The sequence below is a fragment of the Anopheles maculipalpis genome, chromosome 2RL, assembly GCF_943734695.1.
Source record: "Anopheles maculipalpis chromosome 2RL, idAnoMacuDA_375_x, whole genome shotgun sequence".
Classification (NCBI taxonomy): Eukaryota; Metazoa; Arthropoda; class Insecta; order Diptera; family Culicidae; genus Anopheles; species Anopheles maculipalpis.
The window spans coordinates 74,318,693-74,462,871 of NC_064871.1; the positions used below are offsets into that span (position 1 = coordinate 74,318,693).

The window sequence follows — 144,179 nt, forward strand, 5'->3', positions numbered from 1 at the left end:
AAGGTGCGCGCGCGCGCCTGCGTTGTACTTCGTCCGCAGACCAACAACTAGACTCGACGAGCCATCGTTTCTGGGTTTTGGGTGGGTAGTTGACGGACACAAGGAGTTAATAATGCTCTATATTTTGAGCAAGCGCGGCTGTGAATGTTTTGCTTCTTATATTTGCGATTGCCCCGCCAGTTCGTCGACATTTCGTTCGCGCAGTTGCTCCATTTCGTCATTTGTGGTCAAACCATGGTCGTTCCCGCGCACCATTAATATCTTTTGGGCCACCCGATCACGAAATGGGTTCCTTCTTCCTTCTGCCCCTGTTGGGTGGGCTGTAGCAGTGGAAGTGGAAGTGCGAAGCAAGGGGTGGGTGGTAGCTGTAATTTGGGTTGAACATAATTTTTGCTTTATGTCGAGGAATTTGTGCACTAATGCTTTTCTTTTCTCCTCTCTTTCTGTTACGGCTGCTGCACGGTGTGGCATTGAGCGAAGGGAGTTCTTGCGTCTTCTACCTGCTTTTGCACCAAATAAGGGACTGAGCATGGCAATGGTTTTTAGATCGATTTGGTTATGATTGAACTTTGCATAAGCTAGCGAGCCAGCCTCCGGATAGAACGCGAGTGGTGGAGGTTGGGGCGGCGCGCGCGCGCGAATCTGATTTGCTAAAAGAGTGACTATTGACCCGCGTGTGCAAGCGCGGTTGCACGTCGTTGTAAGGGTGCGCGAGTGGAGCGTGGAATAAACAAAACGTAGTTGTGTGCGCTGAGATAACCTTCCCTTTTACTTGGGGTTTTTGTTTCCCAGCGGCGAATCCACCACTGCAGTGAGTCGGTAAAGGAGGATGCTTACGGAGAACAATGACCATTTAAGGGGAGAGTAAGGGATTTGTAGCCAAAGTACTTTACAACCTGGTTCTGTTGATGCAACGATGCTGTGTTGGTGGTGCACTCGTTGGCTAAGGAGGCCACGTTTGCCCGGTGATATTTTACGTTTTTTTTCTCCTCTCTCACAGCATCTTCGCACGTCTCGAGTGTTTTATGGTGGTAAATGGAATGTCGTGTTATTTCCTGTCTTCGGTTTGTTTTATCCTTCAGCGTTCGTTTTGCCGGTCGGTGTCGTCCTCTCATGCACGGTCAATAATTGAATGCGCTGCATGCATGATTTCTGTAATTGGCAAGGGAAGTGTGTATGGAAATGCTGTCAACTGTTGCTTCGCAGCGGAGAGACATTTAAAAAATGGTTGCGATGCATGCCATTTTCTGACGCATGTTCAGGAAATTGAAGTTTATAGAGTGCTTGTGTTAGTTGTCATTTTAAGTTTTTTATTTATCATGCTTTTTTGTTGTTCAAAAATCTAACATTTTCAATTTTGATGCACATTGACAGCAAATTTATACTAACCGAGAAGTCTATTATTGATACCAGAGTCAATGAATTCTAATGACTCAAAGTTTCTATAAACTAAGTAACCAATTAAGCTGTGAATATTGGTCAATCCGTAGCTTTCAATGCGATACTATGCTGATAATTGGTGTCAGAATTTTTAAAAACCACAACTCTATTATTTTCTTTGGTTCCACAAGAGGCGTAGTACAGCTTATGTAGCGCAGAGTTTGTCAGTCGCTTGTTTTATTTTAATGCATTTTGGCAGCAATTGATTTTGCTTAACTTTGCCTAACGCCATCAGCTCATACCATGATATTGGGAAAACTTTAAAGTTTTGGCTGCTTTTGGCGAACACGCCAAGACATTTGTACCAATGAACAGGTTAACATTGAATTAGAGATGGGAAAAACTGTCATAAAAGCGGAATTGATTCCCGAACCGAACCTTCGGAAGCATCGGAAGCATCGGAACCGTCAGAATCAACGGGACTCGGAAGATTCGAGGATTAAATCCCTAAAAAGACTCGAATCGTATTGCATCCTAATTGATGAGTTCGCTAAGGATTCGATTAGAATCTAAATAATTTCTATCCGTTTTATGTTCGATACGAATCGATTTTGATTCTCTTTTTCTTCTTCTTCTTCTTCTTCTTCTTGGCTTAATGACCTCTAAGGTCATGCCGGCCATCAAATGGCTTACTAGACTGCCGATACCACGTAGTTGGTTAGTCAGTCCTCACTACGGGGGGACGGTCCGGATAGGTTTTGAGCCCCGGTCCTGTCGTTTGAAGACCGGCGCCGCTGTCGTCTATACCATCGGGCGCCCCAATTCGGACGATTCGAGGATTCAATCCCCCCCAAAAAAAAAAACCCGCATCGTATTGGATCTTAATTGATGAGTTCGATCCACTAAGGATTCGATTGGAATCTAATTAATTTCTATCCGTTTTATGTTCGATTCGATTCTGATTCTATCCGATTTTATACGCTATGGATACGATACGCTATCGAAAAAAAAAAACATGAAATAAAAATGAAATTCAAATGGAAATGTGTGAAATTTTTGTGATCGTCATGCATTTTGCCTAGACTAGGCGCAAATCAAATCGAAAAAAAAAAGGACATACTCATACGGGCCGACTAATCCTAACGACGAATCCTAACATTTTCGCCGGTTCCAACGATTCCGGACCAGAACCATGTCGATGATTCTGGTGGTTTCGACGGTTCCGACGATACCAAACGAATGCGGACGGTTCCGGATAGAGCCGACGATTCAAGTTCTTCGGAATCGGAACTGAAAACACACGGGCTGGAATCGGACCGGAACCGTGGGTGATCTCCAGAAAACTCATCACTACATCGAATTTGATGTTATTTATTTTATTTTTATTCTAGTATTAAAGCTTACCGACGTATTGTAATTAATGTAATTTATTTATTATATTTATTATTAAGTATGACGACACGTCGTCGTCAGGAACATCGTTAAGAAGGCATTTTCTCCTTAACTGATGTAAATTAATTAACATTTTAATAGTAATCGGGTTCTGTACTTTTCCAATTCTTGCTTGTCTCTTGTTATTGTCAGCTAAAATGTAACAATTCTCAATTATAAAACTACTGTACCTAACAGCATATGTCTTTCTTTCGTTCTCCTTGCAGTCTGATGTACAACTGCCCCAGCGGTGATGTGAAACAGATACACCTTAAAAATCACGTAAGTTTAATTTATGTTTCTACAATTTGTACGTAGTGTTGTGTAGGAAAGAATTAAAATAAATATCCGCACAATTAAGCAAACGTTGATAAGAATCTCCACGTAGGTGTTTGCGGCCGGTAAAAGTTGCACCTCCCTGCGGCTATTTAAAGAGGTCGTGCATATCCACCGTGACGATTCACCCGACGATGCGACGATGTGTACACGTAGTTTCTGTCCTCGCGCGCCGCCCCACTGGAACAAACTTTTCCTTCAGTTTCTGGTCGTGGCGCGCCACCATGACGCAGTATTTCATGGGTCTTTTTTCGCGTCCTCTGTCTCTGAACGTGGCACCCTACCGCATGACGTGATACCAATTAATTCGCCGCCTTATGACGCCACACGGCGCACATACAGACACCGGGAGTGGGAAAGAAAAGTTGGATGCTTAATTTTAATTTTACGAAAAAGCCCTTATGCGAAGCGGGGAGTGGGGGGGGGGGGGGGGGGGGGGCTAGCACGATTGTGCATAATTCGGTCCTGATGGGGGGGCGACTGTTTGTAATTTCTTGTATTGCGCCCTCTCCGCGTGGTAGAAAAGTTGCCCTTTTGTAGCGGCCAAAAAGTTTTGGAAATGATATGAAAATTGTGTTGTTTCTGTACTTCATTTTTTCGTAGTAGCACAGTTTTAGTAAAGAAAATCGCCGGAAGACCGCTCGATGAGTGTGAGTGATGTTTGTGACTGCGTATACTTCAGGACTAGGGTCAGACAGTTGGAACACAAATCCGTGTTCGGGAAAATTTTGGAGAATACTGCTGCTGTTTTGCTCAAATACCTGACCTAAGATTTATGAAACGTTACGAAAGTAATTTGGAAGTTGGCACGACAGGGAAGCGAGGCCAAACAATGTTTGATCCCCCCAGCAGAAGTTAGCGGAATATCCTGCTGGTATCTTCATTTGATTTAGTTGTACACCCAATCTCGGTCGTTTGCGTTTACTTGAGTGTCGGTACCGCGTGATGAGTGTTACCGTCTTCACACACGGTTGGAGTTACGCACAAATCAGCCCGAACAAACATCGCTAAATCGTGAGTCGACAAAATTGATGGGAATAATCCAATTAATAGACGTGCACCATCTAGAAAGGGACTGGAGATGATGGTGTGAATGAAGAATTTGTTTAAAGCTTTTGCGGCTAAGGAAAAGGTTCGATGGATGTAAGGAAAGGGTTAGATCATACGCACACAGCTCCATGCTCCTTCCCCCAAATTTGCCCAAAACCAATTTCCGCAAAGTCAGCATTTGTGGTCCTCTCCGTCAAATTAGAGTCAGTGAAAAATCTTGACCACCACAAGGAGGGGGTCAAGTCAGTCTCACACGCACTCGCACACTGCCTCTCGCTCTCTCTGTTGTGGTCAGGAGGAAGCCCTCCCATGCTGTGAGGCCTGTAATTAGAGTGTTTTAGCTAAATAATAGCATTCCCCGGTTGAGTGACGAAGAAACGTGCGGGCGCGCGCGTGTCCAGCTGTTTGCCGAGAACGGACTGCGTCTTGTCTGGGGAAGTGTTGGTTTGCGGTTATACGGGGACCCAAAGATCGTCGTTCCCTCTTGCAGGGACCGTTAAAAGTAGTTGCCCCGGTTGTATGGAATTTGGCTCTGGATGAGTGTCGCTTTTTTGACAGCAACCTTCGAGCGGGATTTTGCCATATCTCTATGGGGCTTTGATGATGCTGTGCGAGAACCATCCAGTGAGCGCGAGCAATGCTTCGGACAGGCGCGTCTTGCCGCGGTACGGAACAACGGCTTTCGGGCGAGAAACTCGCTGAATCATGTAGGGGCAACACTGACATGATATTCCTCTTTAAAATCCCGCTTGCTGTGCAATGGGTAGCGAAGAAAGATGTGTGCACTGGACATCATAGTCACGAAAGTGTGGGGCTAGTCGTCGGGTCCAAGGTTGGCGGTTCCGATAATGGATCAGTCCCAGCCAAATGGGCGCGCGTGATGCGGCACTGGAACTAAAACGTCAAGTGCGGAATCAATTACATTCGCTATTAGACGGCGTTGATGGTGTGAATGCTTGTCGAATTTGGCCAATCGCTTGATACACCAACGGATACTACGGATAAATCGTTGTTTTGGTCTGCAAATTGTCCTGATGTGCTGAACCGTTATCGAGATGCTGGGCCTTTTTTTTGCTTCCCTTTCTTTTTGACATTGACTTTGTATGTTCGATCCGGAAGAATGCGTGAGCAATCGATGATCCATGAAATAGAGAAAGGTTTCCGTAACGCAAATAATGTCAAACTTTGGACTCCGACCGTTGTGTTGATTCATTTAAGGTTATGTTTTTTTTTTTTTTCGTAGTCTTCATTTTGTCCAGAGTGTCCATAATGTTTGCTTTAGTATCTCCGATATACTGATCTGCCGATAGATAGTATGTACGGTATCCCCTGGTTATGGCTTGATGCATGTCAATCGAATTGGAAAATTGGGATCGTAGTCTTCTTTTTTTCTACTCCTTTTTGCCGTTCACAAACTCTCGGAAGCATCATGTCATCAACCATGGTCCCTCGTCCGAAAATGGCTCCAATTTTATGCTGCTCCTAGGAAGTTGTCATGTCGTCGAAAGTCCTGGTCTCCAACATGCACAGTTTGTTTCGGTTGTTGTGTTCTGTTCTTCTCTGGGTCCCTTGTACTATGGAACGGTTTATAATTCCATGCGGAAATAAGAGCACGCATCGGTTAAATAACTTCAACTTTAGCATGAAATAAATTCCGGGACCGGTTTCGTACGGCGCACTACTACCACGCAGGGTGTGGTGTGTGTGTGGGAGATTTATAGTACTTCCCCGCCTCCTACCTTATACCTCCCAAAATTTCTGTTTTACTACCAACGACCGAAACTCATCTATTCGACGGAACCCGGAACTCTGAACGGTTGATGGTACTTCAGCCTGCTGTACGTTGTGCTGAGGGTAGATTGTTTTGCGTCTTTTTTTTTTGTCCTGCAAACGTCCGCAAACGCTCCTGCAAATAAGCCCACTTAGTGTGAGCTGTGAAGGAAAATGAAAATGTCCGAGCTTCTCGTTTTTGGACGATGAAGACACCCCCGCAGGAACGGGCAACCAAACTTGGTTACGGGTGATGATCAGACAAGTCACACGATGGCGCCCGTTCTAGGCGTTGCTATCTTTCATACGGGGCACAATCACCACCATCACCGCCCAATCCACGTCGAGCTCGTCTCGTTTCCATGATGGCGAAAATGAACATTTACTCCGACTGGTTTCCTTGTTTGGTGGATGGTGTCCGCTTTGGTGCGATGTCCTTGATTGCCACTGTGCTGCTGCTGCTACTACTACTCCAGTACTCTTACCGCTACTCCCGTCTTATCCCCAGTGGGAACAATTTTTCCCTCTCCATGGCTCTATTCGATCAAACTAAGAAGATTGCTTTCTCCAAACGTTTTGGTCCAAACCAACCAAAAAGGACACCCGAAAAATCTTCCACCAAACATGTTCTGCTTTTTCGTTTTCCATCTCCAACACCAATCGAAGTTAGTCCTGTCCTGTCTCTCTCTCTCTATGTAGCAAAAGGCACATCCGGAGGCTTCAAATGATGGAGCATTGCGAGTTTTTCGCTGTGGAAACTGTTTTCGTTGATTTGGCAACGAGGAAATAACCATCAAAACACCATCCCCCGTTGCCATTCCTTGTCAGAGGGATCCGGGACGGTTTTCTCCGCTGCCATAGAAGCTATGGTGGTGTTCAACCGTTTAGATTTTGCTGTTTTTGGGAGCTAGTGCTGAAAAATTGTCGAACCTTCTTTTTTAGTTGGTTGTTGTTGCCCAGACGTCATTCGTTCACCCCAAATGGTGGAATGGTTTCAGAACCTCGGGTTTCTCGCGCGTACTATCCTTTCGTGAATGCCTGTTTAGGATGGGATAGTAGGGTGGTCACCGGAGGAGTAGATATCTTCCACGTTTTTTGTGCCAATCGTATGCGCTTCGAAGCGATGTTTTTCACCGGACGACAGAAATCGGGAAATTTATATACTTTATGCGATTTTTTCCATTAAATTAAGGTTTTTTCCCTTTTTCTTTTGGATTTTCGTTTCCGGCCTTTTGGGGGTTTTCGGTGGTTTATCCTCTTTTCCATTTTTTACCAATAAAAAAAATTTCACCGATTCATCCCAAGAGTAATTTATATCCAGATTTGTCCGTGCGTTTATGAAGCGTCCTTCTGTGCGTTGTAAATGTGAGGATTGTGATGATAGCGCAATGATGACATCTCGGAGCAGCCGAGATGGTCTTAAAGAGACAGTGAAAATTTCTTTTCAACCTTTATGCACGTTCTCTCCGGTGTCTGGTTGTTTTTCGCCATAATATCGTAGGGCTTTTCAGTGTTCCATCCAATCAATTTTTTCTACTTATATTTTTCAGTTGAAATGGTCCTTCCGTGTCCAGCTTTTTGTGTCACGCTAGTGCAATAAGGCGTTGAAGTTGGTGTCAAAAGTTTTTTCGCGTCAATGCAAGTTCTTGTTCAAGCTTTATGCAGTGTTTATAAAGAGATAACAAACGGACAGTGACAAAATTATTATTTTTAAAGGTGTTACTTAGCAAAATATTTTGAACTTACTATGAAATGGATCCGGCCTTTATGGTGTTAATCAAAGTGAGACATAATTTCCCTCAGTGTCATTATTTCTTCAGGCTTTTATTTGCCAATAGTCTTCATATGAAAATGATAGGCACAATTACGCAGAACTGTACATGACTTCTGCATTTACGGCGGCCCTGTGCTCTCTCTGATCCTTCGGTACTACGCACCCCTTATCTTATGGTAAGAATCACTTTTGCCGACCCTTTAATGTTATTATCATAAGTTAAAAAAATAATCCGGGTCTTTTCGCTAATGTAAACATGGTATCTTCTCTGCATATTTGAAGGGAGTATATGCAATATTTGATTCGGTCAATTGCCGAGTGGTTTTTTTTTGTCCTCGCGCGATCCATTAGACTTCAAATAATTTATTTAGCTCTTTGAGAAGCGTTACACGTACGATGAACCGCAGTCACGCATAAACCTTTGACCAGACTTTGACCAGGCTTGTAATAGCTGATACTCCAAAACCTTGAGCATAATAACATATACGTTGATAGAACCTTAGTAATATCTAAGTCTTTTTAACATCTTAAACGTAGGCTGCTATTTATAGTTCTGATCTAATTATAAAAATGCAATGATTTACCATCGAAAATTGGTTTATTCTTTTGCAAAGTGTTCTCCTGCATGAATCATACACTTTTGTACTTTACACGCAAACCAATTGTCGAAGCACTTTTTTCACTCTGATTGAGATGCCTCCAAACAGTGGTTTTTGAACGCTTCAACAGCATCTTCTGGGGACAAAAATCGTTGACCACGTATTTTTTTCTTGATGTGCGCGAAAGAAGTCATTGGGTGCCAATTCAGGGCGATAGGGCGGATGACCCATGAATTCGACGTTTTGGCCGATCAAATAAGCGATGGTTTGAGCCGATGTGTGCGAGCTCGCATTGTCATGGTGAAGAATGTTCCGTCTTGTGTTGTTCGTTTTTCGAATTTCTCCGAAGACTGCAAAATAGTGGTGGACGAAATACCTCTATCTCGCAGTATGCCACATGACAATCTTGTGCAATTAGATCTTTAACGGCATCAATGTTCTCAGGCACAACGGCAGTTTTTGGACGACTTTCTCGAATTCGACATTGAGTCATCACAAATGCTGGTCATACGTCAAAACATTGTGGATGTGATTAAGCTTCAAAATATCAGATTGCATCTGGCAATACTTCTTGTGGCCTAGGGCAGAAATATATGTAGCACCCCACATATATCATAGATACAGGGCATTCCAGTGTTTTTTGACACTTTGCTATGGTTTTTTGTCGTGTGCCCATAAATTTTTGTTCATGTCCTACCAGTTCCCAAACCCAAACACATTTTTATGTATGTTTGGGTTCTTCTACTGATTTTTGTTCTCTTTTTGGTATACTAGAACTTAGAGTGGATTTCTTGCATAAAAGGATTTTAAGAGGTGTAAGAATACGTTTGAATATTTATTCACCAATCAATTAGTTTTCACATAATTTTATTAAAAATGCATGGCATAAACGCTTAAAATTTAACCAGCATTTTTTCGATCCGATTCGATGAAAGTACTTGTTTACGGATTTTATCTTTAACACTGTTTCGATCGTGCCCCTTAAATCAAGACTGTCGCTGTACAAAAATTTAAATCATGCTAAAAATACTTTAAGAAATTCATTCACTTTATTTTATTTTATTTAGCAACCTCAACTATGCACCGTTAGTTATACTATATGGAAATAATTTATTTGTACACCCTGGTTAGTTTTAATGCTAAAACAAGTTATACTTACAGCTTTACAGAGTTCCTCAGAGTGCGCATAAACTTTTATTCGAGGAATTCTTTCTAAGTTCAAGCATACCACAACGGAAATCAAACATCAGTAGTTGAAACCAAAAAATATATTGGGATGTGTCAAAAAATTGCGGGACAAGATAAAAAATACATGAGAATACGTCGTAGAGCCGTCATACTAAAATTAATAAATTAAAATTAAATATGAATTTAAAATTTATGGACAAGCCCCAAGAAAACCCTCGGGATGAGAACAAAAATATGTGGGCACTCATCAAGAAGCCTCGGGACGCGAGCAAAAATATCAAAAAATATCGGAACACCCTGTATTTTTGCACTATGAGGTTGTAGCATTTGTAATTTACGCGCTTTTTATAACATTAGAGCGTTCTATGCTATTGTATTGGCTTATAACTTATATAACAATTCGGATCAAATCAACAAAGACTGCAATGTAGCGTGAGAGCATATTCAGGGCAGCAAAAAGCTAATCCGATGCTAAAGAAGAAAGTCCATGCTCTGCAGACCTATAATTTCTATGTTTTAATCGATTTATGTACTTTAATTCTTGCTCAATTTCTGGCTCAATCCGCAACTCGCCGAATCAAAACAATAAAGTTTAAATTGAATAAAAATATTTCTCTACCATTTTCCTTTGCAATCGGAGAACAATCTCATAAGAGGATTGCCGATACACATAGAATTAGCTTATGGAGAAACAAGGATGGAAGTGATGGTGCTATTTCTCTTATACTTCTTAATAGTTTTTCAAAAAAAAAAAAATGCCCTACCCTAAGGATCAGCAATGCATAATATTTGTCCGTATAATCCATTACAAAAATAGGAATATGGTTTCAATTTTTGGGGAAGAGAGAGTGTATGCCAAGAGACACACAGAGGATCACAGTTAATCCACAAAACAAACAAGTGACACTTCCACTCCGGCGCGCTCAAGGCTGTTCTTTCGCAGACCGGATGGCGGCGACAGGGTGTTTTCATTTTCTTTCGCGTAAGCCTACTACATTTTCCCTCGCTTGTGCATTACAGTTTAACACACGTAGGGATGATATACCTCTATGGGCCGCTTCAGGCCCCCTCGATGACTACTGTGTGTGTGTTTGGCGTCTGTTTTGCTGTGTGAGCGAGTGCTGAAGGGCGAAGAAGTTTCATGAATATGTAAAAGATATTCGGCGTATGATTTATGGTTCGTTTCATTCCAGATACATTTGGGAGGGATGATGTGTAGGATTGGTATGTGCGTTACTAACGATTTCTCGCGATCGGCCGTGTCCTGCAATAGGGCCAATTAGTTTGACTGGTGCCAGTTTAACATATTGGAAAGATCAAGCAAACGGTGTTATTAGAATGACAATGAATCAGTGTAATTTGTTGCATTTCGGTATTTTTTGGTTGAAATGATGGACACTAGTGATGGGTAAATTCGACAAAAAACGGAATCGCTTTCGAATGACTCCACCAATTTTGGAAGCGGCTCCAGAAGGTAGGTACAATAATCCGAGTTTGGAACCGTCTAGAATCGTCCGAGTCATCCGGAGCCACTAGTCGGCAGCCGGAGCCGTTTGGAGACGTCCGGAGCCGTTTGGAGACGTCCGGAGCCGTTTGGAGACGTCCGGAGACGTCCGGAGCCGTTTGGAGACGTCCGGAGCCGTTTGGAGACGTCCGGAGCCGTTTGGAGACGTCTGGAGCCGTTTGGAGACGTCCGGAGCCGTTTGGAGACGTCCGGAGCCGTTTGGAGATGTTCGGAGCCGTTGGAGCCGTTGGAGCCGTTGGAGCCGTTGGAGCCGTCCGAAGTCGTTGGAGAGAGCAAACATGTAGGTTATATCACCGTATCATGGACGCTTTGAAGTGTTGCGAGATTTCAATGTATTTCAGCCTCAACTAATTCGACGGTTTCTGAACGGCCGATTAGCGGTACCGAACGGCTCCAAATGGCTCAGGATATAACCTACATAAGTGCTCTTTCCTACGGTTACGGACGATTCCGGACGGCTTCGGACGGCTCCAAACTGCTTCAAACGGCTCCAGACGGCTCCAGATGGCTCCAGCTGCCGACTAGCGGCTCCAAATGGCTCCAAACGTTTTTGGACGGCCTCGGCTGCCGACTAGTGGCTCCGGACGGGTCCTAACGGTTCCGGATGGCTCCGGGCGGTTCCAGGCGGTGGGGTGGATTTATCCGGAATCGGAGCTGGAGTTACGATGCTCGGAACCGGTTCGGAGAACCCATCACTAATAGACACTAGCGAGTATGCGAATCAAAGTTAAATAGTTGGAGTTTTAAAGAAGCTTGTTAATGTGTGTGTCATTGATGAAAAATTTGAATTTCGAAAGGTCTTTTGGCCTGTCATCTCACTTCGTCGTCTTTGTAATTATGTTTCACTTGATCAAAACACTGAACAAGCTTCTTATGCTGTTCTGCAGCATAAACATATCTGCAAAATTCAAAGACATAATTTATATAATTTATTTATTAAGGTCCGATATCTGCACATCAGTTCACACATAGGCGCTTCGATATCGTATTCATTCCCAGGCAATGTACGGAAATCGCTTTATTTTCGGTCCGCCATTACGCCCCAATCACTAACATCAATCATTATTAACACTTCCCGTAGACGTGCTCGTCGTGGTTTGTATCGATTGTATTCAAATTGTTTTATGGAACCTCCTAACCAGAGCTCCTTTTCATGTTAATATCAGCGGTAACATAAATTTATATGACCATCCTTCCTCTCCTCCACGGTTCTCTTCTGTACCCATTCTACCACACGAAGCGCACAAAACAAGGCGGAAGATGTTACGAGCACACACACCGGAGCGCACGAATGTCATTCGGTTTTGCCATATTTTATTGCCTTTTACATGCATCGTTGCACGGGGTTGTATGTGAAACGGTGTGTATGGTACTTGAATCGGGACAAAGCTGTTCCGCGGTTATTTTTTTTTTTTGCTTGGGACTGCCGAGAAGATGGGCCCAATTGTGGATTAAACAAATGTAAATAAAGCCACAAAAAAGCTTCATAAACTATGGTATAAAATGCATCACCGGGTTTTCCTTCGCCCGCGCTGTGCCCGTGGTACCATTATGAAACCGTCATTGTACATAAATCATTGGCTCGGGAAAGCATTACACCGTTGTGTTCTCGTACACCGCTCCGGTACGGATCGTTTATTTTCCGAGAATCAGATCATCTTTCTCTCGGTATGCCCGGTAAAACCGATGGCAGGAAGGAAAGAAGTGAACGGTATGGAACTTACCAGCATTATCCCATCCTAATCCAATCCTATCCCCGTAGTACGAGCGCCGCTTTGCCTTTGCGCCTCTAAACATTTCGCACTGCCTTTGCTTGCTGCTGGTTCCTGCTAGTTTGGTTAGTGGGTTTTATCAATATTTAACCAACAGCCAGAAAATCATAATTATTCCACTAATGTTTATTTGCTTACCAGTGGTTTATTATGCCCCTGGACGGTGCAAGAGGCTTACATGCACATGTTGTCATGTTTGAAAATGAATTCTTTTCGGTTTCTGAACTCGAATAGATACTTCCTCGCGTTTCAGTTGCTCACTTCCGGAAATTGCTGTTGAGCATATGTGTCCGTGAGTTTATTTGAACAGCATGCAAAGTTTGTAGTATTCTCCACTTCAATAGAATCTGTGGCTGTCTGTAGAGAAAAATACTGTGTTTCCTAGTTTTGCAAATGGATAAATGTTAAGCTGCTCGGTAGATTAACTGACTTCACAGAAGAGTGTGGCACTTGCTAAAATAATTTTTCGCTTAACATCTTCGCATCGAAAATTAAAATGCATCACTAAGTTTGTTCAGATTGAAGACTTCTTTAGAGTTGGCAAAAGCTTTGTAAGCTGTTGAGATGCTGAGTTATTGTTATGGTCTATCGCTTTCCTTTGCTGATTTTGTGTCTGTAACGTAGCGTTTAAGTTAGAAAACTGAAAGAGAGATTTGAAATGAAGTCAGATAGAAAGATGTGAAGGATATTTCATTTTAAGATAATACTCACACGTAAAACATTAGTTAAAGTTAAGTTAGAACTCAAAACTTGAATTCTGAAGCTTAATTTGCTTGTTAGTTTGTAAGTAGCGCAGGTTTTATGCCATTTTAATGTCAAAAGGCATGCAATAAAACGTACATTGGTCATTATAGACATCTTCTTGTTGGCTTAGCGACCTCTAAGGTCATGCCTGCGTGATAATGTTTGCGCAATTACGCAATTACGGCCTCGTCACGCTTCCGAAATGCAAGGCTGGTACGGGTCAATGTTTGTCTGAGGCTTGCTGTACTAGGATGGCGTTTGGACCAGGCCTTGGCCTTCATAACGCGCCATATTGAGTAATCCAGCAGATTTAGATCGGGGATGTTCCTTCGTCCTGATGAGTGCTATTCGAGGCTAATATGGAGCCTCATCTTGTTGAAACACAACGTTTGGCTTCGGACGGTACTGTTCTTTGATCTACGGAAGATCGTACTTACTTAAAATTCCAATGTAGACTTCCATGTTGACCTTATCGCCTTCTGAAGTGAACGCCGTCCATTTTTTTGCCAGCGGAAGTCACCTATATTCAAACATCATAACACTAGCAGGATGCTCGGTCAGATACACATTCTTGTGCTTGTTGGCCACGTCTTTTACCGGAAGAGAACTAATATATCGGTCGGTTCTGGAATTTGATACCGAATCGACGGTAAACATGCTCACGTCGGTGAACAGGACTACCGGATTTTTTGCTTCAGGAAGTTCAAGATTTTTTTGCATCGATCGACACGCAGCTCCCGAATGCATTTGGTAATCATGTGAGTTTTCTTCCTTGCCCTCGACTTCGCCCTGCAATCTTCCTTTACGATCCGCAATCTTCCTGATCCCGTGTTGCTTCGCCATTTTCTTTATTGAACGCAATGGATTTACCCGAATTTTCGTTTTGATAGCAGCGCGAAACCTTCAGAACTCGAGCTGACATCGGACGGCCTGTGGCCACCTCCGCCGATAGTTACTACCAAGGTATATAAATAATACCAATGTATTTGATGCACAGGTAAAATGGGAACCTTCGAGGGCATACTCCGATTGTCAGAACGAAAAGGAACTTAAAAAGAGGATCTTGCGAGTGCGTAATCCTAACAGTCGACATCTGGACTCGTAAGGATGAAGAACAGAGGCCGAATCATCCAGCAATTGACGAATAAAACAGTTAGTGGAAGACTTCTGTACTCGCTCAATATGTTCGATGTGAACCGTTGTAGTTTGTTGAGCAACGGCATCGACTACAACCCTCTCATCGAATGAAGAATTAGAAGAAAAAGAGACATTTTTGTGACATTTGCCCTGTTGATCCCAAAACAGAAATAGATCACATTAGAGTATGTGTAGCGTATAGATACAGGACTATCAAAGTTGTTTATTATTAAGTATGACGACAATTCGACAGCATTGTCAAATAACAAAGTTAGTGAGGCCTAAAATGGCGTTTCAAATAATATCTAGGTTTCAGGGCCAAAGAAAGAATAATTTTTTAATCATAGTTAATTTGTAATTTCGAAGATAGTCCTTACACCTCTAAACGATATCTCAATCTGATCGTAATAAATTTACTGCACCATGCTAATGTATTCAATTGCTCAATTGTTTCATGCCAAATAGAATGTAATAAAATTCGCCACACTTGAAATGAATTTTGCAACCCCCACGTATGCGCTGTCATATAATTGATGTGACGTTCCCGCCTCTTGCGCCGGGCATAATGCTGTGGTTTGGTTAAGCTTTGTTTATCTCGCGCCTTCTTTCGAATGGTGTTTTCGCTCGGTGGTGTTGTGTATTATGCACGTAGCAGTTCCTCTGGCGAATCTGCTGGCAGTGCACAACATCAGTTCTCGGTTGAGGCAGGAAATGACTGACAGACTCTTTTTCTTTCCCGTTTTTAGTCGTATTTCTTTTCTGGTTGGTAAATTTAATTTGCATCGTCGAGGATGAATGTTTATTTCTGCTGATTGATTCGACTTCGTTCGATCCACCTAAAAACTTGTAGTTAATAGTGTTTTAAATGTTGTATTGCTTTAATGCAATTGCAGCTTCATATTTGGAGGGTGAAAGTTTGACAGCTTAAGCTAGCGAAAGTTAACTAGAGCTACGAATTGCTTAAGGTTTTTTTTTTGTTATGTGCTTTCTTAGGGTGACAAATTATCTGTAAGCGTTTAATTGACATTTATTTTTTTTGCTCCATTTCTGCAACGATCGCAAAGTCGGCATAAAAGGGAAGGTACATTCAGTCTGGGCAGACAGTAGAGATGTGAAGGGCCTTTCCCTGCTCATTATCAGCACCATCATCATCAGATGCTGCAATGCTCACGCCCAGAAAATCCTATCCCTTCATCGGTTTTCTGCCATCATGTCTTTCTTCTGATTCTCTTTTTGCTTTGATGCTTGTTGCTGCCTTTCTTGCTGCATTATGTGGTCCTCATGTCACCACCCGTATGTTGTCAGAAATATGAAATTGAGCATAATTCATTTTTTTCCCCCGTTTGTCTTCTTGGGCTTACCCTACGCGAAGAAGGGGGATATAGGCGATTTTTTGCGTCCCGTAACACAGCCACAGCCGGGCTGTGAAATTCTTGATCTGGTAGATATAATGTGCACTTCCACATGGTTTTGATATTTGCGCGTCATCTCTCTCTCGCTGTGCGGGACGGACGGCGCCTGGTCGCTCGCGGGGTTGAGCGGAACCATACGGTACAACGCGACCAGTCCCACTACTAGCACACATTCTGGTGACATGAATACAACGGTGCTGAACGGGTCCGAACGAGCAAACGGGCACGTGGTGTCGCGACACACATGGTGTTGACATGCTTCGGAGGAATATTTTTGCTGCCGCGTATAGCGAAGCACAGCATGAAGAGCGAAATCATAATTGCTCCTAAATGACTTCTTCGAACTCATCCCCTCTCCCGTACGGGTGCACTTTCCGAACCAAAGGGGAAGGGTACGGGTGGAAAAGAAGAAAAAAGAAGGGCACATTAACCCCACCCTCGTGATCTCGCGGGTATGATTCAAACCCCTCGCGCTTGACTGCAAAAGTCGATAGTCGAAGGGAGAACAGCAAGGGACACCTAGGACAGCAGCATATTGGAACAGCAGCGCATAAATGTCAAGCGTCATCATTAATAATGCTCTCTTCTACAGACTCTAAATTTTGCACATCCTTCTTCACCAGCCGCCGGCACTGTGATGAGTTGAGAGCACAAGGGAGCTCAATTATTATTGTCAGCAGCAGGAGGCTACATTCACCATTGCTACTCTCAAGACAAGGAAAAGGGACAGCCCGGGGAAGACGGGACATTCGAGAGGATGTTGTTGAGTGAATTTCTTCCTTCACCCTCAACACCACCCGGTTGCTTTCGGCTGGTCGAAGCGGAGTTTAATTTTCGATACTACAAATCAAATACCAGCTGTTGCTGCTACTGGCGAGCCGGTTGCGTGAGTAGTAGCTGCTGTGTAGTGGGGCTGTGATGTATGGTTGAAAAACTTCTCTTTTGTAATTTTGGATATTAAATTGAAAATGATACTGATATAGGGTTGTTCTTTGATGTTCTTTATTATTAAAGCTGGAATTTAACTCAAAACTACACACTACTGCGACACCTATTATGTGAGATGACAGTAATGACAGCTGATGTTAGGATACCGTCCAATTTATAATTCTGGATATTGGATTCTGTTGCGACCAGAGCGTGCACTCCCAAAGCTTGAACCAAACTCGAATATAAGGCCCGATTATCTCTTAACTGAAAAGTATCAAGACAAGCTTGTCAATGCAAAGGAAAATACATTGCATTATGAAACCGTTCTTGTGACAGGCATGTTTCGTTAAGCAAATTTTTTCGTTAAACCTTCAAAATCAATCTGTCAAATAGAAGAAACCAACTAAAACAAAACCAAAATTGTAAACAAAGCGTTCTTGTTGAGAAGATATTTTGTGTTGTAGCTGGTATTTAGGATATCAAAATTATATTTTCATTTTCATAGAATCATCTGAGCGATGATAGCGGTTATAATGATGAAACAACGTAGTATGTTCGATCCTTTGGAACTTACCAATCAAGCGTGAGTTTAGCATGTGGAACTTTTACGTAAATCCTTTTTGATAGGTTCTCGTGGTTGTTCTCATATTTAAGAATTTGTATCGAAAAAATGAATAAAATTTTCCTCGATATTCTTAATAAGAACGAGCCAAAGTTTCCGTCTATAAAGGCCAAAAGGACTCACACCCAAAGAAATGTTGGCGCAGCGTAGCCGCTGCGGTTTCTCGCGAAAGGAATTATCAAAACGGAACCAGGCAAGATTTTAATATAGCAATTGCTCAACCAACTTTCTCCGTGGATTTTATCAAGTGTTTAAATATTTTGGAAACAAACATTGGCGCCCAAATTACATTGAAATTGAACCAAATGAGCTTTATTTCCCGTCCTTTCTGACCGTCCTTTTTCGGGATGATCCATTCTGAAGTAAAATTTTCACATTTTGGTTGGAACTGCTTAAGAAAACACAAACTTTGGCGCCTTTCCGTTTCGAATAGGTGACGGAAAACAGTTTGACAAATATAAGTCTCTGTTTGTGTGTATACAAATTCTTGGCAGTAAGTTGGCCTTTCGTTAAGTTTTTTATTCCATCTGACAACACCAACGGCTGTCATAATAACAATCTTGCGTTTTTGATAACTTTTCTTGACAATTTGTATGGGATAATCAAGCCTATAGTTTTTATAACCATCGAATGGCTTACTAGACTTTTCCCGATACCACTTATTTGGATATTAAGTCCTCACTCCGGATGGGATTTGAATCCCTGTCGTTCTGTCGTTTGAAGACTGGCGCCGTTGTTGCCTGTACCACTGGGCCGCCCCAAACACCTTCAAGGGTTCCAATTTGACTCTCGGGATGTGCTCAATACCCTTACAGGTCGTGTGATGCCATTTTATTGGCATGAGCCACCCAGCTTAGCCTGCCAAACCTAATTCGCATAAGCAATAGTGAAGTCTTTGTACCTGCCTGTAGAGCACGTCTTATCTCTCGAAAGCCTCGGTCATGAAGTTTTCATCTAATTTTTGAACATAATCCACTTCTCAGGGTTGTATTCGATATCTCCTTTTTAAGAAAATAAACGGTGCTATTATTTTAGTTGATATTAATATTATTTTACTAGCAAAAGTGTTAACAACAATCAAAAGAGGAAATATGCTATCTATTACTTTTCAATGTCATACCAAATGACAGTGTAAAAGGTACCTTTAATTGCCTCATGCTGGGTTACCAATTAGCAGTCCAAAATCAGTAGTTTGATTCGAAATTGAATTCAACTTTCACGTTTCACTTAAAGTTCTCATCAATTTCTATTGAAAAGTAAGTTGTTTCCACAACCCCTGCTACACTGATCGTAAAATATCAATTGTGTAATCTTATCACTCACGGTGTTTGTTGTACCATTCAGGTTGCAGTTTCGAAGAGCCAAGTGCATTGGGAAAATGTTAATTAAAAACAAATCCAACCATTATCTTAATTGCACTAATGAACAACCTTCGCGTTGTCAATTATCTACATCGTAAAGCCACTTCCTGGTTACAACTACGCGCCCTTTCGTTTTGCTCTTTGTCTTAAAGTGATTAATTAAAATGAAATCTCACCGAAATAAAATGCTCTTTTAACTATCTCTGCAACCTGAACCCACCAAGAAGCTTATCAGCAACGGTCGCCATCAGGGGAAAAATGCGGCGCACACGGCACGACCACCCAATGTGGTTTTGCGGATAATCAATGCGAAAATCGCCGGCACCTTTAACGAATCTTTTTATCTCGTATTAATTGTGCTTTTTGGGGCAAACGGTGAAAGCGGGGCGCACTGCAACGAATATTACTGGGTGCACTTTGCAAAAACCTGCAGCGCCGTTAGTTGTTGCGAGCGCCATGAGCCATGGTTTCTGTTTGCTAGCGTAAATGGCATCTTTACTCGATTATCTCGTTGCCGTAATCAAAGCTGAGAACGTGCTGTGTATGTCAGCCATTGCTTCGAGCGACATGAGCGTATAAAATGCCTCATTTTACGGAGCTAAACTGACAGCATCCGGCGCTGTTCGAGGAGTTAAGGCGGCAACCCACCAACCATTTTGCGCGCAATGTTCTTGAGGAAATTCGTTAATATTTAAATGCTGTTCTTCTGGTGTGTTTCTGGAAAGAGTTTTCAAGCATATTGGAAACCCTATAGGGGGCCTATTGGGTGTGTTCTAATGTTTCTGCAAAGAAATGTCATCGTTTTCTCTAAGAAATGTTTAAGAAACTCGTTACTATTACCCTACAAATTGGGAAATAAAATAGTCTGCAGAGTGTTTCTGTTAGCAGATGATTCCAGCGTCGAGATCTTCGTTCCAGAATTAATTGTAGCTCGACATAAGAACGCATCTGGCGAAAGCTTATGCCATATTCTATTCCAACTTAAAGACTCATTGTTTCTGACGCATGGCGCGAATCTTAAGTTTACTCACAATTGCTATTCTTGGCCTCTATGCGTATTTTGCATAATAATGTGGCTTTCATATTCATGCAATTGTTTCGTTTTACGATGTAAACTATAGTTGTTCCAGCGTTTGTTTGTATGGAAAAAAGTGTTTGTTTTTATTGTTCAGTTTTTACGGCTTGAAGAGAAAACTCATTGTTTTTAACAGTTAATTGTATTTAATTATTTCTTTCTTAGTACAGGGTTTACCGTCTTAGTTTGGACTGGTTGGCCACATTTTTTGACATGCTGCGCTCGGTTTTTGACTGACTGTGAATGCAAACATCGGATTTTTGATTGAGAGCATTGATTTTCATTCGCCCGATTTACGACAGCTTGTACGGCCGGACGTCCCCATCAATCCCACAGAGAAAGGTTTATCGGCAAGGATTTTTTTTTATTCATAAAGGACGGCCAGGCCGTATTGCTTACAATAACTTAAAAGTGAGATACTCCTTTCATCTTTGCTGGGAGACATTTTCTTCTGCAAGGATTCATTATTACACATTTCAAGAAATCTGTTACGTAAATTTAATTCACACGATTTTCGTATCACTCTAAACATAAACCACACAATGCATGTTCTATACAGGGTTTACCGTCTTAGTTCGGACTGGCTGGCCACATTATTTTACTCGCCGCATATGGTTTTGTGACTTGCCTTGCCGCCTTTGTGTTTTCAGCTGTGTTTTCAGCTTGTTGTGATTTATTGAAAAAATTTGTGTTTTCAGCTACGAGAAGCGTTTTTTGTGTGTGTAAAATATTTTTGTTTAAAATTTGATGCTAATCTACAGGGTTTAACTTCTTAGTTTAGATCTTAGGGGGCTATGAACATGCTGCTTTACAAGCTGTCATGAATCGGGCAGATGAAAACCGATGCTCGCAATCAAAAATTCAATGTAAAAATTCAATGCATTGAAAAATTTAAACAATCAGTCTAAATCCAAATGCGACAAGTTAAAAATCGAAGCCGGCGAATCAAAAATCGAATGCGGCAAGTCTAAAAATGTGGGCTGCCAGTCCAATCTAAGACGGTAAACCCTGTAAGTTCCTCTTGGTGTGAAAAAAAAAAAACGATAAAATGAGGTGTATTTTCACTCGTGCAGAGAATTTTTAGTTTTTTGTATTTTAGGAATATTTTTGGTTATTTTAAAAATTGAAATCGTGTCAAATAGATTTAAAATTCGTTCGATAATTTTCGGTGACAAAAAAACATATGTATTTCGTCTTGTTATGTACATTTAAATCAATCACAATTTCAATGCGTCGTGTGTAGGTTTGAAAACAAACATATGCTTTAATTGAAGATGTTTTGTTTGTACCGTCCTCCATTACTAGCACCATCACCATTTAAGGTTAACCACTGCATTCACTGCATTCACTTCAATCACTCGAAATATTCAATCGGCTATAAAAACGTACGACCGTTCTGTCTCATTGCAGCACACTAGACATAGGGCTAGAAATGGGGCACATGATGGGTTTATTTCGTTGGCTCTATTCAAAACAATCGTATCAGTAGGGCCCCCCGTTCTCCATCCCTTCCTAGTTTCGGAAGACGGGAAAACACATTCAACCGTGTCGGCGGGTTGCTCAAATTTTATAATAAAATAAATGTACGTCGATCATTTTACCACCAGACCCCGACGAGACCTACACGCGCTCATCTTCAATTGCGGTGTCATATCAAACCGCTGGAAACCCTCTTGAAGATGCGACCGCTCACACCGTGTTATTGCCGGTTGGACGGTCCACGTCCTGGTCCGAACCCCCCCCCCCCCCCCCCCACCCTTAGTTTTACAAGCCAACGCCTTCGCTCATCGTTTTGACATTCAATGCATACGAGTAAATTATGTTTATTTATGTTTAAAACATACATTCACGCACTATGCGTGGTGTGTGTGTGTGTGTACCTTCCTTTCCTTGCGTTCACTCATTCGTTACCATATTCGCTCTCTTTTTCTCTCTACGTGCGCTGTAGAGGATTACGTTTTCCCCTTGGGCAGCTTTATTCATTTCTTTACTGCCACTCCTCTCCTCCCTGTTTCCCTCCAGCCAGAAGCTGCATAGCTTGCGTTTTCCGTCAAAAAAGGCCATTAACCCTTTATTGCTTTATTTTTCTTGTTGCTTCGGGGGTTACACATTTCTCTATTTCAAACGCTCCATGGCTCTATTGTGTCCTGACCGTTGATTGAACCTCCGTCCCCGGTGTATGTTTACATCCAGCCATCGAACACCCACTGGTGTTGGCGTAGTTGGGGTTGTTCGTTGCGCTGTGATATGCAATCGATTTTCTATTCCCGCTTTTTTATTTGTCATTATTGGTGTGTTGGGGATGTTGCTAACAAGTGATGCCTGTGTGTAGTTTGTCGTAGGTAAATTGAACCACAAACTCAAAGGGGTAATACATTGTGTTGAGGAATGTAGGTTTATAAACAATGACTAGAGTGTTGTGTAATGTGGCTCGAATAGAGCTGCTATAATAATTGATTTAGCGGTTACAAATAATTGTTATTTATACTTGCTATAAATGTATTTGTTTTGTATAATTCTTCATCTTGGCTAGACCTGACTAGACTGGCACTAGACTTGCTGATTTCTTCTTCTACTTCTTGTTCTTCTTCTTGGCCTAACGACCTCTGTGACCTTAGACCGGCCATCTAATGGCTTACAAGGCTCTTCGATTCCACATAGTTGAAAAGTCAGTCCTCACCCCGAGGGGACGGTCCGAATTGGATTTGAACCCTGGTCCTGCCGTTTGAACACCGACGCCATTGTCGCCCTAAACATACCAGCTTTGGCAGGCTCTCTACGTTGTTGAAGTATAAAGAAGTATAAGGAAAAGATTGGAATTGATCTTACTTAACTGGGTGCTATAACTTTTACGGTGCTAGAACGTCCTTTTCGACGTACATTTGGTCCCAGGACTTGTAAGTAACAGCAGTACTAAGATCAAACTGATTGGAGTAAAGTAAACCAGTTTATTTTATTTCTATTTTGTTTCCTTCGTCGTCTATTTTACCGATGGAATATGTGTTTTGAATGTTTATATCATTCTTATAACACCTGACACCCTACACTTAACTTCACCGAAATTGTTAAAGGTATCACGGATTAGAAGAAAGTTAATGGAAACTTTCAAGACTCTTCTTATCGGATCCCTGCATACCGGTTTTGGCTAGTGAACCTTTTCTAGATAGGTAACGATTATTTCTTCCAAGATTGAAGACGCAGCATATACCCCGCCGATAGAATGAAACCCCCACCCCGAATCAATGATGAAGGATTTCACCATTTTCAGGACATGTCCCAATACACACTCGTCCTAGCTCGTCTATCGCACCGAGCATTTCTAGCGCAGGGTTTTGTCGGTAACGCAACAAAGTTGAGGGAAACGTTCAAAAAGGATTCTCCGCCTTGTTGGAGAAAGCAGTTTTAGCAGCCGTGTGTGAGAGAAAATGGATGAAACTGGCTTACCGTACCGAAAGGCGTCATTAGGTTTTATGGCGCAATGTAGAGCCAAAGGTAAGATAACGGAAATAGATAGGGGCGCAAACTGAGCGAAAGGATGGATAGGTATTTTATTTCACCGTATTTTCAGTACAATCCGTCCGTTTCGTTTGCGAAGAACAGACAAAACTACGCAGGTTAGTGTACAAAAAAAGGATCTTCCTGTGGAGAGATCGCACGGTGGTGTGTTTGCACGGTGATGATGAAAGATGGCACTCTTCAGATGGGTTGAGACGCATCGTCATCGTGTCCTAAAGAAAGGTAGCAGTGCTTGAGCAGCAGCGCACACCGCCATAACTTGAAGATGATGCTGTATCTGGTGTGTGTGTCGGGGGTAACGTGAGTTCTTTCACCACGTATCACGAGACTCACCAATCCACTTAGGACAAAAATGTGGAAAAATTGTTCCCAAGATAAGAGGCCACCACTTCATGCCATATGTTTGTGTGCTGTGTGTTCTTTATTGTCGGAGTAGTTAGTTCGCCTTCGTGCTTTAGTTTTGTGTCGTTCCCTTTTTGCCGATAGCTGGAAGGAGCTGCACAAGCGGGTTCTCTTGGTTAGGCTAGCGTAGGTACCAGGATGACTAGAATTGATCATGCTTTTGGTCTTTGATCCACCGTTTATTCCGAGTGGCTTTTAGAACTGGGCCTGGGCCTGATGGGCAGAAGGTGTGGATCATTGGATGTGTGAAAAAAGGGACGTAGGAAAAGGAAATGTAAATGATATTCTCTTACTTTAAGCCAAACTGGTATGTATGACAGTGGGAAGGTGGGAAGAGGGCAATTAAAATAAAGTTACTTAGTAAGGGATTTCACGTATGCCTTCTATCCAAAGCTATTCTGATGGAGATCGGAACTTCCAACCGTACTTAGGGAATAATCCACTCGGGTTAAGGCTCAGAAGGAAAGCTCATTTTACCTCGATTTACGACAAGAGCACTGCAAGATGGCGTCTGCCATAGGGATTCTTAGAAGCTGTTGGTTAAATCAATGTGCATTTTTATGGCGACGCTTATGACCATAAGCGTCCAGAAAAGTTACTTATGCGTGATGATGGCACTTTTTGTTTTACGTCTCGCCGAACAAACGAGTACTTGCCTTGGTACTTGAGTTCATCTATCTGATAGAAATTTACTTGATGGGAACGTCTGTGTGAAACTGCCTGAGTGACGAGTTCCCTGTAGATACTGCATCTTGAGTAATGTACCTCTCAGAACATCTTCCCGAGAACTTTAAACCTAACCAGTCCACCAGGTTTTTGGAGGGCCAAGGGTTTTTTCTCGTCTTGAAAATCCATTAATTTTTCGTCAACATTTTCCTCTGTCGTCCTACTGACGTGACAAAACGGTGTGCGTTCGGGGATCGAGATTCGGGCGGGTGATTAATGGAGTCACAGGTGCCGGATAGCGCAGAGGCCAACACCAATCGGATGTCGCACACCGAAAATAGGCTTCGACATTTGGACGCGGTTTTTCGTTCGAAACAACGCCGTAATGATGGCGTCTTGGCTACCACTTCCTGGAACCTTTAAAGCACCTCCGAAAATCACCTCCACAAAAGTGAAACACAAACACACACTTGAGAGATCACTCTTTCCCTGCGTGTTGTGTTGTCTCCCTCGTCATTCGAAGGCCGCCATCAAAGAGCGCATCGGAAAAAGAGGACTGCAAACAAAGTGGGCAACCTGCGGCGGATTGGTTTTGCTGGGTGTTTTTTTGGCAGTTGTGTCCCCGCCTCGGGTTGTTTACGGTCCTTCCGGTCGTGTAGATTTTGTTGGGCCGTATTTGTTGAAGTCTCCTGTTGAAGCATTATTTCCCGGTTCCTCTTTAAAATTCCCTCACGGAAATGAGAAGTCTGTAAAAAGTCATTGGTGGGGGGCACGAGAGGCAAAAAAAAAAAGAATCGTTAAGGAAATCTAATTTCCCAGTGGATGAAAAACAAAAGAAGCACAGAATGACTGGAGTAGCAGTGGAAGAAAAGAACAAAAATTGAATGCAAACATTCCTTGTTGATTCAATTTAACGCCAATTTGAAGGATAAAACCATTTTGTCGCTCAGGATGTTGGGTTTGAGTGGTGCAGGTAGATATTAAGTGTCCTTCGCTCCTGGTAAGGGAAGACTTGGGTTTATTTGGTTTTGTGGTACTTTGGTTGCTTGCTGTGTCGCTTTGGGCAGCACCGATAAACCTGGTTTATTTATCTTGATTATGTTTCGGGATTCTTTTGATGAATTTCGTTTAGTTTTATCTTACAATCTTCTTTAAAGCATTAGAGTGTTATTTATTGAATTTATTTTGAAATTTTCTTATAAGGTACCTTAGCGAGTAGGTACATGGTTTAATTAAATTATCTGTCAAATTTAACTACTTATTAAAACTTGAACTCAAATCTTTGATGTTCAGGAATGTCTCAGAATTTATGAAATATATTCTCGTATTTTATCGGAAATAAAAGCGTAATATATTGAAGGACTGTGCTGCTCACGAGGACCAACGTGTATAAATTTATTCCACCTGAGATGATGTGGCTTGGTAATAAAATTTTATTACTTTTTTAAGTTCCGTCATTCAGCAGTAAATGACGCGCACAGGCAGCCGCACCTCGCGTTTTCTTTCAAGACACGAAATACCAGCCAAAGCACGGATGAGTGTGGTTAAAATAATGAAGAATCATATAATATAAAATTATAGAATATAACTCATCCTATAATGATAAGCCGATGGAAGCGCTTATGTAGAGGATTCTAATGTGTTATTAAAAATCAATTATATACTCAACGGGAGATGGAGATTTGAGTTGGAAGAAAAATGAACTAAAATCAGTGGTCCTAAAATTTTCTTCCCTTGTGCGCGCGGCTGTGTTCGCGGAAACAAACGACATCGATCCCGGGAGAACGATCAGATGTGTCGTAGTATTTCATGAAAAAGTGGCGTTTATGAAGATTCTTTCGCACCTCTTTTCGGGGACGGGGGGTGTTTTTTGGGGGTGCTGCTGCTGCCCCACGTAGAAAAGACCCCAAGGAGTACGACCTCTGATCGGCGTGTTTGTTGCGGCCCTGCTTGTGCGATGCTCTAGTAGCAAACACGATTGGTATGCGCACGGGTTTGAACGATCCACTACAAGTTGGTAGGAAATTTATGCGATTGTTTATTAAAACGTACCCCACGGTCACATTTAAGCGAGAGAATCGGTCGTTATTCGTGTTGCCTTTCCAATAGCTTACCCGGTGGGACCTGTCTGCCGGTGCTGCAGTTGGGCTGTGTGCATGGAAGGGAAGAACAAACTGAATCGGGTTTTCTTTCAGTTTTGTGTGATTTCGGTTCGGTGGTGGTTGAAGCACATCCCGTGTCTTGGGTCTTTTGGGTTGTGTCTGAAGCTCGTTCGCATGGATGTGTGACCATTCCTCGATGGCGCGGCAACCCAAGCAATCGTCAATGAAATTCTTCTCAACTCTGGTTAGAACCATTAAAAATAATCGGTGGCAACGTTACCATATGTTTCCGTTTGCCGGAGACAGGCTGGACTACAAAAGGAACGCTCAAAATGAAATGAGAAATGTAGCAGAGGGAGTGTAAAGAGGTTGTTCGATGTAGATGGATGGAGGAAACGAAGACAAAATTTAAACAAGAGCCGAACCGACTGACCCGGCCATGGCTGCAAACCATTTTTCGGTGCCGGGTTGGGATCTCGCTTTATGCTTGTGGTCAAGATAAAGAAAACGATTTTTCTTCGATTGTGTGCTTCTCAAGTTGACCAATCTAAACTCGACTCGAGAAATACTCTGTAAGCTGATAGTTAGCGATGCTCTGCAAAACACACGGCGCATTGTTTAATATTTGGCACGAGTAACAACAAATGAAACATTTATGACTCAAAACGCAACTGAAAGTGTTTTGTGCTTAGCGCTTTCTGTCAGAACGGCGCTTTTATTATACCGTGCCCAAAATAACCTTTGCTAACCTTTCCCGGCGCATGTCTCACTCGCTGACCGTGAAATGATAATCCTTTTTGGGGAAGTTATTTTGGTCTGACTTTGACGAGCGAGCTTCACAGCTGTGAAATGAAGCAGCAGCAGTACCGACCAAATTTATTTGGAAAAGAGCTCGTTTGAAAAATTGGTCAGAATGTTGTGAGGCATATGGTTAATTTGGTTTTTACCCTTTTTTTTCTTTTTCTGAAGGCTTCTGAAGTATTATTTTGCATTTTGGCGGGTTTGTCCATCACTTGGACGGACGTTAATGGAAGGTTTTTAAATTAGAATTCGTCGTACTTCAAAGACTGCATTTTGGAGGTAGAATCGAGGGCTTACAGAAAGAAGTGCATTATATTTGATGCATGGAATTGGCTGTAAATGGGATATTTCGATCTTGTTGTATGCGCACATGTCAAACAAATATTAAAATATCTTTCTTTGATATCACTTGAGAACTCCAAGATTAGCTATTTATAGATGATATTTCAAATCTATCACTTAATTATAATATAATTTCAACCCAAGAGATATCATGTAAGCAATTCATCAGTTATCGTGTAATGTCATCATACATTGAAATATACGTGAATTCCCTTAGCATCGGCGATTTTTTTTTAGTTTATTGATGTAGGCTTTGAGTCTCGCTCGTTTTTTATCATCCACTATTTGGTTCCGTATTTAGATGAACCGATGTTTTGATGGATCATCTTTAAAAAATGATAACTTTATCCTTTACTATAACTAACTTCTGTTCTGACTTCAGCCACTCACTGAGAAATGCAATTAAAGATCATATCATGATGCCGATCGATGGAATAATGGTATCAGCATTGCTTTTTACACGCAAGGCGGCAAGGCTGGGTATCAAATCAAACTTGGACCATCGTATCTCGGCTGACTACCTAAATCCGAGAAGACAGAAATTGCGAAATCTCTCAAGGTTTTTTTTTAAATTATATTTCTGTGATAACTAGCTGTTTGTACGAAACGCTTCGTAAGCGTTTAAGCGTTGCGATACTTAGGCGTTGATCGAACGTATGGTCGCTTGGAGGACAAGCATATCATAAGGGTGTGACTTAAGAGCAAAAGATTAAGTAGTAGGAAATAATAAGGGAAGTGAAGTCATCCGAAACAAAAAAAAAAAAAAAATACACGCACACAAAGTCACAACGTAGGAAGCAGACAGAAATTGTTATAGTAAAAAACTATATAATTATTCAGAAAACTCTTGCCAGACTGAAAAGTGGTTTTGCGATTAGTGCGAAACACTAATTTATCCACCTCTCTGGCTTAAAGACCTGCAAGGTCTCGCCGACCATTTAATGTCTTATGACACTAATTGTTGCCACTGACTTGGATAGCAGTGATGGGTAAATTCGCCAAAAAAACGGAATCGCTTCCGAATGACTTCAAAAATTTTGGAGCTGTCTGGAGCTGTCTGGAGCTGTCTGGAGCTGTCTGGAGCTGTCCGGAGCCGTCTAGAGCCGCTAGTCGGCAGTCTGGAGCTGTCCGGAGCCGTCTAGAGCCGCTAGTTGGCAGTTACGAAACCGTCGAATTAGTTGCGGCTGAAATGAATTGAAGTTCCACAGCGCTTCAAATCATCCGAACTACATAGTTGCTCTCTCTCTAACGGATCCGGACGGCTCCAAACGGCTACAGACGCCTCCGGCTGCCGACTAACGGTTCCGGACGGCTCCAAAAGTACCGATTTGCGGCTCTTAACGGTTTCAAACGTCTCTGGACGGCTTCAATGGCTCCGGACGGCATCGGACAGATCCGAACGGCTCCGGACGGTTACAGGCGGAACCGTGGTTTTGATTCTGCTGGAATCGGAGCCGGAGTTTCGATGCTCCGAAGCAGTTCGGACCCGCGGGTGCAGTTCCGGGAACCCATCGTTATTGGATAGTCAAGTCCTCACTGTGTGGGATCAGTCCGGATGGGATTTGAATCCCGGTCCTGCAGTGTGAAAATCGCTGTCACATACTAATATATCATAGATCTATACAAAATTGATTTTGCGAACCACGGGAAATTTCAATCTTTTGAAATAGATGTAGAACTATAAAAAGCTCAAAATTCCGATTTCAAACTTTTCTTCATTGCCAAGTGTAGCTTATGTTTCTGATACCCAAAAAACTAATTTAAGGCGAGAAAATTTCACAAACACTCATGAGAACCTGAAATTGTTATTTTCAAATCTCCCGTGGCCCGCGGGCTTTAAGTTTAACCCAAGCACAGTTCATTTAAAAACTAGTTTTTAATGCACAGTACTCATTCAAACATACAAACTTAAGCATGCATACTGAAAACAGAATGACCAAAATTACGAATCGTGCGTTCTAGATATTTTAAATAAAACTGTAATATATGAACGAATCGTGATACATAAATTTTGTCGAATTATTCAGTATGCAGAACGAACCGCCCTGGCATCTCCCAACCCACCATTTCCCCTGTGCACACACACATACCATATGCGAAACGAAGGTGGCAACAATCATAAACCCAGCGGGAAAATGATCTAGCTTTAGAGTAGCGTGTAGCGCAGCATCTATTGGTGGGCTTTGTGGGCAACGGTGGTCGAAAGTCGCGCAACCTTTTGCTGATATGGGATAGCTGCCAAACTCACCTTCCCCAAAAACGCTGCGGGGTGAAAATCTGTCGATATGCCACCACGGTACAATTTTTCGTCGGCGATCTCTCGCACAATCTAAACTTTAGCATTTAAGCGCAGCAGCTGGCAATTGTAAAATCTTTCCCGCAGGCTGTCGCGGGAGTGTGTTTCCTTATTGGTAAAATGCAACGTTACGCCTGGAAGCTCCGATTGGCCTTTGCGTGTTTGATCTTTAACGGTGCGCAAGCTCACGACTTTATTTTCCACCGTGTGGATAGAATTCGTTTGATTTTGCAATACTATCGTTGCTGTCGGGGAGCATATTATTAGCTCCGGCTAGTGTGCTTTTTTTTCTTGCTGCTTGTTGCAAAACAAATAAAGATTCATTGCGTTATGTGCGGTAAAGTGAGGATTGATATTAAATTTACACCAGCAGATATCTTTTCTGAAGTTTAAAAACATCATATGTCCGTACCATCTGCAGAATTCCGTCGTGATAATTATACTGAAGAACGAACTAATATATTTACGTGCTGCTCCGTAGGGATCAGGATGAGATACAAAAGCTAACGATTTACATATCTAAACACCATAATAAACTGATTCCATGTTTTTTGTTTTCCCATTTCAGCGTTCCTGTTAAATCTTCCTCAACAGTGGCGGCGTACAAAAGCAGTTTCAGAGAAAAAAGCGAACGGGGGGAACAAAGTTGTGTAAATAGAAGGAAATAATTGGTAAACAAATTCGTTTACCCTATCTCACACATCTTTGTCGCCTTCTCCCTTTGCGTATGCGCCTTAAGAAATCACATAAGGAAACCTAAACAACAAAGCCCTCTAGGCCCAATTAGGGGTTGCGAGAGACCACAGGTTCGAGGTTTCGTTTGGCTGTGTGGAATACCAGGGCGAGGTGTCGAATTCAGCACACACACAACAGCAACAAACGTTTTCCTACCCACACCAGCAACAATGTCTTGCGGGTCTTCGTTTGATGTGAGTGTTGATGCTGGAAGATGAACGCAAGGATTTCGGGAAAAGCAATACTTCTAGCTCACCAATCAGGACCTCGCTGTTTGTTCGAAGAAGCATAAAAAATATGATAATGATGAGTTAAGATCGCTAACGATACGAAGAACCGCTTACGAAATCAAGTCGTGGCGGGACGGGAAGGATACAATGAAAAATATTTAACACAAAATTCTACCAGGTGAGGCACGGTTATGTTGTGAGCGTGTTTGAGACGTGTTTTATGTTGTGCAAAGGTGTTAAGTATGGTAATATTGTGTGGAAAGGAAAATAGTGTGAAAAGGTTCTTTAGTTGCAGTAACGCAAGGAAGCCTTTGCTTTGCTAGTGGTGTGAAGAAAACGGTTTGAAATTGATAATGAGAAAATATTGAAACGTAAAGTGAAAACGTGCGTATGTGTATTTGAGAAAATTGGTTATTCTGTGTATGTAGCAGTGTAGTTTGTGTGCATAAATGTGCTTAAAATAGAAAATAAGTGTAAGAATTGGTTAGTGTTTGTTGCTGCGTGGAATCGGTGAATTCCACCAACCAAACATGGATTATGTGGTGCTAGTAACGACGCTTTTAGCATTGCTAATAAGCCCAACGATACAAGGTACGTTATGAGTTGCTTTACAGATTAAAATATTCGTGTTAAAAATTATTTATTGCATTTTTGGAAGTTACAACTAGTCATGGGTCAATTCTCATTTTTAACGGAGTCAGATTAATCCGCCTCCGAAGCATTTCGGTGCTTACTCTCGAGTAAGTCTGGAATAATTACTCCGGATTGATCCGGAGTTAATTCCGTAGTAATGAAGATTTAAATCCGGATTAATAAGGAGTAATTACTCTTTAGTATACTCCGCAGTTATTCAGAGCAGTTAATCCGGAGTAATCCGGAGTAGTCTCCGCTATCAACTACGGATTCAACTCCGGAATTGCGGAATCAATTTCAGGCTATTATGGATTTTTCTGGAGTCAACTGTTGATTTTACTTCGGATTCAAAATCGAAGTTAAAATGCTGGCGATTCCAGAGTCATTCCGCAATCTCCCAAAAAAAAGTATTTGTTCTCCGACAATTTTTTTTTTATTTGTTGGTAATCGACAGCGATTTAGATTTCGGTTTTGAATCCGAAGTAAAATCAGCAGTTGACTCCGGAATAATCCGGAGTAACCTGCAATTTCTTCCGCAGTGCATTCCAGATTTGAATCCCGAGTTAATATCGGAAAACAAGTCAAAGAACAAAGAGGAAATGCCTTACTATTAATGTTCATTGCTTCAGTCATACATGGTGTTGACAATTCGGCGACGTGCAGTCTTACTTAATAATAGATACAAAAATAACAATAAATAAATATTTGGAAGCTATGCTATAATCACGAGATGTGTTTAAAGTTGATCTGGTTCATCATATTTTAATATCTGAGGGTTGGACTACAAAGCTTTGGAGCTGTTCTTGTTTGATACTGAGGATGATAATTTATTGTGTTTAGCTATTAAAAAACAAAAATCAATATGCAACTTCAATACAATTCTCATCAATACGTAGTAAACCTGTAATAAAACCCCAACTATAAGACCAACTCGGTCTATAAGAGGTAACCTTTTCTGTTTGAATCCATTTTTTTTAGAACATCCTTAATCTGGAAGACGGTAGTGAAAGTCTAGTTACCTCTTCGTAACGCGCTAATTAATTTAACAATGTCGTTTCGTTGACATCAATCAGATTATCTTTTTCTTCGTCCTTAAAACACCTTCTCCAACGCTCAACGGGTTTCTCAACGAGCTCGCGATAACTACGGCCGAAGGAAGAAAGTTGGGAAACGTGTGCGCCACGTGTTTTTCCGCGGCACAACCCTTGCCCGGCAAAAGGATGAAATATTTAATTTAATTTGAGCACCTCTTACTAAATTCCAAACCTTCTTAAGCCGTTCATGGCTTACAGCGCCACCAGTGTGCCCCGTGTTGGGCGATGGAAACTTTGAAGGAAAACATAAGATCACGAAAAGAGTATTTGTAATGCACTTGAATGATGGAGGTGGTAAGCGAAGCGATGCTAGAATTGCGGATTGATGCTACTACAATGGTTCGGTGATAAAAGAGACGAAAAATAAGTTTCGTACCAACTTCCTCGAGCTATTGCTGTCCGTGTAAGCAAAGAGCGGGCACCAGTTACTTGCTGTTGTATTTATTTTGCTTTATTTCATGCTGTTGCGGAAAACAGAGAGGTGGGAACAACACTTCCCTCCTTAGCGGCGAGAACGTTGATCCTGATCGTGTACTCGTGCACTACGGCGCGACCCTCGGCGTGCTACGGTGGACAGAGTAATTGAGATCAAAGTTGCCGCCGGCAGAGCACAGAAGCGCTGTGTCTTCGTCGGCCTAACTTGAGTGTTACAATTTTGGCCAAGTACCGGCGAAGAACCTTTGCGGTAGGAAAAGGACTTCACTGTGGACGATTCGTCCATCGCTGCCGGTAGAGAATTGGGACTCCCTAAGAAGAACATTTCCGGTCCCAAGAAAGTGCAAAACATTTCGCTCTTATCGGTGCCCATCTTGCTTTTCAAGAGAGGACGGAAACGTCTTGCAAAACTTGCGCCTTTCGCTCTGATGATGCATACAGGGCGGCGCTACCACATAGCCCCGCGCGCGCTTCTTTGGAGAGTGCTTTGGACAGGCCTTTCGTTAATGAATTTACTTGTGCAAAATTTTCGGGAACGCTGGGCTTAAATTAAAAGATACTTATCTGCATAAAATTATCTCCAATATTCAGTGGCAGCATCATCTCCGCAGTCAGTATGCAATGACGTTGTTGGTGTTGCGCCTGGCGGGTCCGATAGCAAAAGAGGGATGTAAAATTTTCAAGACACCTTCGGCATTATTTTTGCACAATCTTGCTGGCGCAGTCGGGAGCCCGACCCGTCGGTAGTACCGTAAAGACATGGTAATAATATTCCTTTGGCAGGCTTGACTTTGGTTGGATGGTTGGTAGGAAAGTTTTTAACGCCTTCGGGGGTGTGGGTAGAGTTGAAGGCGATAAGAACAATTTCCTGCATCTCTTACCTTCTGGATTCTGGGCTGACATACCCATCCCTGGGGGGGTGGGGTGGAATGTTCCAGCAACGTCGGTAGCGTTTTTCGGACGACAGAACGGGATCATAACGGTGGGCAGGAGTTTGGTGGGATGAAGGGACAAACAGAATTTAATGAAAATTACCCGAATTAAACGACAGTTTCCGTGAGTTTTTGGCTGGATGGGTAAGGAGAGTTCTCGAAGATGGCATAAGAGTGGCGGGGGTTTTGGCCGTTGGAGTCTGGAAAAATGACTGCGGCTAGTTTGTTAACCGTTTGCTGGTTGATTACACGATTAAAGTCTTTTCCACACCCTGCGACCGAATTGACATTCAAAAATTTTAATCAGCTGAGTTTGTATGAACGCTACCAGTTGAGAGCGTTTGGAGAGAGACATTTGAGTTCCGGTGGTGAGATGGTTTTTAAGAATTTTAAATTATGGAATGAGCAAATCGTGGTTATCTTGTCGCTTGATTGTTGATATTTTGTTCATCGAGTTTGCACAAAAAAAGGGAGAAAGTAAGGCTTATCGAAGAAAACATACGCAAATGTTAATGTTTAAGGCAATCAAGTGTGATTCGCTGTACTTGAGTTGAAGTTAATGATAATTTTGCATTCTTTCTGTCAATTTTAATGTCTTATAACTGATTTTATCAGGATTATTTTTGCATCCTAACCTTTTTGATTGTTGATTACTTAAACATTGTTGTGCTTCACCAACGTTACATTCTTATGGAAAAAAATTGAAAAGTGCCTACGGAAATTGTATTCACATAAAACACTAGAAATCAATGAAGTGATTCATTTTATTTATTTATTTTAAGTATGACGGCTTACGCTGTATTGTCAACACCGCATGCGATGACTTTGTATATATTTAAGATTACCAAGAAGCTTAAAATATTTTAATATTTTTTTCAAATTATACTGAAAATTAAATATTTAATCAAACTGAACCTTACCACGTTTTATCATGATCAGTCGTCTGATTGTTGACGTACTGCTTGTATTGGTGTACCCTTAGCTAGATATTAAGTACTTCCGGACGGACTGAATCAACTAAACATACATCCCAAGTGCTTTTCCTTCGTTTTTCTGGACTTATCGACTTCCGAGGTCATGTCGGCGGTCTAATGGATTATTAGAATATTTTTTACCACGTAGTTCCCATCCGATAGTCGGTCCTCAATACGGAGGATGGGATTTAAATCCCGTTCCTGTCATGTGAAGACCAGCGCCGTAATCGTCACTACCACCGGCCAAACCTCCAGCTAAATCTCTTTAACACTAGAACTACCGGAGTAGTCATTTCGACTGGTTTCATACCGTTCAAGTGGATTTATTTTGTATAATTAAACAGTTCTGTCGAAGTTGATGCGTGACTTATGCACATACAAAAGGATAATCATATCTGTGAATTCGAAACAAATTTAATCTAATAATGATATTAAGTTACGTTATGTGCAATTCTACCTTAACCAGTCATTTTGGCTTGTAGTTTGCGTATGATGAAGATCGTATTTCTATGCAAAATCCTCACAAGAAGGTGATTATATATAACCGAATAAAACAATTAAGTTAACAATTTTATGAGTAGCAAGGCTGATGCTTTGATCATTTTGTTGTATACATAACTTCGAGGTTGCAACACAACAGGATCAACTATCGATTTGTTCGATTTGATGGTGATTTGATGTACGAAATAACCAATCAAATGTGTATTACAATAAGTACACAAACGCAAAGAAATATGAAAATGTTAATGAGATCATAAAAATTAATTATTTTTCAACCACCAATCATTTTGATGTCAAATTCGCGGTTGTTCTAGTGTTAAAATCCGCTAAAATATGACTTCAACTTTAACCACAGTTTAAAATGTTTCTCAAGCATCATGTCTTTAAAGTTTAAATATTTAGACGCTACAAAAAAGTTAGTAAATTGATGGTCAGCCGTAGGGAAAAGTTTTCTTGGCAACTTTCTTCTTTTCCCCCATCGATATCAGTTGCCCATACTTCGCGTTAACTGCAAAACTCGGTAGAATAACTTTTTATCAGGATTTTCAAATTAATGGTCAAGGCAAAATTGGGGAACCAGCAAATCGATGGGTGTGTGTATAGCATTGTATTGCTTGCCTTCTGAACATGGTTCACAGCAGCAAAACCGTGCTAAACAAACAACCTCCATGGATGCTTCCCTGCAGCCTTTGGCTAACGCTTGGGTGGAAGCTTTGTGTTGTGTTTTACTTTTTTGGATTTCGTTTTTAGCGGTTAGAAGGAATGTTTTCATTTCCTTTTTTTTCCGGAGTAAAAAATACTGCGTCCGATGTGAGGATGATGACGATGCTGCTGGTCCTTGCTCCTTCTTGCCGCTGCTTAACGTCAGCTATTATCAAGTGTTTCGCTTTCGTTTATTAGATTGAAGCCAAAGTTTAGAAAGTGAGCAGGCTAGAAAGGAAAACAACTTACGGCCGAGAGAATGTTTTAGACGGAACATTCGACGGAAAGTTCACCCAGAAATTCCTGCTCCTTATGGGAGCGAAACCTTCTCGCCAGCAGCCCTCACTTTCGGAAGTGTTGAGATGAACGAGAAATGAAGTAACAAAAAAAAAATCAATAACAAACTTTACTGCCTTGTGCGCGCCTCCGCTATTACTTTTTTTTTACGCACACTAGAAAAAGGCGGAACTTTTGCTTCGAACTTTTATTTGTGATTTTATTCTACCCCGATACAATAACTTTGGTAGCGCGTGGTTTGCCGTTTCTCGAACAGGTTTATGGTTCAAATTTCGGGGTTTCGGGATTGTAAATTTTCGTTCGTTTTCATTAAAACTCGTAAAAGTGAAATCAATTTACGCGTTCGGGAAGTTCGATCTGTTTATGTTTTCGTTTTCCGAGCTTCTCGATGTGGTTTTGGTTCTGTTTTTTTTTGTTCCTTTTTTCTAAACTCTTACGCTTTCGATGTTTTCTGTTCTCTGATAAGGGTTTTTGTTCGTTTTTTGGGGACCGTGAGACGAACTTTTTGAATTATGTAAGCGGTTGTAGGGATGTAACATGTTTATTGGGGTGTATTTTGTTTTCTTTTTTTTTGCATTTTCTTGAGAAATGGCAAATTTTGATGTATTCATTTATTTGTATATTTGTCTGTCTGATTTATTTATTTGGTTTCTATTAAAACGTATACTTTTTTACTTTATTTGATATTAATACTAAAACAATGTATAGCGTTTTACTGCCTAGTTTTACGTGTGAACTACGTTTTTCATTTCTGTAAAGGACTTTTTCACCATCAAATATATATTTCACATCCGTCAAAATTAGATTTATTTTGAGTCATATTTAACCACTGTCAAATGGTCAGTGCTGCTCAACCTGAATTGAATCTATCATTTGAGAAAAGTTTGTAATCAAACAATTCCGTATGCATATGAATTTTAAATGTAGTTTTGATACTTGTTTTCATTTGTATACAGTTAACTGTGCTTGATTAAAAATTCATTTTTCAATATTTTTTTACATGGCTTGACAAACGATGGAGTTGAATGTAAATAACCCTAAATGGGTTTGATTTGATAATGACGAAATAATACTTCACTACAGTGAAAATTTTCTTAACAGATGTGAAATATAAATGGTGAAAAAAATCCTTTACATAAATTAAAAATGCAGTTCACAAGTGAAAACAGCCTGTAAACGGAATCTTTCCGATTTCGTTGACTAATTTTTAAAAATAGTTTTACCTTTTTTATGTAAATGCTTAAGGAAGATAATCTCTTTCCTCTAGGTTCTTCTAACTATTTATTAAAAATAATTTTGTATCGTTGACAAGCCTTTTTTTGCTTTAAATAACTCTTGTTTACTTTAACTTTAATTCTATTTTTTTAAATGATTAATTTCTTTCGACCATTCTTTTCAGTTTACCTCCAGCTATTATTCATTTGTTTTTCTTGAAAAAGTAAACAATAGCAGCATAAACGAGACGTGGAAACGTTTGTTAATGCGACAAGATGACCTATTCTTCTCAAACAAGATTTATGTATGCTCCGCGCTTTCATTCATGGGTTATTGTTGTTGCTGCTGGCTGGCAAAGCACAGTAATTCAAAAGGTGCGCAAAAGTTCGATTCTTTCTCGCTTGATTTCGCTTCCTGCGTCAATAATGCCCCGAAGGATGGCCACTGGTTTGCGTGGTAGTGTAGTAGCAGGTGGAATTGATTAACTTTAATTTTGCCGTCCATTGTATTGGTTGGTTGTGCCCTTCGCTATTGAGTTCTCCCCGCCGCATCCAGCGCACGCTTTACCTTATTTTGGATATTATTTTTGCCTCATTTCTTATTGCCCTTTGTCAATAATTTATTCCATACAGTCAGTTTTCGAACATGGTTGAAAAACATGAAGAAAGAACGAGCGAGAGAGGGTGAGCTTTGTCCTTACTGGTCTGCACGAACCAGTCGATAATTCTTTGGCTGGGTCCGTAATTTATGACTTTGCTGGCGCCCTCCGAAGCATGCTGCCCTTCGCCAAGAACGTTAAAAAGCAGCTTCGGCTCTTATTGGCGAACCTGGTGTGGCATCCGTTGGACAACAACCAATTACTCTCGCCCTTCCGTGGAATTTCTTTTCGTTTTCCGCGCCGCACGTAGCCACCGGCGCCAATTCGATTGTGTTAGGAGCCGTTCTGGTGTTTTCGGGATGTAGTTTGGAGTGCGGTTTTTTGATAACATCCAACCGGTGTTACGTTGGTGTGGTTGGTTCTGGAGTTGTTGTCTTTCATGCTCGCCGTTGTAAGGGATTTCGGAAGCAGTGGTAAAAATGAAAGTGTATTTTCCTGTCAACAGACATCGGTCGGCATAAAAAGCACCGATAGACACAGAAGGCCGGAGTACATTGTTTGAACATGACAGCCGCTTCTTTGCAGGAGCATAAAATTGAAGTTCTTATTAGGGCTGCATTTTATGTTTCTCGGTGAAATAAAGTTTGCATCTTGCGATATCTTCGACATTTGCGTATCTCAATTTTGGTTGAAGCTGTGGTACCGATTCAATTGTGTTTACTCGGCTTAGAAATATTGTAGGAGCTCGGTTGGATTCGACAGTTTTCCACCCTATAAATGAAGCTTTGCTCGTTCTGTTTGCACCCAGTAGTTTCTTGCCTAATCCATCCTGTTCTAATGCAATGGCTTGTAAAGGTAGTAGCTCCCTTGCGAGCTTCACCCAAGCAGCCAGAAACAAAGACCGAAAGGTATTTTTATTGATTCAACCTGCAGCCAACCGTTTTCGGCCAAATGTGTTACCCCGCGTGTACAAGGCTCTCTCTGGCGTGACTGTCGTCCTTGGAACCCTTCGTCCATTTTATCGCATTTTGCAGCGAGGGTGGAAAACTGCTGGAAAGAGGACGACGTGCGTTTGGGACCAGTTCCACCCCAAAACTCCCCCATCAACATTCGCCTCTCCTCCCCCCATTCCAGTGTGCACCAAACCCATCAAATGCAATCCCCCCACCCAGCACATGCGCGCGCGCTCGTACGCCCCAGCCCGGGACAGCATGTGGGCATCAATGGCATGGTTTTTTTTGCTTTTCGGGGGTCGTTTCGACCTTATCTTGAACTTGATCTTGGATACCGTCTCGTGGCCGGCTCGAACGTGGCAGCATTCCATTGTGGAACGATGCGGACGTGAACAAGGAAACCAACATTCATTCGCCCGGCACACAATGGATATTTTCTCGCCTACTTTTAAGGATGGTCGGGGTAGATTTCGTGTTCGCTGGTTGTATGTTGAAGGGAGCAGGATGGTATGAGACGGTAACAAAGACTAATGTACAGTGAGTACATTTGTGACAGTTACACTTAGTAGGAGATATTTTTAACCGCTTATATTTCTTTAGAAGATTCTCAATATTTGTTTATAAAATCAGTTTCAGTTTATTCTGTGAATTTTTTTGGATTCTAATTTCTGATAACTCTCAAGAAAAATTTTGAGAATCATTTAAGTTCTAAAAGTGATTTATTGCACTAGATCAGTACTTTCACATACTTTTCAATGGAATAAAAAATGTCTTACAATCAATAGTAATTATCCACTTTGAAACCTCTTCTTGGGTTGGTTCTTGGTTCTTGGTTTAAATCCTCTTCTTGGGTACAACAACAATCCATGACCGTTGACCGGTAGCTGTGTGATTAGTCTTGTGTACAGGATGACAGTTGGCGTGAATCTCGATATCCAATACTGCATCCTCTCTGGGACTAGAGCTCCTTTTATATATTCCAATTAGTCCCTATTTCGTCTATGGCGACATGTGTTTCAAGTGTTAATTATTCCTTAAGATTGTAGGATTACGGGTCGTCAGCCAACAGCACCCTTTTGCACGTATCAATATTTATGTTGCTGACGGTGCAGACTATTGACCCGAGGTGACAATTTAGAATACTTCAAAGGTGAGATCCTTTGGTTTAAGGTCGCTTGAGAAATCAGGAAGCCCAGATCCTTGTTACAATCTTTTGATGAATAGCTTCTTGGCGGGGCATGAGTCCGGCATCCTCATAACATGCCCCAGCCGTCGTATTCTGCTGGTCTTTGCTACCGTCAAGATGTGCGGTTCTCCGTATAGCTCAGCAATTTCGTGGTTCATCCCTCTCCTCCACATTCCATGCTCGAACACACCGCCAAAGATGGTCCTGAGGATGCGACGCTCAAAGACGCTAAGAGCGTTTGCATCCTCCGCTCGGATGGTCCAAGACTCGTGGCCATATAGGATCACCGGGTGAATCAGTGTGCGATATAACTCACATTTAGTGCGGTCTTGAAGTCTTCTGGATTTCAGCAGACGGTGAAGGCCGTAGTAGGCACTATTCCCCTGCACATTGCCACTGCACATTCCCAAGATAGCAGAACTCCTCTAATTCCTCGAGGTTGTCGCCGTCGACTAACACGCTGGTTCCCACTCGGGCTCTATCACGATCAGAGCCTGCGGAAAGCAGGTATTCCGTCTTCGTCGCGTTGATCATCAATCCAATTCTTGCTGCTTCACGTTTCAGTCGGGTGTACGCCTCACACACCTTGATATGCCGCACACGCCTTTTAGAATAGCATGGATAGGATTAAAAAGCTCCTAATACAGAAACGAGATGATGAACAAAAAATGAAAGTTTCTACAAAAAAATATACCTGAAATTCTTATATAGAAGAAAACAGAAAAGATTTAATAAATCAGTTTGAAAAGCAGAGGCTAATTTAGCTAATACATCCGATTGAAAATTCCATGATTTCTCTAATACGTTTTCCTGTAGTTAAAGCACTAAACTGGCACTTATATTAATTTTATTAATTCGCAGTAAAAAATATAAAAATTAGGAATTTTGTTTTGTCCGTTGTCAAACAAAAACGCAATCCGTGTGTACAGACTAGTTCTCTACCCGCTGTACATCCTGATGTTAGCAACCATTTCATCAGACGGTCGAATGAAGAAAAATGGACGCGAAACTCATTTTACCAATTTTCTTCCGAATTTTTCTTGCGCTCTGCTCCCCCTATCGGGCGCTGTAGGGAAGTTAAAGCCCTGTAACGTAACCTTCCCTTTATATGTTACCGAGAGCATGTGAAAATCCTTAGCACAATTTCCTTTAAACATGCAACCTTGTAGTAGTAGCAGCGTCCAACAAAACAGAGGAATGAGGGGGCTTTGGTTGTAACTTCACGAAGGCACGGGAAAAACGCACTATCTCTGCCGCCTAAAACTCGACAAAACCTGCACACTACCTTTGCTTCTATATACACGCCGGGTGGGGTGGAATTTTCAATTCTGGTGGCGGTGGCGCCATTTTGACATCGTGCACGGGGTTTTCACCAAATTCCATCTTCCTTTCGCTTTGCCATGGGACTAATACTCTCGATCACGTGACAAGAATTCGTGAAAAGTCGCTGCCAGTTGATGAGAGCCAGTTGTCGTCCTTACTTTGTGGATAGTGTTTCCCTGCAATTTTCCCGTTTTTTTTCCTTCTTCGTGTGCTTGATGTAGCTCCTAGGGTTAGATCCTTTTGGGGTATTTTTGTGTGCTGGTGCTGCTGGCATGTAGAATTCTCCGTCCTTTTGTGGAGGGTTTTTTTCTGACACACGCGCACTTGTGACTGTCAGGAAGCGGTAAGTGTATATCTTGACACTGGCCGTGTAGTATGAGGGCGTTGGGACGAAGTTCGTTGGCATGTGTAGTGTATTTGTTTGTCTTCGCGACGGCTTTCCCCCCCACATTGGTGGGCCCTTCGGTAGAGGACAGAGTTTAGTTAAGAGTTGGAGAGCCCAGGCTTTTTTTATGGCACAGCAAAAACCCCCGAACCAAGGAAACAAAACACCAAGCCTCGAGTGTTGATGGGTGTTTTCTTTGTTTTGAGAAAAAAGGACGTACTTTTTACGGTTGTGGGTTTGAGCGCACCTATGAAGCTTTTAGTAGTGCATGCTTCGTGTATTGCTCCTTAGAAGTGACGACAGGGAACGATGTGTTTCGTTTATGCAGTGTAATTCAGGATGGTACAGGGTAGAGTTGTGTGTTTGTTTAACTGTGTCGTTTTCTACTGTCATGTTTTGTTGCCTGCATGTTGTACGTGTTTAGATAAGATTTCTTTTATAACGTTTACATAATTTCGTTTGGTAATCTTTATGTAAAGAATGCTGTATATTTCGTATGATGGTTTTTAAAATTATTGATTTATTCATACAATCTTTTGCTTGAGCACATAAGGACATCTTTCTAGAAGATCGTCAAGTATTCATGATTAAATTAATCTTAATCCTTGTCATCATTGATTATGCAGATGAAATGAAATGCTCATCCATTTCAGCTGGTTTCTACTCGACATCTTAATCATTCGTAAGAATGACATTTAAACCCTCACATTATGGCGTTGTTTCCTTTTGCGTCGATGTCGATGTACACACGTCTGTACCGGTTGGCATCGAAACCTTTCGAAACCGTTAACGAAAATAAGCGTCGGAGGTAATGAAGCGCGTCTACTTGTTTAAACGGAGAGACCTGGTGGTGATAATTTAAACGCCAGGCTTTCTTCGGTATGTCTTACAGCTCGGCAGAGTTTATTGGTGGAGGCCACCGAAACAGCAGGGCAATTCGATATGATCAAGGTGATTAAGCGAATGGGCCATAAAATTTAACTTACCGAGTGTATGTGCCATGCTGGTCAGCTGTGTGGTAATGGTGAAGAATGTCAACTTCATCAGTTAAATTACGCATTTGGGGTGGACGCGCGTTCCTCCTCCCGTAGGCTTTTGGTGGAGGCATTTCTGATTCTCAGTATTATTGGTAAAGACTGTGGGGAGTGTACCCTTGAATGCACGAGATCAGTTACATTCGGTGTAAGTAATATTCTCAGGTGTGCGTTGAAATCGTAGCCATAAATATTGTTCTACACTTTCAATTTCTCACCCACAATTTCTCAATCTTTATCGGCATTATTGAGTTGCGCTGTCAATGAGTTACATTAATTAAGAAGAATATGCATCAAACATAGTGTATCAGTTTACTAAAGCACAGCGAGTATGACTGCTTTTTAGGGTTTTTTGGGATACACCACGTTAAGAGTGCTTCAACTATCCAAACCCTCAATGCCCACCAGACTACGCAAGAAATAGTTAATGTTTGCTTAGCACTTGATCGATACTTACACATTCGTTTGAGAATAAGTCATGCGCATCTGGTGCAATCGGACGCATGTGACGAAAAACCAAAAAAACCTCATCGAAACGATTACAACGCGCTCTGTGTTCTTCTTGGGGTGCCCTTTCCAGCAACTGTGCGCCATTAAAATCGTCCACCGAGAGTGAGGCCCACAACGAAGAGTGGTTTGTTGTGTTTGTTGATAAATTGTGAACCAACGAAATAAATATGCCGCGCTTCACGACAAGTAGTTGCGTACGCTCGCGGGGAGAGTAGGGAAATATCATAAAACGCGGCATCCATTCCCACAGAATGAACAACTGAGTATTATAGTGTGGTGTGTGTTGTTTGCTAGCCAGCGATCTGGATGCGATCTGGATTACATCAAGCACCGGATTAGACTGTCATAGAGGCTCATGGCGCAAGAGGCCATGAAGAGGTCACTTTCCCGAACATGCTGACATATGCTTTTTCTCCAACTTTTGAGTGATGGCGACCCAGAGAGATCATTCGGCCTGGTTGGTTTGCTGCTGATCCGCGTATGGGGCAATGTGAATGTGCGTAAAATGTGTGAAAATTCTTTTACTTCTCCGATTTCATGCGCAGGGCTTACGAAAGAACAAAGTCATATTAATTTATCAAGAAATATTTCAAAATCAAATAAATTTTTTTTTTTCGGGGTATTTATTAAGACACAAAGTGCCATGTGTGTTTCATAATTCTTTTTATGGCGCAGTATGTTTGTGATGTGATATTTAGTTACTGCTTTTCCATGTTTTACAAAATTATGCTATTATTATGCGTGTTTGTGATAGATATTTGTAAATTAAGTAGATTAATGTTGTGTCTACTTAAAAAGCTGTTATCTTAGTAAAAGGATGATCAACAACAACTTCTTTTTTTGTCATCTATCTGGAAGCGTTTGAATAATGAGACAGAAGCTCCGTTCAAGAAATAACGGTCTTTGGCCGTTGTTAATTTAAATGGAAGATCTAGAGAATCTAGAGAAGAGTTTATGTATTCCTCTACATAATAATCCAATAATCTCAGCTCTTTTGAAGCTCATATTGATTTAGCAGCAAGGTTATCAGCATGAGAACCTAACGTCGACATATTACTGCATAATCCCATACATTTTTTTACTTGATTGCTCCCAGACAGTCCGAGAATTCAGCTAAGAAATGAAGGTGCGAAAAATGACAACCGATTTTGAACGGAACTGGCACCACTGCTTGTCTCAAATTTCTCATTCGCAGAAAAGGCAGCCTGCAACTGAGAAATGTGTATATTTTGTTATTTTTGTTTTATTTATTTGGCAAGATTTGTATGAGAATCTTAATTATAGAAAAAATATGTTTTTTTAAATTAATTTTGGTTAATTTTGATTGAAAAGAAAACTGCAAAATTTAGTTGATTTGATGAAAATTTCATAAATTATCACAGGATTGTTTCTACATCTTCAGCTTCAAAATTGAACACAAGATTGGTTGTCATTTTTTCGCACCTGCATTTCTCAGCTGCATTCTCGGGCTGTCTGGCAGCACTCCTTGAGATTGTTTTATATGGAGCTTAGTCAGGCACAAAAAAACAAGACAAAATAATTTATGTTAAATCCAATATCGCAACTTCAAGTGATATCAAAGTCAAAGTCTTCCTAATCAAGTCACAAATGCCAGTGGCGTTTTCCATGAAATCAAATTATTCATTTTTTTAAAGTATCGAATGTCTTTCTCAGGACAGTTTTTCTCTTCAATGGTGGTAAATGCATTCTGTACAAGAGCATTTCAAGAGCATTCAGCATTTAGTATACAACGTATACAATAACTTTACACATAAAGCTTGATTATCACGTACAAATTGTCAAGACAAGTTGTCAAAAACGAAAGGTTCTAAGTATGACAGCCGTTTGTGTTGTCCGTTGGAAATAAAACTTAACGAAAGGCGGATGAAACGGAGACTCCTCGTATTTATTTATTTATTTATTTATAATTAATAATGACGGTCCAGTGCCGTATTGTCAACACCGCTTGTGTTGAGTAAATTTTATAATCATCTTAATAAGGCATTAACTCCTCGTATTTGTCAAACTGTTTTTCGTCACCTATTCGAAACGGAAAGACGCCAAACTCACTCGGTCCTGTGTGTTTCCAGTTCGTTTTCTTAAGCAGTTCCATCCAAAATGTGAGTATTTTATTTTAGAAAGGATCTTCCCGAAGAAAAGGACTGGAAAATGTATCGTCGGGCTGCTCATTGGGTTCCATTTCTACTGAAATGTATTTAAGCACCAACGTTTCTTTCAAAATATTTAAACAATTTATAAATGCCACGGAGAAAGTTCGTTGAGCAATTGTTCTATTAAAATATTTCCCTGTTCCATTTTGATAACTCTCCTCCACAAGAAACTGAAGCAACATTTCTTTTGGGTGTGTGTCCTTTTGCCCTTACATGCGGAAAGTTAATCTTGGCTTAATGTTATCAAGAATTTTCATGAAAAATTCCTTCGACGTTGTTCAGAGCTTCGAAACGATTTCAGCTTCAACGAAGCTTAACGAAACGGTTTCATAATGCAAGTTTATTTTTCGTTTGTATTGACAAGCTTGTCTTGAGACTTTTCCTTTTGTAAGAGATAAACAGGCCTATAATTTATAGTTTTTTACAATCTATAAATTTCCTTTCTCCTTTCCTTGATTCCACTTTATGCTCATTCGCGTGGTTCGAGCGATAGCACAGCTTTTAATGATTCGTACCTCCTGTTCGATTACAACGTTCCAGTTTCCCAATTCTGCTCCCGTTTTCGTGAATCCTCGTCACTCTTGTTTTTCTAGTTTACAACCACAAAACCTAATCGATCGACCATCAGCCAAGTTAATCAACACGCTATTTATAGAAATATTACCAGAGGCAGAAATTGTGATAGAATCAAACGTAAAAAACTGGAAAAAATTGGAATAACATACATAATTCTAAACTTAGCTCAGAACAACGATCGGCAATGTATGTGTAAACAAATAACAAAATAATGCATATGCAACTATCGGAAAGAATGGAACTCTCAATAAATTCTAATTGCCCTAGTTGCTGGGCTAAACGGCAATCGAACATAAATTAATTAATCGTCCGAGAGTAGCTGCAGCTTGGAAGCTGTTTCAGGGACACACAGAACATATATTTCCAGCCTAGAATTTGTCTTTTGCATGTTTTCGTTTTCCTGATTTAAACGCAATCACACCTTAGGAACATCACAATTAGGAACGAAACAAAGCTTGTACGTGCCTTGTATTTTGTTATGGTTGTAAATGGATTTAAAAAGTTCCAGTTATAAGACATTAATTGTAAAACTTCAGTGACAAACAATTCAATTAATAATAATAATCGTAGAATCTTAGTAACTCTAATAAAACAGTATCCTGTTTTATTATTTCCAGGGTAATTTTCTTTCTGAACAAATGACTTTATAAAGCTAATAATGATTGTTCGTATTATTGAATGTAAGAAACGCCCTGACTGTATTGCTAATTGTACGTGTTTATCTTCAATTACAAATTAAGATAGGCATAATGAGAAAGCATTTCAAATTCACTTTAATCTTATTATGCTACATCCAGCTTATGCTCCTGTTGCATTACGGTTGAATATGTTTCATTTTCGAAAAGAACACCTGAATTGTTTGCAGCCAATATAAAGTGGCAGCTATTTGCAGCGCTAATGTATGCTGCACACACTTATGTTCTAAATGTTTGCAATTCATTTTATTACTTCATTGCAGACAAATGCTACGCAATTAACGTGTAGCATTATAATGGCGTCATATTGTGCACATTTTCCCCAAATGTGCGCGTTTGACAGGGTCCTATGAGGCTCCCTAGGAGAGAGTGTGCTATATTGAAATTCCACTGATGAGCGATACTCAGTCGATTGGGATGATAAAGCCGTTAAGGGGAGCTTGGAGTGCAATTATGGGTGATTTGTGTGAATTTACATTTTAGTTCAGTTTGGCAAATGAGCATTCCCACTCCAATGCAAATTGGTCAGAGTGAATAAAAGTTAATTCGTATTAATGATGCTGTGAAATGAGACTCAAGCAAATGAACAATTTCATAAGCTATTGTTGTGGCAAGTGAATATTTGATTTCGCTGTTTTTTTAAATAGTTTTTGGAAATATTTTTTTATTTCATTTCATTGCAATTTTGTTCAGAATTTTGCACCATTTTTTGAGCTCCCAAAAAGGCTCAATCCATCACAATTATTTGCTTATTAAATATCCATTCCACGTAGCAAAGCTACTAAAACACATTGCATTTAAACAGTGTTTTATTTTTGTTGCGTTATTCAATTTTCTCTCAATATAAACACGCAGAGACACGCATTTGTAAATGGCAAACAAATAAAAACACATACTGACAGAAAGTAATTAAAATTCGCACTATCGCTGGTACGATCGCAAATAGCAAAGCACTGGCGTGTACCTACATTTTAATTATTCGCAATTAAAATGGTTATTTGCACCAGCCAACTATCGAATACGCAAACGGCATTCAGCGAACAGTAGTGGAAAATGATACAAAATAACTTTTTAGCATGAGTTCCATGTAGTTCGTAGCATAATGCGTAACTACGCCTTTATATGGCCAGACGTTAGCAACCGTTCCTTTGCATTCCAATTTTCGACTGACATTTATCACGGGAGTGTAGTGGACGGGTTGCAGAAGAACCGTTTGCTGTTTATTATGACTGGAACGATGTTTGTACTGGGACATGCCCAACATTACAGCCCCCCGGTATTCAGCGCGCTTTAAGGGGCTAATAGGCGTGAAAGGCTCGGTGGTGGCGGTGGTGTCCTGCAGAGTACACTTTATGATGGAAACCCGATCGTGGTGAACGCTACAAAACACGAAAGTGTACACCTGATTCTAGCGTAGTATCAATTCGTAGTTATATTTCTGTGCTTGGGCTGCGTGTAAAAGCTTTTACATCGTGTCGTTTTTGCTGGCAGGCGTGTTTTAAATAGTCCTTTTGTAGAGAAAATTGGACCGGGAAAGAGAGAGGGAGAGAGAGCAAAGCATGCAAATTTTGTCTTCACGCCGGCTGTAATTTTTATGAGTACTGTTTAACGTCGCTAAAACAAGCAAACATACAATTTTACCGCCTTGTTTGTCTGGTGTTCGGCTGACTTGCTACCAGATTTTTACTGGATGCTAGTTTGTGAGTGAATGTGTGTTTTTTTTTCGTGTATTCCTTGTACAGTTATGGTCAAAAACATATGATCCTGTATATACTTAAACGCAACGTGATTATAATGAAAGATACTTTATCTTCGTGTTTGAGCCCCGAACATATTTCTGTATTGTTGTTTGAAATACCAGATGTGGAAATACCGTCATGGTGTCAAATATTCAAGTTTTTCTAATTATGATTAAATATTTTTGTTTTGTTTTATAAATAGAGGCTTTAAGTCTCCGAGACTACATTCGTCTCTCTATTATAATTAAATATGATTTTTAATGTGTCACTGATTAAATTGAAGCATATAAGCGTACGTCTTTTCAATAGATTGGCTGTAGTTTATGTAAATTGCAGCGTAAAAAGCACAAATATTTTTACCCTATTATAGTAGGGAAGATTTAAGAATAATACGGCATTGTATCGTCATAATCATTTGAAAAAAAAATTTCATATCAGGAAGATGATATGAACATATTTTTGATTGAAACTTAATTTGAAAACCATGCATCGCAAAACATGAACGCAAAATGTATTATTTTTTTTCATGAAATAACTTTGTAAATATTTAACAAACCTTCATAAACTGATGTTACGGAGCTTTGCAGGTATATCAAGAAGTTCTTAACTCACTAAGGGGAAATAAGCAATGTGTCTTTGAAACTTTGCAATCAGCTAGCGTTTAAAGAAGGAATATTTTTATTATTTTTTTATTTATAATTAATTATGACGGTCCAGTGCTGTACTGTTGTTTAAAGAAGGAATAAATAAATTATTTCTTGCTACTAATTTCTGCGTAAAACTAGTTCAAATGTAAATTATGTGGCGTGCTTCTGTGGGTGAACAAACAATTGGATAATATGTTTCATTGTGCTGGCTCAACAGGAGAGGCGCTCGGTAGAATTTCCATAGTAGATTGCAAATATGCACAACCGAGTTGCAAATTTCTCCAACCTGATTTCAAGATTCCAACCTGATTTAAAGATTTCAAGATTGAACACTTACAAAAAAAGCTTGTAATATCACAGTATGCATTTGGAAAATTCTACTGAGTTATTCAAAAGTTCTTTTTCTTCCTTGTTGTTTTAACGACCTTCTACTAAGTCATGCGGGTCATCGAAAGAATTACAAGACTTGCTTATACTTTATATTTTGCTTATCAGTTCTCACTACAGTCCCTGCAGGAAAGAGTCCGGAAGGGTTTAAAAACCTGGTCTTGCCTTGTGAAATCTGCTCGCTTTTACCACCGGCCCGTTGCCTTCAAAGTTCCATTATATACATCAAAAATCTCCATGATTGTTAATGGCCCTTTATTGCCAAAATTCTTGACTGTTAAGTAAAATAAAATAAAGAAATCTTAAACATTTTCATCTTTTTTCAATTATCTTTCAAAAATTACTGTATTTTAACCAATTGTGTTTTTACATTGTAGTTACTAAGTACATCTTTATAGTATAAAACAAATCCTGTATGACAATTTGCCCAGCGACCTTACATCACTGACCACCACTGTATGCGGTTAGTGTTGCTTTTGTGATTTACGATAGTGTGTTCTAGTCGGACCCCGAGCGTGTCCTCGGAGCGGTTTAGTTTATGGCGCTTTTTATATGGCCCCGGGAATGTTATCATGTTTTTTGGCAAAAATATACCCTAATAAAAGCATTTCATCAGCCCTGTGGGCCTATACGTTTGTTTGAAGCAAGAAGTTTTGTTATGACCGTGTGTCGCGCCGATGGTGGCCGTGATTTTCGAACCATAAACTCTGTCTGTCTTGTGTATGTGCTTGGGGGGAGAGAAACGCACGCCCGTAATTTTAGCGCGATGGGAAACATTTTGCGCCAGAATAGTTTTAACTACTTTCTTCCCTGTGTGTGTGTGTGCTGCCTAGCGTTTGACAAACTTTCGTACAAGCTGTGACATGTGTCGGTCTCATCCTTCGTTACCGGGAATTGTACTTTAACGGTGCTAAATAAATTAGCATTGCATGCAAATGAGGACACGGACGAATCGCAGAAGAGGGTCTCGTGTGAATCGTTCACTTTTGTACCGCAACGGTATCGCACGTGTTTCTGGGCGAATGTGTAATGCTCAAAGTGTGTGTACCATCACGATGGGTTTCGATTTTTGGTATTCGACGTCTTAGCCGGCGGTAACGTCTCTCGTACTCGTCTCTTGTACATTTTATTGCACTTTTTTTCTTCGTAAACTGTAAGATGTGTCGATATGCATCGACTTTAGCGCCATTACTGTTACATCCCACTACTATGTATTGGTGTCGCACACTAATGGTATTTTCTTGTTTTCCTTTTTCCTTATAGGTATGTGCATCTCATTAACTTCCGAAGCCAGCGTTCCAACGTTCAACGTCTTTGCTTGTCCGCTGACCGGTGGTGGGATCTTCGATCTGTTGAGTGCTATTTAATTTGCTCTAGCTGTGTGCGAAACCTCCAGAGGGATGTGTCAGTTGTTTGTAAGAAAATATGGCCAGGAAAGTTAAGTCACAGACACTGTCTTTCTGCTTCCTGTGCGGGGATGACCTTACATGCATCTGCAGGCAACAAAAGTGCATTAAATTAGTGATGCATTCTATTAACTTAGTTTCTGCCCTTTCCTATCGTCTGGTCTGCCATTATCATTACCCGTAACACCATCTCGGCGGATGTATTCATTTAGTGTTTTGTGCCGCGCGAGGACCTCTTTGTTGCGTTCCTGTTTGGATGCTTGGTTAATCGGATCTTCGCTTGGTGTAAGGGACAATGAGACACGAACTCTAGCTCTCGTTACCGGGTAGGAACGATTATCATTTTTCGTGCCAAGATCATTAGCACGATCTGATGCATCTTTCGTGTGTTGTTTGATGTTGTGGCGCCTTCGCCGAAAGAGAAGAGTCGAAGACTGCGCGTCGAAGCAAAGCTGTTGTGACACGATTTTTCGGGGTGCGAGTAAATTAACACAAATTGTAATTTAAACATTCTGGTGCTGCTGAAATTTGGTGGAAAAAGCAATTAAACTGGCACCTTCTACGTTTGGCGGAATATGTTGAGAGGAAAACGGTTTTGTGTGTACCGTAGGAGATCGAGAAATCGTCTCGGGACGAGTCCATTACTTTGCATATAAGAACTGCTAATGACCAATCCCTTCTGGTTGCAGCGGTGATTGCAGATATTGGATAAACAGTTTCCACATTTTGGGCCCATTCTTTCAACGGGTATTCTGTTGGAAGGTGTGTAACCTGGGATCCCAATCCTTAGATGGCGTTGCTGGCATTTCCGACCCGAAAAATATTGGATTTACTGTGTGTGTGTGGAGAGTGTGTCACGATCAAATCGTACGACTGCAGCATCTCCCCATCGTTTGATGGCTCTATTTGGGCATTTATTCGTTTTTCCCTACCCTTAACTACTCCCTGCACAGTTCTGGTCTTGGGCTGTGACGCGTTTTACGCTATGGAGAACTACCGTGCATGTATGCCGAGCGCGCGCGGCCTGGTAGTTTGATGACCAAATCGTGATATTAGCGATCGTCGGACAAACGACCTCAAATGTGTGTGTTTGTGTATATTTTTTTTCTTCCTTTACTCGTTTTAGCGTTGGCTGCACAACCTCAAACGTTTACCTTTAATCACCCTAACCAGCCAGTGGAGAACTGGTGAATCGTGTGTAAAAAACTTGTTCAAGAGTCGCCCACCGATCGGCGGAGGAAAAAAAAAAAGATGTCGTCAAATCAGTTTTTGGCCTGCGGGTTGGCACGATTTCAATAACAAATGTTTCAATTTAGCTGAAAGTTCGTGGTTCGGGCTGTTTTTTCTGTTCGTATTCCACCCAGTTTTACCCCGTTTGCTTTTATTGGTTTTTTCCCTGTCCGGTGCGTGGGAAAGGTAATTTATTGTTGTAATTAGTTTTTCCCTAAATTACTTTACAACGCTTTGGCTTTCTGTCCCCCCCCGGGGGGAGGACCCTTAGTGAAAGGCAATGATTGGGGGCAAAGCGAATGAAAAACATGGAATCTGGAGCTCTCCGTTGACGACGGGTTTGTTGCACCAGAGCGGCGATGTGGCACGTTAATGGTCCAAGACTGAGGAAATGCTCACTAAATTAGAGTTAACTAGTGCAGAAATGTAAGAAAATTGAACGAGGAAATAGTTTTACTACTTGCAATGAAATATTTGCCAATTAACCGACAATATGCTCATGAGATGGCTCTGCTGCGAGTCGCGTAAATATAGTTACTTCCGGGAGTGTTTAGCATATCTTTCAATTTTTGATTGGCTAGAAACGCAAACGCTTGCTTTTGAACAGTCCTTTGAGGAATGAAAGTATGATTTATGTCTCAAATTTTATGCCTAGCCAAATTATGAACTATAAATGGGTTTATGGTGCTATTAAAAATTTTAGTAATGTGAGACGAGTCGAAGTACTCGGCGAGAGCCCCCTCTGTAGATGTCATTCGAGTTGACTGCTTTTATTATTATGGCTACCGAAACTTTGGACACATTATAATTTTCATTCCGAAAGCAGTTTCTTATTACGATTAGGTTTCGGATGGCTACTTTGGGATGGTGCGAAAGCTGTAATTAAGTTGAGTTTTACGTTTCAATTACATTGCTTGTAAAAGCTTATAATGCAGAGAGGGTGCTATAGCTTTATATCGACCAAGAAAAAAATGATTGAAGCTGTACACACAAAAAATAATCAAAAAGTGCACAAGGGTTTGATTCTAGCACGAGCTTCCAGTTCAAAAAAGCTTCAGAAAGGAAAAATAAATTGACAGCAATGGCTGCGGTTCTTCAGAGGGACTGATCAACCCTACTGACAAAATATGCCAACTAAGGCATTATTAAGGCAAATTTTGTAATGAAAAATCCCTTATTAGTGGTTTAGTGATGGGCACCCGGAATCGGGCCTACCTGGCTCCGACTCCGTTTTGGAAATCGCTTCTGATTCCGATTCTGTTTTCGGAACGAAACCAATTGCTGATCCGGTTCCGAATCCGGTTCCGATTTCCGTTCCGATTCCGGCACCAATCCCAGAAATGAGCTAGAAGCCAATTTCACAACTGATTGCGGTTCCTGAGCAAACTCTAACCCCGATAGCTCTTTCCGTTTCCTTTAACCGATTCCAGAACCGAATGTTGAATTCAATAGAATTCCAATTTTAGAATTAAAATCGGAACCGATTCTGGTTCCGAATCCAATTTCGGAGTCCGATTCCGAACATACTGTACGGATCGATTCTGAAAATTTTGGAGCGCTCCGGAATCGAATCCGAACTAAGTAGCATAATGATCAACATTATAATGATTTTTAACGCATTTTTGTCAAATTTGAGGTTCTGGCATTTTGCCGTCATCTTCTTGGCTTAGGTTACGACCATCGTATTGCTTACTAGAATTGCCCAAATGGGTGGGATCGTCAGTCCTCTTTACGACTTGTATTCCGTACCTGATGTTTAAAGACCGGCGCCGCTATTGCATCACGATCGGATCGCCCTTTGGCATTTTAAATGAGTCTTAAATTGAATGTTGTATAATTTTTTAAAGAATGATCTCAAAAGTATGCTTGCTGCTAAAATTTATTTATTTATTTATTTACAATTGAATATGACGGTCCAGTGCCGTATTGTCAACACCACTTGTGTTGAAAAAAAAAAAGTACAATCATATTGATAAGGCATTTCCTCCTTATTCCTTGCCTTATCCCGGGCATACTCGGTTGGTTGGATACTTGCTGCTAAAATCATAATTTAAAATAAAGTCATTTATTAGACTATTTAGTTTAATGTCTCACGATCTGATATTTATTCACATCACCACCAACTCGAACACAGGGAGCACAATTCAACCATTCAACCATTCAACCACCCATATCATAAGAAGGCGAATATGTGTTAGCGTACAAATGAGTTCTGTAATGGGTTAGAAAGTAATAAAATTGGCTGAGAAAATGATAAACTGCCGTCGGAGCTGAACGGGTAGCTCGTTTAAACGGTTGGTTGGTTCACCTCGCTCGGAAAACTTTCATTCTCTTCATCACCACAACCGAGAACACCGAAAGCATCATGTCCTGTTGCTGTGGCTTCCGTGGGGACACATAAGCACAGCCACCTAATCTGATGCTGATGGCCATTAACCGACCGAGTTGTGTTTGGCTTCCTTGTTGTGTCGGACTAGAGTGTTCCATCTATGATACGCACACACACACAAACACGTCCGGAAGCTAAACTAGCCCTCGTTGTGTGCTGCTTTTTTTTCTCTGTTTTTGGTATCCAACGAAAAGACCCTGCAACACTACGGGTTGATCATCTTTTTGCTCGTATAATTTACTACCGAACACACGTCGTCGCCGGCAAAATGTACAGTTGCTGGTGGGCCCTAGCAGGAAAAAGGAAAGAAAAGAGTTCATCCTCTGATGCCTCGCCCAGGAGGACACACATTCCCTCCCTTTTGGATGCTAAGCTGCAGGGAGGCGTTGATCAATTAAGCATTTTACGAGTGTATCTATCTGAAAGAATGCGTTTTTTCGCTTGCTATCCTTGTCCGTCGAGTGGGGGGTTGGGTTTAGTTTTCATTTTTTTTTCTCCCTAACGAGAAATATTATTCCGTCTGTGTCCGTCGAGCAGCCGACGAGAAGGTCTCGGTCAGGTCCGCACAGACGATGAATCCCGTCGCCCACGTTGACACAGTTTTGTCCCTTGGAATCAGTTTTAACTCTATCGCCAGACCGTGTGTGCGGCCACGGAGCGATAACAACTCATTTACGAAGGCGAGGGTCGCTGTGATGCGCTGTGTGTGACGTAGCTATAAAGTTCGCTCGAAAGTATGATAGTAAACCATCAAAAACGCACCTCAACTGTAAAGAGAGTGCTCGTGGAGCCGTTAATCTCCGGGTTCACAACAGACGCCAAATAAAGGCGCTGGTGTAGCGAGATTATGGTTAAGACGCGGAAGTATGCCATAAATAATTATCAAAACAAATAGATGAGAGCACAGATGCCGTCCGAAATGGTTCATTAGCAATTTAATGTCTTGTGGCACGCTGGTTTTTTGGAAGTACACCATTCTTTTGCAATGTTCGGCGAGATGTTTGTGTGTTGCTGTTAATCTCTTGATTGTCTGCTTGCCATGATGGGCCCAGTGAAATTGGCGAAAGTAGCACGATGTGCAGCGGAAGCTCTCATATTTTCGCTCGTTAGTCCGTCTGGTTGGCTGACCGGCCGTGTACATGCTCGCTGCTTCATCGCTTTAATCGTTGGTCGTCAAAAACGAACGATTTCTTCGAGACCTTTAATCCGGTAATTAGTGAAAGAGCAATGAGAGACAAAAAATGTAGTGCACCAAACTTCCCACCATTGCATTTTGTAGCTAAATTAATTGCTCATCCGTTTTCTCACCCGTTTGCTAACAGTCGAGTGTTGGTCCTTGTCTCTGTGGAGTCCATCAACAAACAATTGCACCTTTTTTTTTGTTGCTGCCAGTGTGTGTTGGTCAACAAAACTAAAGCTGCTGAGCAACAGAAGATGGAATGGAATGGGTTGGTTCCCTGTTCACGATTCCAATTTGTTTGTCGTGGACTACCAGATGACGGGGAAGCACCGAGGGAAGTATAATTTAACCAATTGTTGAGGTTTACGGTGGTCACGCCGGCGGATACACTATCGGCGACGAGAAGTGTCGACGAAGATTTGCTGATGCAAGGCTCTACGTCTTCCACGCGAACCAAACACACTGCTAATGGTGTGGTGGTAATGGTTACGGTTTGTTGATAATGCTGTGGCCTCTCACGGTGTGCCTCCAGAAAGTGTAACTCCAACTGCCCCTGAAGGATCATTTCTTATTGACGGAGCTGCATAGCTTATGACAGCAGGTACCCGTTAGGAGAGAAGGAATGGTACATTATTTATTTTTATTGCGTCGCAAAAGTCTCGTCCTCTTGGCCATTGACGAATGAAGGCCTTTCTTCTCTACCAACATCGATTGCATGAGATAAATAGTGAAAAGTTGCATTGGTTCACAGCAACACAAGATAGACTGGTTAAGTTTTCTGAGAATGTCTAGTTGTTAAGTTGACATAGTTAACTCTGGAAGCTCAGCTTGTTCTTTGTATCGTATTTGATCTAAAAGAAAATCCAAACTCTATTAACCTCTATGAATCTTCCCCCACTATACAAAATGCCGCTACTTCCGATCGGAGATAAAAGCACTCAGGCCCTTAAATGAAGGTTTGCTTTTGATGGAATACAAATTTGCATACGTGGGTACCAGAAGATCCCGGGTAATGCACAACTGTGAGACGATCCCTTGACGGCTTGCCGTGGTACAGTCTTTTTGATTCGCTATACCAACTCCATCCAGAGCGAATTGGCTCGAAACGCCCCGGTAGCAAACATCGACTTCAATTAGCGCACAGTACCGGTCGGGTACCGCCAGATGCCGCCACTTATTCTAACCACGTTTGCATCCAATTTCCGTCGACGAACGCGTCCAATTCCCGGGAGCAATTATGTGGGAGATGTTCTGCTTAGTACAGCGCGCACTCCCAGCGCTGTCAAACGCAATTCTTGAATCCGTAAGGATATGGAGCGGGGGGTATGATTTGTTGGAACGTGAAAGATATGAGTTGTTTGTCGGTAACGACCGAGACACGGTGGTTTTGGGTGCATTATGCTAAATCCGTGGTTTCGCTGTACGCTTGTGAGCAGACGTCATTTGCGCGTGAAAGAAGTTTCGTTTCGGTCCTGTGTGGGTGGTGACCATTTATTTTATGCCCCGGTTGGTGTATCGATCTGAGAAAACATAAGTTTCTCGTTGAGGAGAACATCTCCTTTAGCCTATTAGCACCTATTAAACCCAGGGCGTAGTTTACGTGGGTGTGCATACATAGTGCCAATTGCCTTTGACATATCGATGCCAGTTTAATGTGGTGCATAACGACGGTGTGTCATTGTCGGGTGTGCGAACGTTGATGAGGCTCAATAGGAATGAGAGTTTGTATTAACGTATCACAGAAGAAGCAAACATATTAGAAAAGTATGTACAGTGGTTGTCATTGGAATGAACCCAGTGAGCTCACGTTCATTATCTACTAAATTAATCTACACTGGTTTTAGAACTTTGTGGGACAAACTAGTCATTTGCTTCCGTTGTTTTTGTTTGTAGCATTGGTTTAGTTGAAATAAATGCCAATTAACTTACTCTCTGTGTGAATCTGTTAGCATTAAAGTGCAATAAATAATTCAAAGCAATGTAATGTAAGGTTTTTGCATATTTCACAGTTTTGTATGGCCTGTAGGGGTAAGATTTTTGGGAATTTTCTAAAACACACGGTCTGGTGTCATGGTGCTAATAGTATTATCCTAATTCTTCTGTGAAATTCCATACAAAAATTGAATAGTCGTACAACCAAGTCGTGTAAAATTGAGCAATGACACCAGCCTAATGAATTGTGAACAATTTTTCCATCTTTATCGTTCTTTTCCTAAGCTCATTTGTTACACAATAAAGATGAAATGGAAATCTGAAATTATTATTGAAATTTTTATTTTATTTACAATTGAATATGACGGTCCAGTGCCGTATTGTCAATTATTATTGAAATGATAAAATATAAAAAAGGAATTCTTTGCAATAATTTTGATAACCTTACTTCATTACCTATCACTGTATGGGCAATAACAGAGCTAGCCCCTTGGAGGTGCCTCCAAGCCGAATGGAATCTCTTGGGCCCCAATCACACTGAATCTGCTGACCGGGGTGGGAAAGTTCTTTGTGAAATCGAGACACCTTACCAGCACGGAGTCCTAACCCTTCGCGTGTACTGTTAAACCCGCCACTGTGTACGAGTATTTCAAATAACATTTGCCTAAAAAAAATGGATGTCATTTTAAATCAGTAGCAAATGTAAATCCTCCAACACACTCCATCACACGCGGTTCGCGCGCAATCTATCAAATGTACCATTTCCGGATGTGGGAGGCCACAATGCTTCCCAAAGGTCCCAAAGGTGGCGCATTGTATCGAAATAATGAAAACATACCGCACGCTGTTGCCTACAACCGTGCACGGGGTGTGTCCTTGAGATCCTTTTGCGTGATTTTGTTTTGTTTTGTTCGCTACTGTTTCCAGCGGAAGGTTACGGTTACTTGCGTTTCATTTTTCTTCACATCAGAAAAGTTGTACGTTGCGTGATGGCATATAATTTGGCTGGCTGGAATTTGTAGCCCCATTACTCACCGAATTTTGGGCGGCTTGTAATGGATGATAATGGCAGTTGACAAACATCTCCGGTAGCAGAATTGTGGTTTCGGTACGGTATATGGCGCAAATCGCAAGTGCACCAAGGCGTAAATGTTGGAATGCTTTGAGGAATGTGTCTAATAGGTCATTGTTGGAACACGTTAAGAGAACATTTTATTAAATCCTGTTTTAATTAAAACGAAAGATTGATTCTTTGCGTATTGTTAGTGTTTGCTTTGGTTGCCTTTTGACAAACGAAAACAGATGTTATGTTAGGCGATACTTCAATGCTTTTGAATAAACCGAAGCAAACAATAATTACCCGTAGGTAATAAACCCTCTCACCCTTTCTATGCGGATTTTTATACCTTTACATACGCATAAATACGTGAATTTCATCTGTTTCCCTACGAGCGCTTTCCGTCAAAATATTGTAGGTGGTAAAGCAACTACCGACAACAGGCATCATCCCTTGAAAGGGAAAGGTACCCGTCGTTGTGGACCAAGCAGTTTTGAGCTGAAGTGGTATATTCCACGTGAAGTGCAGCTGCAACAATGCACAATTGTTGTTGTGCGCGAACAAATAAATTTCTGGGCACTGTACAGGCACATTCGCTCATTCACCACTTCAGACTTGCTGAGCTGTCAAGCAAAACATACACACACACTCACACAACTAGCTGGGGAGGAGTTTGAATGCGTACCGTTCTGCTTATTCGCTGGAAAATTGTGTGTCCTCTGTGTCCCTGTTCGCTATTGCAGTGTAAAGAATAACTTCCGGATTTGTAATCGCGCCTGTGTGCGCATGTTTTTTGAGGACTTTTCTTTACAATCATGTCTTTCGCTGTTTTTACATTGCATATTATTTTTCTCTATTCTGCTGGATTTTAACGATTGTTGAGAAATCCTCGAGAAAAACGCGTTGTAATGGAAAATTTTCTTTTCTTATTTTGAAGGTTTTTCCCTAGCCATGTAATACTGGATTCTAAAGTCTGCAAATTTTATTTCGCGATGTTTTTTGTTAGAGGTGTTTGTTTCGTTAAAAAAAGATAGTTTGAAATAAAATTGGACGGGTCCTAGCGGAAAACCTGGAGCGTAGTTTTTATGGTTGATCTAAACGAATTTAAAAGTAACTTTCTTGTGATGAAGCTACACGAGAGTACGTACTTCATTTGTCAGATTTTCCCCATCCTTATGCTGAGTAAAAAAGAACGAAAAAAAACGATAATTTGTGGTAAAACTTTCATAATTACTTCTGGGTACGTTATCTCTTTGTGTCTGCAGACAAAGACGTAAAGAGAAGAAGCAAAGAAAAAGACTAAAACTTGTGTGTCTTATCTTCTATTTTCTCGGCGTAGGAAAAAGTATCTGCAATTTTCCAGCATATAAAATAAAAACACCAGTCAAAAAAAAAAAAAGCGTTCTGTCAATGATGGGCGCTATTACTTTCCCTGCCGACTGCTCGGTGCACATCACAGCCTCACTGTACCGTGAAATACTGCAAAGAAAGTGAAAGCAACAATCTGTAAACACCAGGTGTGTGATTGTGTGCGACCGGCTGTTGTTGATACAGTTGCGGCAGCAGCCAGCCCACTTTTTGCACGTCTGGTCACGAATAACTCGCGGGGATTTGCAAGAGAGATTGCAATTTTTTGCTGCTGCGACTTCCGGCCCTGCCACAGGTATCCAGCACTAGGGCAGCGTTAGTTTGCTATCGGGAATGTTGATGATGGTCCTGCCCTTGGTCATATCGTCACCCGCCGGGGGTCGTCGTTTGCATCAGACACGTTTTGTGTGGTGCCTACGGGATGAGATCTTCTCGCTGGCTAGGATTGCAGCATCTCTCCCCGAGCCGTTTCGCCTTTTGTTAGTGGCTGTGCACGGACGACGTGGATAAAGTTTCTCCTCGATATGGACGGCCAATCCTATGGTATTTAATTATTAACAATGTAATTATGAATTATGTGTCTAGTTTTCTAATTAGATTACCAACCAGCGGGCAAACTTTCATGGAGAAAAAAGGTGTCTAGTTGAGGGTTTAAAAAAAATACTATCATTAAAGACTTATTGCTTTTAGTGTTGGAGGATAAATATTTCAACTTTAGAAGTTCATAAGCAGTAATTATTGATACTAAGCATTATGCGCAACAAAATAGGTTATTGACAATTAAATTAGTTGCTGGAGAAATTGTTTGTGTAACGATTGCTCTCGATACGCTCATACCCTCTGCAGGTGTGACTTCAATATCTCCACTCCAGTCTCTGGGTACCATAAAATATCGTAAAACGACACCAACAAATTACAGGAATGGACCGCCAGTAGCATAAATTTGACAAGGCAGCAAACGATTGCGGAAAATTCACGAACGTCGGCCAAACTGTATCGCATTCCGGGATTTGGCTGAACATAATTAAAGCATAGCTGCAGGGTCCTTTGGTCTCGGCTTTTAATTAAAATACAACTGGGCGAAATCGCTCGTCGCCGGCTACGCTGGCGAGGCACAAACTACACACTGTTTGCTCGACACTTTATTGCACATTTAAATTTCAGCCTGACTGGGTGTGCACTTGGCTAGCTGCTGAGCGGCTTACTACGCAATCGGGTCGGGTTTTTGGGCAGAAAAGGTGAAATTGGAATGTAATGTTATCACCTGGCAGCTCACAGCTCTGTTGTACGCGGTTTCGAGTAAAGTTGAACCAGCAGCACACGATGTGTGACTGTAGGTGCGTGAATAGCTTACGGATGCCTTGTATTCGTCAGGCCTAGGAGCTGTTCTAATTAGACCGTACTACTGTTTGCTTATGAATGCGTTAGTGGTTCGCTCTATTGTTGATAGTGGATGTGCGTCGTGGATAGACCGGGGCGCACCTGTTGCGTTGCATGAGCGAAAACTAATTATTTTCATCGTCATGCAAACCACCGGCACAGTTTAGAATAATGGCACCGGTTTAGATGAAGTTGTGCGATTCTGTTATTGTTGTTGTGACGCAACATTTGTCGTGGTGAAGTACGGAAATTAAGGACATTTTCTAGGGTGTTTCATTACTGTACGATTTACTAGAGTAGAAGAGAATCGTTTCTCGAAGTTAGTCGCGGTAGCTGTTGAAAATCTTCTGAGCTTTTATGGCAACAACGCTTCTGACGGGATCGTTCGAATCTCACCGGGGTTTGAGGCAAGGGGAAGCATTTTACTATTTTTTGTTTAACATCGCTCTGGAGGGTGTCATGCGAAGCGCGGGCTTCGACATCCGGGGCACGATTTTCACCCGATCTCTCCAATTCCAAAGTACGAGGCGGTGTGCATCCGACTGGAGCGCGAGGTCAATAGGATTGGATTGAGGATCAATACGACGAAAGTATCTGCTTGCCGGAGGCTGATAGAGCACGACTCGGAAGCAGAGTATCAATTGACAGCGACGATCTCGAGGTGGTAGAGGAGTTCTGCTACCTTGGTACGATCGTAACTTCGGACAACTACGTAAGCAGCGGAATACGAAGGAGCATTGTTCAGGGGAATCGTCCTCTACGGATACGAGTCCTGGACTATGCTAAGCTGACGGAGGACGCCAATGCACTCGCCATTTTCGAGCGGCGGATACTAAGGACTATCTTTGGCGGTGTGTGCGAGCAGGGCGTGTGGCGAAGGAGAATGTACCACGAGCTTGCTAAGCTGTTTGACGGTGTAGATATCCTGACGGTAGTCAAAGCCGGAAGGATACGTTGGCTGGGGCTCGTGATGAGGATGCCGGACTCATGCCCCACCAAAAAGGTGCTCATCAGCGACCCGTTCGGTATGAGGCGTAGAGGGCACAGCGAGCTCGTTGACTGGATCAAGTGAAGTCCAACTTGTCAGAGATCGCATGCAGTTGGGGATGGAAGACTGCATTCCTAGACCGAGTTTGCTGGAAATGAATTGGCGACCTGGCCATGTCTGACCTGGCCAAGTAGAAGACATTTTGTGATATGAAGATTGTTGATCCTGAAGAAATCTGCTCATACATGTTGAGGTTGTAGAATATTTCCCATTGCATTAAGTCATTTTAGTCCTAGCAACTGTAGATCGCGGGACGAATGTCCTTTATATCTGTCTAAGCCCTTGGCTTGTTGACTGATATCTTAGGGTAAATTTTGTAATATAAGATGTATTGGAGGAATTATGTATAATTCGCGAGGCGGTCCTATGGTGTAGGCAACATCCCACCATGCTGCTGGTTTGTCAGTATAACTTCATATTAGCTGAAAAAATTCGATATGGTCACCGAAGGTCACTTGTTTCCCGAAAATGGGCAAGTGAACGTGGTTATCGATACCGTGGACGCTTCAAAAGACAGCCAGTAAACAGGCCCGACACTTTTATGCCAGCCGTCCGACTTGCGGACATGGTTTTCGCTCGTTACTTGCGAGCAGTTTTGATGCGCCGTCCGACAATCCGGGCCCATGGTTTTATGGGCGATTTGCATAATGCTTACTGTTTCATGCAGCAGCAGCATGGCGAGATGTATGCATGAAAAATAAAACATTTAAATAAAACGAAACACCAAACGGCACACAAACACATCACAACCCATACACTGCGTGCCAGTTAAATTGTATGCGCTCATCGTTCACAATAGCTCGGAAAAAAAGCATATACCGCGCCGTTGTTCGCTGTTGTCTTTGACGCATCATTTGTTAGGCAGAAGAAGAAAAATTTACGCATACATCAAGCTCCCCAGCATCATCCGATCGTCCACGGGACAGGAACAATTTGTTTGCAAATGAGCCGATCTGCTTTGGGGTGCACATTTCACTCATGCCTTACCGTCCAGGCTCTCCGCCGACTGGTCGGATCCGTTTTTGTGGTGTCCTGAAAGTAGCGCCGTACACTCGAATGAAAACACTCATATATGGTCGTAGAACATCTCTCGTCCATGTTTCAGATAAAGCTTCCAGCAACGGTAATCTATTGATGGGTTCCTCGCGGAGACCTGGGTGTTATATGTTTTAATAAACGAAATATGATCCACTTTCCGGCGATTCTCACAATTTATATGGCACGCTCAGGGCAATATTTTGTCAAAGCATTAATTTATTCAAGAGTGAAGAAAAAAAAAGCGTCAATCTCGTGTGTAACAATATCTGTACGGGGCAGACGGCGCTACTCTGGATTTACAAACATAATAATGCGACCATCAATTCCCACTTTCCGGCTTGTTTGTCACCAAAGTTTGGCACATTCGTTATTCCTTTTGGCTTCACAACTTATTAAGCACGCTTCCGTGAACTTCTGGTCCAGGTTCCGGGGCTTGTGCGCTTACTTTGCGTCATCGCTAGATATGTCACTGCTTTGGTCGTGCTTAGCGAGGCCTCCAACCGCACCAAGCCCAGCCATTGGCGAAACGAATCTGTCAAGTTACGATGATAGATTGTGCTGTCGGTTATGCATGATGATAGTGGAGTCAAACTGGAGCATAGACTATTTTTCACTATCCATCATATGTCCTAGTTAGGGATTTTCATGTTTTCGTCCTTTCGTGCTCTCACGCCACGTCTAGCGCTGAGCCTGAGAAAGGGACAGCAAGTGAAGAAAGTTTCATCGACGGTGGAGACTTGCATTACTCACTAGTAGATTGCATGGAAGAATGGAAGAAATTCTTGAAAATTACTTCTGGCGTTAATCCGAAAAAGATAGAATGGTCACGTTGTAATGAATAGTGTGTGTGTGTATGTGGAAGAGAGTCTCCGGTGACAGATGGGATCCCGGTCCAATAAGGTTTCCGGTAACTTGTTCTCCGATACTCCAAAAGCTGGGTGGCCGTAATGTCAGCTTTTCGAGATAGCAGCAATCTTTCTTTGTCTTCAAAAGGGTCAATACGTGTATCTTTCCGGATTCACCGACCCGATAAGATGAGAAAACGATGGCGCTTCTGCAGAAAATACTGTATATTGAAGTAGATTTTCTGTATCCCTAAAAGATTCTTTTTGGATCTTGCTGTCTTGTGAGAAATTAGAACAAATCTGCCAAACTTTTTCTCTGCTACACAGTCCATACAGACAGATGCCCAAAATCTACGATTATCATGTGGCAAGTGAGATTGATTACATCGATATGCCGGGCACGTCGTCTCGCCCGTTTTTTTATACCCTTCCACAGCAGCAGCGTAACATCAAACAAGCTTCCGACTAAATCAAATGGTGAATATTGTCGGCAAGCAATAGACCCAGGACGAGAGAGATGGTTCGGGATAAATTTCATCTATCAGCACATTTTTACGACAATGCGCACAAAGCAGCTAATTTTGCTCTGCTTCTATCAGAGCCAGAGGAAGTTTTACAGGCTTGCAGTAGGAAGAAGGGGGTTTTGCGTTTGTTTTTATGGTGAATATTTACATTTTGCTGAAATCGAGCCTTTCGCGTTCGTCTAGAATTATTCATCTGCGGCAAAAATAATGAAGCGCAAGCCAGTGGGGTTATATCTCAATGAATCGCTTTTGTGACGCTCATCTGTTTTGTATTTTGATCGAATGTTTCTGTTACAAAAAAACACGAAGATACTCCATTTGTTATTCTGTCGTACGTTTGAAGGAAAAGAAATCTCACATTAATTGCAAAAAACGTATTCCTTGCTCCGAAGATCAATAATCTGTTTGATGTTTTAAGATGTCGATGACAGTTTAATTAAAAATGTCACAAATTTTTATCTCACATCGGAGACTCTTCTACTCCTATGGTAAGGTTCTAGGCTTTTGCTTTTGAATTCCAGTCCGGCGCAACCCAGAACGGAAGTTATATTTTCCCCAAAAACCTGTTTATAATTTGATGTCTTCACCGTAGCAAATATATTGAATATTCGATGATAAATACAATCCAAAAACGGTGATGCCAAGCGCATGGTGATCAATTTATTATTGGATTGGCTTCAATGTCACCGACGCTGGTAGGAAATGAAGTTCGTTCAGCATGTGAAATGACGATGAATTTTAATTGGGTGATAAATGAAACTAGCCGATAAGGGAAGCTTTCGAAGGAAAAGGAAAAATAAAAACCGGCTATATACAAACCAAAAACGCTTTGCTTGTGCGTTTGTGCTCTATAATAATTACCATTGGTACGCGCGATTGAAGATTAGTGGGGCATCGTAAATCATCGTCCCCATTATATGCTGGACAGCTCTAACCCACGCGCGCGCGCTCGCTTGTTTGACTATTTTCACGTACAAAATATGTGATATAAAATTAAACTGGACAGACGACAGACGCCCTGCAACACAGACGTGTGGCACCGTTCGGTGTCTCTGAGTAATACCTTGCAAAGAATGGATGGATACATGTAAAATCTGCTGCTCGCCGTCTGGAACCACCTGCTTGGCAGCAATCGCAATCCGGCTCCGGAGCTCTTACGCCAGTTGAGATAGCAGTCCCGGTGGGGTCGGCAAATATTTCATCCGCGCACTCGTTTCGTTTTCATTCACGTCGGTCGCGCGGGGAACGAGTGCTCGTGCTGCCGGTTTTACCAGATAAAATGATAGACAAACAAATTGGAATGCATTACTCGTAACAACATCACTTTTTAGTTGCATGTTGAATTACGAAGTCGCTGAACGACAGGTTGAGTGATGGTTTGTTAAGAATTAATAGACTAATTTCTACCGCGGGCCAAACCGGGCAGCGTACGAACGTGCGCTGCCGTGTTAATGTGGATGTTGATGGAATGCGCCGGCAGTCAATTTGCACCGGTAGATGGATTGAGTTTGTTTTAGTTTTTGGGATGTGTGTGTGTTTTTTTTTGCTTGTATTGAAAGGCCAAGTGGTCGTTAGCAAGTACAGCATTAATTATGTGAGACTTCGTTTACTTAAATCCTATTATAATGAACATAAGCTTTTTGTAGATTTTGTAAGTAAACACATTTTTTGTCAGAATCAGTAATTAGTATTTGTGGGTGTCATTAGCAGGAATTGGTTCTGGAATCAGTTCCGGCACTCTTATTCACTCACTCCAGAATTGTTTCTGCTATTGGTTCCGGAACCAAAAATTATTACGAAGACGGATTCGTAATCAGATCCGTTTCCAAACATGGAATCAGAAACAGTTAGTTCTGACCAGAAGCTGTGGGTTAATGTGAAGAAGCGATTTTCTGATCCACACTCAAGAGCAAAACGTTGCGCCACCCAGTGGCAAAAAGTGACAGTTCCTACAATTTCTTCTTTTTCTTGGCTTAACGACCTTCTAAAGTTACGCAGGTTCTAGTCAGTCCTCGCTACGGAGAGACGTTCCGGAAAAGGTTTGAACCCCGGTACTGCCGTGTCAAGACCGGCGTAGCTGTCGCATACACCAACGGCCCTTCAATTTCTGGTTACCTTGATTTAATTTAGTTGTAGCTAGATAGTCAACACTGTATGAATACTACGGGAAGACGGTCTGCACAGAAGTTGATGCCTCGGCTGTTGTGTTAGCAACAAGTAACATATGAATTCTAGATGCATGTATTTCTCATCAAGTATGCTAATCTTCTGTAGGATAATTAAAACCTCAGGAATTCTCAAGTCTTTGGTACTCTTAGAGAGATTTTTTTCATTTAATTTCATGTATTCTATATGTTTACCCTTGGCTATACAAGTAGTCTAACATCTAATCTTAAACTAATCTAAACTTAGACGGTACGCAGAATAAGTTGCAGCATTATACAAAAGAAAAAGAAAATAAAACAGAAAATAGGGAAGTGTAGGAAAGATAAGAATGTGGATAACAACCGACAATGGAAAGAAGGCACGGATATGTTGAAATAAAAGTGATAGGACGAGGAATTAAACATTTTGCTGGCAATTAGGAGGGGATCTTTACGGCCCAACGCAGTGCGACGTTAGGCAACAAACATTGAGGGACGATTTCGAAGGGCGCGGAAGGGAACATATAGAGGGATTTTATGAGCAAATCTGGGGCATCGAAGCAATCAAGCAGAAGTGCGGAAACAAATGGGGTTTGGGAAATAGAACGGCGATCTTCAAGCGACGCAAGACCAAGCAACCGGCATCTGTCCTCATAACAGGGCAGAGCAGAGGATCGATCGTCAAGAATTTTCCGGAGAGCAAACCTGGTGAAGGACCTCTGCACCCGCTCTATTCGATCGATGTGGATTCTTGCCGACGGGGACCAGATAACCGAGCCATACTTCAGCATCGATCGGACCAGTGAACAGAACAAAGTCTTCAAACAACAAGCATCGGAGAAGTCACGGGCCTCACGTTGAAGTACACCAAGAGTCCTCCTCGACTTGCTGACTATGGAGTCAATCTGGTGTGAGAAAGTGAGCCCCAGAACCTGGTCAAGGGAATAAGGATGTACAAAAGGGGTGCGGAACGGTTGTGATTACACCAAGTACAAAAACGGTCAAGGATAGATTGAGAAACAACACAGTCAGGAGGAGTGAATTTAGGATAGAAGATTTTTAAGTAGTCAGCAAAACAAATCAATCAATCGATCAAAGGCAGATTTGAAAACGGTGTAAACGACTTCAACCTGAGAAACCGTATCCAGTTGAGACGAAAGGTAAGAGGTAAAACACATTAGGTTAGTGGAAGTTGAGGAATAATGGATGAACGAGTAACATACAGAAGATAGAAATGGACAATTGTTTCAAACAGTTTGGCTATTGCACATAGTATGGAAATGCATCGGTAATTACCAACTGACGACTTATTGCCTCTTTTATGTATTGGAATAAGCCAAGCAAGTTTCCACAAGGAAGGAAAAGAGGACTTACACAAAGACAAGAGGAATTTCTGAGAAGAAGAACAAACTTTACACTGCATTTTTTTAAGTACAGATGCAGTAATTTCGTCTGGATCAGGCCAATAAGACATTTTAAGCGAGTTTAGGGCATTGAGGACGAATATATCATCGATGATGGTGGAGAAGTAACTCGGTAGATCAAACGAAGCATGAGCATCGTTAGATGATGAGGATGAGGAAAAATCGCCCAGAGGTGGAGAAAAATTGCTGGCGAAATGCTCTGCGAAGAGGCAACAGATGTCGGCGGCATTGTCAGTAGTTGAAGATCCAAGGGTCATAACGGTGGCAAATTAGTGAGTTTTTGTGGAGTTTTTAACATAGAACAAGAGCGATTTGGGATGGGAGTGGAATTTGATTTGGAGCCAGCTCAAGTAAAGAGAATATCTTGCTCGATTGTAAAGGCGGTATGCTGCTTCAGCATACTTAAAAATCTGGCGATGAAAACCTGAGCTAGTGCGCCGAAGATTGCGAAGTGCCCGGGTTCTGTCAAAACGCAAGGATCTTAAAGTTTTGTCATACCAAGATGGAGACGGGTTCTTGAAAGGGGACAACACAGAGGGAAGGCTGCCAATATGACTTTCGTGAACGTGTCTATCGCTTCATCCACGAAGTTTGAGCGATCTAAGAATGTCCAGTCAGTAGTGGAGATTATTTGTTTAAATTTCCTATAGTCTAGCTCGCGGAAGTTAAATTCGCGTTTCTGGGCCTTTCAGATACGTGAAGGGGCTGGAACACGAATACAAAGCTCAAGGGCAGGGTGGTAGCAGGGAAGTAAAGGGGAGGGAAAGCTAGAGACGGGCAATACAAAAGGTAAGGCAGTTTTTCGTTGATACGGGAATATCATACTGGTACTGCATTTTCCTCGTTATAATCTTAAAGCACGCCAGTAAGACAGTATGTCTATAGGATAAGTAAGATTAGTATACCTCTAGAATGGTATTTTTGCACAAAACAACTCACTTCTCTAGCAACGTTTTATCTCATTATCAGCATACTCAAGAAGACCCGGATATGGTGTGTCTACCGAGTGCGACATAAAATCAAATAGGCTCATCATTCCTGGCTTCTTTTCCATCTCGACTGGCGCAGTACGATATGCCGTAGCGACCTACATGATGCAGTCATTTACAGAAATCAATTCTATCATCTCCCAGTTCTTTGCGACATAAGAAGATTCCCGAAAAGGGATGGCCATGGGCTTTCCACGGTGTCTGTTCACGCTGTTTCTCCATCAAGCTTCAGCTCTGTTCCCGCCCAGCTAGGCACTGTCTATGGTGCAATCGTATCGCAATAGGAAACATCTCATTTTATTTCATTATTAAATCCGATGGAAAGATAAACACACGATGGTCACACACAGTCTTACCAGATTGTGAACACTTGACTGACTTCGTCACTACTACTCGGCATGATATGTGCTTTTTTGGGTTTTGGTGTGGTGTGATGGAACTCCACGTGCTGGAGCTGTGCTTTTTTTGTGGTAGAGTTGGCCCTGAAGAGAATTTAATATCGGTCCTCTTTAAGGGAGGTCAAAAAATGGCTCCCCTTTCCGCTGTAGCCTTGCTGTGGTGTGGCTGGCTTCAGTCTTAATGTGTGGAGGACATCCGTTTGAAATTAAGCTAGAAGGCAGCACAAGGCATCGACTAGCGGAAGTTTCATCCCATCTATCGGCTGTATCCCAGTGTCTTATCTTTCGCTAGCAATCGTTTCAAACAGCTAGGGTGTGCCGAACGGAATGATTTTGGCAATATTCCCGCCACGCCATACGGATGTCCCGGAGCAAAATATATACATTAATCTAATATTCCTTTAGGGATGCTGTACCGGAATGCTCTCCATTGTTAGTGCTGTTTAGTTCTTTCTCACTCTGTATGCGGACTGTATCGATCGTACAGAATACCTCCTTCCAGGGAAGAGAGTGTCAAATTTTGTGGTGTTATGGCAGTAGATTCAGCAGCTAGATTAAACGGCCCCAAACGATAGAGTGGCGTAGCGGCGGTTCAGTTTGGTCGATTGGCTGAAAACAACGGCGACCCTTCACGACTTTTCGGCATTTGGTTGAAAATTGATAGCAAACACACGCCTCACACTTACACTTTATGTGCTAGAGTTGAAGGTTGCTCGAATTGCTGTTCTCAGAGCTCTCTCTGCCTCGGGAGCGTAGTATTTGTTGTGTATTTAATTTTAATTTTAAATGCAGAAATACACAAATACACAGCAAAAAGCCAGGGAATTAAGTGAACAGACCAAAAGGGGAGAGTTTGAACGAGCGCCATAAAAGCAAGTCCTGAATCGTTACAAAGTCAGGAAGTTCCGATACTAAAAAGGGTTAGACCGGTATCTCGTACACCAAAAACCAGGCTCCGAAACGGGGGAAGAATGGTTCGAGTTCGGAACTTTAAAGGCCTATAACGGCTACGTTTGGCTTCTTCATTAGATTCTAGCAGTGGGAGCGTATACATTCCAGCACGGTTAGCTCAAAAATAGGCAAGTATGGGGATATGACGATTACTGAAAATCCTTTTTGGGTTGGGGGGGGGGGGGGGGAAATGGCTCCACATCCTTCAATTCCCCCATGGTGCCCTAGGTGTTGTATAAACAAATGGTTTTGCATGTTTGTGCGCGAAGCGTTGTCTCGATGATTTGCATTTGAGATTACAATTTTTCCGACGGTCTCATATTTTCACAATTTAGTTTCTCAACCCAACTTTCGCCCCGTCCTACGGCATCTTGCGATATTTCAAAACGATTCTAGAAATTGTACAAACACCAGGCCGCTCTCGTTGTTTTATATCGACGTGGGTGCACGTAACACGTAATAGCAAAGGAATGATGGCATGAATTTTAAGAGCCTGTTTGTAACGATTGTTATGTTACGGCTACCCATCTCTTTCCCTCTATGATGATGTGTTAACTATTGGTTGTGTTTTTTTAGACGAAAAGAGACGTCAGGAATATGTAAATGCTTAATTTTCGTAAATCTGAAAATGACTTTATTGCAGTACGAAGTATAGACGTGATTTGTTTTCATATTTCCAAGGAATCTTGATTGAGAAGCAGCCAAATTTTGGAGCTTAACGTTAGTTGGAGACAGTGAAAACTGGGCAATACATTCACAAAAGGCAAACTTGTTATGCTTTGCTGACACTCATTTCTTCACCTAATGACAGGGCAAAGTTTTCACACAGAAATCACGCCCTGCCGGTCAGGTTGTCGCCAACGGGACCCTGCGCACCTGGTGTCTGATGCCATTCGGAATTGTTCGACTTATTGACATCCAAGCCTTTTTGTTTGCCTTTTGTCGTCTTTGTGTGAATACTACAAACGCATGAGAGCTGTAAGCCGCGGAGATTGTCATCAATATTTCAGCAGGATCTAGCCCCGTCTGGCGCTGGCCGAACTGGTTAGACGATTTGTGAGGCTTCCGCTAACAGCAAACCCATCATTGCCATAATCCTTAATTTGTTCCAATCACCTCAATCAAAAAAACAAGTTCCCCACTCGAACAGTTCAGGCTAAACTAAACTTGATAGCAGATCATCCGCTTTGGTTGTCGCGTTCTCGTGTGACTCTTTTCGAAAAAACAGCTTAGAAGAAGGATCGGAGCGTTATACTTTCCCGGTCACTGTTTCTTTCCCTGGTTTCCCTCCACCCTTTTGCTACAAATCTTCAACTTTGCTGGACGTTATCCAAAAGTGGTCACGGTGGAAAAATAAAACCAAGAAAGTGGATCAGATTATGTTGTTCCAGTGTGTGCGGGGCGAGTTTGGAACTCGCGCTGCTATCGAGATGCTTCCCTTTGTGGTTTATGCTTTGAGAAACCGAAAAAGAAAATGCGAAAAAATGAACACATTGTGCGGAGTGTGTCCGTGGCGATGGCTATCTTTTTTGGCGAATTAATGAAATTATGATAATCCTTTTGCGGTTTGAGTCCTCCTTCGAAAGACGGCCGGGTTACAGAGCTGTGGACGGTTCTTCTTCGCACCCGAAACTAAGTTTTAAGTCTTGCTCTCTCTCTGGTCGTCGAAATGCCAACCTCTTCATACGCTTCGTTCTAGCGTGAACAGAACCCTTCAGCGGAATATAATTAAGTGTGCTAATTGATTTTTATGCTCTTTTCTTTCATTTCAGGTAAACATTCTTCCCATTGGTGAGCTGCGTTAGAATCTAGACTAGATCAAAAGGATTTTTGAAGGTGATTTCTTAATTGTGTTGATGAACGTTGGTTTCCAGAAATAAAGTTCTTATTTATGGAGTCGCAGGACTTTGAAATTTGTTATAAAATTTGTGTTCAAAATAGTTTAAAACATTTCTAGCTGATACTTTCCCACATAATAATCCAACACCTCTTACCTTCCACGTAATTGAAATATTGCTCATAAATAGAAATTCTTGATCGCATTGTAGCTTATGAAGATTGGCTTCAAACTCGTGGAAGCCTATGAACTTTTGAGAATCGGGTTAAGAATCCTTCACAAGTGTCAGGATTTGACGACTGTATCTTGCAAAAAAAAATTTTTGGACTCAAGACTCTGACTGACCTTATGGTGTCAGCAGACAAATGAGGAGAAGAAAATGTTTCAGCGAAATAAGGCAGTTAGATTTTTTCTTAGAGCTGTTGGAGTTTTAATGCCCAATTGTGTGTAAATTTGTAAATTTATTAGAAGCATCCTTGAGTACAGTTTTGTTCCTGTCCTTACTGTGATTATAGGTAGTTCAAAGACTCTAAAAGAGCTCTCCAAGTTCAACGATTGCACCAAACTAACCGTACCTATTGAAATAACTACATTCAAATTTGATTCTCCATTAACTCCATTTGATTTCGCAAAACATTGATCCGCCTAAAGTTTTGACATCGAGCAAAGTTTCCACAATTAATGATTTGAATCGAGTGACAACTTATCTAGAAAAATAATTCGAGTTTGTCTAGTTAAGAGATTTTCGGATTTATTTCAATGCAGGGCCCTAGAACCCCTGGGCAGGCTTGAATTAATAACATCTTTTAAGATTCCTACGAAATATAATTAATTCTTGACTTTCAGTTTGTAAACATTCGCTATCTTAATATTGCCAAAAAGCACGTCAGATAAGCTTATTCGTTGATTTGTGCTGCAAGATATTTACCCCTACAAAGTCAAAATAAATGTTTCAACCCCCATGCCCTGATTTCCTACATCCCTGCGCGTAAAGGTGTGTTGTGCCGACTCATGACGAAAAACAGAATTTCATTCGGATAACATTCTCGGACAAATTCTCAAGCATGACAATACCTCCCTTCACTCTCAGAAGAAAAAAAAACTTCGCTTCAGGTCTTCGGGTCCCTTTTTTTCATCCCCGGCTTCCTCGCTCCAATTACTTGACTTTTGAAGAGACCGGCGGCGGGTCTCACCGAACATCTAGTTTTTTCAAGTACGACGACAACGGGTGACGTCTCGTGAAGATGCTTTTTTGGAGAGCCGGTTTTCGTCACGGATCGCTGGGTTTCGTCTTACCACGCCGGTAACCCTTCCCATGCACGGTGCAGAGCGCAGAAAACCAGTTCGCGTTTGCTTAGTGATGAATCGTGTACAACGCAAAGTGAGACATCTTGGAAAGATGGATGATCCGTGCGCTTAAATTTAGCATTTGTTTTGGCGTTTCAGTTGTGTTGCTGTTTTCGGGTGATGTCAACAACAAGCCACACGTCTCTGCAGGGTTGTAGGGTTCGTCTGTAGGGCGACGGTTATCAGCGTGGCCGAGTGGAAGAAAATACTTTTGCTCTGCTAGGGTCGTGTAAAAGTTGCACGTGCTTTTTTGGTAAAAGAGGCATGTTTTGCTCTGATGCAAGATCGTTAGGCACTGCTTCGCAAAGATATGTGTAAACCTTGTTCGGAGGAGTTGATGGGAAACAGTTCAGTGTGTTTCAGCGTTTGGCTCTCACGCGTGGTACATGTTAGAAAAATAGCTTCAAATCATTCAAAGTGTGCCCGAGAGTAGGTTCCGGGGCTGTTTTCGTTTGGTTGTATGCTAATGGGATTATTAATGATGATTTGTTGAGCAGTTGGAGCACGTTGTGTTCGGAATCGCGATGGGAATGAGTTTTTAATGCTCACTGTTTTTTGGCAGAAAGGTGTTTTGTTTGAACAAACTGTTGGTAAAATGCTAGTTTGTACCTTTCGGTTATTTACACTTGATTGTTCCTCGTTTCTATGATGAATTGGCTGGAGGGTTGTTGATTTATTTAGCAAATATTGTCTTGTGGAGTATCTCAATAAGGCATTTGAGGGATAAAATGGGAATCTTTGTTGATTGTTTCCTTCCAATTTCTGTTCCAATCCAATCCAAAGGATCCAATCAACAAATTACCATTGGAGTTATCTCTAATACCGTCTGTAGTATCGATAAGATATGTACAAATCAACGACTGTATTGTCTAGTTTACTTGTTTTGATGTCAGTAGTGTAAACCTAACAAAAATGTACAAGTCATAACATAAAAAAAACCTCGGTCTTAATACTTTTATCATGACAGATTTGATGACTTGTTGATAAAATATAGCACAGGTGTTTAGCCAACCAAGACAAGTAGTACACCGTATCCACAGTACAGTGAGCAGCTGCCAGTGAAAAATCTAAACAAGTTTTTAAATCGTCCCCTTACTTATTTTCTATCAAACTTCAACGACATGAAAAAAAAAATCTCAGCAATTTTTTATCAACTGTACTTCAAATATCTGACACCAAACGAAGAAATTGATACTGGAAAAGGGGACCAGTAGTAGTAAAGAGTGATGCAGGAGTCGCGGCTTATCCTAAACGCACCGAAACTTGTGTTACTTCTTGTCATTGTCGCGGCTGGATAACTGACGCCCGCCGAATGCTGTTGTGGTGCCGTTGTCTGGGCGCGTTAAAGTTCGCAGGCGAATTTTTGCATGTCGTGTGTTGATCGTCGCACTCGGTGGAAAGGGAGCCAATAAAGGGAACGGGTTAGGATCAATTCCATTGCGTGCTAAGAGGCCAACGTTCGGTAACGGAGAAGGGACTGCCGCAGACTACTGGCAGGCCGGGGCCAGTAGGAGAGTAATACGGCCACAAAACAACAGCGAAAACATCGACCCCTGCTGGTGCGGCGGTGTGATGCCCACGTACAGCCACGATTTTGCTACTAGCATTGATGCTGATTTATTGAAACAGTATGTTTCCCTTCAGCTTTGAGGCGACAGAAACAATCGGTAGCGTGGTGTCTGGGCAGGTTTCCGACACGACACATGCACAGTGTTCGGCGTACGGGCTTTAAATATACATCTGTTGTATGTCCAGCGTTATTAGGCATCATGAGGATTTTATTAAGAAAAAATTCTATCCAATTTTTTGAATTCATATATATATTCCCAGTTATTATTTGTTTCAAGGCATCTTTAAACACATCGACTATCTGTGGAAGTATTCTTCCCTGCTTATTATGGGAAGTAAGATAAGGTTTCAAACTGCCTTAAGCGAGTATTTCAAAGTAGTCCACCGCAAGTAAAGCACATCTTCGTTTAGCAAACAATCATAGCATGTGATGCCTTCGTAGGGCTCAACAGTTTACTATGAGCTAAAATAGGAGGAGTCCTGTTCAAAGACCGTGATCGTGTACCGTATAAGAAAAGGAAACAATTTAATACACCCCTGCTGGAGAAAATACAGTGCTTTGAGGCTCCATTCAATACTTTGTTGAGCAAAGTTTGTGCGAAACCCGCCCATCCTCTGCCCGCAGCATAAACTATACACATTCGCTAGGTGTCCATCGTATCGAGTAGTTGATCTAAATTATACCTTTGCAACATTGCTGCTCGTTTCATCCAACGCACGCGCCACAAGAACCCACCGTACGCTGGGTCCGGTGGTGGTCTCTGGACAACGTCTACTAGCGTTTAAGGGTTTTGGGCCCAAACATAGTTGCACGCTTAAATTTCAAGCTGTAAAACTTTCAAAGAAAGCAGAGCTAGTGCGAAATCAAAATCGAAATCCGCCTCCAGAAGCGAGGACCATGCTGCATACAGCTTTCTGCAACCAGTTGTCTTAACGTCTGTATCTTCTGCTGCCTTGGGCTCGCGTCTCCACACCATGGGGTGGAATGTGCATTCGCGATGAAATTCCGTGGACCACAGCCCACGCGCACAAACTGTCCAGCAGACAGTCTTTTTAGAGTCGTCAATGAAGAAGCAAATAATTTTCTTTAGGCATCAAATAAAAAAAAAATAAAGCCATCGCTGGTTTCCTTCTTTGGACTGGTAATAAAAACATCGTAAAAGCCTTCCCAATATTGGCTTATCAGCGGGTGATTTTATGCAACGCACCAAAGACTTGCTAAGGAGAAGCATAAGAAGGGCAGATGGTTCGGAATATTAGTGTAAGGCGTTGTTCATGAATGTGTTATGAAATTGGATACATTGCTACACCGTTTTTTCCCATATTTATGGAGGTCTAGAGTTTCTTAAACTACATTCATCTCTCTGCATTCTTACAATAGCTACATTATGGGATTCTTTCTATACCACGGAGTAAAGATAAGATTTCAAAATACTAAAAATATCGCCATTTTTCTGACCACACACAGCAAGAGGGCCACTTGATAATCGAAAGTAATAATGTAGTGTAAGATAGGCTTTAGTACGAATGCAGTGGATTGCCTTCGGTTATTATTAAAAAGTGGGTAGATTAGTCTTAGTTCTAACCACGATAAAAGGATTTTTGTGTTGTCCAAATTCAATTTGTTTATTCTACTTAGTTGCCGTTGAGAGCGAAGCAGTGCTTTTAGATATGGTTGTTCATTACCCTCAAAATAGGCCTTTGTTACAGCGATTTTTTCATTATTGGACCTTTATTTCTAGCCAGTATTTTATTCAGGTGCTCGGACAGGAAATAGTTTGCTAGCCTTTTGTTTCGTCGATAGTCACATTTTGTTATTTTCTTTGAAGTATATTTTGTTATAGTAGCAAAGCATTTCCTCCTTGTATGTTAGTCACATATTGACGCAAAAGTTCAGTTTTATTGTAGTTTAAAAGCTTCAAACATTCCTTATCATGGACTCCTTGTTTTTGATCGATTGTGAGCTCACGTGACACTCAATTTGCGCAAAGCTTTCTCTCTAAATTTTTGTGAATCATATGATACAAAACTTTCTTAGATATCGCCAGAGCTTTAGCTATCAATGATGGTTTATGGTTATCCCAAACCATTTTATGCATTATTTTAACATTATCTGTCGAAACAACCTCTTGCGAGCGATAGTGGCGTTTCACATCGACTTTTTCGCTAAAGCCACATCTAACCTCACAAAATGAATGTTTAATGTTTGTATGTAATTTTTCCAGAGTCCGGATAAGACTTATCAAACCACTCTTCACTTTAACTCTGTTAGAGTTTTGTCTATCAAAAATCAATGGTGAAACTTCCCACTAAACCTGTTTTTATCAATGCTTTGTACCATATCAGAATTTGCACTCACAGCTATGACAGCTATCAAATTTATATTAGTGTTTTTTCAAGGCTGGCCAAAACTGTCAAAAATGTTTATTCATTTTTTGTGCCTCAAAGTATGCATCAGATCTTCAACTTATCAACCAAACTATTAATGTTTTGTCAATCAGAGGGTCAGAGAGTTGGGAGAAAGACCAAATATATATTTTTTTATAATTACTTATATTCTTTGTTAGCATCTTCTCAAGATATACAACCTCAAGATATACAAGTATGGAGATCTAAAACATTATTTCAAATTGATTTAAAACGAGTTTTGTGTTATTCCTCGGAATTACAACGGCAATGAAAAATCTTGCTATTCAAAGGAATATTTTGTTCAGCTTTGAACATTTTTTCACTACGTTTCATTAAAAACTTTTGACTTCTTCTACTTCTTAGATTAACAACTGTAAGGTCATGCTGGCCAACGAAAGGCTTACCAGACTTGACCGATAACACGTAGTTAGAAAGTTATTTTTCATTACGGTAGAAAGGGATTCGAACCGCGACCATGCTTTGACGTTTTAAGACCGGCCCCGGTGTCCAAACCCAACCCTTTTTGACGTTTGACTAAAAGACTTAGAACTTTTGTCAAGCATCAAGCCTTCTGTGCTGTCTAACGGATAATCAATTAGACAACCTTAATACCATTGTTTCGATTTAAAGAGCTTCTGTCAAACGTCAGAGCATTATAATAAAGACTAATGCCTCACAAAAACCAACGCGCAAATCAAGAAATCAAATGTGTTCAAAAACTTTTGTTCTTATTTTTTCTCCTCTAGTTGGGAGTTTTAGTAAATATATCGTATTGCTTTTAAAGGACATGTTTGTTTTTACATGTTGATGTACATGCAAAGCTAAAAAGGTTAAAGTTTTCTACCTTAACATAAAATAGGTCGGGATCGTTTAGGAAATCATCACTAATGGGGACAAAAAGCAGACGCTCAAATGGAAAACACTTCCCACACCTCCAAGTCCATGTAAAAAGGCACCCCGTCTACCGCACTTGGTTAACCAATTTGCGTAAAAAAGCATTAGGCAATTAGGGGGCAGTAAAGAAAAAAGCCTAACCAAACGTAGCCTCGTTATTGTTGTTGTGTGTTTGTGTGCGGGTTTTGGGTACGGTACGCATGCCAGTTTTCGTAGCCAAATCTCACTCTAAATATTCTATGAATATGAAATGATACGCAACACCGAAATGGGGTTGGCGTGTCTAAAATTAATTAAATCCTTAAAATGGAGGCCTCATTCACGATGGCGGACGCTCCCGTTTTTCGTGCGTTCTAATGGAAGGATCAACACGAGCTTTTGGTTAGCAAAAGGGCGGAAAGGACGCCGTTGATTTTCACCGAGCATATCGACACTGTTTGCGTTTTTGGTGGAATCAAGCCAACGATCGTGTCCTTGCATTCCGCGTGCCACGGGAATCTCCGCTACCTACGTGTGCGTGTGCCAGTGTTTCGGGATGAGCCGTTTTGTGGGTATAAACTGGCTTTACCGGGAACGAAATTTAGTGTACATCCGCACCATTTTCCATTTTTCGTTTATTTTATCGTCACTAGAATGAAGGCCCCAGTGTTGGGGCACAAATGGGAGGGCAGAAAACACTTGTCCTCTGCCAGCTCCTTTCCAAACTGAAACAGTGGAGGTTTTTTATATTTTGTTTGAAATAATTCGATGTCCCCACGATGGTAGGAATGGTGGGTTTAGACATTCTTTCCGAGTTTTCCGAGTTGCTTTTGGTTCGAATTATGTGGCGCTAGAATTAATGAGTGCAATCGATTTACCCGGAACTTTCGGTTGTGGTCGTGGCACCCAAATTAGTTCCAAATTTTCGACCCATTACCGGGACACTTTACGTTATGGTTCGGGTTTTAGGTACATGTCGCTGTCGGTGCCTTTCGTGTGGAAGAGAAGTTTATGTTTTTTCACGTACCATCTAGGGTTTATCCGTTTTAAATCCTTAAGCATCGGCTAAAAGTGGTTTAGCTGAATTAGCATTTCGTCTCGATGATGTTAATGGCTGGTAAATTGGGTTATGTTTGTCATTGCTAGGTGTTTCGCTGACTAGCGGGTTAGGGCAAGTTTTTATTTGATATAAGTGTAGGTGTAGGATGTAGATATTGGAGTGACCTGGTCTTTTCAGGTTCAGAACCTGGAGTTATAGGTTCTTTTAAAATTGTTTTAGGTATTGCTTTGCTATTTAATGTGTTAAATCCGTTTTGAGGTTGGATGTCTTGCAACAAAACGGTTCTCTTTAAAACAAAACAGCTTAACAAATACTTTAAAACTACAATAACGTGCGAATCTGATGATGCTCTGTACCGTTTAGTGCAGCTCATGATAATGAAACAACATCCCCCAACTGTTCGGAAAAACCACAGAAAGAAAAATGAAAATAGTTGTTCTTGTTGACAGCTTGCAACCTCATTATACCCGTCCAGGACTCTCCACCCAGTGCTTCACACAGCGCACCATGAGTTGGCATCATTCCGACCGGCAATGTCATTTTGTGTTACCTTTGCCCTGAACTGTCTCTCTCTCTAGCAAACTGTACCATCTCTGCATGTACCGCATTTTTCAACTTCATCTGTGCACTTCGAACAGCTCGGAGTGGTTTCGAGGGTAATTTTTCAACGATTGAACCTCCCATGCCCGCTCCAAAAATTGTTTCGTTGTGTGGAGTGGATTGGATGGGCTGGCTCCACGTGTTTGGCAACGAGCCCGTGAGTCACGACGAGTCAAAGAAGTCACGTGTCTCACCGGCGTTGATGATGATGAGCATTGAACGAGCACGACCGGAGCAACACACGCATGACATGGATCGTTGACCATAGTTTCTGTCTCCGCTGGTCGGTTGTCCGGTGCCCGGGGAAGTGCACTTCACCGGTGAAGAGTAAGTTGGCGAGCTACGCGAGATGAGTGATTAACCCACGTCAGTTGACCCGCCATCAGCAGGGAAAGAGTGCAATAGTTTAGCGTCAACGCAGGTCGTCTGCGATGAACTGTGGAGCACTAATTGGAGAACTCCCTAGCCATCAGTTATGCTTGCAGGCAGGCAGCGCACTATCGAAGGTGCAATTTGTTTTGTATGGACCTTTGTGTGGGAAGGAGTTAATTGTTGTCCTCAATTGAGGTAATAAATGTGCCAATGAGCATATATAAAGCATATTTTAATGTGAGCTTTAATGTCAAGTGTTTCTTTAAGTTAAAGTTAAAGTTGTTAAAGGTGACTGTGGTTTGTAAGTTTGGATATTAGTGATCAGTTAAGTTGTGAGCAAATTTACAGAAAATCAAAATGAAACTGAGAACACAAACCAAGATTGAGCGCTTCTTCTTCGTTTTTTTCCGATTCCTGTAAGGGATCTTCTAGGTGGCTTACACAGTCTTCCTACTCTAAGGTCACGCCGGCCGGAGAATTAATGCCCTTTACGGGGGGAATGATTCGGATGGGGATTGAACTCCGGTTCTGCCGCGTAAAGATCGGTGCCGCAGTCGTCTCTACCATCCGGCCAACCCCTCAATCATCACTATAATGTTATTTAAAGAGGAATTACTTAAGGATATTGTGCCTAAAGTTCCCCAGAGTTTTTATGTTTATTATGCCCATATTTTGATGTCTATATAAAATTGGATACATGCACAAGTAGAAGGCATCATCCGTACCGGTCGCATCAGCTGCACTGTACCCTCAAACACATAAAAATGACCAAACTAATGTCCCATGGTTTTCTAACAGCAGCACTAATCTAAATTGGGGCCGAATCAGGTCGCGTCGGAACTGGCGTTGATACGCTCGTTTTGTTCTTACTGCCGCCCCGGTACTGCGCGCGAAGCTAGTGTGTGTTAGGTTGGTCGTTAAATTTGTCAAAGGCACCGCCATTAAAAACTATATCAATAAAATTTCTCAATAAAAACTGTGTGGTAAACGCTCTCTCTCTCGCTCTCGGCCTAAAAAGAGGCCGCGCTGAACGATTTCCTGCTGATGGTGGATACGAGATGCAATAAAAGTGCACGGGATATCACCATCCAGAGCATCATCATCCAGTGTATTTGGTGGGGTCGAATCGGAACTTCATCCTTAGATCCTCGTGCGAATGATTCCCGGTCCCGGACGCTAGAACCCCTCTGATGCCTGAGGGACTGAAAAGATGTTGGTCGAGTTTGGCAGGGAGCAACTGTGGAACTACTGTCTGACACCATTACAGTATCGCATGGGGAGTTCATATCCCATGCATCGCCACCATATTTTTGGGGGTGGCTATCATCATCACTGCACAGCTCATAAATTTTCGGATGCAAAACAACACAGTTAAGCTGCAGCTTTGCGGAAGAAGACAACGACAAACAGCAGCAGCACACGACGCTGTTGGGAATGTTTGTGGCGTTGCTTATATGGGGAACGGTGGCGCCTCTGGAATGTCTCTTGGCACATCTCGCGCCACGTACTCAAGACGCGTTTCCAACAGTTCGTCTCCCGAATGGGACACAAAGTTATTCGTTGCGCACAGCCTTGCACAACTCGTTTGACCGGAGGTGCGCGTTGCGCCGTTGATAACGATTTTAATTAAATTGGTTGTAATGGGAGTTTCGGCTTTTAAATTGGAGGAAATCATTATATCACCCAATAACCGTCGTGGGAGAACCGCCGTTTTTTTGACAAATGCGACACTCGTTGCCGCTCGCGTTGCCATAATTTCCTACTTAGCGGGATGATGAATGGTCACCATCAGAGTGCGATCAACACAATTTCTGTGTGGCGTAAACAGATGAAAAAGGGGGGGGGGGGGGGGGGGAAAGAATACAATACACACGACCCGAGTAGTGGGGACTATCCTGGGCTTGTTTTTTTTTGCATGATGATTGGCGTTGATTTATTTATGGACCAGACTCACTTTCCGCCGATGTGTGTAAAGTATGTATCGCGTTCCGTTTCTTCCATGCTCACCTCACTTAACCCTGCTGCAGCCCGCTGACAGCGGAATTTCGAACTATTATGTCAAGTGGCAGGAGCAAGAAGCGTGCACGCTGAATGCGGAATCGAGGCAACATACAGAAGTAGACAGCTTGAACAGCTTGTGGAAAGGAAAATATTTACTCATCGCAAAAGTTAGCGTCAGGCTGCCATTTTCCCGATTTTCTCACCCTCTGTTCATGGTACAGTTGGAGGCGGTGAAAAATCAAAACACAGAACGTTTGAAATCCCGACTGCTGGACCGATGCTTGTCGATGGTGTTCTCGTTTTGCCGTAAAGGATGAAGTTGTCAGAAATTTCTTCATCAAGCCTGTACGCCTTTCTTGATTCAGCGTTTGCTCGAAACGGGGTTGGTTGAGGTTGAATCAGCAAACGATTTTTTTTTTTTTTGGTAGACAAAAAACAAGAGAGTAAACGAACTGGCAACGGAGTTGTTTAGCACGAGGGCATTATTCCAGTTATCCATTTCATCGAGCTAATAAACATGACGAGGTTTGCTGTATGTTTTACGCAAACGGTTCTTGTTCTTTAAGAAAGCGTCGATGTCGCCACATTTGCTATGTTCGTTTATATGATCCCAGAAAACATGTTGAGGGATATATATTTCTTGGTGGAAGGTAAAAATATGTTCCTTGATGCATTTATAGGATGGTTGATATAAAGGATTACGTAATGATTTGTTTAAAAAAATCATGGACATAACATGGATATTCTACTACACTATTTGGAGATTCTACTTCCATGTTAGCTGCTTTGTAGACTGCTGCTTTTTGCTTTTTGAGACTTGAAATTATCTCTAGCTGAAATCGAGTGATTCTTTATTGGGAGCATGATCCAATTCTAGTATTAGCATGTTGTTGAATCGTAGAATAGTGACACTACTGTTTGACTAAATTAAATTGTAATGTGTTTTGGAGAATGCTTGGAATATCCCTCTACAGAAGTTGCGCAAATTTAGTTTCAATAGTTGTTTTTTTTTTTGTTAATTTTATAGAAACTGATTGGATCTTTAAGACCTCATCCGCCTCTTTTCAGTAGGGCACAAACACGTTACAAACTATTACAGATATGGCTTAAATTTAATCTTTGATTATTGCTGGTATGACTCCTTTATTGTGAAAGCTATGGCGATAAAAATTTAATTTTTTTGCTAAAGGCTACTAATGCCAATAAAACGGATGAGTTTGTTCTGCTGTTGCTTGTCGGGTGATAATATGGTTGCGAAGTCTATGTCTCTGACAGTGATATCAACGGCACAGAAGCTGCAGAGTGGAGAACTGGATCTGTCTAGGAGATAGGAGTGTGTAAGGCGCGTATGACCGATATGAAGGTTACCAATAGCTGGTACCTGTCTGTCGTACATCAGAATGAAAATAAATTCAATAATTTACTAGTCCTGATAGCCCTGAGATTGTTGCTAAAGCGTCGCCGGTCTTCACACGGCACAACCGCGCTTAAAATCCCTTTCGTACTGTTTTTCTGTACTCAAAGACAGAATATCCATCATCTTCTTCTAAGCTTGAACGTCCCTCTATTAGGACTTCTTCTGGGCTTAACGACCTTCTAGGTCACGCCTGCCGTCGAATTACTAACTAGAATTGCCGATACCACGTAGTTGGATAGTCAGTCCTTACTATAGAGGGACGGTCCGGATGGTTCCCTCTACAAGATCATATTAGCCCCAAAATGACTTACTAGACTTGCTGATACCACGTACCCTACTGACAAAATCTACCTTAATAGTATACTACTGTGTCCGAAAAGTAAGAAGGCATTGGGTGTAAAATTTCGCGCGCCAAAAGAAGCCCCTTGTTTTTATTTTTCGTTTTTCAATATTTATGTTTTTGACATTTCTTCCACGTTTCAAGTTACAGCATCAATCCGGCTTAGAGTGACAATTTGTTTTCGAAGCTGCGCCAAGTGTTTTTGTCCATATGGAACATGTCCAAGTTATTGGAGCAGCGCGCATGTATCAAATTTAGTGTGCGGAATGAACAAAAAGATGTTACAAAAAGCCTTCGGGGAAGAACGGCCGTGAGAAGGTCGAAAACGAGGACCGTCTGGGGAGACCATCCACCTCAACCGACGACGCCCACGTCATCCAAATCAAGGATTTGGTGGTCAATAATCGTCAGTTGACGAGACCTTTCGGAAAGAGTTAGGATTTCCAAAGCCTCGGTCGACACCATCCTGAAAGCCACCATCCCTATTTTGGAATTGAAGCGAATAAAGTCTCGCTTAGTGTCTCGCGCCGAAGTCTGCAAAAAAATGCTGGCAGACCGCGCTGGAAAGCTGAAATCGAGTATAACTGGCTACGAAACGTGGATTGTATGCGTAAATCTACGTTTCGTCGCCCGGGAACAACGTCGTCGGGAACATCGGACCAGTCCAGCAAGTACCGTTCCCCGAACGAGCCGAGGCCCAAGAAGTCGCGCCAAAGCCGGTCGAAAATCAAGGTAATGCTGACGGTATTATTTAATTACCGAAGGAATTTCTTCCAAAGGGTCAAACGGTGAACAAAGAGTACTATCTAAGCGTAATGCGGCGGTTACGGACCTCCATCCGGCGAAAGCGGCTGGATTTGTGGAAAAACAACAACTGGTTTTTGCACCACGATAATGCGCCCTCCCATACGGCCATCATTTTGAGGAAATTTTTCGCAACAACTGGCATCCATATTGTTTCGCAATCGCCGTATTCGCCAGATTTGGCACCAGTCGTCTTCTGGCTGTTCAACAAGCTAAAACGGCTGCTTTGGCCGGACACCGTTTTGACACTATCGAGGAGATAGAAGCCGTAGCGACGGCGGAACTAAAGGACATCCCGGCATCCGCGTTTGCATCGCGTGCTTGGCATCGGAAGGGGATTAATTCGGAGGTGATCCTCATTTGGCTTAATAAAAAAAACCATTTAAGAAAAAACGCAGTCACTTTATTTTTCGGTCACCGTAGTAAGTTAGAACAAAACATCATTATAATAGAAGATTATTATTAATAAAGGAGATTCATATCGACTAAATCCCTTATTATATCATTTGAGGAATTTTGTCAATTGGGTAATAGAATACCAGTTGAACTCCGATCCTGCCGTGTGAAGACCAGCGCCACTGTCCCTTTACCACCGGTGCGCCTATCTTACTACGTGGTATGATGGCTAGTAAGCCATCATATGGCCGACAGGACCTAATCCTAGAACGACAAACGAACAATAAATTACTAAACCAAAAATAAACACAAAGACTTACGGAATCGAAGATCTGTTATTTACGCTAATAGTTGCATTAAGAAGTTTTCTGTCTGACTTCAACCTGGGTAGTATGGGTAGTACGTAACAGCTTCTTAATCACTAGTTAATCATCCATAAATTGGATGCCATTAAAAGGAGAAGCTTGAAAAAGAACTCGGCTCTTATTACTCTCTTATTATACTCATTAAAACTAACGCGATTTTTAAGCGAGCAATTCTACCGCGTCCAGTCAAAATGACAAAATGGGTGGTTACAAAATAAATATTTCCAAATTCAAACAAATTTTGTGGCAGAAATATGACAAATTCCTATTTCTTTGCGTTTGTGTAACTCAATGCACATTTGATTGGTTGTTTCTTACACCAACATTGGAAAACCATCAAATATAATAAATCTGTTGTGCTGCAACTTTGAAGATCGTTTACAGCAAAATGATCACAGCATGAGCCTTGTTACTCATAAAATTGTGAACTTAGTTGCTTTATCTATTGTATATTATATATTAACTCACAGTTATATTGCAAGGAATACGTCTTTCGATTAAATGTAATCAACCTTTTGTGAAAATTTAGCATTGAAATACGCTGGTCATCGTTCCACAAATCACCAGTCAAAATGTTTGGTTAAGGTAGAATTGCCAATAACGTGATTTGCTATCAATATTTGATTAGATTTTTTATTTTTGTATTCATAGAAATTAACATCCTATTGAATGTGTGAAAGTATTGCGTCAGCTTCGGCAGAATTGTTCAACTATCAAAATTAAAACCACTTGATAGGTGTAAAACCGATCAAAATGATTGGTCCTTTAGTTGTAGTGTTAAAAGTAAATGAAATAATTATTTGAATGAAATAAGAATAAATAATTTTTGTGCCCTCAAATCTGCTTATCGAACCAAATTCGACGGTTTAAAAAATTCACCATCTTCACAAAAATCAGAAGGTCAGCTTAACGCAGACTAACGCATGGTCTCATAGAAGTTTACCCAACTCTGTAATGGTACTATACTTAACTGTGTAAGTTTTCTAATTGTCTAGCATAATGAAATTTATTTATATTGCTCTAGGCCTTTGCTCTCCAAAGCTTGACTAATTGGAGTTGCAAAATAAGAAAAAAAAAACATCCAGAATACTACAATCAAGACCTGAACAACCAGTACGGGAGCTAGCAAGGAGCTAAAAGTTGCTTCCCTTTAGCTCTTGCTTGCTTTGAAAGCACAGGTTTTACTGCAAGTTTGCTCCTAGTAACGATGCCTGCAGGATGTTATAAAGAACCGATTTCTTTAGCACATAAACTTCTGCCCAGCGTATTAGTTATGCGGCGCGTTCTTTTTTTTTCCATAAACCTTAAACCGATCTATGCAGCTGAAGACTAAAGAGCAAAAACGGGCGGCGGAAAAGAAGAAGAGAAAAAAGCATAAGCCCGCCCGATTATGGTGTGCAGTTCATACCACGCACACAAATGACATTTCCTTCAAGACAATGGCTAATAAATGTGCAATTATGGTACGGCTCTAGGCGGTTTCCATCCCACGTACCTCGTTTAACGTTGCAAGTTGCCATCGTGCGTCATGTGTCGTTCAGTGCAATCACCCGCGTGTATGGGCGCATAACGCTGTGCAGAAAAAATTGGTCGCCCTAGTACTGCAGCTGCAGCTGTGAGGCGATAATGCGGGGTCCACCTGATTGATCTTCGATCTTTATTCGCAGCGTATGCGACTTTTTCCTTCCTTTTTTTTTTCGGGCGACCTCTGTAGCGCCATCTTTGCGAGCTGGTTCGTGCGTGCCAAGTTTCCTTTAAAGCGTCAAAGCAGCAATGGCGGCATGTGGGTGAAAGCATTGACAATTGCGCTCGTTGAATAGTGTGGGGGTGAAATGGTGTAGGTTAGATATGGAATAATGTGTACGTTTTAGACCTGCATATAATCGTTGAGGAAGGTTGCACACGATGCTTACGTACACTCTATTATTGCTGTTTTCATTTTCATGCCTTTACATTTACTGTCCTAGTATGCAAAACTTGAGGCGGACATAGCTTGAATAACATATTAGTAAGGTTTGCCTATTTATACTTTAACAAAGAGACTTATTCTGTTTCTAAGCTGATGTGAAATATTGGTACGAATGAATGTAGAATTAGTAAATTAATGAGTCATGCACCTGGCACGGTTGTTGTTTAAACTAAAACAGGGAATTGATTGTTTGTAACGTATTTTGTTGGATGAAGATAAAAATCCCTAAGCGACTGTACACGGTTCTAAATTTAACTGATAATTAAATAAATGTTATGGAAAGTATAATTCACGCCACATTTCATGCCCACCATTTTGTTTCGGTTCTTATTTCTCCAGCTGGACCAAACATGAAACCAAAACACATTTCTCACGCCGTCTATAGACGAAGTAGATTCAACATTAACTTCACCATCATCATCATACTTTTTCTCCTTCCCTCACGGGCTGTCAAATGCACTTTCGCTGCAGGCAGAATCAGGCAAACTTTACGACGACAGGTTGTAGACGCCGCAATTGAAGCTTAATCCGCTAGCAGCTCGAATGAAGCGAACCAGTTTGGTAGGTCCTTGGAAGCGGCCGAGGCTCACCAGCGTGTACTGACTGCAGCTGCAAAGGTCGTGTCTCTGGCGGACTGCTTGGGAAAGTGCAGCGCGAAGGAAATAGCAAACCTCGAACCGCGAGTGCTCTCGCACTCTGGACACAGGATCATGATGACACTGGGTTTGCGTTGATTAAATGAAGCTGTCAAATTGAGTGTATATTAAACGGCTTCCATTTGCATGGCCATCCATTGCAGACGAACCGGGGTTATCCTTCCGGTCTTCTTATCCAAACTGCTCTGCTGCGCCCTGCCTAGGAGGTTGCCATGATACGTCCCGGTCGGTTGTTCATAAGATATTGGGATCATGAAATGAGAACTTGTTATTACAGCAGCAGGCGCGCAGACAGCGCAAGGTCGGGCTGTCGATTCTGAAGCCACTTGGCCGGTTGGTAGCTCCTAAGGCTCTCCCCGCCGTTTTATAAGCCTGTGAGTCATTTGAAATCATTACGTGAACATGGCGCTATCAACAGCTTCACAGTCGCCTGCTTGAAAACACAAGCATTGGGGATTAGTTTCGGTTTCGGCCTAACGGGACGCATGCAAACCGGAGTAAGTTTAAATTATAACTTTATCAACTTGTACCATTTTGCCAATGGTCTTGGTGTTCCCTCGAGCCTACCGAGGGTTTCAGGATTATGGTGGCTTCCAGACCGGAAAGTTTGTATGTTTGCGTGTGTGTTGATACTTGTACAAAATTTGCATATTTGACAACGATCCGGATTTCTACTGTTAATTCTAGTGCGTTCAGACTAAAGGGTTAACTGTGGGGTTGGGGAGAAAATTTTCCGTTTAAATAGAAGAAAATATTAATCGATCGATTCTACCCTTTCTTTCCTCCGTTTCTTGTTGCAGGCCAGTATCGTCCGCCTCGAATTATCGAGCATCCGAACAACCAGATCGTACCGAAAAATGACCCCGTAACGCTAAACTGTAAGGCGGATGGAAAACCGGAACCGACCATCCACTGGTACAAGGATGGTGAACCGATGAAGCTAACACCAAACCACCTCGTACTCCCGGCGGGCTCACTGTTCTTCTTGCGCACGCTGCACAGCAAGAAGGAGAACGATGCTGGAGTGTATCGATGCGTTGCCACGAACATTGCTGGAACTGCCGAGAGTCGAAACGCCACGCTACAGATTGCATGTAAGTAACAATGGAGGGAAATTGAAAGTTTTAAGCTTATCATTCGTTTTGGGATTTTAGCAGGTGCCCTGTTGAACTTGAAAGAGGTATGCAGTGGAGTTAAGTTTGATTACCTCTGTTTTGGACTCATAACTTTTATCATATATCTGTGATTTGAACTATTTTTGACTATGAATGATCAGTCCTGTGTTAACCGTAGAGTTGGCAACCAAATTTACACGCGTAAGTAGGCAACCGGCACGCCCGGGTATTCCGTACGTTTTGACGTATATAATTGACGGTTTTCGTAGGCAAACAATGGTTTCTATCTATTAATATTCTTGCAAATTTTTGTAAATCGGAATGTTAAATGAAAATATAACTATGTTGCATAATGATATACAAAATCATATTATATCGTATTATATGCTTATTATTTGGTTATTTACATAACAGGTTGGCTGATAAGTCCCCGGTCTGACACATAGAATGCGCCGCTAGTATTAAATGCATATTATTTTTATATAGCACCAACGTCTGACGTCTGTATGTCAATTAGTTTGTGAGACAGAGCGTCTTTTGTCAAGCAACTTTTGGCTACTTGACGAACGAAAAAAGAACGAAATAGAAAAAATTGTTGTTCCACCAAGACAACGCACCGTGCCACAAGTCATTGAGAACGATGGCAAAAATTCATGAATTGGGCTTCGAATTGCTTCCCCACCCACCGTATTCTCCAGATCTGGCCCCCAGCGACTTTTCTTGTTCTCAGACCTCAAAAGGATGCTCGCAGGGAAAAAATTTGGCTGCAATGAAGAGGTGGTCGCCGAAACTGAGGCCTATTTTGAGGCAAAACCGAAGGAGTACTACCAAAATGGTATCAAAAAATTGGAAGGTCGTTATAATCGTTGTATCGCTCTTGAGGGAACTATGTTGAATAATAAAAACGAATTTTGACAAAAAAATGTGTTTTTCTTTGTTAGACCGGGGACTTATCAGCCAACCTGTGAATATAAAAGAGAAACAAGTTACAAATGCGTTGTATTACAATGTACTGTCTATATTTTCGCTTTATTCAGCATAGTCATTGTCTTTATATTTTTATTTTTATGTATATATTTATTTATAATTAATTAATTTATTTTTGACTTTTAGTTTTTTATGATACGATCTAACAATCTATTTGAAATTTTAAATCCATTGAATTTGACTCTAAAATAAGCTCAATAAGAAAATAAGTAGAAGATAAACGTCATTCTCCATTCAAAATGTATGGATTTACACGGGCAAGCTGGTTGCTAACTTACGTGGTAAAGTTGAAAATAAATCAAAATAAAATACTTACTGCTTGTTCACAATTGTGATGTATGCACCAAAAAATTGGAAATAAAAAATGGCCTTTCGAAGTTTAAAGTGGAAAAAGCTTCACGGATATTCGGTTGCTTACTTGAAGGTTAAAGTTGAAATTTGAAAATAGCTTGACCGTGATGCCGATATATGCATCACATACAATAATATTTTTCCCCTTTTTTTGTACAGAATTTGCTCCAAGTTAGGTTTATTTATTTTCAAATGATAGTCCGTTTTGACTTTCCCAGCTACATAGCACGACTTCTTTCAAATAAGACGTGCCTTCAAAAAGCATTAAGTTTTTGGATATGAATATCAAATTATGCACCTGATGAGAACTATAAAACAATACTGTTATTTATTACTTTCTTATCGCTTGATACTCTTCTTAAGCTGAGTGCTTTATCCAGGCATACTGTGGGCGAAATAAGTAGTGCACGCATATAATTCTAGTCACACCTAGACCGTCATACTCGACCGACAGCAGGCACTAATTTACGATACAAAGCACTTTAGCGATAAGCAAATGCACTTCCCAAAATTCAATCGGGAACTTCTTCAAACTTTCATTCAATTATGTACCAGGCTCATGAATGACCAGCGCTGCTGCATCAATCTTACACCCGGCGCATAATGTACTAGTGTCGCGACTGCATCAATTAATCGTTTCCCTATCGTTCTTGTTGATGTCGCAAGTGTTAGCTCTTTCTGCTCAACAATATATGCAGATAAGTTAGTATAAGGGAGCGGGAAGGTGATGTACCATGGCGCCATCAAGCCATTTCCCTCCACTCCAAATTCCACTCGTGGCTCGTCTCACGTTACTCATGGCTGCTCACACCGACAAGAGGTGCACGCATCGATGCTGCGCTGATTTGCATAATTATTTATTACAACAATAATCCTACCTGATCGGAACAGCGCGCTTTCATGCGGCAGCACCTCTCAAATGGCAATTCCGTTCGAAACCACTTTGTCTTCCTATCTCTGTAGGGATTCCATCACGTTGTCTTAGCCGTCTCTCGTCTGGGCCAGGCATCCTCGCCACGAGTGAGGCTTATATTATCCACCATCAAATCGCCTGCTGCTGCTGCTGCTAGACCCGGCTGCTAAACTTATAGACCGACACAGAGCCCTCATCTCATCTGGTGTGTTTGTGCATGTTTCGGTGCGCGAGAGTAATGATACTAATGGAAGAAAGGGCAGGAAATTAAATGATAGCACTAACCGCATCTCTCTCGGTACGGGCTCGCATTCGTTCGTGCATAAATATGCTGTGCGGTCGAAGATCCACCACTGGTCTTCTTTGTTTATCCATTTCGCTAATGGTTAGAGTGCCTTCCGGTGGACGTCGATTCAGGTGGAGTGATGTTGTGTCACATTGAAATTGATGCTTTGTCACTTTTATAAATAGGCATGAGGTGTCGCTGAGGATTGATGATATTCGATTTTGTGTCGCGCTCGGCAACGGCACCAGCAGGCATAAATCTAACGTGAAGAAATGGGCCTGCTAGTAGCGATGCTGTTATGCAGATTGAATTACTAAAGTATCGTGCTCAAACTATCATTGCTTTAGTATGATCGGTAAAGTTTTGTTGGTGAAAGCAACTGAAATGCAAGAAATGTTGCCGAGGGAGTTTTTAACTATTACGACGAGTTACTATTATTAATAATAGGTTATTTGATTGCTTCCTGTCTTATTTGGCTTTAAATTTTATTTTTAATCCCTTTGGACCGGTAATCTTTTGTGGCTTGAGCCACAAAAGATTAAGGTAAGGTTAAGGGCGCAATATAAGTATTGCGCCCAATGTATAAAAACTATTGCGACAAACAAAATTAATAAAACATTTTGGTCCATTTCGAAAAATCACTTGTACGAATTTGACAGCTGTCAGATGATTAGATGATGAGTTATAGAGTTTTGCGTGAAGCAAGTTCTGATATGGTGCAAAACATGGATAAAAACGGATTTGTTGGGCTATTCCATCACTTATTTGTAATGCGTAAATACACTGTTCGAACCAAACAATGGCCAACGATAAGTGTTATCCGGAATCAGCTTAACTAAATATAAATATTAAGTACTGGTTTTGTTGGCGAATAACATTAAGTATTGGCGATACAGACGATGCGTAACGCAGTTGTCGCCCAAAAAAGGTTGTTTCGCAGATCATGTTAAAATAATCCATAAAATGGTTTTGTATAACCATAAATCACATTGCTAGGGGTAGGAGAGGTACTGGCGAGATCTAAGAAACGTTTGCATCAAATGACTCACGAACATTTAGGCAAGCGAAAGCATTGCGCAAAATGAGTGCCCCCTGGGCTCACAACACGGAAAATTCGGATTCTTGTTTGAAGCTTTTAAACCACAAAAAAGCCGTTTTTTGTGTCAATATGACACAGTGGGTAAAACAACAGGCACTAAACTATTTCCTGTCTGAAGACCTGACAAGAATGTCGGCTGGAAATGGAGGTCCAATTCTGAAGAAATCGCTGCAGCAAAGGCCTTTTTTCAGGCTAATAACAAACTTTATTTCAAAAATGGCATCAAAAAGAAAGAGAAGTTCGCTACAGGCACTGCCGTCGCTCTCGAAGGCATTTATGTTGAGTAAACAAATTAAAATTGGCCAAAAAGTCCTTTTATCGTGGCTAGAACTAAGTCTCATCTACCCACCTGTTATTTATGGGTTTGATACCTGCTACTTGATTTTCTCTTGGGAGAATAGTCATTTTATCTTATTGTATAGGCATTTAAGAGGTAGTTCTTAACCTTGATTGAGTCCAAATATGTTCGGTCGCTGTAGCAGAGCAGACATTCTAGTTTCTTGGTAGCATATCTGAACTGCTACCTTACAAGTATTATGAAGATTTGTACCAAATCAGACGGAACTAAATCGACATCAAACAGTGAGCAAAAAATTGAAATTTATGAATTCGCGATTCTTTTTTCAGAGAACTGTGCCTTTTATTTTTGGCTTCTGGATGAAGTTCAAGATAATGTAATGGATAATTATTTTTTACAAATTTCACAATAAATTTTAAGAACTATAGCCAGATATTAAGGATGGATTTAGCCCTTCTGAGGCCTTAAGCGGAAATGGTGTTGGGATCATTTCATGGAAGACCCTCTAATTCTACACCGTGTGACCAGGAAACAAAGGCGAATTGAAGACCTGGGGTGAAAATGGATATCGGGGCCCATCGCTACCAAAATAAAAATTGTTGCGGAGGGGGGGCTTCGGTACCTTTGATGTCTTGTGATCGGACAGCACCGAGGCACCCCTGTACGCTCCATCCGGAGTCCCTTTCGAGCCGGGGAGCACCACGCTGCCGCTCTGGAAGATCCGACTATGGTCATGTTAAGATTAATTAACTGCTAAATACTTCGATTATTTTTTAATAATTTTTAAATCGCTTGTATCTTTAATATACTTTAATATACGCAAATGAAATGAAATTGAATCCAAAAATCAATATCAATTTTTAAAGACAAATCAGGCAGCAAAACCTCAAACCTACTTTTGTTCGATTTGTTGCATTGATTGGAGCACCACGGTGATGTCGCCTAGCAATCTACTTGTCTATTGTTCTGTTTTTCCCATTTTTTTTTACATCCACACCTACATGAATATTAATACAATGTCTAATTAGAGCATGCTGATGTGCGCTTGCCTATGATGGCATTATTTGTTCGACAGGTTCCTCCCGTTTGATATGTATAGTGCTTCACTCGCTAATGAAAACAAATCTGCATAAATTATGCACCTCACCTACCGACAGACACCACCACCACGCTCATGGACTCACACCTAAGACAATGGAAATGTTCTCCATAGCAGCCGGTCGTGCGTCTGCAACCCGTCAAAATGTTGATTAACAAAACCTGGCGAAGTGCAGAAAGCCGACAGTACTCCCTTGTAATGACACCGGGATAATGACATACTTGACATGCATCGCACCCAATGACCGGACCGTTTCGCGCGCGCGTTACAAGCATTACAGCACAGAACTGTGGCCTGGTCAATGGCACATCGTGCTGCCGGTTTTACGTTGCCGTCTGTATGCCCAGTGTCACTTGACGCTTGTAAGCGCATGATGTGTATGTTGTGTGCCGGTGAGCGATAACAGCGATGGGAAAGGAACAGGTTGAGCTTGTTCGGTAGACGCGAGCGGGAGTTGACTTTGCTCCGGATCATCGACGACCGTTCAACATACCCATTAGAAACACGATTCTGTTGCATCTCAACTAACCTTTATAATTGAGCTCCTGTTCGGCCGCGCGAGCACATAATTACCTGTGCGGATGCACCGTCGTGCCTCATTGCAGGTCTGCATGCACTTTACTGTACCGTTTACCTGACGGTGGCAGCATAAACCGACGTATCGGGAACCGGGGGTGCCTTTTCTGTACGGGTTCTGGACAAATCTGAGCACCATGTAAAATGGTGTCAATTCGATGATAATGATAGTCGCTAATGATGGCAAATAACAGCATTTGCTTAGCTATTCAACGAAACCGTACTAACTCATCCATCTCATTCTCCGGTTGATGTTTAATTTTTCTTATTTTTACAACATTTTTTTCATCCTTTTTTTGCAGTGCTTTCGAATCAGTTTCGAGTCGAGCCAAAGGATACACGGGTGGCCGCCGGTGAAACGGCCCTGTTGGAGTGTGGTGCGCCGAAAGGTACGCCCGAACCTACGATCCGATGGATGAAGGATGACAGCTGGATGGACGACCATCTACGGTCCGCGAAGGAAATCAGCCGGATACGGGTCGTGGATGGTGGAAATCTTCTCATCAGTGACGTACGGCAGGCCGATGGTGGACGCTACAAATGTGTAGCGTTCAACGCGGTCGGTTCACGCGAAAGTTCCATCGCGCGGCTCACGGTACAAGGTAAGTGGACATGATAATGAGCGCAGTTTGAGTAAGATGTAACCATTTTGTGTTTATTGTGCTTGACGTGTACTATGTGTCTGTGGGTGACTGTATAATGAGCTAGTACACTGTCGGTGCTGGTGAAATTGACAAGTTTGCTGGAAAAAGTAAGCAACAAAATTTATCAATATAATTAACTCTTGGAGTATTAAGACATGTGGCAGGAGTTCGTTATCGTCCAACAGGAGTCATTATTTGTATGCATTTTTGCAAAAAAAAATCTTGTCGATTCTTACAATTATGTCAAAATCAATACTATTGCTTTTGTGACTGATTGTTTCCATAATCCCTGATGAAGTATAGCATCATTCCTAAAATTTGAGAACATTTTTCTGGGTATTGTTTTCAGCTTTGGATGAATTACTCTAGTAATACAGCTTTCAATGTCTATTGTCTGAATGCCAGGATGCAGGACATCGAGAGGAATAATTTACGCTTTGAGGATAGCTCAAATGCAGAGTTTCGATCCGTATAATCGAACTTTGGGATATTTTTTTATTTGATTTGAGTATGACGGTTCTACGCCGTATTGTCAGAACTGTAAGATCAGTCAATAGAATTTTCCAAATGATTATTGTGGATTATTGCAACATTTTTTTTTTTTGAAAATTTCTATTCATATTGTGAAACATTGCATTAAGTTAAGACAAATTTGCATCTCAACTGTCGCAATTTGTAATCAGAAACGCAATCAAATTGTTCCTCCATGCTAGTTGAAAGGTTATTTACAAGCAGGAATATTTTGCGAAGTTTCATTTTCTTGATTTAACCACCTACTAGGGCACGACGGCCATATAAAATGGCTTCCTTAAAATGTCAACGTCAGTCCTCAACAACGAGGAAACGATCCGGAAGGGATTTGAACCCCGGTACTGCCATGTGAAAACCGGCGCTGCCTTAGCACCAAATGGTCCCACCGTGTATAGTCCTATTGATTAGTTTCTCACTACCTTTTTTACTATGTTATTCAAGTAGAGCTGGAAAGAAAACCTTGCAGATATCATCAAAATAACTTAAATTTGTGTGTTTTGTTTATTTTTCTTCCTATTAAAAGTCTCATGCTGCATTGCATCTACATTTTTTGATAAATTCTCCTTCTGCCCCTTATAGTCTAGGCGCTTTTTGTGACAAAAATCATGAACTTTATCAGCTGCTCACTTAAACGCATAGAAATGTATCCACAATGATCCCATCACGAGAGGTCTGATAAGTAACCTATTTCTACAGCTGGTCACATCGGGTTTGAAACTGTATCAGTGATCAGTTATCATTTGTTAATATATTCTTTAGAGTCTAGAATTTATTAGTGTGGCCCGGTGATAATGCGAACTTGGGTTGAAGTCTCATCTGGATAATTTCCCCGTCGTGAGGACTGACAATCAAACTACGTGGTTATCAGCAAGTGTAGCATGCCATTTGATGGCTGCCATGTCAAATAGGTCGTTAAGCCAAGCAAAAGAAGAAGAACCTAGAATTTCTTAAGCTTCCAAGCTTAACTGAACGTTTTTAACTTCTTGTCTGGTATGTGCTGCATGGTTTTGTATGCGCAAGCCATGTTTATTAAATAGTGTTTTAATTCCAATATGATAGAAAATTCTTCAAACAACTCTTCAATGTACCAAGGCACAGTTTATTGGGAAAAGTCCGTATAATGAATTAAATTATGCTATTGGCATTACTTCTTTCATCCCTTGGACGCACATATCTAGTTAGCTAAACGTTGTGCAAAAGAGATTGTTTGCAATGGTAAATACAATACACATTTCCATTTGTTGTCTGCCAGCACTGTGAAGAAAAATGCTGATCAATGCCCATTTTCTCTTTCCCACCGTTGTGTAATCGAATTGTAAATTAGCTGCTGTCGATATCATCCCGAAAGGAAAACACAACAGCACGCAGCGGTCTTGGTTTGTTTTCCATTCGATTGGTTTTTATCCTGCTCATAAATTTTTATATTACTTTCCTTGCTTACGCCCACCGTTCCTATGGTTCCGAGTTGTGGGGCGTCACTTTCCCCCCAAAATACTCACACCAAAACGGTGAGCCTTGGGTGGAGAAGAGATTTGGCAAGCCAGAAATTCACCCCTAAAATAAGCTCTACACACCAAAGCAAAGACTTCCAACCCCGATGTGCGCACCTTCTGTGAAGGAATCCATAAACTAATCAAACGAGTTCTTTGGGGAGCTGTGTGTCGATGGTTTCCTAATGCTTCCTTAACGCCGCTTATTGTGCCCGTGCGTCTGCAGGGGTTGTGGTGAATTTCTCGCTTTCTGGGATTTATTCTTTTGCCATTTGCCGGTTCCGGTCACGCCTGCAGTGTTCCGCTTGATGTCAGTTGATTATTGCTGACTTCCGGGGTATCGGCAAACGAATGCACACTCATGGTGCTGCTGCTGCTGCTACTACCAGCCACCACAATAGCAGTGGCAACGGTGATTGAGAGTTTGTTGGATTGTTTCGTTTTTCATCATGATTGTTGAGGGAGCTAGTCCTTTTTGTTATAAAGGAAACGGAAATTCCTTAATTCTGCCTTTTCCTAACGCCCTAAGATCAGCATTTTCCTCAACAACAGAAAAATTCTTAAAGCTGAACATGGTTCTCGGCGAGGTACAATCAGAAAAGCTCCACTCACACTACTTCTTTTTAGCATACTGAAACGATCGACCGCAAAAAAAGCTGGCCATTCGTTGGTGAGAAAATTGGAATATTGTGCCTAGTCATAAATCAATTCAACGTTTTAGCCCGATTCATTCTAATGATAGCACCATCGCCAGGGTGTTGAAAATTGCTTCCTCCCTAAGGGTATTCTGGTGGTGATGGTGTGCTGTATATCATGGCAAAACGAACTAGAACCGTACCGGCAAAGGACCGACCTTTGTGCCGAGACTATTTAGGCGTAGCAATGGTCGAAAAAGAAAAATTGGAAAAAATGTTGTTGAATAGTGCGAAAAGGGTCCTGTTTTGCTGACAAATGTGGGGTCCTTACATTTGCTTTGCTATCTATTATATGTACGCTGTTAGATGGATGGATTGTTTATTATGCCAAAGGTGAAACGATTTTAGAATGTGTGATTTTTATGGGAGAGATTGTAGGAAAAAAGGACTGTTGTCCTCTAAAAGATTTTCTAGAATAAAATTGTCTGTTCCGAAAAGTTATTCAAGTTTTCTTGCACTGGTTATATGTACAGTGCCAGACAAAGTAATGAGACCGCCTAAGTAAGATATATTAAATATGCTAAAGCACGAAGAATTTTGAATTGTAATTTTTACTGTATCATAAGACTGAACTCCCAGGTCCTTAATTTCCTGTATCTATAATGTTACAATCAATGAACAAGTCTAGAAAAGAAGTTTTTTTTGCAATTTTGAGTTCTAGTGTCCAAAATTCGTCCGACAAAATCATCAGACGAATAGCTTTGTTCATAAAATATATTATTTTCTTTTATTTGGGCATTTCCTCCTATGGTTAAGCCTTATCTCCAGCGTGCTAGGTAGTTTTTAATATTTGATAGCTAGCCCATTGTTTCAAAGCACATCTCGTATCCTTCTAGATTCATGGATTCTACCAATGCTTAGACGTTGGTTGCGGGTTGTTATACTAAGCTTCCTGAAGCTGCTGCCACTGTTCTTCTTTGGAGCGAAAACCTGTGACAGGAAGCTGGGATTTTACAATCCGCCAAAGAATCTCGATCGGGTTGAGATAGGGTGATTGTGCACGCCAATCAACTTTATGATCCTCAAACCATATTTTACCACTTTTCCAAAGATATTAAGTTCTAAAATTTTACGTTGCTTAATAATACTTAATGCTTGATGTTTTCATAAATCATTATATTGGTCCTATCATATTGTCAAATGAACTTTTACATTTTCTTATCGTATCTTTCTGATTTGATGATCTTTTAACATAATGTTTAAAGCCGTTAAGCTTACATGCGGCGGATGCTTTCATGAAAGTTTGGCAATGTTTGAATAACTTAAAATAATAAAATATGTCGTTTGAAAAATCGGTTTACCGTCAGTCCTATTACTATGTCTGACACTGTACATCCCACTGTAACAAGGGTTAACGTTTTACTTGTTTTCCTAAAGATTGTATTATTTTTCATACAAAGATACACAGATTTAAGATGTTCAATTGATACGATTTTTAAAGTTCACGTACCGAAAATTGTTGAATCTAATCTCTATTTATATCACTCTATTTCGATACTTCATATCTCCGCTAGACACCCATGTCAACTCCAAGTTTCGTACGAATTATCTTCAATTACACTAAAACTGTTTCAGTGATTTATATCGTAAATCAATAATGCAATGTGTCTTGCCGATATTATTTATTCTGCATCCTTGTGTACCGTCCGACCGGTCGACAACCCGGAGTCTAGATGCCGTTGTGATGAACATGGTGAAAGATAAATTCCTTTTCCCGGCATGCTGTGTCCGGAGGGTAAACCGTCCTTTCGTGTTTACTGCGCTCGGCCGCGGTTCAATGTTGCAGTTGTCCCCAGGAGCTTTCGTGCTTTCTGCACAAATTTTTACGCTTGTCGAACTCTTGCCGAAGACCGTGAACCAGCAGCACCAGTTGAACTCTGTTGCAAAAATATCTCAACAGCCGGCGACCCTTTGCTCGCCAGTTTGGTTGACTGTTGCGTTTTCGTTAACGTCACCGCCTGCGGGACACACACAGAGAGATAGGCTGCGCGTATGATGAGAATAAAAAATTGTCTTCCAACCCTTTTTGTAAGTTTTGCTTTTGATTGATTGATATCGGTAAATCTGCGCAGAAGGCGTAATTTGATAGTTGTTTCTACACGGGATCTCCCTTTTTGAGACAACGCTGTACGGACGCGGCGTTGACTGTGATCATCGCTATTCGGTCATCGTAAAACCAGCCTGACGATGTATCGTTGGCTGCCGTTAATTTTCGTTACTTGTGCCCTCAAGGGGGCACCCGATGCATCCGTCAAAGGAAACGAAAATGGAGTTAAATGCCGTTGCGAAAGGGTTTTTTTTTTTTCGTTGTGTATGTTGTGCTATTGCGGTATGAAACAAGGGATATTACCATGAAATGGGCTTTTCTTCTGAGAATCGACATACATTATCACGGGAATGGGCGTTGCAAAATTTTACGCCTTTTAATGATTGATTAGTTATCTTTTTTAGTTTTTATCTCAGTGAAAATCCTTGCGGACAAAATTAAAACAACATAAAATTTGATCCTTTTAGAGGGCATTAATATATTTGATCAACTTCATCTGCATCATATCTTAAAGCTATAAAATAAAATATAAGAAAAATATGAAATTTTTAAGTCTGCATGCTTCAATTCCTCATTGTTTTTTATCCTCTTTGCAGTGAAACCATATTTTAAGCTGGAACCAATGGATACGACGGCTCTCGTTGGACAACGGGTACAGTTCCTGTGTGCAGTGGACGGTGATCCGCAGCCCCAAATCTTGTGGAGCAAAGAAAATGGGCACATTCCTGTGGGTAGGGCTGAAATTTTGGAGGAAGACCGTAGTTTGATTATTAGAAGCGTGGTACCGACCGATCAAGGTCTGTACATCTGCGAGGCACACAACGCGATCGGTCAAATCAGTGCCAAGGCTCAACTCATCGTCAACTGTAAGTATATCGTACAAAATTTAATGCAAAAATAGTTAACTGAAAACTAACACGCCTTGCGTGAAATTACCACTACTACTGGATCGGATCCACAGTTCTTTGTTAGCTTAGAACTACGAATTCCGCATCATATTTCACGTACTTAAACACCTGCCACACGGTGTTGTGGTACGATCATTAATCATTTGGTGGATGGTGTGGTTGGGCTTTTTCTGCCACCCGAGCTCTCTACAAGTTTACTTATACCATAGTTGCCGTAGCAGTTCATTCGCTGTGCGAAGGAAGTGAATTTTATCCAGCACCAAACGCTTTTCCTAATGGCATCAACGAAAGTCCCGATAAGAATTAACGTCAAAGATTTACGACCTCGCATATCCTTTACTTTTGCTTCGCAAGGGCTAAACTACCTACGCTAGCAACGATTCGTAGTTTAGTAGCTTTCATTGTATGTGGCTGGGTAATGTTTTTTTTCCTGTATTTCATGCAGTGTAATATATACGTTTTAAAGTATCTCTAGGTAGGTGTGTATCATCAGTTCTAAACGATACTACCATCGGAAGCTAGGGCGGATTTGGTATCAACCGCATGTGGAATTCTGGATTTATCAGAGGTGTTTCTACTATTCAGGGGAACGTCAAAGCTTTTGTTAAATTTATTGGCAGATTCCACGGATTGTTTACATTGCTTTAGTTAGGTTTTACCAAAACAAAGAAAAAAAATCCCCTAGTAGCAGCTTCCAAATGAAAGTTGGTATTATAAACTCTCATAAGAGACTTTTGGAATTTGAACTGATATTTAGAAATTCGAAAATACGTAGTTAATTCTGCTTGCCTTTGATCTTTCAACATTTCATCAGCTGCCATGGAATATCGCCATTTAATCTGGAAGCGTTGTACCTTTTATTCATACCCCTTACAGCTCCACCAACATTCCTGATAAAGCCTCAGGATCAGAAGACGGCCCTAAACGGGGTAGCATCGTTCAAGTGTACTGCCTCCGGCAATCCTCAACCATCCGTGTTCTGGACGAAGGAAGGCTCCCAAACGCTCATGTTTCCCAACAATACGTACGACAATATGCAGGTCTCGGTACAGGGAACGCTACAGATTCGCGGCGTACAAAAGGATGACGATGGCTACTACATCTGTTCGGCACTGAGTGTCGCCGGTTCCACAACCAGCAGAGCTTACTTACAGGTACGGATTGACACTCAACAACAACATTTTTCGACCAACCAACAGCTCAATTCATATTTCAACTGACTCGCTCAATGTGCTTTCTCTTCGCAGGTTCTAACATCGCAGGACAGCAATCCACCCCCGATACTGCAGATCGTACCGGCTAATCAAACACTGCCCCGCGGCACTGTTGCCACGCTGCCATGCCGTGCCAGCGGTAATCCGACGCCCATGATACGCTGGATGAAAAATGCGACCGATATCAACCTTTCCGGCGGTAACGGGCGCTTCTCAATCATCCAGGGTGGCACGCTAAGAATTGATGGTAAGCATAAGTCCGTACGGTTCGGTCTTTACGTCGTCTACGATCCATCGTTTCTGAAGCGTCCTGTAGAGGGGGGAGGGTGGAACAGATTGTCGACCGACACGAACCCGCACATACCGGCGGCTACATTGAATAACCGGAGCCCTTTCTTTTACGTTCACTGGCGGGAACGTTGGGTGACGAACCGAGAAATGTAGTAATTGAAATACAAAACAAAAACCGTTGAGATGGCGCTTCAAGCTTAACGTTGTTGTATTTGGTGAACCGTAAACAGTCGTGCTTGCATGCTGATTTATACTAACTTTCGAGCGATACTGTTGTTGGTTTACCATTACCACAGACTTCCTGGCATTTATTGTTCGTGCGACGGTCGCCAAATGTTTGAAGCGTTTGGCAAAATTCTAGTTGGGGGTTTTTTTTTGTTGTGTAAGACGGTCCTTAATCTTTGTTTACAATGCTAAGCTGAACGTAAAAATAATTTTCAAAGTGCGTGAGAACGATGGATTATGCAAGTCCTGCCCATAGCGTGTCCGGCTAGTATTTCCACGAACAAAGAATGGCAAATGATTTTTTGGAAAGTTGTACATGCAACATTGTGTAATTGTGCAATTGTGAAACGTTGCGATAATTGGTTTATATTCATCAGTTGAAAGCCTACGTCAAAAAGCATGCGATCAGTCCTGAACAACATTGCTAATGTTAGGCGATTAATTTTGCCGTTTAGCTTACTATTGGGTAAATTTCTGGGTTATTTAGTGGAATATAACTAAAATTTCCTATTTTCTGGTTCCAACGAAGTATTTCACTCACAATATTTCACTGAGATAAATAGAACCAATCTTTAGCACATCAAGATGATGCGTTGAGCACAAAACAAAATAGAAACAGGACCTTTTTCAAACGATCCTTTCTACTATCTCCGCTGTCAGTGGAATAAAAGTCTAACGTCTTGATAACAGGGGATTTAATTGTCAGGCTGCTGGCAAACATGAAAAGCGGCAAAAATAAAACGAATATATCTCGGGACGACAGTTCCCCGGGAGGAAAGCGGCTAGCCCCACACTATGAAGTACGCATTGCCACCAGCGAATAAAAGATGGCGACGATAAAGTGGAAGATGACTTGACTTGGTGAAAAATATAATTACAGCTAACAATGCGGATTTACTTCTAATGCGAGTTGAAAAATGGTGAAATGATAAGGAGGGCAATACCACCCCCCATAGGGGAAAGGCATGCTCTCTCTCCCCGCAACAGTTTGAATGGGAGGAAAAACCACAACAGCAAAAGAATCCGACAGACACACCCGCAGGGCATAGAATGGAAACGATCGTTCGTCTTTATCATTGGGGATTTCTTTTTTAATACCTGTCTTTACTCCGCAAGCTTTCGAATGTTGGGCTGCGAAACTACGAAACGAGAAAGTGGTTCGAGGTTTTGACAGAATGCTTCCGGGTTGCATCAACAGTAGAGCATCAACGATAGAGCTTCTTTTTTCCTGCTTTCATTGGTCTATTAGACCGTTTCTAGCAGCATTTGAAGGATATCCCTCGGTCAGGACAGTGCATTTTCCACTCTGTTACACTTGGGTGGAAGCGTCTTATAAATGTGGAGAATAAACTAAAAAATTAATTTATTGCTCCTCTGTGACTCGAAGCGAAATAGCAATTAATCCCGGTTTTTCATCTCTTTAATTAAGGGGTGCAACATAATGAAGAAGTGTTTTATAAGCTTTCTTCAGTGGTGGAATAGGAAGCAAAGTTTTGGTTTCGTTTTGAAAAGGCGTGAGGAAAAGATGTTGGAAGATAAACATATCCATGTTGGAATTTGCAATATGACGTAGCATACCATATTTTTTTCTGAGCAAAGTAGAAATATTACGAACGGTATCGAACAATGGTTTTATGGTGTTTTCCTGAACATGCTACGTGATATCCAATGGAGAATGGATTATTTTTCGCTTTAATATTTGACTACGAATATATTCATACCCTTGGATTACAATGATTGATTCCGCCATTTTTTTTATAGATTTCTTACGAACTTACAACCTTTCGCGTCCTTCCTATCGGCAAACAAACTCTCAATAAATACAGAAAATCTCTGCTGATGGCAACAACAAAGCATAGCCCCTTTTCCTGAGAAATCTTTCCAGTTCGTTTCAATCCTGGAACAGTATCTCGATTGTCGTGGAGATTGGTGTGTGCATTTGCCTTGGCGCATCAAATAGTATTCATAAATAAGCCAAACGATTGTCGACTGTCGCTTGGACTGTGCCAGTTGTGCCGGGTTGGAAAGTTCCGCTAGTCACAGTGAAATCTTTTCACAGCGCGCAAATACCAGTGTGTGGTGGATTGTCTATTTCCCAGCGGGGGTGTAAGTACATGATGCAGTTGTTGCACTGCGCCCAGTGCCACTACCTTCCACTGCACCAGACAGCTTACAGTTTGCATTTGCTCCGCTTGCATAAACAACGCTACAGAACCACCGGTCGTAGAAAGTAACAGATCATCTTCGTCATACACACATATACCGCTAGCGCACACAAGTCATAAGGGCACTTGGCACCGCATCCGCACCGTATCTGTTGATCGGTGATATATCTGACATTTTCCCAAGCATCAGCAAAACAGTCCCCGGATCACAAGCAAATCCACTAGTCGAGCAAACGGATCGTTCCCCCGGTTTTTGCGTTCTGGATGATGGTGTTGTAGTAGAGTCGGCGCTTTACCGTTTGTGTTTTGTTGGATATTGTTCGTTCACATCTTGCTAACCCCCCATGAACGCTGCCGGTTTAATACATATTTGCAGATTTGCGAAATGAGGACAGCGGCTGGTATCGATGTGTGGCATATTCTGAGAAAGGTGAAACCTCGTGGAGTGCATATTTAACGGTAAGTCCCTTTCTGTGCTTTACATTTGCGAAAAAGCGTAGGTGCATAACTTCTGGAGATATGTAACTTTTTTTTTTTTTGAGATGCCTAGCCAGCGATAGTTCGATAACTAACCCACTTTTGTTCGTTTAATGTTTTCCATCTTGCGCAGGTTGAAAGTAACCTTTCCTCAATGCAGCATCGGTCGCACAATGCCGATCTGCTACCATCGGCGCCGGGAATACCGAAAGCGGTGAACATAACTAATAGCAATATCACACTGACCTGGACTCGAGGTCAGGATGAATTGCAAATGAACTCCGTAACTGGTGGATATACGATCGAGTACTACAGTCCCGAGGAAAAAGCGGGATGGATCAAAGCTATGAGTCGCATACCCGGTTATACTGCAACGGTAAGTTCAGGATGTACAAGATGGTAAAGGAGAAAAGAAAGATGAAGTTATGGTACAAATATTTTCCCATACTTGTTTGGAATTTTATTCTCAGATAACAAATCTGTCACCCTCCACTTCATACATGTTCATTATCCGAGCTGAGAACTCCTATGGCTATTCTGCGCCATCTCCAACGTCAGGCATTCTTCGCACGCTATCGGCAAATGATGGTGTTACCATGCCAGAAGAAATAGAAACTGCTCGACTTGTGCTCAGCGGACAGGTTAGTATTTTTGTGGACAAAATTTACCTAGTTCAGTCAATTTTGTGATTTTGATTGTACTTTGGACGTGAACTTCCCTTTTCCCAATCCGATCAATTAACAGGTCTTGGAGTTGGTTGACGCAGTAGCAATCAACTCGACGGCCATTCGGCTCGAATGGCAACTTCACATCAGTAATACGGAAGAATACGTCGAAGGCTTGTACGTACGCTACCGCAACCTCTCGGCAATCGATACGCAAAGTTACAGCATGCTCAGCATAAAGATGAATCCCTCCGAGACGTACGTCATAACGGGGCTAGAAAAGTTCACGCGTTACGAGTTTTTCCTGACGCCCTACTTCAAGACGGTCGAAGGACAACCGACCAGCTCGAAGGTGGTGCAAACGCTGGAGGATTTCCCCACGGGTGCGCCGCTGAACGTGCAAACAGGGATGGTAAACTTAACTGCCGGGCTGGTAAATTGGTTGCCACCACCGGAAAATACGCTAAACGGTGTGCTGCTCGGATACAAGGTGCAGTTACGGGCGAGCAATTCGTCGAAAGTTCTAGCACAGATCACGCTCAACGGTCCTACTACGTTCGTCGTGCTGCACAGACTTACCACCGGTATGACGTACACGGTGCGAGTCGTTGCGTACAATCGTGTTGGGGCTGGTCCATTCTCGAAGCCTGCCTATCTTATTATGGATCCTGCACACGTTATAGCACCTCCAAAAGCGCACAACTCGTTGAGCGACATTGAGGGTTACAGGCAACAGGGACTGCTACATGAAACCTGGTTCATGGTACTGATGATCGTAATTTTGCTATCGGTTCTAACGGGTGGATGTATCGCGGGGGTCCTCTTTTTCCGCAATCGAGCGAAGGTGAGCAAAGAAATGCTGAGCGCTTCGATTACGGGCAACACAAGTATGGATCCTAGTCGCCGACCGATGATGGTTTCCCGACGGGATGGACTTTGGATTGATCGCGGTCGTCGATCGATTGATACCGACAAGGATTCAGGGTTGAGCGAAGCCAAATTGTTGGAGAGCTCTCAAAACACTGCCAACTATGCGGATGTCAGTACGGATTACGCTGAGGTGGATCCAAGGAGCATAACGTCATTTTACAATAGCCGTAAGGTGAGAGTTTTGGGAAATTTAACTTTTACTGATAAAATAGTTCTTCACGGATGGTTCGCTCTTGTTTTTACAGTCGCCCGACAATCCTTCACCCTATGCAACAACTGTTTTAGTAAATGGGAATGCGAACGAAAATGGAAAAATATGCTATCAAGGACTAGATGGCTATATCTCAGGTGCGTCAACTAATCGATCAGATCCAGCAACATATCTGGCGGGGCATCCGAAAGCCTTCACTCCGGTGCCATATAATCAAGGTACAGTTGTTTCCAGCGTTTATGATGTTTGAACTAATGTTTAAGCCAAAATACTAACACTGCTGCATAATAACATAAACGTTTGTTTGCAACTAATTAATAACACCCCCGACATTCTCCAGCTCCTGCCAACTGGATTGATTTCCTTCCTCCTCCACCGGAGCATCCGCCCCCGATACCACAAGCTTTAGACCACCACATACATCTAAATCATGTGTATCCCTCGGAATTGATCGGTGGCGGTGGTGGTGGTCTTCCACCAACCACAACCGCCATCGGTTCTCAGGGATCATCCGTACGTTGTGGATCGGCACAATCCGGTAGCTATAAGTAAGTAGAATATTGTTTGCTTTCTTGTTTCAACATCCGGTGACTGGATTCTAGATGCCTTGTACTAATACAATTCTTTCCCATTCCGTGTGTGTGTGCTGTGATTGTTTTTCTGCTTTCCCGGGGACTGTTGCTACTAACATCATCCATTAACGACACACTCTCGAACCTGAAAACCCCAAAAGTAGTGGAAGTGCTCAACATTCATATCAATATGTAGATCCATCCCTGCTAGGACGAGGATCATCTAGGAGCAGCTCGAACGAATGCACCATGCGCAACGTTCCACCGCTTCCGCTGCCAACGCAGCAGCAAACGCACTTCCTGCCGTACATGAACGGTACGTCCGGTTCCACGGATCAGTCGCCCTACTTCAACGACGAAGTGTACAACAGTCCTGTGAAGAACGGTGACGTCAACTATCATCATCCGTATCGGATGCCTAACTCTTCGTCGGCATCTTCCATATCATGCTGTCAGTCAAATCATTCCCGAAGCAGCCATTCGGCCGGTTCGAAAAATCACGACTTTCTAGACCAGCAACAGCAGCAACAACTTCATCTTCAGCAGCAGCAACAGCTTCACAACAATATGATGCTTCAAGGATCGCATCATATGAACAAGTAAGTTTGAGATGAATTGTTTGATACTAATTGTTGGCTGCGTGTGATCTCTAAAAATCAGACGTAGATTCTAAGTACTGAGGAACTCTTCTTCTCTTAAACAAAATTTATTATTTCACACGCAGACTTAACGGCATAGGTAGCTACGATGGACTTACCCCGTCAAAGGTGGTGTCTTTCAACGACCAGTATCAAATGTTGGACGATAGCAGCACCAACGGTGAAGTTGGAGGCAGAACTGAGCACGAAAATTGCACCTACTTCACCAACTATTCCGATGCGTCCGGTGCGAGCAGTAGTAGCGGTAGCGGTGGCTTCCGAATGCATCCGAAGTTTGTGAAAACCGTGCACGTAAATATTGAAAATGCCATCAACGGTAACTACCACCATCATCAGCAACAGCAGCAGCAGCAATCGCCTATCATCACCAATGGCCATCACAATCATAGTCACCAGCAACATCATCATCCCTATGTGTACAATCAACAGCATCAGCAGGACCCGATCAGCGAACACGAAGAGACTGAAACCGACAAAATGCTGACCGGTGGGGGTAGTAGTTTCAGCGAAAACGATGACCACACGGCCAGCAATGGTGGCTCGGGACCGGATTCCGACACTCACGACGAGATGACAAAGAAGCTTTGCAACGGGCGTGACGATGGTGCATCGATCTGTCCGGTGTATGAGGAACCATCAGTACATCAGACTTCATAAATAGTCAAGTGTGTTGATGCCACCGGTAACCTCCAGTCCTACGTAAGTAGACATGCGCTTAAATCTGTAGATTTGTTACGCACAACACTAGAACTGTGAAAAGCGGGCTTCGGAGGGTTTTTTTTGTCTTTATAATACTCAAAACAAAAGCATGATTTCTTTACCGAAAGGATCTAACCGGAAAGAGATATTCAGCCTATATCTAATCAACACAGGAATTAGGAAGAGGAACAAGAAAAAGGGTGAATAGACAAATGCAAAATGGTCATAAGTCAACGTATCACCCATAGGGTCACACGATTGGAACCGTATGATACCAAAACATAGGCAGTCCCTAGGAAAGTAATAATTTATTTAAGTGACGTCTGATAATGCCGGTCCTTCGTTATTATTTGGATTGCGAGTTGTCTATTGGTAACGCCATTTTGGAAATTAATTTTCTTCTTCCAGAGCTGCTGGTTTGTTCCGATTTAAAATTCTCCTTTTCGCCTGAACAAGTGTGATGATTCAGTTTTAATTATTTTCCGCTTTGTATTTCTCGCCGTCATCGTGTTTTACTTAATCGCCGTACATCAATTCATCTTGCTTAAAATTGAATCTTTGCTCGATTCTAAAAGGAAAACGATTCTTACGTGTGGACATGATTAATTTCACCTTCTTCCTGCCTGTCTGTCTATGGTAACGTACACCGAGCATATGGGTGGGTTCTCTTTGCTGTCTGGAGCAGAACAAAACTTAATATGACAACACACTTCCGTTGCGTGTTACCCGTCGGTCCAAGTGGGTGAAAGTGTTATCCCTCCCGGTCGATGACAAGTACCACCACGGCTTCTGTAGTTGGTTCATAATTTATATTTAGCGAGGGATAGCTACCGAGAGAGGTCTTCCCTTTTGGGCGAATGTATCGAGCGCGCGACGTTGCCGCAGTGGTGCTGTACTTAGCTTACCAGTGCATCCGCCCGAAACACCGAGAGCACACGGGATCATGTCAAAAATGTTTAGTATCGCCCAATGCAGGCAACTGTTGCCGAGAAAGCGGGTAAAGCACAGCACATGCATAGGAGCGCTTCGGTGTCGGGAAATATTGTTCAATAATGAAGACGACCGTGTGTGTGTGTGTCTGTCTGGCTGGCTCCGATGGTCGGTTTATGTCTGCTGCACTTCATCTGGTCGTGTGCGCTAAGTCATGACAGAGTATCCCGTATACGCGGCTGCAGTCTGGAATTTGGAATGCATCGCAAAATTCCATCGAACATGATTCGCCAATTTGTCTGGCGTGTGTGTGTAAAATTTTGCGCGCTTCTCTGGATACTCTCACTTGCATGTCTCGGTTGGAATTAGACGGTGTTTGATGAAGGTGAAGGAATTAGTGGTATGGATTATTATGTTCTGTACTGGGATGTTTGTGCAACTCGTGAAATTGTGTTGTGTGGTGAACATGTTTCTCGTCTATTTTGAATTTTTGAATTTTGTTTTATGCCTCATGAAGTTAATTTTATCACAAATTTAAATACTATTTGTGCTTTTTTGTGAATTTTTATAGAATAAAAACAAAATGAAACACATGTTATTTCTGGAGAAATTGGAACAATAATTCATGCTCTTCTCATTTTTTCAACCCATCCATTAGGAGTATGGGAATGTGTAGTAACCATCAAACCATTGTTTTAGCACCAAGAAAGCGTTACTGTTTCCTACCGGAGGCTGATGGGTGGTTATTCATCATCCTGTTGCAGAGAATTCGTACCGTCTTCGGCAAGAACGAACGCTTACTTTAATTTCCGTCAGGATTCTTGAGACGATCAGCCGGAGGATAATGCTTGTATCTTGACTGCTAGCATTTCCGTAGAAGAAGTTTATTGTTATTGGTATCATAAAAATGGTCTTAATGTTCATCATAATTGTCGCCATTAGCGACTTCTCGTGAAGGCGGGCACATTTGGACACGAATAAGAAGAAATCCTGCAAAAGAAATTCTTCATGTGTACTTGAAGAAGTTGGTGAACGAATCATGAACTTTAACGGGTCCTTAGATACATCACAAACGTGTTTATTGTTGTTATGTAACTTTTTATTCCTTGTTTTTTTGGCAATTCTTTTTCTTATTATTCAGTTCCACATTCACTTTTTTTATTATTTTTTTATGACAGTAATTCAAAAACTGCTCGGCGAAGAGGAAAATTAGTTTTCAATGAAGATGGCAACTTTATCGTCAGCATCGTGCTGATCGTGTCACGTAACCGGAGCAATATCAATTAATCATAATCAAAATTTAATTAATTCGCAACGAACGGTAGCAATGAAGTCTTCAGTTACTGATCATCAGTTTTATGCTAAACTCGGTACAGACAACACGAAAAATAGTGAAAAATAACCAGAAGTAGCATAGGGAAAGGCAACTATATCAGACAGACTTTTCCTATCAACTATGAAACAGTTAAGTTCAGCTGATTGTTAAAATTGAAACGATGGTAACGGTGAGCAACACCGGTTGGAAGTGAGTAAACGATCCTATTAAATCTACATTTATTGAACGGTGAACAATCAAATTATGATGTATGCGTGTGTGTGTGTTGTATTTGTACCTGTGATATTATTTAATGTGATAAGCAAATACTCTGGTTCGGTAGCAAGTTTCATGAGGTTTATCGTTCATTTTACACCCTCAGTAGACGATCTGTACCCTCATTTGGCATTACCACTTATTCTCTGATAGGAAAGATTACCAACATCTTTCTTTCTGCTACTATATAGAGTTCTCTTTCAGTGTATACCTATCCTAAAGCCGCGTATCGACGATTTTGCTAGTTTTTAAGATGGAACAAAATGTACAGGACAAACACTATACTATAAGCTAATTGAAATGAAATCAATATACCGCCATAAACACAATAATTACGAAATGCTCCGCAGAGCAGAGTAAACTATAGCAATATTTTTCGCTCATGAGTTAGAGGAAAATGCGAGAAGGAATTTACATTGGAGGGTAAACAGAACGGATGAAGTAGGAAACGCTAGCAAACTGGTGGGACATGTCGACACGTGCGTTATTTTGAATGAGCGCCATTACCGCATCAGAGGAGTGTGTTATATCAGACGCACAAAGCAAGTCAAAATAAACTAAATGAGAAGGAACAGAATGTGTTCTTTTCAGGAATAATAGAATCTTTGCATCATTATTCAATGTAAAAAAAAAACATGGCTGGTTCTTGCGCAAAAGAAAAGTCTAAAGAATCTCACCAGACTTCACACACCTATAAACTCTCTTATAGCTAGCATATAAGACACAATGGCGATCGTAACACGCTTCGAAGCAATCTTATTACTAGTAACCAACATTAAATAATCCTGACTATTGACAGTAACGTTTGCATCCCTTCTCCCCACCCATTTCCTATCCTGCTAACAGAAAGCTTCGTGTAGAAAAGGAAGAAAAGTGGCGCTTTATGAATACACCACTCAGTAGAAGATGCGTAACAAAATCATACATTACCAAAATAAAGAAGCAACCAAAACAACACCCAGAGCTAACATTTTTGAAAAAAATAACGAAATCCACACGAAAGGTAGCTTTTATGCGCAACAATGAAACAGGAATACAAACGGCAGGACGTATTACTTTACGGCATGGTTTTTCTACCGTTTTTTCTACATATTTTGGCCCACGTTTAGTGCGAAAAAGCGTGACAGGACGGAGGGGAACAGGGAAAGAAGTTACTTACTCGTGGGGGGGGGGGGAGACTTGAGGAAAGAGAACAGGGTAGGTAGAAGTGATGTGATTTTGATCCCCCCCAAAATATAGACATTGTTTCGAATGTTCGAAATTAGTAGTTTTGGAAGGCAAAATTCGCACAATGGTTGAAAACCGGAGGAGAGCAAACGTACCGGCCGGGGGATTTGCTGGTTATTGGGATGTCATTAGTGAAGTTGTGCCGGTTGGTTAAAGAAGGAAAAGTGAGATCATAACAAGTGTAGAGAAATGCAAGTGATGTAAATAAATTATTAAAAATATAAATGAACTTGCTTATTGATTGCCGCACGGAAGGAATCCGTATGCGGAAAGTGGTGAGAAGATTGAGAAAATTAGGTGCGTTCTTCATATTTGTATGCATTTTTAATGGTTGCACTAACATTTTCCTTTGGACATTTTCTTTTCTTCATTTGGATAATAGATTTAATTCCTGAAAAACACAGAAAAACTTTGCTTGAAGTTCGATTACAGTTTGATAACTAGGTAATGATCAATATTGAGCATTCCACTCCACCGCAGTTCTTTTCAAAGAGCAGAGGGCAGCCGCTCACTAACATGTGAGAGGTGTGGCTTCCCGGTAGCTCCGTGAAGGCAAAGAGCTACCTCGTGAAGGCGAAGAGCTGATGATCGTGATGGAGAAGATCTCCAAGAGTGCGAAGAGTGCGTAGACATACTTTTTTTAACATTCAAGTCCACAAGCTATGAGTCCTCACTTTATTAAGGTGGGACCTCCCGGTAGCTCTCGAGTTAACTACCCGTCACTGATGACAAATGATGACGAGAAGACTACATTTAATCGTGAGCGTCGGGTTCTAAGTTCTACAGATTAATACAGAAGACCAATTAATTGAAGGTAAGAATAAAAATACTAATATTTGGAATTCCTATCAAGGAAGTGTAGGATTTTGGATGGATTTGGATTCAGAAAAACCTTTTTTAGAATCGCTAGCTTTGATGGATTTTTTTGTTGGAAGCTCCGCCCATTGAATATTGTTATCTTCCATGTTTGCTACTTGAACGGATGAGTATATTATTTTGAATTTCCTACAAATTTAGACAGCTTTCCTTATCCTATTACTGCAAAAAAAATCAACCGTTATTTTACGACTAAATACCAGGATCTTGCTGATTATTTTTCAAATTTAATTTAATGTAGTTGTCGACAGCTCAGCTTAGTTTATGTTCCATGAACTCACTCTAACGTTCATGTTGCATCTAAAATTCCAGCACTATTTTGTTGATTATTAGACTGATGATTGTGCTGCAGAAACACACACTCTTTCTCTCCTTTCCTATCAATCTCATCTTAAGCTTCGTTATTTAGCACACTCCAGTTCTCCGAGACGGATTTATGATCGGTAACGTACCGAAATCGTACGCCTGCACGTTTCCGAAACAGATCGCTGTACGGCGGGAATTTAATCAAGAAAGTGCTCCCAGCTTACCAGACGCCAACCATTTGCAAAGTCCCCTACGATTCATCTACTTTTACGTTGGTGGCAGTGGTGCTCTCAGTGCCAAGGTAAGACCGATCTCTCTTCTAATCACAAAACCATAATCAAATGAATGCTTACTCTGACGTTTCGTTTTCCCACGTACGGAACTACGAAAATGGAGAGTAGAATTACTTCGGAAAACAGATTCCGGATTTTATTATAATGAAAAACTAAATCCCTGATAAGAAACACCAGGTTGCTCCATCGTGTGATGAATGTACAGTGCACGTCACGTGGCGAGGCGAAGGTGGTCTTGGAGCACCAAAGTCTCTATGAATAAATAAACACACGTAAAACGTTGGGTAACTTGTAAGGTTTGTGAATTCTTGATATTTTAGAATACGAAAAACATTTTTATTTACACATTTTACCAGGTTTTTTGTATGAACTTGAGACCATTTCTGTCAACGTCTAAGTGAGCCAAAAGACTAATAATATAGGTAAGCTTAACTCCTCTTGTTTTCTCTGTGTCAAGTATTAAGCCATTATTATTATGAATTTCGATCTTTTTAGCCAAAACTTTATCGCAAGCAGTACATCAGCACATGGAATTGCTCAACGACTATGGATTTGTATTTGAAAAGTCCTCGCCAGGGGTTCTCTATCCAATCATGATCCAATCCCGGAGACCTTTATTGCATTCTGTAATAATAAGTCTCCCTTGGTCCGTACGGTGTACCATCTCGCATTATGGGGTCTTTTTTAATGCGTTTTATAATGTCAAAGAAATCTTCTTCTGTGCAAGCTTCCGGCTTGCAATCGACCAAACAAAAAAGCAGAAGGTTTCCTCTATACTTTGACTGCTGTGTGCCGGTGTGATAAGATCTGTGGCCAGCTTGGAGAAATTGAAATAATGGAAATAAATGCCATCTCGCACAACGTAACCACATCATTCTGCATTTGATGAAAGTTTGTACCTCGAGGGAAGGTTTTCGATATTTATGCTACGTAAGGCGGGGAGAATGAAGCACAGTATGAAGTACGTTGCATGCTTTTTTTTTCTCCATGCATGCTTCTACTTCATTCCTTTCGCGTTCCGACATTGTGGTCGATGCAGATGGTTTTGTACTGCTGCCGAATCTGAATTGCCCTACCCCAAACCAGGCGAAGCAGTTCGACTTTGCCCTTTTGCCTTTGGCTGGGACTTCCTCGCCTCACCAGATCAGTATCGGGGAACTCCATTCAGCAGCCTTTTGTGATAGTCAATTCAGCATTTGCATGCAGTGGCTTATGTGGGAATGAGGCTTTTACCATCACTCTTCATTGGCATCAAGAATTTGGTTTTTTTTTTTTTTTTTGGAGGGTTGCCTCCTGCTCACTTGCAAAAGTTCGTCTGTTTCGTTGCTTGCAGGTATGAAAATCTACTCGTGAATTATGACTTTGGTCTAGTTTAGCACCTGGCACAGATGGTCGGCAAAGTGGAAAAGTGGAAATCAGCTCCATCCATCCAGATGCAAGGGGTGGGGGGGGGGAGGGGAGGGAGGCTATGGTTGAATGAAGTTTGAAAATATTCGCTGCTTCCCTGCACCTCTTCAGGAGGGTTTAGATGTCAGAAAAATGTGTGTTGTATTCATCACTCGGTAAAAGTTTTGCTGCTTTTTTTTTCTTTATCCTAATTTAGGCGATTTGCATGACAGTTCAATGCATCTGTTGCTTTAAAGAATAGGAGCGATTTTATGATTTCCGACCTATCATTCATTGCAAGAAATGTAGTATTTTGTGACAGTAGAGATCTCCAAAGATATTTGGCGAAACGAGAGTAGGTCATAAAAATTACTTTAATTCTTGTGGCCTTGTGGTTCTGTGGGTCTCCCTTTAATACATGTCTTTATTGGAAGATTATACTGACCTAGCGGATGATTTTATGTGATGAGGCTTACGACATTACATTCAATTCACAATTTAATGAGAATCCGTTCACTGGATGAAACCCACAATAGTCTAGGAAATATGTTGCAAGATTTTGTAGAAATATCAGCATCAATCTTTAACGAATTACAGTATATCGTCAGGAACTTCTCAACGTACCTCAGATAGAGTTTAGCAACATTTCACATTATACTGGAACACATGGTAAGAAGAGGACAAACTTTCAGGTTTTCTCGAGTCCGTTGCAAGCCGGTGATATTATTCATGACAGGACCAAAGGCATAAAAAGATCTCTGAATTAGAATGGATACCCGAAACTCTTCACGTAGAGAGTCTTAGGACCGTCAGCTTTTTCTCAAAAATTTCGGTGGTTGCTTCGTATTGAAAACTTTGAAAACTATGTCACCAATTGGTGCAAAAGTAAATTGGATGTATCAAACGGTTTCGGATGACTGTGAACTATTATAAGGATGTTTATTCTTAGACCATTTGGCTCAAAAATGTTTTTATGTTAAAACTATATTCACATCACAATTCACATTTCTGGTTGTTTTCCTCGCTTGTCCAGTGTTCCCCAATTTACTGCTCTCAGTCTTCTATTCTTGTATCTATTTATTATTGATGTATGTTCTATTCTACCTTCTGATGGGCTAATAATTCGCACTGTCTCTTCTACTACTGATTGTTTCCTGCTTTACCAACATTTTAATATTTTTTTTTTCGTCTGATATGTGCTCATTGAATTATCTCTGCCTATGTCCGGATAAATGTTCTATTATTTCTTTTACTCACTCTTGCAACCCTTTTGCTTTTAACTACTCTTTGTCTAACACTCTTCTTACCCGTGTTTTCTCTGTTCGTGACCTAGGAGTAATACTTGACGACAAGTTAAACTTCACATGCCACATGTCAAATGCTCGGTTTTATAATGCTGGTTACAGCCGAATTTATTGCGTTAGAGATTTATTTAGAGTCTGCAAAAATAGTTTTATAGGCGCTTTAGTTGGTCAGTCAAGCTTTGCCGTCGGAATCGGAATGATGTACGGAATCGTCGCTATGGTTTAGACTCTTTAAATTTGAGGCGCCACTTGGCTCAAGCATATGCTTCATGGTGCATTGGTCCTCAGATGCCTCGGATCTTCTCTTCATGTCTCCTAGTGTCTGATTTGTTTTCCTGCTCTTATTTTTCTCTTTTTTATTCTCTTCCAGCTTTGAGCTTTCAATTGTCTTTAGCTTACTTTTGTTGTTGTGAATTAATATTAATAAAAAGCTCAATAGTTTTAATTTATTTTTAAGTTTCATCGTTGTTAAACCTCATGGCAAATAAATGATCGAAGTACATAAATAAATAAATTGAATAAATAAAAATAATTCTTCATCGATGAAATAATAATCATGTATTAAAATATATCTTGTCCTCTTACTAAATGATCAAATATTATAATAAAAAGAAAGGATTTAAATTAAGATTTTAATTTGCATTTGCTAGTTTATTATCCAATTCACTTCACTTTTGTAACATGTTAAATTTGAAGCTTTACTGTTTTTTTACAGATGGTCTAACCTTTGAATCCAGGACCTTTTTCCAACTCAAACTTTTGCCCAGCATATTATCCCATGTCGAGGCAAATGTTACACCAAAGGTAGAATTGTTTTAGCGTTAAAAAGAAGAGAAAGAAAAACTTTAAACCAACCCTATTGCCACTTTACGCTTGTCCAAACGTGGCGCTACCGAAAAGTTTTGCAAAGAAAATCAAAAGTCAAAATGTTTCTCTGTAAGCAACGAAAGTAAACCGTCGGAGAGTGTAAAAATTCGATCCGTTGCGCACGATTGCGTCTTGTGAGGGAGGGAGGAAGGGAGGGGGGTGGACGATCCGGGTGTCTTTTTGTTGGGCTATTTTACTTGGCTTGGAAAAACCCCGTACAAGATGTTACACTTCATGTAATGCAAATGGCTTCCACTCAACTGATTTTACCTTTTCCCCACGTAAGGGATTCGGGTATCGGAAGAAAACTTTTTGCTTTCACCGTTCCGCCAGCCTCGCTGTCGTACCTCCATCAGCAATAGTAGAAAGCAATTGAAGATCCTTTTTTTCTTCCTTCTTCTGCTTCGCCTTCCATCTTTCAAGCAGCCGCGAAAGGATCACGTACCGAGTTTATCCTCTTCACCCGTTGGGGACTAACGCCGTTTGTTTTATGAATATTTCAACCGTAGAAGTTCGTTCATAAATATGCAAGATTTAAAGTTTGCAAACAGGATTCCCGTATTTTTATCGGGTTTTGTTTTGCTTCACCGTCAAACGACCTCTTTGGAAGGGAGCGTTTCCCGTACAGCGTTTCCTTGTGCACCGTGTGAATGGTTGACCCATTGTCGAAAGTAATGGACGGTGGTGTGTAGGTTGGAAAGCAAAGTTATCGCTAGTGAACTTTCGGCTACGCATCACTAAATTGTCATCAGGCAGCATGTTTGGCAAAGGTCCGTTTTGTTGAATGTTGTGGTCATTGGCCGAATATTGAGTTGCTTGATTGGGTGCTGGATTGGGTTTAGACGGCAACAATGGCACGTACCGATTGCCAACGGCTGATAACGTGCAGAATGATATTCTGCCCTTTATGGTTGATTATCTTGGCACCAGACGTGCAATCAAAGGTATGGAGAAGAAAGATTAGGTTGTGTTCTAACGGGTTTTCAAGCATCAGCACAACAAAATTGGTTTGAGGATTTGGATGCCAGGATCGGACCAAGAATACCCAAGTTATCGCAGATTTTCCACGAGAATTTTTTGGTTTTTCCTCAATAACTGGGTGAAGGGGTGGAGGGATCGGGTTGAGGTATTCCACATAAAGCTGCGCGGCCTAAAGACGCTTCCAACGGTATGCCGGAAGCCAGGATCGGACCAAGAATGGCCGAGTTATCACCGATTTTCCACGGGAATGTTTTGGTTTTTCCTCAATAACTGGGTGAGGGGGAGGAGGGATCGGATTGAGGTGTTCCACGGAAAGATGCGCGGCTCAAAAACGCATCCAACGGTATACCGGACGCCAGGATCGGACCAAGAATGGCCGAGTTATCGCTGATTTTCCACGGGAATGTTTTAGTTTTTCGCAATAACTGGATGAGGGGGTGGACGGATCGGGTTGAGGCATTCTACAAAAAGGCGCGCAGCTCAAAGACGCATCCAACGGTATACCGGACGCCAAGATCGGACCAAGAATGGCCGAGTTATCACCGATTTTCCACGGGAATGTTTTGGTTTTTCCTCAATAACTGGGAGAGGGGGTGGAGGGATCGGGTTGAGGTGTTCCACGGAAAGGTGCGCGGCTCAAAAACGCATCCAACGGTATACCGGACGCCACGATCGGACCAAGGATGGCCAAGTTATCGCTGATTTTCCACGGGAATGTTTTGATTTTTCCGCAATAACTGGGTGAGGGAGTAGAGGAATCGGGATGAGGTGTTGAATGAAAAGGTGCGCGGCTCAAAGACGCATCCAACGGTATACCGGACGCCAGGATCGGACTAAGAATGGCCGAGTTATCGCCGATTTTCCACGGGAATGTTTTGGTTTTTCCGCAAAAACTGGATGAAGGGGTGGAGGGATCGGGTTGAGGTGTTCTACAAAAAGTTGCGCGGCCCAAAGACGCATCCAGCGGTATGTGCAACATTCCGATCGGACGAGGAATGAGGGAGTTATCGCTGATTTTCCACGGGAATGCTGCTGGCGGAATTTTCAGGTAGTTTTTGGAAAATTCCCCGTATTTCCGGATCTTTTCTGATTTTTGCCAAAAATTTCCGGATTTTGCCACAAAAATCCGACCAGGAGTAACAGGAGAGCATGAATTCGTGCAGGTAGCTCGGGTCGGCTGAAAATTTCCAAAATCAGTTTTAAAATCCAAAGTCAGTTTTAAATTTGGGTTGGAAATTTTAAGTCTGAAATTCAACTTAAATTTTTGCCTCGGGATTTTAAAACTGATTCTGGATTTTAAGATTGGATTTTCGATTTTTCGGTTGACCCGAGCTACCTCTTTGAATTCATGCTCTCCTGTTACTCCTGGTCGGATTTTGTGGCAAAAATCAGAAAAGATCCGGAAATAAGGGGAATTTTCCAAAAACTACCGGAAAATTCCGCCAGCAGCATTCCCGTGGAAAACCAACGATAACTTCCTCATTCCTCGTCCGGTCGGCATGCTTCATATACCGTTGGATGCGTCTTTGGGCCGCACAACTTTTTGTAGAACACCTCAACCCGATCCCTCCACCCCCTCACCCAGTTTTTGCAGAAAAACCAAAACATTTCCGTGGAAAATCGGCGATAACTCGGCCATCCCTGGTCCGATCGTGGCGTCCGGTATATCGTTGGATGCGTCTTTGAGCCGCGCACCTTTATGTGCAACACCTCAACCCGATCCCTCCACCCCTTCACCCAGTTATTGAGGAAAAACCAAAATATTCTCGTGGAAAATCGGTGATAACTCGGCCATCCCTGGTCCGATCGTGGCGTCCGGTATACCGTTGGATGCGTCTTTGAGCCGCGCAGCGTTTTGTGGAACACCTCAACCCGATCCCTCCACCCCTTCACCCAGTTATTGAGGAAAAACCAAAACATTCCCGTGGAAAATCGGCGATAACTCGGCCATTCTTAGTCCGATCGTGGCGTCCGTTACATCGTTGGATGCATCCTTGAGCTGCACAGCTTTTTGTGGAACACCTCAACCCGATCCTTCCACCCCTTCATCCAGTTATTGCGGAAAAACCAAAACATTCCCGTGGAAAATCGGCGATAACTCGGCCATCCCTGGTCCGATCGTGGCGTCCGGTATATCGTTGGATGCGTCTTTGAGCTGCGCACCTTTTGATAGAACACCTCAACCCGATCCGTCCACCCCTTCACCCAGTTATTGAGGAAAAACCAAAACATTCCCGTGGAAAATCGGCGATAACTCGGCCATTCTTGGTCCGATCGTGGCGTCCGTTACATCGTTAGATGCATCCTTGAGCTGCACAGCTTTTTGTGGAACACCTCAACCCGATCCGTCCACCCCTTCACCCAGTTGTTGAGGAAAAACCAAAACATTCCCGTGGAAAATCGGCGATAACTCGGCCATTCTTAGTCCGATCATGGCGTCCGGTATATCGTTGGATGCGTCTTTGAGCAGCGCACCTTTTTGTGGAACACCTCAACCCGATCCGTCCACCCCTTCACCCAGTTATTGAGGAAAAACCAAAACATTCCCGTGGAAAATCGGCGATAACTCGGCCATCCCTGGTCCGATCGTGGCGTTCGGTATATCGTTGGATGCGTCTTTGAGCCGCGCAGCGTTTTGTGGAACACCTCAACCCGATCCCTCCACCCCTACACCCAGTTATTGAGGAAAAACCAAAACATTCCCGTGGAAAATCGGCGATAACTCGGCCATTCTTAGTCCGATCGTGGCGTCCGTTACATCGTTGGATGCATCCTTGAGCTGCACAGCTTTTTGTGGAACACCTCAACCCGATCCCTCCACCCCTTCATCCAGTTATTGCGGAAAAACCAAAACATTCCCGTGGAAAATCGGCGATAACTCGGCCTTCCCTGGTCCGATCGTGGCGTCCGGTATATCGTTGATGCGTCTTTGAGCCGCGCAGCGTTTTGTGGAACACCTCAACCCGATCCCTCCACCCCTTCACCCAGTTATTGAGGAAAAACCAAAACATTCCCGTGGAAAATCGGCGATAACTCGGCCATTCTTAGTCCGATCGTGGCGTCCGTTACATCGTTGGATGCATCCTTGAGCTGCACAGCTTTTTGTGGAACACCTAAACCCGATCCCTCCACCCCTTCACCCAGTTATTGAGGAAAAACCAAAACATTCCCGTGGAAAATCGGCGATAACTCGGCCATCCCTGGTCCGATCCTGGCGTCCGATGCATTGTTCGATGCGTCTTTGAGCCGCGCACCTTTTGATAGAACACCTCAACCCGATCCGTCCACCCCTTCACCCAGTTATTGAGGAAAAACCAAAACATTCCCGTGGAAAATCGGCGATAACTCGGCCATTCTTGGTCCGATCGTGGCGTCCGATGCATTGTTCGATGCGTCTTTGAGCCGCGCACCTTTTGATAGAACACCTCAACCCGATCCCTCCACCCTTTCACCCAGTTATTGAGGAAAAACCAAAACATTCCCGTGGAAAATCGGCGATAACTCGGCTATTGTTGATTCGATCCTGGCATCCGGTATACCGTTGGATGCGTCTTTGAGCCTCACACCTTTATTTGCAACACTTCAACCTGATCCCTCCACCCCCTCACACAATTATTGCGGCAAAACCAAAACATTACCGTGGAAAATCAGCGATCAATCGGCCATTCGACGCGTCTTTGAGCCGCGCACCTTTATGTAGAATACCTCAACCCGATCCATCCACCCCCTCTTCCAGTTATTGCGGAAAAATCAAAGCATTCACGAGGAAAATCGGTGGTAACTCGGCCATTCTTGGTCCGATCTTGGCGTCCGGTATACCGTTGAATGCGTCTTTGGGCCGCGCACCTTTTTGTGGAACACCTCAACTCGATCTCTCCACCCCCACGCCCAGTTATTGAAGAAAAACTAAAACATTCCCGTGGAAAATCGACGAACACTCGGCCATTCCTGATGACAGTTGGATGCGGCTTAGGACCTCGCATCTTTTTGTAGAACATCCCACACAGATCCCTGTACCCACCACCCAGATTTTTGTTTAAAACTGCGAAAAAACTGTTGTTCAGTGGAATAACTCGTCAGGGGATGGAGGAATTGGGTTGATTTGTTCTACAAAAAGATGCGCGGCCGGTTCTACAAAAGATGGCAGTGGAAAATTGGTCGCTCCGTTATTTCCCGATTGGAGCGTCCGGCACACCGTTTACTACGTCTTTGGACCACGCATCTTTCCGTGGAAAGCCGAACCTCAATATCCCCTCCCCTCGCCTAGTTTTTTCACGAAAAAGTTTTTTTTTTTGCGCAACATCGGCGCTAGCTCGCCCGTGTTTGGTCCGAACGGGTCGTTCTGCATACTGTTTTATGCGTCTTTGGACCGCGCATCTTTTTATGTAAAAGTCCACCCCTTCCCAGTTTTTGCCTGAAATCCCTGCATTTCAGTAGAAAATCAGCGATAACTCGCTCAGTTTTGGTCCGGTCCGGTCGAAGAGTGTCGCAAAGCGATAGAAGTCTTTGTTCCACGCATCTTTTTGTGGAACATCCCATCCAGATCCTTCCACCTACCATCCGTTGGAGGTCTCCTTATACGAGGCTACTAACGAGGTACCACGTGGATCATTTACGAGCTTCGCATTCGATAACTGGCCTGGCGGGGAGTGAATCATTCTTAGCCTAAAAGGGTTCTCCAGCCTGTGAGGGCCCCCTGGTGACTGTCAATTTCACCTATAGGTTAATCCTCCACTGCCGGGCTAGGCTAATTAATTTTCCACACAATTTCATCCCACACTCACCCGTGGCTCTCACGCGAAACAATTAATGACCATCACAAAAAAATAGGAACGTTCACTCTACATTAAACTATGATAATCATCGGCATTGCAAATGATTACGGGTTCGAATGAAATGACGCAAAATTTGCTGAAAAATGTAGCGTGCATAAAATTTGTCTCCTGTGCCTTCCCAGGGACGGTACGGGATGGCGAAAATGGCGTCTGAGTCTGACACTTTCGTCCGGTTTGGCGATGGGAAGGGAAAGCGCTTTGCAAAGGTACACTTCCTTTTGCGATCGGGAGGAAGTTTCATGCATGGAAAATGAAACTGTCACAAGATAGAGAGCGGCAGCGAGTGTGTGTGTGTGTACGATGAAAAACCATGAAAAAATTTGCACGAAAAGTGCACCGTTGTTGCAGGTGGTGGTAGCATAGGATCGCATATAATTTTAATTACGAGCCTGAATTTTCCACCCGTAGCCGTTTATCTGCGTTAATTCGGGATGTGCTGCATAATTCATGGCATTCCGGTTCTGGGCACGTGGACTATCCGGTATGGCGTGTAGAGAATGAAATATCGTCACAACGGCCGGCCAGGTAGGCATGAACGATTTTGGGAAATATTATTTAAACTTTTTTTTTTTACTTGCACTCAGTTTGTGTTTGAGGATTGGTGCTGCTTTGTGTGGGGGTTTTCTGCTGTTGTTGCAAAACCCTACGAAGGTTGCTTTTGTAAAAATGATTTATTGAAATGTCCTGGTGAAATGCTATTGTCTCTGGCAGAATAGAGGACACCGGATTCAGGATCAGCAACTGATTGGGTAATCATTTTATTTTGCTGTCCTTTTTTGTGCAGTTGCTACTGGTAATAAACGCATTTGTTTTTGTTCAAATTTAATATTTAATACGTTTGATTCGTTTGATAAAGTTGTTCGTTAAGTCTTATAATTACTATTTATGTAAGGTGTAAAATTTTTATATTTTTAATTCAATTTATAAAGGGATTTGTGTGCCAAAGAGGATTCAATTTATAAAGGGATTGAATCCATAAATATCTCAACTTTTTAACTGTTTTATTTATGCTTTAATACGAAGACTAACCGCCGTCAACACTGCCTGCGAATACTATATGATATACACAGATTTAATAAGACATTTCCTCCCCGTTATTTGCCTTACCTCGGGTATGTTCGGTTGAGGAAAAATGGTAGTTTCGTGGTTGCTGTCGTGGGCCATTTTGGTTGTTGATGGACTTATCCTGCATCATGTATATATTTGATATTGGTCCAGCTATTGCATCGATGGTGTGGGGATTTTTTGGCCCTTGTTTTGTTGATTCTTCTATTGTCGATCTTTAGATTTGCATCTGCACGGCAACGAAATAACAAATATTTCGTGAAAAGTACAAACAAGAAACTCTCTGCTTTCGGATTCAAGAATGATCGGTAAGTCCTATGCCACAGCTTTAAGAGCGATTTTGTTATTCTCGAGGCAGAATCCACCAATCACTCCCGAATCCAGCGCCAAAGCTGCCAAACTCATTGTGTTAAAGCTGGACTCCCCAGAGCATCCACCAATATCACCTATCCCCCAACGTAACCGGGGAGGGTCACCATCACCGAAGCCCGTACGATTAGGGCACAGGAGAAGGCTGCCACTACCAGCAGAGGTCAGAGGAGAGCCTTCTGGCTGTAGAGAGCGGCGCCGCATAATGAGAATGCTTCCAGAGGTTGAGGCTCAGCATCCATCGCGATCTAGCCAGGACTACGTCCCTTTTTATGGCATCGTAGAAATTGCCTCCGAATTACGTTGCCTCGTCATCAGATCACCTGTCGCACTACAAAAAACAATGAAGACGTAGAAAACAAAAATTTCAACAGAAAAAGAATAGTGGAAAACGAATTAGAATTGGTAGGATATTGGGGACTTAGAATCATAGGACGAGATCGTTGTCACTGGCGAAGCGAAAAATGAGCCTCATGTAGGGGAGGTCACTGCGCCAACACTTATCTTATTTCTGTACCCGGTCGTCTACCGATATGTTCAACTATGCTCAACAAGGAGGGTCTTGCAGTTTCTAATTCCAGTTTCTAAGATGATCCACATCGTGGAATCTGTCACCGCAGCCACACTTTTTTGTCTGAGCCAGAATTATACACTTTAAATGAGCATTCAACGCAAAATGATTCGACATCAGTCGAGACATCATTCGTATGATTGCCCGGTCTACAGATAGCCCATCGAACCAAGGCTGCAGGGACACTTGCGGAGAGATCGCGAAAAGGACACGCCCGAGTTCATCCGCTTCCCGCATACTCTGTCAGCAATACAGAAAAAGTTGCTGTGGAAAACGAAGGAACTTCTGGATCGCGATAGGTCGGTCGTAAAAAGCGCCTTCTTGGACGCCTGTTCTGACCAGCGAGTCTGGCTTCTAATTCCCGGGAATTCCACAATGAGAAGGGACCCAAATTAGCGAGATCCTAAACGCCTTATCGAACATCGAGCCAAGCTGACTCTTAACAGCCTTCGGAGATCTCAGAGCTTCAATAGCACTAAGGCTATCAGTGAAGATGAAGTACTGGTCCGAAGGTCTCACTTCTATCATGGATAGTGCGTAAAATATTGCGGCTAGCTCTGCGGTGTAAACACTACATGACTGCCTCAATTTGAAAAAAGCTTCGGTGGACTCGTTAAAAATACCGAAGCCAGGATGCCCTCCTCAGAGGATGATCCATCAGTGTAATACTGGCTTATTTGGTCTAAATGACTTGTTCATGAAAATGCCCGGAACTTCCCTCGGGCAAAGATCATTCGGTATGATCGCGCAACGAGGTATCAGGAAGGGCAGCCCGATTTAATGCCTGCAGAGCCTAGGGTGCACTTGTAAGGCAACAAAATCTTCGTAGATCTTTAAGATTTTGCTCGTAGAACTAATTTTCAATTTTTTATTGTTCAAATAAAAAATAAACGATCATACATTCTACAATACAACCTACATACATTACATTCTTTAAACTATTTTTAATGGTTTGAGGGAGCAATACGGTCCGGCAGTCTCTCAGGAAACATCAAAAAAATGTTTGGAAAATTAATTTATCTCGTGGTTTATTCGTCAGCACGTCCAGGGTTTAAATCCCATCCGAACTGACTATCCAACTATGTGGTATCAATAAAGTCTAGTAAGCCATTTGATGGCCAGCGTTACCAAGTAGATCGTTAAGCCAAGAACAAGAAGAAAATATTTCAACACGTTTCTGTATTAAATAATTACTCTGAGTTTTTTTTGCAAATTTATTATTCTTACTTAACTATTCTTACGTGTATTTTTTTTTCTAGGAATTTTTTTCAAACTCCATTCCCTTCTTTTGAATACTATAAAAATAAACTTTGTCTCTTCTTCGTGCAAATGTACGCTTCAAAGTAAACATGGCCCATCGTTAGTTTCCCTTTGGTGCCTGCTGTCTTTCAACACTGCTACCTTCATGCTGACATAAAAAGAAAAGGAATCTATGGGAACAAGTATGCCTGTTGCGGCTCGACTTACAAGACGCCATCGGCTGCCTGAGTGAGGGTCATGGCTTTAAAAATAAAGTACAAAAAAAAAAAACCCCACTCAGAGCTACCTCAAGCTCGGTTTCGGCTGCCCCTGAATTCCCGCTCACGGGACGGTGGGGACGCATTCCAACAAGGAATTGCTTCGTGCAGATAGTTCGCATGTTGCACGAAATAGCTCCGTTTTCCTCAATCTGCACACAGCACAGCGAATATGTTGGCCGCTTATCGTGTTTCCAGCCGGCTGTCGGACGCCGGTGGCCGATCGGAAGTCGGTGACATCGGGAGTTCAACACGATTAATTAATTTCGATTAGTTCGAACGCAAGCATCGCATGCTAAGCGGCGGGGCTGCAACATTATTTGGCTCTGCCCGAGTGTCACGATCTGTGAACATAGAGACGTGGCGCAGCGCAACGGGTCGGAAAGAAGAGCAGTTGCTATTTGCGAAGTTATTTTTATTCTAAAGTAAAATAAGATTGAAAATAAGGTAAAGATGAATGTAGTGAAATATTTTAAAGTAAACGAGCACTTGCTGTAAGAGCAAGCTAGCGATTCAAAATAAACAAGAAACGGGGAAGCATTGAAAAGGAATCAATCAATCCACCGAATCTCCCCGGGCTGTGTGGGAAAGAATTGCATTTGGAAATGGCCGCGGCGGCCTGTCTTCGAGGCACAAGTGTCGGGATTGAAAAATATTTCATGCCATTCATTTTTCTGCCTCCAAATCGATGGATGATTGAGGAATATTTCCGATTCGTATTCCGACGGCGGGATGGAATTGGATTTTGTGAAATATATTCTTTATCCGGGATGAAGCTTTCTTCCTCGCGCGTGGAAATGATTGCAATTTTATATTGATAAATGGTTTCGTTTCCTTTCGGGATATTTACACTCAAGCTTAATCTTTTTCTTTTAAGAAGAATATTCTAGCAATGTTTATTTAACTTGAATTTCTTATAATATATTGCGTCTGGAAGGAATTGTTCTTCAAGCTTCTCTCGATCACGCAAGCAAGCTGACAATTAATGTCTTATCTTAGTCGTGAAGGTTTAGAAACTCTCAACTGCTTTGTGGAGAAATAATGCTTTACCATTAATCTTGCTTATGCTTTCGCTTTGGACCAAGCTCAAAGCTAAGCTGCCCATTTATTTGTTAATGATTCGAGGCACATTGACGGGTGATCCTAGCCTAGGGCCTAGCCCCAGAGATTCATGTTAGGTAATTAGGGTTTTATTTACCTTGCCTATTTATTTTATTAGCTCTAAGAGCTTTGATTGAAGCGCACATTTTGGTTGGAGAATAATCCGGGCAAATATTTATCTTACGCCTTCTGGAGAAGCTTGCTAATAAGTTTTTAATTACAAATTTTAAACGACACTAACAATTTTATACGACCAATAGCAATATTCATAGAACGTGAAACATTTCAAAGAAATTAGAATGAATAATTAAATTGTCTAAATTTACTCAACCCTCCCGATTTTGTTTATTTTTCTGTACAAGAATGTAATCCGCAGCATAATGACTAGCCAACGTGAAATCGAAACAAACACGACGTCGTTGCGAAATGCAGTCACGCTATCGAAGGAAATAGCTTTCATAAAATCATATCTTAAGACCTTCGCCCTGTGATTACTTGCTGCTCCTGTTTCTAATCAACAAAATTACACATTCAAAATCAATTACCAGGCTGAATAATTGTTAGCAGCACTGTCAACCGTCTGCTTTGTAGCTTGTAAACGCGAGCATAATCATACCAAGAGCCTAAACACGCACTTAGGAAATTATTTTCCTCGTTTAGCTGTAGCACTGTAAACAAAGCTTACTGCTCGAACCCCCTTTTGCGGTGTTCTCGCCCCTTTAAAGTTCTGTAAACGTTACTTTCGGGGAGTTCTAAACCCTTCCCTAAGCCCTCGTGGCCTCATTCGGGAACAGTTTGTTGTGTTTCAATTACTACACCGCTTCTTCGACCAATCGATCGAAGGAACGGTAAAAGCAAGGGTTTCTTTTGACGAAGTACTCACAGCTCACGTCTTTCTTTTCGTGCTGTGGGTCTCCCTCAAGAGATTGCTTGGCATTCGGTATCCCCATCCAGTTTCTTAGCGTGCCACCCTGGATGATTGAGAAGCGCCCGTTACCGCCGGAAAGGTTGATATCGGTCGCATTTTTCATCCAGCGTATCATGGGCGTCGGATTACCGACATGGCACGGCATGGCAGGAGTGGCCACAGTGCCGCGGGGCAGTGTTTGATTAGTCGGTACGATCTGCAGTATCGGGGGTAGATTGCTGTCCGAGCGAGTCAGTTGGAATATGAATTGAGCTGTTGGTCGAAAAATGTTGTTGTTTAGTGTCAAGCCATACCTGTAAGTAAGCTCTACTGGTAGTGGAACCGGCGACACTCAGTGCCGAACAGATGTAGTAGCCATCGTCATCCTTTTGTACGCCGCGAATCTGTAGCGTTCCCTGTACCGAGACCTGCATATTGTCGTACGTATTGTTGGGAAACATGAGCGTTTGGGAGCCTTCCTTCAAGAACACGGATGGTTGGGGATTGCCGGAGGCATTTGACCGATGCCTCTCCGTCTCAGAAATAGTCATATTCGATGGCAGATGATGAGATGTTTCGAGATCAAAGGTGGATTTGCATGAGAAAGTTGATGGAATGGGATATTCAACAGTGCGGGCATCGACATGCTTGACAGTTGCATTGCTCTTTGCAATATTTGCTGCATTACAGCTCTTTAGAATATTGAATTTGTCTTAGTTAAGTTTTTAAACTTTATAAGATACATGATTGTAAAGGAAGGATAGCTCCGAATGAATCAGTTATTTTCCAAATTCAATGTATCATTTATCGATGTCTTCGGTGTTTCGGGTATCGAAGTGTCGAAGTTCGATTCTAAGTGGAAGTACTTTTCTTCAAATGCCTTACCATCGTGATGGAAGCTATAAAAGCTTGCAGTCAAGTCACCGGAATGATGATGATGATAATAAGTCCCACCTCTTACCTCAACACAGATTTGAGAAGGACGAAACTATCTTTAAGATATTTAAACTCTAATACATTTTTTGAATATCCATGTAAAAAAAAACCTAGACGGTAAGTGGTGGCATCAAGAAACACTCTACGGTATCCATCGGATTTCATACAATTCCAGCCCTAAGACCCTAGTTCCATAGTGTCCGTTAAAGTTGCCTACCGGCTACCATTGATGGGTAACGGTCTACCACCTTTTAGAACACACTGTTCCATGCGTATGGCCAGAACTCCAACACCAACATGGTGTCAGAGCACTACCTTCAGGGACAGGAGAATCTAATGTGTCTCAGAGATTGTCCACGTACAACATCCATGAATGAATATCGCAGTTACCTTGCCAGACTGCATGAAAAACGGTAGAATCCACGGGCATCCCTTGAATATCCCCTCATATACGCGCGCGTGTCTCGAACTATGTTGTCTCATTCAATTATTATTTTTTAATATTACTAATTCAAACAATCTATAATCTTATCATCATCAACGAGATCGTGATGACAACTGCAGTTATACTAGATAGAGTCACGTAGGACAACTACATACACCAATGACATAAAGCTCACATTACACAGTTTGTTTTACATAATCGGCACATCCGCATCTAAACTGGAACAGGTTGCACGCATCTTTAATTTCCACTTGCATCCTATTGTACATTTGGATTCCTTTGAAGAATAGAGTGTTTCTAGCTCTATGGGAAATCATGTGCGGTATTCTTGGTGCATCGGTGCTGCGTGTACAGTATCGATGCACGTCTGAACCACGCACTATTCTTTCCAAGATTCAAGGACGTTTCACAGGAGTGACCCTCCCTGTATCCCGACTGTTCAAAAATCAGCAGCTCATTATTGTTAAGGAACTGTACTAGTTGTTCCTTGACAACAATCTCTAACACTTTTTCGAGGACGTGAAGCATATTAATGGGACGAAAATCTTCCGCATTGATAGCTCCAGTCACCTTAGGAATAGGTATAATCAATGATTCCTTCCATGTTATCGGGAAAATACTCGTTTCCAATGACTCATTTATCACCGAAAGATGACAATTTGAATTCTTTTTATGGGTCTTGTACAGCCGTTATGAAGTGCAAATGGGGATCTTAAATCTCTGCCTAAGAAATTAATTACTATGGAAGGCATCAGGTATTCAAAAGTAGATCTCTAAGTTCTATAAACAGAATCTCTTAACAAGCATAATCGTTGTAGAGCAAAACTTTTAGATTCATTTGGTTGTACTTGATCAGTGCTTAATCAGTATCCAGAATAGACAGGCATAAGTTGAAGAGTGCAGTTGAACACTCATCATTCTGTAGTCGAATGCAGGACGATTGGATAAGGAGATGAGACAAAAAAGCCGCAAAATCTGTGCAAGACAGCTATTAGTACACTCACATATAATTTGTCTCGATATTTGCGTTTATCGTAAAAAGTTTGTCGGATAGGACCGAGATAATTGGCAACCTTTATCATTTTTTTTTTAATTGTTGATGGCTGGTACTTAGCGTTTCCGGGATGTTACTTGTCCGTAAAAATTTAAAGCTAGTCCGCCGACATCGACATTAACCAAAGATTTTTCTGGAGAAAATGATTCATGTAATTTATTAAACTCTAACTACTTCAACAATCTTTCTCATTTATCACGTGTTGTTTTTTTATTATATTTTGTATTTCATAACTTTATAACCCTTCCAACTTTTCTGAAGGAAAACATTCCTTTTCCCTCTGTTTGAGTGGACATTACCTTGGGTATGCTCGGTTGTGGATGATTTGGCTGCCAGATGTCCCTTTGAAATTATTGTCTTCAGTGCTGGTTTTAGGGGATTACGCCTTTTTGGAGCTTGGTACCGTGAGTACATGGAAATGGCTCCCACTGTGAACCTCCTTTGCTTGGGATACTGCAATCCGGTTCAAGCATTCTGATGTTGTGGCTGGTGACCGTATCATCGTCAGAATGTATGGGTCGGAAAGTCACTACAAATTTGTGAAGTTACAGTAACATCTAATTCACGTATTACGCCAAGAGTGAGGCCGCCAGTTGCACGACTGGCAGTATTCTTATCTCTTCGGCGAAGACAAACAGAATCCGTGCGTATTCGTTGTCATTCCAGGAGATCATATATCGGGATCGCCGAAGAACTTCCTGATGCCCGAATGGCTGCTAAGAGTTCGGGTCTTGCCGCATCGAATTTCACACATGTCCATAGGTTGGGATCAATACCGTTGGATCCGTTGTTACTACGCTACAAACCTTGGAGTCGGTCCTACTTATAAACTGAAGGATTGGATTATTTTGCAAATACCAGATTTCCTTTTAGAAAAATATTATAGGTCGTTATGGTATTTGATTATTAAACATTCGATGCTAATTTTTTATTACAAATAAATGAAGTTGCTTACTCTCTAGCCATTCTCACAAGACTAATCCTATCAAATGCCTCCAAAGCAATGAAGCAATTTTTTGACAATGGAATGAATGTGCATGTGCGAATAATTTGACTAAAGTTTAATTTAAGTTTAGGCAAATTTCCCTCCTCATAACTTTATTGATCCATGCAGAAGCCTCTCAATTCTAGCTCTTACTGTCGATCTCGCAAACCATCCGTTTGTATGCGCTAGTCGTAGCGATTTTAGTGCATTTCACCACTCATTGACAACTAATCGACCACAACGGTCCCGATAGCGCCCCCACGATAATTGAACTAGCATAAATTTTTCCACTCCGGACATCCGGACACTAGAGCCTTCCCAGCAGCACGCACGTTTATCACCAATCATCACCATTTAATTCGGGGCGATTGCAGCGAGTGCGTGCATATGTGCGCGACTCGACGCATTCAATAGCGGATTTAATCAAATTGTCTGCCCGTGTCAATTTGCATAAACGATGAAGTCGCTCCACCGGCATCCCAGGTTCGAGTTGAAATTTTAATCAATTTAACAACAATCGGAAAACAAATCACTCGACAATTACCGGTTTTGCGGATTGCTTCGGATGTACAATTATGACATCGCGCGGTACCACATCACATCGGTGTGGTCGCCGGCGTGCGGTGCCTTCGTTCTGCTGCCTGCGTTGAAAACCCAATCAATCATCGTGCCTGGCCAGACAACATTGGCAAGGGCGAGTGGTTTGGGTTTCAGGAAGCAGGGATGTGATTTAGTTGCGTCTAAATCAATGGCTCTCTTGATCTTGACGAACCGTTTTGCGTCTAGTCAATCCTCAACCATCTGCTCAGACTCGTCTCGGTTGGTTTTCGATTAATAAATAGATTTTCTCATCTCGCTTGAGACAGTTTTAGCAAAAATAGTTCAAACAAACAGTTAGTAAAGGGTCACAATAGCTGTACTTCTTATTAGAAATAGAGTCCAAAAAATCGTTCACACCTTTTCTTTCGCACACAGTGCGACCATCTGAGCAAACGATTCGGTTGCGTGTCACCCATCGATAGGAGCCACATGTATCAAAGTCATCCATTCGCACTCGGCGAATCCCGCACAGTTGCGAGCGCTTGGTTCCGTTCGATGCCGGGACGGAAGGTTCTGTTCCATTATACGAAGTAATTTCTTTTTGCAACACAAGTGCACGGTGCCGTTTTAACTGATGTCACCATAAATCTTGCGTTTCAATGCGAACCTGTCTGCTAGTGCAACTATAAATTCTGCAGAAGGGACTCTAATGCTATTTTCAAACCATGGAAGCTTGTTTGCATCGTTTAGCTTGCTTTGCTTCGATTTCTTGCATTGCTACTTTGCCGAAAGGGTTGAAGGATTTACTTTGGAACAAGGAAACAAATGTTCCTTTCTGTTGTTTGTTATTTATATTTTTTATTTATTGAAGAGTTTTAGAAGAAAAGAGCCTTTTTGAAGTTAAACCTTGCTTATTAAAAAAGTTACCCTTACACAGATTGTTTTTTCGCAATAAATTATGCAACACTGCAATGCAATCCACCGCAATGCAATGTTTCGCTAACTCTTGTTCCCTAGTACCAAACTTTACACGTAGGATTTGCCATTCAATATGCACTTAACGATTATTTTTATGACACTCGATGCATGATGAACGGTTCACAAGTGTGTACCTACCGAAGCTGCACTGCGCGGGTTACCTCAAACCATTTTGACATGCAATTAAGACCACTTAACGACGTTTGCAGAAGAGGTTTTCTGCTGACGGTTGCAATGCAGGAAAATTGCGGTTGCAGCTATGGCTGGCGGGGTTTTACACGTAAAATCAACTGAAACTGTAATGCGCAATCGGTGAGGTTGATTTAATTTGGCTTTTGTAATCAATTACCGCTTGTTTTTCGATGAGATATTCAAACGGCGAGTGATCGTACTGCCCAGTGTAGCTTTGGTCGCTCAACAAGTCGGCAAGAGGCAGTTAAAATAAATCCTTGAGCTATTAAGTTGTTGGTGATTGGATTAATTGAGACTCCAAGTCCAAGTTGTTAGCTCAGTCGCTAGGGTTCGCTAAATTGGGGTTAAAACTTATGAGTCTCAAGCACACATTTCAGTTGCATAACATGGACGCACGAAATTCTAAAAATTCGTAATATTATCACGAATTATCCATATGCACGTAAGGGACTTTAATATCTTCCATCTATCTACCTAGCTACAGGGGGAAAAAATACATCGCATACATTAAACCTCAATTACTACGCGGTCTGTCTGGCACAACTTAAAGGATGTACATCATCAGTTCGTTGATAGTGCTGAAGCAACAAGACGATGCAACTGTGAGCATACAGCTAGGTGACACTAGCCAGCAACGAACACCAAGAAAGAAAGAGTGAGCATAAATTCTAGTGCGCTTCTGTGATGTGAAATTTATTGGAGCCATAATCAGAATTTATAGTGTGAAGCAGGCAACATCTTAATATTTTTTCTCTTCCAACTGTTGGTTCAAAACTGCATCTCACATTCCAACATGCTTCTTAAAATGACGTATGTCGCGACGACAATGGCTTCTTCAAGCGCGTTGCTAGTTGAGGTCGTTTATATCCATTTTTGATCATGCTTTCAACTAGAGCCAGCTACGGTTGTGTGTTTTTCTTATGTTGGTTTTTGTTTCTTTGAATGAAGATCTATTTATTAGACTGATTTTTTAAAATTATCTGTGGTTCATGTAAATGTGTAGTTGTTTTGAGATGACACTTTAAAAATTGAAAGCGATGATCTCTTCTTCAGCATGGCTTTATGACCTCCAAGGTCATGTTAGTTATCGAAAATTGTATCATTATATCATTGTATCTTACGGTCGAGACGAAATTTGAATCGCGATCCTTGCATTTGATCAACCTAGGCCTTCGGATGACTTTAGTTATGTTTCGCAGTTGCTTTTATTTTGCAACTCCAGTGTATTTATTTAATTATTTATTTACAAAAGCAGGATTCAAAGGCTTAACAATGTAACTTAATAACTAACATTAAGGGAAACATAACAAATAGGGAGCAGGAAGACGGGAGCCAAAAAGATAGATACACATGATGACATGACATGATAGTCCAATAGATACTGAGAATGGTTGAATGCTACTTGCACCCAAAGAAAAGGATCATTCTGGTCATTGCGTGTCAGCCTAGTAGAAGAAGTAACGTAGTGGAAAGAAAGAAAGGAGCGTCAATGAAATTGGACTGCAGTTCAGGAGGAATTGGATATGATAATGTCTTATTGGCAAAGATTCAAGCCACTAATAGACGACAGCGATAGGAGCAAGAGGCGATAGGAACAGATTCTTTGTGGTAACTCGAAAAAAACAAATACTTTTGGAACCCCGGTAGGGAGGACTAACTGTCAAACTACGGGTAACATACGCTATATCTGTAGGAAGCAGACATTTTGAAGTCTTAGAATCAACGAAGAAGAAAATAATTTGCACAGAGTGTAACAGGTTGGCTGATAAGTCCCCGGTCTAACAAAGAAAAACACATTTTTTTGTCAAAATTCGTTTTTATTATTCAACATAGTTCCCTTCAAGAGCGATACAACGATTATAACGACCTTCCAATTTTTTGACACCATTTTGGTAGTACTCCTTCGGTTTTGCCTCAAAATAGGCCTTAGTTTCGGCGACCACCTCTTCATTGCAGCCAAATTTTTTCCCTGCGAGCATCCTTTTGAGGTTTGAGAACAAGAAAAGTCGCTGGGGGCCAGATCTGGAGAATACGGTGGATGGGGAAGCAATTCGAAGCCCAATTCATGAATTTTTGCCATCGTTCTCAATGACTTGTGGCACGGTGCGTTGTCTTGGTGGAACAACAATTTTTTCTTCTTCGTTCTTTTTTCGTTCGTCAAGCAACCAAAAGTTGCTCGACAAAAGACGCTCTGTCTCAAAAACAAATTGACATACAGACGTCAAATTTTGACACGAATCATTTGAAGGTTGGTGCTATATAAAAATAATATGCATTTAATACTAGCGGCGCCATCTATGTGTCAGACGGGGGACTTATCAGCCAACCTGTTAACTATACAAATTGACGTTTTTTTAATAGTCTTGACAAATTCTTTGATTCAAAAAACCTTAAATGTTAAAGGCCCTTAAATGTTAGCCAAAAATGGAAAACAAATATGATCTCCAAATAATTATGTACTTTGCAATATGACCCAAAATTTGGTTATGAAAATTCACGCCTGACTTGCTTGTATTTTCCGTAGACCGCCAGGAACATGCCGTCCATATACTAAGCTTACTATGTAAATCGATACCATGTAGTTGATCTCTCACGCTGATTTTGGGAGTCCTTAGAACGGAGGAACGGTTCGGATAGGAACCCTTGAACCCGGTCCTGCCCTGTCCTGCTTGAACCTGCTTTCAGGTTGATAGAGGTTACAACCTAGTTGATTTATAATTCTTAACTGTAATGTAATTTTACAACCATTTTTCATAATGCATTTCGTTTCGAGTGCTGATCTAGTGTGAAATCTACAAAATGATTTTAGTTTTCTTACATTAAAGGACGCTTTTATTTTGGCTTTATTATATATTATTTGCAATACTTTATACCTTTTTATCCCTTTTTTTCTCTGAGTCGTATAGAACCTATCAGGATTTACTGATTTTACAGCAACCACACGCAATATGTTATCTTCCCATCCGCAGAAATGAGCACCGCGTCCGACAGTGTAATTTGATTTACAACAGCAGCTCTACGGTGCGTACCATGGTTTCCGGTGGTGGGTACCGTGACCATTAGAGCTTAGGGAAAGGTTTCGGTCTCATCCGGAAGCGTAATCACCCATTCTTCTGCTCCGTCGTCAGGTCATTACGAACCATCGTTAGGTCAATGGTTGTTCGCCCTTTTACAGTTGCAGTTGGAGCTGGGATTACTGGACTGCTGTTAGGACAACGTAGGATAGTCACAAGCTTCCGTGACAAAATACGCAATTAGGTGTGAAGGGAACGCAATCGTACCCAGGAATGATACAGAGCTGTTGTTCTGGAGATCCATAAGACAACATACGTAAGACAGAGGGTTTGATTCGGAAAACTACACAACCAAATTAAATGATTTTTCATTTTAACGCATTTTACTTACATGAGGGTAAACAACATGAGGGAAACATGATAAATTGATAAAGTTTTCCTTACATGAGGGAAAACTTTATCAATTTATCAGAAGTGAAATCAATTTTCGTTAACAGGAAGCACAAAAATATAAATCTCTTTGGCATGCAGAAACTTCAAGTGAAAGATCATTATCGCCTTATATGCAAAATAATATCCTTATCGGTGATGTTATCCTCACAAGCGATGCTTCTCACGATCTTGTTGCACTCGAAATTCAAGGGTGTTGGCTAAAATAATTGGCGCCGATGGACCGCAAATCTGGACGTGAGGGAAAGGTTGCCGGAACGCATTTCCCTTTAATTGGGAAGATCGACACCCAAAACCCAAGTGATGTGGGGAAGATCGTGCTAATGATCGCGGCACGAAAAATGATAATCGTGTCCTCAAATCAGGTTCTTTTTATTTTTATTCAGGCGGTCCTCTCCTGGAAATTCAAGGTATTTTGTGACTCGGTTGAAAAATGGAAGATTGTGTAGGATTGTAAGCTTGTGAGGAGGTGGAGCTGACCATGGTTCGATTATGTTTTACAACGTGCCGAAGCGCTGTGCGTTTTTTTTTTGTTGCTTTTTCGTTGCTAATTTGATGTTATCGAGTTCGATCGCGTAGCGAAATTGTGAGTGGACTTACAATACTTCCACCAACATGATGTAGGGATGCAGGGTAGTAGGGAAAAGTAATTGTGACTCCATTTTTCAAATAACTTTCTTCCGTACTCCGGATAACGAGCCAGTGCTTCCAGTTTTTGACACGAACACGAACACCCAACTCGCGCAGGTAAGCTCCTAACGATCTTAAACTTCGATGACGCGTTTGATCAACGCCTTCACTGTTAAAAATTAAATCCTCCACCCGAAAACATACTTTCTCACTTTGGCAGACGAAAAAAAAAAGGGGAAACCCATTAGCAGCAAACGAACGGAGACGAACGCACTCAACACAAACTGCGGTCCGAATGACAGGTCACAGTCAGCCCCACGCTAACGGGAATGGATCAAATTCCGTTCCATGGTAAATGATTTAAATCACTCAATCAAAGGCTTCCCGAAGCTTCACCTCGGTAGAAATTGATACACGTCCGACCACCCAGCCACGTGCCCGAGAGCATTACGAACAGGTTTGGCCTGCCGGGACGTCGAGCACGGGGTCCAATCGAGGGCGGACACTAATGTAAAAGTGACGCCCCCGTACGGGAGGGTTTTTTTTTTCTTATTGTAAATTGCTTCTTCTATGGTGCAGCGCTATGCTATCTTACATTTCTCTCCAGACTTGTCTTCTCATGCGGAAGTCGATTGACGTGTGGTTGAAAGTTGAAGGACTTGTTCCTGGGCGGGTGTAATAATTGTTTTATATAACTTTGTCCCAGAGGCGGTTTTTGTTTGGGAATAGAAAACAAAAGGTAAGGAGAATAATTTCGAGCAACACGATTTGGTCTCGTTTGAAAGTAGCTGATAATAAAAATGCAATCATTGCAGTTTTCAGGAGAAATCCACTGGATGCCAATTAGAAACGAGTCGTAAAGTCTGAACCTGAACATTTTATTGTTACTCCTCGAACCATATACATTATAACAATGTGAATCTAATCTCTTCGAAGAAAGGCGTCAAGAAGGCTTGTCATGTGTTCTTTCAATACAGTATTCAATGTTAAGTGATATGGACCCAAACATTGTAAAATATTTTAAGTCTTTTCTTACTAAATTACATTAAACGTTAAAAGAAAATCTATTATTGAATCAAATCATTTTGCTACCTTTCCTGTTTTCTATTCTTCTACCAAAATTTTGTACTACTGTGGTCAAAAATAAGGTGTAATAAGGTTCTTCGAAGTATTCTCCTCCCGATGCAATACACTTGTTCCAACGAATTATCCATTTTTCGTAACAGTTGTTGAACTCTGCTGCAGAGATGGCTTTCAGTTCCGTCCTCGTTTTGGGTTGGATCTATTCAATAGACTCGAAGCGAAGTCCCCCAAGGGGTCTTTTTAGTTTATTGAACGGCCAAAAGTCGCATTGGTGCCAAGTCCGGAGAATACCGTGGTTGTGGGACGACAGCGCTTGACGTCCAACGTTCTTTGACGCGTTTCAGGTCCAAAACATCGTTCAAAATTGTTTTCACCGATCCAGTGGATATGCCAACATCAACGGGTAGGTCTTTTATCGTTAATCGACGATTCTGCAGTAAAGATTCCTTCACTATTTGGACTTGCGCTTCGTCGGTTGTGGTTGAAAACATTTTATAAAAATAACTTATTTATTTATTTATTTATTTATAATTAATATAAAAATAACTGTTGCATCAGCAAAAATGGTTATTCTTTTACTTGGCTTAACTACCTTTAACCTCACTACTGGGGAACGGTCTGGAAGGGGTGCTGACCGCGGTTGCCCCACCGCCGAATCGCCCCAACCAGAGTATTATTCAAGGCATTTTGTATCAGCATTTTTCACAGTTTTTGATTTAATTGCATAAAATAAAAAAAATGTTCTTGTTATGCAGTTTAAAAATAAATATTTGTTAAGATTTCTTTCACTTCACGCTCGTCTTGTTCCCTTCCAAAAATCACATAGCAATGCGTTAATGGTAAAATCGAAAATGTAAACTACACTGACAGCCACATACTCTGTGGTTTAGCTCGAGGATTATTCTCTTGCACACATTGCGATAAAAATATCAAACGTAAAAACAAGATGAGTAGCAGATGTAAGGCTATTCAAAATGTTTATGTCGAACCGGCATGTCCATAAACAAGTGTTGAATTCAACGTCAATATGTTCAGAGCTTCAATTTTTTTTAACAAAATCCCAAAGAAAAATCAAGAAAAATTCTTCATTCCTAAAATTGCTGATGCAGTGTTTTGGCATATCAAAAAATCATGTCTATACAAATTTTTAAAAAAGCTATACGACCAGGCCGTCCCATCAGAAGAAAAGCAAAATGTTTTAAAAAGACAATACCTAAGTATAAAATTTTATCCTCTTTTAATCGTGTTGTCACTGTTACGTTTAAATAATTATGTATATACTGCTTTAAAAGGATAAATTTATATGTAAAAAAGTATGGTTTTAAAGTAACGTCAGAAGTATCAGACTTTGTAGATCTCACTGTAAACTCTCACTCTTTTTAGCTCCACATTTAATGATAGCAATATTTTTATGATCATCCCTAGACATTGGTGGGCTGGTCAGCAAGTAAAGATTTTCTTATCCTCCGTCATCCTCAGGAGACAACGGCTTTCTCTTTGCTGGATGTTTCGAGAAATGGACTGTCTGGCAATTATTTTCCACTTGGAAAAACAACAGACCATAAATACTTCTTTAGACTATCTGGTGAATAAACAGAAGAGGGAAGAAATAATAAATATGCCATAAAACATGGTCACCACACTACGAAGGATTCTTGGTGGCAACTCATTTCAATCCATCGTTGCATTTTTTCTATAGTTATGATTTCAAAGTAGTATTCAATGTTTACTTGAATATCTTACAATTTAATATCCTTGAGTATGAGACAAATGGTTACTTCAACGGAGGACGATTTATTTAACTACGGAAACAAAAATCGAATGCAACAGTTTCTCATTTACTATGAAAGCATTCTTCGGCTTGCATACTTTAAAAAACAATCTATCTACCGTTTCCTAAGCTAATGAAGCCCACATCATTTGTTTTTCGTCCAACATCTTTCGCTTTTGTGTTAAAGCCCACAGGGAAAATGTGGAAAAAATAGGACGCAGAGCGATCTCAATACGCCAACAGCAAGCAACAGGACAAAACTTCCAATGGACTAGATGCCATTTGTGTGTTGCATCATCGTTCGGCGCATTCACAGTGGACAGCAGACACAGGAGAGTTTAGTGCCGTAGTCCCCAACAGCCTTCAAACAATAATGCGATACAAAGTCCCATGTGCCAGCGTGTGCTGTGCAGTGAATGTGCGGTAAGTCCTCCATTTTTCCTCGCATGCAGCTCCTTCGGTGACTATAATTTTCCCAGCCAGTATAAAGACACAATCGTTCAAACAATGGCGCCGTATTGTGTGTTTGTGTGTGTATCTAGTGTATGTTGCATGGGAGGCAAAAATGGACCAAACCCAAAGGTAAAAGACAAAATGGAGCCGGATTACTTATTCAAAGTGCAAATCGGCCATGGAAAGTATTACTTCCATCGTTGCACGTACGAGTGTGTGCTTGTGTTTACTCGAAGATCCATAAAAATTGTGCTTTTCTCGTATGAAATTTTCATCCCGGCAGATGACATTATTTCCGCTTCATGGGTAAGTACAATGTGAGCCACGCTGCTGCCTCGCTTTAATGTCTTAAAGGAATGAATGTAATATTGATGATGCAAGCTGGGCTGGTTACTTGCTGCTTTCACGTGTTATCTAATGCATTTCCGAGCAATCAACACGACTATTTTCCTAAAGGCATTATTATTATTTTATTCTAAAACAAAGAATAAGAATTTTTACTTTAATACAGCAGTTTTCCAACAACTCGTTGTACACTAATTAAATAATTTTGATGGCATTACAAGGAACTTATCTTTCTGGGAGTAAGGAGTGATATAGAGACGGATAGCAAAACAATAAGACTAGCCAACGTATTAAAACAAACATAAAAGTTTGTTAATTTTTCAAAACATCGCAGTCACTCCTTCAACCATCCTCAGTCAGATGGTTGCGCTAGCTCTTTTACTGTTTAGAATGGCTCCAAGGTATCGTATTTTTGACGAAAACTTTTCAGTGTTTAGTTTGTTTTAAAGCATTAAAACATTACAAGCATTATAGGTGATATATGCGACAGTGGCAGGACCGGGGTTCAACTCCCAACTACGCCGTAAGC

General features: G+C 41.6%; 2 protein-coding genes and 1 pseudogene across 2 annotated transcripts; 2 read left to right on the forward strand and 1 right to left on the reverse strand.

The window, feature by feature from the left end:
* Positions 1 to 31,697: 31,697 nt before the first annotated feature.
* LOC126556492 (protein sax-3-like) lies at positions 31,698 to 110,606 on the forward strand. The gene is made up of 14 exons (XM_050211756.1): positions 31,698 to 31,787; positions 90,302 to 90,595; positions 96,528 to 96,827; positions 102,229 to 102,498; positions 103,417 to 103,694; positions 103,788 to 104,001; positions 106,812 to 106,894; positions 107,046 to 107,288; positions 107,383 to 107,553; positions 107,657 to 108,679; positions 108,753 to 108,936; positions 109,059 to 109,266; positions 109,452 to 109,889; positions 110,015 to 110,606. Exons 1-14 carry the CDS (start codon positions 31,727 to 31,729, stop codon positions 110,604 to 110,606), a joined length of 4,359 nt encoding a protein of 1,452 aa, XP_050067713.1. The 5' UTR covers positions 31,698 to 31,726.
* On the forward strand, positions 85,529 to 86,251 carry LOC126556344 (uncharacterized; annotated as a pseudogene).
* Positions 110,607 to 130,679: 20,073 nt separating the features above from the next.
* Positions 130,680 to 131,325, reverse strand: LOC126567463 (roundabout homolog 3-like). The gene is made up of 2 exons (XM_050223683.1): positions 131,087 to 131,325; positions 130,680 to 131,031 (listed from the first exon to the last, which is right to left on the reverse strand). Exons 1-2 carry the CDS (start codon positions 131,323 to 131,325, stop codon positions 130,680 to 130,682), a joined length of 591 nt encoding a protein of 196 aa, XP_050079640.1.
* Between the last annotated feature and the right edge of the window lie 12,854 nt (positions 131,326 to 144,179).

Excerpts from the sequence above, each read along its gene's own strand:
- LOC126567463 (XM_050223683.1), bottom strand. The coding sequence starts at position 131,325 with ATGACTATTTCTGAGACGGAGAGGCATCGGTCAAATGCCTCCGGCAAT. Across the intron at positions 131,032-131,086 it reads AGTAGAGCTTACTTACAGGT|ACTGACTCGCTCGGACAGCA; the intron begins ATGGCTTGACAC and ends ATTCATATTCCA.
- LOC126556492 (XM_050211756.1), top strand. The coding sequence starts at position 31,727 with ATGGATTATGTGGTGCTAGTAACGACGCTTTTAGCATTGCTAATAAGC. Across the intron at positions 104,002-106,811 it reads TGGCACGCTAAGAATTGATG|ATTTGCGAAATGAGGACAGC; the intron begins GTAAGCATAAGT and ends ACATATTTGCAG. Across the intron at positions 109,890-110,014 it reads GGATCGCATCATATGAACAA|ACTTAACGGCATAGGTAGCT; the intron begins GTAAGTTTGAGA and ends TTTCACACGCAG.